The following is a 144179-nucleotide window of genomic DNA, read 5'->3' as shown; positions in this document are numbered from 1 at the left end:
AGGCAATCAGAAAGGTTTCCAACCTTAACTCTGTACAGTCTTTCAGATTTAACAAAACAACATAATTAACATTGCAGTTTTTCTGCCAGTCAACAAGAGAAAATTGAGTCCTTCCAAGAGATTTTTCACATTTACAAAAATAATCCATTAATACTTTTCCCTTTCAAATATTTTTCTTCCATTGAGCTTGAAGGAGATTGGCCTGGGTCTGCTATACAGTATGTGCTCAGCAGCATTTTATCTGAAAGGGAAAATTTCTTTATGCTCATCACAAAGAACAATCAGCACCAAAAAAAAAAAAAAAAAAGCAAAGTGAACACTTTAGATCAACTCAAACTTAAAACTTGATCCACTGTGAAGCAAGGAAGTCCTGTTTCTTTTTATAATGTATGTGCAGCCACGCTATAGGGGAAGGTAGGATAGAGCTCCTGAGTCATGTGAATGCCCCAAGTTCCCCAAGAGAAAGAGAAAATGCTGATTCTCAGCTAATGTCCCAAAGGGCACTAGGAAAGGGGGAATTGGGGTGTTTGATGTCCCAAAATTGGAGCCATTTGGGAGGTATTCTAACATTGCTAAAATTTTTGCAGCATGTTATCTCCACATGACAAAAAATTGGACTCCCCACAATACCAACAGATGGTCCTTGGGAGACCCTGACTTCAGATGGGGGAAGGGCAATGCCACAATAAGGCAAAATGAACTGTGTCCAGGGTCTCTCATTTTCTCACTTTGCAAACTTGACTAAAGGAATCAGCCAGTGGTGAAGAGACAGTAATAAACAATAAATTTATTCATTTAATAAATATGTAATTAAGTACTTTCTAAATACAGTGAAATTAATGCTAGTGACATAAAGTCTCTTCTTGACCAAACTTTAATTAGGCTCCTCTAATCCCTTTCCCCAACTGGGCCTTGACTTTTGGACCTCTGTGTCTTTCTTTGCATTGCCTAATTGTAGTAAGAATCCTCGAAAGCTGGTTTAGTCAGAACCCTCCAACCCCATATCTGTTCACCCTTAATATCTGATCAGCTTCTACATTCTTCATCACCCCCAGTTGAGATCTTATCACCCCAGCCTACCTTCAGGCATATTTTACAAGAAGGTATCCAGTTTCTCTGGCCCAGGTTTTTTGTATCATCATCAGTATTTGGTACTACCATTAATCTTTTCCAATTTTTTAAATTTTGGTAAAATATGTGTTACATAAAAGTTAGCATCTTCATCATTTTAGGTATACATTTCTTTCTTTCTTTCCTTCCTTTTTTTTTTTTTTTGTGACATAGTCTCACTCCATCACCCTGAGGTTGAGTGCTGTGGCATCACCATAGCTCACAACAACCTCAAAATCCTGGGCTCAAGTGATCCTCTTGCCTCAGTCTCACAGTGGAATTAAGTACATTCATGTTATTTACAACCATCACCACCGTACATCTCCAGAACTCTTTTCTTCTTGCAAAACTAAAACTATATGCCTATTAAATAATAAGTCTATTGATAAGTGGTCCTGAGGAAACTAGATAACTATATATAAAAGAGTGAAACTATGCCCCTATATCTCACCAAATACCAAAATCAAATAAAAATGGATTAAAGATTGACTTTTAGGACCTGAAACTATGAAACTTTTAGAAGAAAAGGAGAAATACTCCATGACATTGTTGTAGGCAAAGATTTCTTTGTGTAAGACCTCAGAAGCACAGATAATTAAGGCAAAAATAGACAATTGGAATTACATCAAGCTCAAAAGCTTCTGCTCAGCAAAGAAAACAATCAACAAATTGAATAGATAGCCCACATAATGGGAGAAAATATTTATGAACTATCCATCTGACAAGGGATTAATAATCAGAATATATCTGGGAGGGGTTACATCAAGCTCAAAATCTTCTGGTCAGCAAGGAAAACAATCAATAAATTGAACAGACAACCCACAGAATGGGAGAAAATATTTGCAAACTATTCACCTGACAAGGGATTAATAACAGAATATATAAGGAGCACAAACAATAGTAAACAAATAGAAATTCTGATTTTAAAACATTCTGAACAGACATTTCTCAAAAGAAGACATACACATGGACCACAGATACATGAAATAAATGTTCAGTATCACCATCAGAGAAATCAAAATTAAAGACATAATGAGATATTTTCTCACTCCAGATAAAATGGCTTGTATCAAAAAGATAAGACAATAGAAGATGCTGGCAGGGAGGTGGAGAAAGGGGAACCCTCATGTACTGTTGGTGGGAATGTAATTTAGTGTAGCTTCTATGTAGAACAGTATGAAGATTCCTTAAGAAACTAAAAACAGGACTTTTATACAATCCAGAAATTCCACTACTGAGTATAATTCCAAAAGAAAGGAAATAAATACATCAAAGAAATATCTGCACTCCTATGCTTACTGAAGCACTATTCACAATAGCCAAATATGGAAGCAACCTAAGAACCCATCAACAAATGATGAATGAAGAAAATGTAGTATACACATATACACACAATAGAATACCATTCAGCCATAAAAAAGAATGAAATGCTGTCCTAAGTACCAGCATGGATGGATCTGGCGGCACTTAACGTTTAGTGAAATAAGCTGAACACAAATATCGCTTGTTCTCACTCCTATGCAGGAGCTAAAAAAAGGTGGAACTCAAGACAGTAGAGTAGATTGGTGGTTATCAGAGGATGAAAAGGGGAGGGAACATAGGAAGAGAAAGGAGAAAAGAAAGAATATAAAAGTATTTATTAGCACTGAACTGTGTACGTAGATGGTAACAATGATTAATTATATATGTATATTTTACTTCAATAAAACTTACTTTTTAAAACCCAGTGTCTCAATTCTCCACCCTACCCAAGCCCTTTCTACTTTCTGTGTCTATGATTTTGACCTCTCTTAGCACCACAGATAAATGGAAGCATTCAGTAGTGATCTTTTGTGACCAGCTTATTTCACTTATCATAATGTCCTCACATTTCATCCACATTGTAATCAATTCTAATATGCATTGGAATTGCCTTCCTTTTTAAGAATGACTGATAGGGAAGGACTTCTGTTGCATTTTGCTGCTGATTTTCCATATCTCTTACAGCTTTTTTGTCCCTCATCTCTTGCATTACTATCTTTTTAGTGTTTGGTTGATTCCTTTTTTATGGTGAAGTGATTAAATTCCCTTCTCATTTCCTTTTGTGTATATTCTACATCTATTTTCTTTGTAGTTACCATGGTGATTACATTTAATATCCTCAAGTTATACACAAATTTGGATCTATACCGGCTTAACTTCAAGAACATAAAAAATGCTGCTTCTCTGTTCTTTCAATGGTTGTTGTCCCAAAAGGACATCTTCGAATATTGCATCCAAAAACATAAAGTAATTATTTTGAAAATTTATTAGCTTCTGAAATTGTGCTGAAAACAAATGTGGAGTTACAAGCCAAAGTTACAATAATGCTAGCTTTTAGAATAACAGTTGCATTTAAAAAAAATTATTAGTCTCTTACATCATGTAGAAAACAAAAATGGAGTTATGAACCATTGTTACAATAATACTAGCTTTTATAATTGCACATGTATTTACCCCTGCTGGGATCTTTACTTCTTCATAGAGATTCAGGTTACTACCTACTATCCTTTCATTTCAACCTGCAGGATTCCCTGTAGCATTTCTTGTAGGGGCTGTCTACTAGTAATGAACTCCTTCAGCTTTTCTTTATCTCAGAATGCCTTAATTTCTTCCTTGTTTATGAAGGACAGTTTTGCCAAATATAGAATTCCTGGCTGACAGCCCTTCCCTTCCCTTCCTTTCCCTTCCCTTCCCTTCCCTCCTTTCTTTCCTTCCTTCCTTCCTTTGTTTTAGTACTTTGGATACATCAACAAATTGCCTTCTGGTCTTCAAAGTTTCTGCTGATAAACCTGATCATCTCATTGAGGATCTCTTGTATGTAAGTAGTTGCTTTTTTCTTGCTGCTTTCAAAATTACCTCTTTGTCTTTATCTTTCGATAGTTGGGTTATGATGTGTCTTGGTGGGGGTCTCTTTGAATTCATCCTGTTTGGGGTTCATTGAGCTTAGATATTTATGTTCATATTTTTCATCAAATTTAAACAGTTTGGGGCCATGATTGTTTCAAATAATCTCTCTACTCTTTCTCTTTCCCTTCTGAGTTCCCAAATCAAATTCTGCATCTTGTACTTTGAGGCTCTGTGTTTTGGTGTGTGTACATTTAGGATCAATTCCTTCATCTGAGAATCTTTTTACTTCCTCTTCATTCCTAACAAATAGCTTTGACAAACATAAAATTTACAGTTGACAGTTTAGCACTTGTTTCTCAAGTGAGAAAGTGAGACTTTCTTCTGGTTTCCATTGTATAAGATGAGAAACCTGATGTCATTTGAATTTGTATTCCTTTAGTGGTGATATGTTATTCCTTTTTTACTGCTTTCAATATTTTTCTTTATGTTTCTTTTTTTTAATTTATGATGTATCTTGGCATTTCTTTTGTTGTAGTTATTATGTTAGGGGTTCATTCATCTTCTTGGATCTGTAGGTGTGTGTCTTTCCCAAAATTTGTAAGGTTTTCAGCCATGATGTCTTCAAATACTCTTTCAGTCCAATTATCTTTTTCCACTGTTTCTTAGATTACCATTACATGAATAGTGGGTCTTTTGTCATTGTCCCACAAATCTCTGAGGCTCTGTCCATATTTTCAGTCTATATTTTTTCCTCTGTTGTTCAGATTGGGTGTATTCTTTTGTTCTCTCTTCACATTTACCAATTCTATCCTCTCTCACGTTCACTCTGTTATTAAAACTCTCAACAATGTTTCTATTTCTGTTGTTTTATTTTTCATTTTAGAATTTCCACTTCATTCTATTTTGTAACTTCTATTTGTTTTCTAAGATTTTCTACTTTTTGAAATTTGTTTCAAAAGAATTTGCAATTCATTGATGAGACATACATATGACAGAGCTGTAAAATTTCTGTCAGATAATTTCAACATCTGATCCATCTTGGTTTTGGTGCGAATTGATTATCTTTTCTAATTCAATTTGTGAGTTTCTTGATTCTTAGTAAGATGCACAATTTTTCATAGTATCCTAGACATATTTTTTATTATGACAGGAGATTATAGGTCCTATTTCTATCTTTTTCTATAGTAGGCGGTAACCCTGTTAAATCAATTATGTGCATCTTGGCTACTCTTACAGGCCATGGTTGTAATGGTACTCTAATTTATATAGTCTTTGAGGTGTTACTTTAGGTGGGGCTCCCACTGGTCCTTGCTTGCTCTTCACTGGCTGAGTTGTGTTAAGGGATTTCCCCACACTGGGCCTCAGTTGGAAGAAAGGTCTGGTGGGTTTCTGTCAGCTGCTTCACTGTCTCTGAGCAGGGGAGGAGAGTCTCACGCATGTGGGAGCATAGAGACTTCCTAGAATTGGCTGTTTTTTATGGCTTTACTCCTTTTGCTGTCTATGCTTGCCCCACGGTTTCTGGACAGTGGATGAGCATTTAAGGACAGAAGGCTTCCCAGGCAGTACTACTTGCTATAACTGGTTCTTTTTTACCTGTTCTGCATGCCTACCTCACTACTTTTTGGTTGTAAGTGATGGCCTAAGGATTGATAAAAAGTAGAACCCTTTCTCTGGCCAATTATTTTTGGCAAGGCTTCCCTGGTTGGTAGTGTCAAATTCTTCTGATGTTGCCAGAAGGACACTCATTCAATCAAGGGGGGGGGGGGAGAAATCAGGTTATTGCTAGGTTAGGAGTTAGTATGTACCTGGTCTGGGTGGACCTTTTTCTGCTGGCATGGCAGACAGTAAACACTTTGCTATTATGCAGTTCCTCCAGGCCTAGAGCCCCAAAGCAGCTCACCTTCTTTTCACCACTTTTCAGATTTCTGATCTGATTGTCTCTTATACCATTACCAAAGTTTAGACTTGTACTTAGAAGGGAGTAACTGGGGAAAACTGAATTACACTATCTACCTGGGCCAGAATTCTCTGTTCACTATATTTTAACTGCACATTTTCATTCATTTTTCTTGTGACACTTATTGCCTTTTGATCTTATTATGTTTATTTATGTATATTCACAGACACTAACATTTGAAACATCTTGAAAATTTCTCCTTGTATATTCCACGGTGCCTTGAACATAGTAGGTTCTCCCTGAATAGCTCTTGTAAATGAATAAATGCTTATGCATATTTTCTCTGCTGCTGTACAATGGAACAAGACCTACTTGTTAAGAGAGTGGTTATTAGCAAAATGCAAGCATGACTTATAAATGTTTGCTACTGCAAAGGGATGTAGGAATAGCAGTGAGAATTTTGCTCAGTGTGATTTACTAAGACTTGATTCAGAATTCAGTTCACTTTGTCATCATTTCCTTTGGTCATTACAAATATATCCCTGCTTCCATGAAATCAGGAAAGTGGTAATGCTGGGGCAGACCTCCCACCATCACTTCCAATAGCCATTACTCCCCTCTACCTCAAATTCTTTCACACAATCATTATGTACTCATACACACATGTAGTTATACACATACGCACATCTTTCATGCATTCAATTTTTCAAATAAGGTGAGGAGTCAAGTAAAGGAGCATGTCACATTTTTTTTTTCTTTTTTTGGAAATAAAACCACCATTCTCCAATAAAAGATGAGTGTAAAAAAAAACAAAAAACAATGCCTAGTAACAAATGGTATGGAAAAACATATCTGGGAAACCCCAAATTATTTAGACTTTACAGAAACATCACTAAAGATTCCAAGTAGGAGCTAGAGGGCCTGAGGCAGGGGATGTGATGGAATGTAAGACCAGGCCCCTGCTGTGGCTCAGAAGTAGAAGTGATGGAATAACAAGCAGGAGAGACCCTCAGCAATTGAGTTCTTCCACTGAGCAAGAAAGAATTGAAAATGACAGCTTTAGGCTAGAAAAGCCTGACTGTCTGATCTCCCATTTAACTAGTAGAATCATGCATTGTTATCTTGACTAAATCCATAGCCCATGTCCCTCACATTTGCTGTACACACCCATCACCACAATGGTTTCCAGTTGCTTGTTGTTGTGTTTTTTTGTTTGTTTGTTTGTTTTTTGACAAACAGAAGTTTTAATTTTTGATGGAGTGAAATCCATTATTCTTTTCTCCTATGATCTTTTTTCTTTGCCTTCTAGTTTATAAAGGCCTCTCTCACCCTAGTTGAGATAAATATTCATTTCTATTCTGGTTTGTAATGATTAACTTTATACATTTATGTATTGCCTTAATCCAGCTGGTGTTAATATTAGTGTATGGAAAGTCAGTAATTCTTCTAACTCTAATGTATTCTTGACATGTAAAAAAATAAGGTTTCCCATAGTAGAAAACTGAGCCTAGACTCATGCTCTCAGTGTTCTGAGGCAGGAGTGGAGTGATTGAGTCACTTTTCTCAAACCTAAAAACCTCATCCTGTTTATTGGGGACTTGAGACAACCTGTCTTATTTCTCAGTTTCTCTTCTTCTCTGTGCAGCGGGGACACAAATATCCAGTGTGTCCCCAAGGATAAGGCAAATGTTTAAGCTCATCAAGTCTTCTGAGCACGTTCTATGTAGAGAATTTTCTATTACCAGTTATATTGAATATACAGGAACCTGCTGGAGAATGTGACCAAAGAAAATAGAACTTCGGAAAACATGAAATGAGCTATCAAGGGCTTCCCACTTGGTAGGAATAGACTCAGAAGAAAAGTAAGTTCTGGTATTTAGAATATTGGATGTAACCTCTTAGGCTCCAATGTTCTCTTCAAATCTTAATCTGTTTAATTTAAAAGCAAGCAATGGGGCTGTGCCTGCGTCTCAAAGGTGTAAGGCACCAGCCCCGTATGCTGGAGGTGGCGGGTTCAAACCTAGCCCCAGCCAAAAACTGTAAAAAAAAAAAACCAACAAAGTTCTCATTTTTTAGAAAAAAAAAAATAGAAGAATAAAAAAAATAAAAGCAAGCAACGTTTCAGTGTTGCCATTTATGAGTTGGGGGATGGCAGGTAGTGAAAGTTGGATTAATCAGAGGGAATTTATAGTCTTGTTCTAATTAATAAATGGTTTTGAGGGATTCTGAAAGTAAAACAGCCCCATTATTAGCTGGTAAATAACACAGCTAAAAGTCAAGAAGAATTGTCCAGTTTATGCCATATTCCCACATATGCCCACTAAATACAATACTATACTCAGAATAAATACTTTTCCCACCTTTATCCATACAACAAAGTGTACTGACAGCTCATTATAGGCCTGGACCTGAGGGGAATTAAAAATGAAGGATCATCTCTACTCTCACAAAAGCCATTTAAGTCGGGGGTGCCCACTCGGAGTCATCATGGAACATGTGGTCTGATTTCTGGGTTATGCTAAACTAGATTGGGAAGGTAGAATACTCTCATATGCCTTTGAACAAAAGCTTTCAAAAATTGTCTTTAGTCACAAAACCTTCTCTTCAGGAAATCTAAACAGAAGTCCAACATGTAAGATAGAGTAATAGATAAAAGCATAAATTATTTTGTCTAATGGATGACAGTGTTCTCAGAGCATATCCTCCACCAAAACTCACCCACACACATAGACATACACACACACATACACTTTCTGGAGGTTCACAAAGCACTTTCAAAATCATTGCAATTGATGAATTAATGAATAGAAGGATGAACAGATAAAAATGCATATAGTAAACATAGTAGAATGTAAATATCAGACATCTAGTGATGAGTATAAAAGTGTGTTCAGTGCAAAATTCTTTCAGCTATTACATATATTTGATTTTTTTAAATAATATAATATTGGGGGGGGAAAATAAGTTCATGCTTCTTGTATCTTCCTGGTATTTGTTGAATAAATATTTAGAATTACAGGCGGTCTTCAAATAACAAATATCCAACTTATTTACAACTCACATTTATGAATGGAAGCTATTACACTAAGTCCCCTAGTTACAAACACCTATCTAATATACAACTCACACTTACAAACAGAGGCTATTACAGGTAATAGGCAAATGTACCAGTTCCAGGTTACGGACAAACCCATAGAACCTATCTCATCTGTAACTGGGACTGCCTGTATTATCCATTCTTAATTATCTAATGCCTTTATTGATATTAAATGTCACTTTTTTTTATAAACCTAGATGTCCTTTGCCTAATTAATATGGCAACACTTGCTTTCTAAAAATTAGTGTTTGTCTAACATATGTTTTTATTCCTTTTACTTTCCACTTTTTGTGTCTTCATATTTAAAGTACATATGTTATAGTCAGCATATAGTTGGGTTTCATTTATTATTTATCCATATATACAATCTCTGACTTTTAATTGGAATGTTTAGTCCATTTACATTTAACACAATGATATGATTCAGTTTTAAGTCTACCATTTCAATGTTTTTTTAAATATTTGTCCCATTTAGTTTTTCATTTCAATCTTCTTTCTTGTCTTCTTTCTGTTCAAATGAGTATTTCTAAGATTTCCATCTTAATTGCCACTTTTGGCTTTTTAATTATAACTCTTTGTGTATGTGTGTGTTTGCATGCACATGCACATGTGTACACTGTGGGACTAACAATATGCATTGTTAACTTATCAGTATCTTCCTAAAATTAAGACCTTAACAGTTCATGTAAAATACAAGAAACTTACAGGAGCATAATTCCATTTATTACTCCTTTGTCCATGATGCCACAGTTGTCATGTGTCTTACTTCTATGTACATTATAAACATCAAAATAGTGTTGTGTTTTTTGTTTTATTTATTTATTTATTTATTTTGTTTGTTTGTTTTATTTTTTGTTGTTTTGAGACAGAGTCTCACTTTATCACCCTCAGTAGAGTGCTGTGGTGTCATATCTCATAGCAATCTCCAATTCTTGGGCGTAAGCCATTCTCTTGCCTCAGCCTCCCAAGTAACTGGGACTACAGGCACCTGCCATAATGCCTGGCTATTTTTTGTTGCAGTTATCAGTACTGTTTTAGCTGGCTGGGGCCAGGTTTGAACCCGTCACCCTCGGTATATGGGGCCAGCACCCTACCTACTGAGGCACAGGCACAACCCATGACTTTTGTTTTAAAGAGTAAATTGTCACTTAAAATATTAAGAGAATTCTCTTCATTCCTTCCTATAGATCCAACTTTCCTTTAGGTATCACTTTCTTTTAGCCTGTTTATTTGAAAATATCTTCATTTCCTTTTGATTTCTGAAGTCTATATTTACTGGATATAAAAGTCTAAGTTGACAGATTTTCTTTTTCTTTCTGGATTTAAAAAATTCCATCTTTGTGATGTGGGCATTTACTGGGTTTAGGCGATATCTCAGGGTAGTTTTGATTTGCATTTCTCTGATGACTAAGGATGTTGAGCATTTTTTCATATGTTTCTCAAGCAAGCCATTCATCTGTCTTTTTTTTTTTGTTATTGTTTGTTACAGAGTTTCACTATGTTACCCTCAGTAGAGTGCTGTGGTATCACAGCTCACAGAAACTTCAAACTCTTGGGCTTACATAATTCTCTTGCCTCAGCCTCCCAAATATCTGGGACTACGTGCACCTGCCACAATGCCCAGCTATTCTTTTGCTGCAGTTGTCATAGTTGTTTATCAGGCTCAGGCCGGGTTCAAACCCACCGGCTTAGGTATATGTGGTTGGTGCCATAACTACCATGCTACAGGCACTGAGCCCCATTCATCTGTCTTCTTTAGAGAAGTTTTTAGTCATCTCTCTTGCCCAGTGATCTATGTGATTGTTGGGTTTTGTTGATTAATTTGAGTTCTATATAGATCCTAGTTATCAAGTTTTTGTCAAGTTTTTAATATGCAAATATCTTTTCCCATTCTGAGGGTTGTCTGTTTGCTTTGGTGGTTGTTTCCTTAGTTGTACAGAAGTTTTGGTGTGGAGAGGAAGGAACACTTTTACACTTCTGGTAGGACTGCAAACTAATATAAACTTTTTTGGAAGGAAGTATGGAGAATCCTCAAAGAACTCAAATTAGACCTCCCATTTGATCCCACAATCCCATTACTAGGCATCTACCCAGAAGAAAAAAAATCTTTTTATCATAAAGACATTTGCACTAGACTTTTTATCACAGCTCAATTTACAATTCCCAAAATGTGGAAACAGCTTAATGCTCACCAACCCAGGAATGGATTAACAAGCTGTGGTATATATATATCATGGAATACTATTTAGCCATTAAAAAGATAGAAACTTCACATCTTTTGTATTAACCTGAATGGAGGTAGAACACATTCTTCTTAGTAAAGCATCACAAGAATGGAGAAGCAAGAATCGGATGAACTCTAGTCTAACATGAAGGCAGTAGATGACCTAATACAAGGGAGGGTAGGGGAACGAGCAAGTGGGGAGAGGGTAGGAGGGAGTGGGGTCATGGGGTCATAGTGTATGGCACACCTCTTAGGGGCAGGACACAATTTTAAGAAGGACTTTATCTAACAAATGCAATCAGTGTAACTAATTCTTTGTACCCTCAATGAATTCCAAACAATAAAAATATAAATAAAAAACACCACCTTGTTTTCTTCTGGTTTGAATAGTTTCTATGTGTGTGTGTTTTTAAGATTATAAAATAACTCTTACTGATATCGTTCTCCTCCTTCCCAGCAGCTTTTCTCTTTACCTTTGGATTTATGAGTCTAGCTATCATGGCTTTAATGTGGCTTTCTTAACTTTTATCCTGCTTTGGTTTGCATATACTTGAACTTTAATGTTTGTTCCCATATTTGGGGAAATTTTGCTGATTCATTTTTAATATTTTTTCTGCCTCACTCTCTCTCTCCTCATTTCTGGGACTCCAATTTTACAAATATTAGACTCCTTGCTTTTGCCTCCCTGGTCACTGAAGATTTATTATTTTTTCTATTTTCTTCCTTCCGTTCTTCAGATTGGATAATTTCTACCAATCTATCTCAGAATTTCCTTACCCTTTCTGTAGTCTCTTTTCTGCTGCAAAGGCCATTTTCACTTTATAAATTACTCTTTGCAATTAGAGCAGTGATTTTCAACCAGTGTGTTGTGGCATACTTGTGTGCTGAGAGAGGATCTCTTAGGTGTGCCACCAAAATTTTTAAAGATCATTAATTAAATTATTTTCAAAAGAAGTTCAAAGCATAGTAAGTATATTTTTCCTTTTACTCATTTTTTTGATTAACAAAATTTAAGGGTGCTGTGGAAGTTTACTATAGGTTCAAGTTTATAGTGAGATTTAAAAAGAGGTTCAGAAAAGCCACTCTAGGTGATGGTTCTCACTCTAGAGACTGGCCTTTCTTGGATTTCAACAGAATGCCTAGGTACTCGGGGAAGTCTCTTCTCTCAGACTAGGTAAGAATTCCAACATCTCCCATCTCTGGGCCACTGGTATCTCTGCTATGCAGTCCTGTCCTGGTTATGCATAGTCAAGTCTTCAGATAATGAGCTTCAAAGAAACCCCCATGCACACTTCTAGGTGCCCTCTCCCATCCATCTCTCTTGAGTACCATGCTCTGCTAACTATAGCCACCTCAGCAGCCTCAAACTGCAAACTCTGCCTCCCCCATTTATTGAAACAACCATACAATATTTGCCTCCTTCTTCTTAGCTTCTGGTGAATGCACCCCAAGGCAGAAAACCAAATGAACGCAATGCTTACCTCAAATCTTTACCTTCTCTCAAGGATCAAAGACCCACATTGCCTGTTAATCAATTTCTGAAAAAAGTTGCCTCATAAATTTTATCTGATTTTATGGTTGTTTATGAAACAAGGTCAAGACAGATACCAGTTACTTCACTGTAGTGCCAGCAGGAGTTATTAATTCTTTAAATCACTGTCCTTTTAAAATCAAAATGTTCTAATGTCCCTCTCCACTACCATTACCAACACCGAACTTTACAAATGATTCCATTTTTGCCTACCGCCCACAACTACATAGTGCACATAAAAAATGAATAATAATTATCAAATGAGTTATCCAGTCCTTACTACATCCTGGGATATCTGACTGATGGCTAATGTCTCTCCCCAAGAACAGAAGAGGACAGATAAGGAGAGAAGGAAGTTCAAGTTCTTCCATATTTTCTCTTTTTAAAAGTTATGAATGTCAGGCTGGGCGTGGTGGCTCATGCCTATAATCTAGCACTCCAGGAAACCAATGAGGGAGGATCCCTTGAGCTCAGGAGTTGGAGACCAGAGTCCCCATTTCTGCTAAAGGTCAAAAAAAAAAAAAACAGTGAGTGTCATTATGGGTGCCTATAGTCCTAGCTACTCAGGAGGCTGAGGCAAAAGGATTGCTAAGCCCAGGAATTCGAAGCTGCTTTTAGCTGCTGAGGAATGCTAGCCTAGGCAACACAGAGAGACTGACTCAAAAAAAAAAAAAAAAAAAAAAAGCTATGAAGGTCAAATAGGTAGAAAAAATTTTTTTTTTTTTTTTTTTTTTTTTGTAGAGACAGAGTCTCACTTTATCACCCTTGGTAGAGTGCCGTGGCGTCACACAGCTCACAGCAACCTCCAACTCCTAGGCTTAGGTGATTCTCTTGCCTCAGCCTCCCAAGTAGCTGGGATTACAGGCGCCCGCCACAACGCCCGGCTATTTTTTTGTTGCAGTTTGGCCGGGGCTGGGTTTGAACCCACCACCCTCGGCATGTGGGGCCGGCGCCCTACCCGCTGAGCCACAGGCGCCGCCCGAAAAAAATTTTTTATAATAAGGTGTGGAGATTATGTAAAGATTTCAATTGGTCTGACTAGCAAACAGGGTAATTACATGTTTGTTGTACCTTACCTCTAAGCAGCGGTTCACAGTCTTTGATAATGAACCACATCTGTCTCTGTGATAGAATCTGACCTCAGCTCATCAAAGGGCTTATCAAGACCAACAGCATTTAGTGATGACACTAGCTTCCAAATGCATCCGATTTGGAACAAACATTCTTTGTACCATTTTTAGCTTCTGTACTTCTGAATAAAGGGGAACTCACCAGAAATTTAAGTCTCAGAAAGAAGTATCCAATGAGTAAAGACTATGCAATGTTTCTTTTTGAAAGCGGGAGAAAGAATATGTTTAGCAATGTTTAAGGATTAGTCTGTTGCTTTTTCATTTTTTCATTTATTGATTTTATCTTAAAAGCAAAATATAATACCTGAAGAAAGCCTTTGAATACAGATCAACAATCTAAACAAGCTGCAGCTTAAGTATATCATTCTTTAAAAATCATCTCAGAAAAGAAAAGTTGGCTCCCAACTTGTCACAAATTGAATATGTTTAAGAGAAGGCAAAGCTGAGGAGCTTAGCAATCAGTCATTAGATGCTCCCTTTTAGGTTGCTGAGATGTTTTCAAACGGTTCATATATCTCCTTAGCAAAGTAGTATAATTTGTTTTCTTAGCTTTATCAATTCCTCCGGATGTTAGATTGAAACTTTACCTCAAAGTTGATTTTTTGCCATGTGCTTTTGACAATCCATTGGTAGTATAGAATTTACATAATCACGTTTTTAAAGCAAGGAAACAAAAGGCTTGTATATCTGATATAGAAAGCAGCAACCTGGAGAGGATGATAGACAGATAGATGGACAGATGTGACAGACAGACATAAGAGACAATCACTAAATTTATCTCCCTTCTTTAGTTTTCAACATGTCTTCAAAAACAAAACAAAACATGTCCTCATTAAGTGCTACCAGGCTAGGGTACGGAGGTACAAGTTAGAAGCAGTCTCTCTCATTATGGAGCTTAGTCTACCAGGGGTGAGAATAAAGGTCTCTAGGTAGGCAAAATCATGCCTAACATGTCACCTAGAGAACTTAGCCCATGGCTATCTGCAGTTATATACCCACCAGGTAAGATGAGAAAAAGCCTCCAAAACCTCTAAAATGCAAGAGGAAACAAGGAGATGTCACCATCGTGTCTTATAAGAACCCGTTTATGCCTTTCAAACATATGGAATCGCCCTATGCTTGTTTTAGCTTTTTGTTGTTATTTAAAGAAGACCTAAACCAGATGCAAATTCACTCTATTTTCCTTCAAAGTCATTTATCATACAAGCTACTAATATGTATTTTGGGGCATACAAAATCACATTTGCTAAATCTTTTGTCTCTTCAAATACAATTCTGTTTTCATCTAGCAACAGCACATTATCAGAGATGACAATTCATTGGTCAAGGAAGCAGGAGAAAAGAAACATTTATTGTGAATCATAACATATATTACATCACATATCACTGTTTAATAGAGTGCAAAATTAGCTAGTATCAGCCCTACAACTTGATTGACCATGTAACAGTTTTTCCTGTAAGGAGTTTTTCAACTTGATATTAAAATCTGGAGTTTAACAATTTCCAGCCCCTTTTTCTGACCCCCTGATGCAATCAGTTATCTAGGATAAAGACCCGGGTTGAAGTGGGAGGTTAATAGATCATAATCCTAAATTACAAATGCAAAGTTCTCAGTTTCAAATGTTTACCATTTCTAAGCAAATTTCCCTGATTCTGCACAAAGAATGGCTTCAGCATGAACATGACAGCTGTCTGTAATGGGTCTGATAGCCCTTTTCTTTTAAAGAAAAAAATTTACTATTTTTTTGTGTGAGTTCTTCCCCTAAACTCCTTGTCTCACACTTATCAGTGGCATAATAAACATCATCTTGTTTTCCATCTTTGGACTTTTATACCTATAGGTAATAGGTTTGGTCCTCTAAAGAAATAATTTGCATTCTTTCTTTCTTTTTTTTTCTTTTTTACGTACACATTTTATTGAGTTATAATTCACATACCATAAAATTCACCCTTTATCAATACAAGTTAGTGGTTTTAGAATATTCACAGAGTTGTCTAATTTTAGAACCATCTAATTTTAGAACATCTAATTTTAGAACATTTTTATCACCCCCCAAAGAAGCCCATACCTACTGGTAATCACTCCTCATTCCCTTTCTCCCCCATCCACTGCAACTACAAGTCTGCGTCCTGTCCCATAAATTTTTGTGAGGAATTGTGTTTACAGGTGAAACGGTGAATGTTTGTGAACTGGGGCAATAGTGGGATTTGAAGGTAGTGGGGTGATAAAGCTGATTGCATCAAAGTACTGAAAAGGGGTGGAGAACAGGTGGGATGATGGTATTAAAGTCAGCAAAAGGTGTACTCAGGATATACTGACTGAGAGGCAGATAGAGTGAGAACCTTCAAAGAGGAGAGGGGAAGTTGGAGAGAGAGGTGTGTAGAAGGGCTCTGTGCTGAAAGATAGGAAAAACTTGGGGAGTGGAGGTGGTGGAGAGAAGTATAAGGAACCCAGGGCTTGGGCTGATGATGGCTCAAAAGAGAAATTGGAGGTGGAAGGTTAAAGGATCTACAGGATGAAATTTGTGAATATGTGAATTTCTACCTGTGTAGTTTTTTTTTAATTTATTTATTATTAAATCATAGCTGTGTACATTAATGCAATCATGGGGCACCATACACTGGTTTTATATACCATTTGACATATTTTCATCACACTGGTTAACATAGCCTTCCTGGCATTTTTTTATTTATTGTGTTAAGACATTTATATTCTACATTTAGTAAGTTTCACATGTACCCTTGTAAGATGCACCGTAGGTGTGGTCCCACCAATTACCCTCCCTCTGTCCATCCTCTTCTCTCCCCTCCCCTCCCTTTCTTAGGTTATAATTGGGTTATAGCTTTCATATGAAAGCTATAAATTGGTTTCATAGTAGGGCTGAGTACATTGGATACTTTTTATTCCATTCTTGAGATACTTTACTAAGAAGAATATGTTCCACCTCCATCCATGTAAACATGAAAAAGATGAAGTCTCCATCTTTCTTTAAGGTTGCATAATAGGCCATAGTGTACATATTCCACAATTTATTAATCCATTCTGTAACATAACAACAAAGCAGTAATAATGTTAAGGGTGAAGATGATAGGTTCTTGTACCAGTTACTGTGTTAGGCTCTTTTCGTACTTCCCACATGACTTAGATTACTTTCCGCAGCCCCTTTAGGCTCCTTCATGTGGAAATCCACCCTTTCCTTTTCAAGTTTAGACAGAGACTGATAATACAAAGACAATAGGATAAGAATCTGTCCAGTTGGCAAAAACAACCTCAATCCTTGTGAAGTCCTACCCACCTTAGAAAGATGCCAATGAGGCTGTCTGTTCTGACTGTGGAAATTATACCTGCTCACTGCACCCAACTGCAGGACTACAGGAGAGCATTTTTTTGTTTATTTAATCTTTTATTAAATCGTAAGTATACACATTTATGGGGTACAATGTGATGATTTGATATATAATGTGGAATGTTTAAATCAAACTGATTAACATAACACCTCACTTACTTATTTTTTGTGGTAATACATTTATAATTTACTCTTAGTTATCTTGAAATATACCCTTGCATTATGCATATTCTGCTAGATCCCACCAAATGCCCTCTCTCCTCCCACCAATGGTCTTATTTATATGCTTGCCTTCATGTATTTTGCTGTTTGTCAATTTTTTAAACCAAATTTAGGTCATATAGAATGTAATTTTCACCATGTCATTAAATATAATTTTAAAAATATTTTAAAATGCTACTTTATGTAGCATAAATTATTTAACAATTCTGCAATTCACTGGCAAATTATTTAGAGTACCTAATTATTCTATAAATAATATATCCTTAGGAAATATTTTCAGAAATGAGATTACAATATACAAAAAAGTATACAAAAATTTTCTGTTCCCAGAGAGGTTGTCCGCTTGTATAACTTCAGCACAGTTGCCAACCAGTTGAAAGTGATGTGTTTCTTGCATGTTTTAAATTGTTATATAATGGTATCATATTGTGTTCTTCCAAAACTCACTTTTTAAATATTTTTTCTCAACATAAAATTTTTGAGCTTAGCCCAGTTAATATATGTTGTTCGTATTCATTCTTTTTAGCTTTTCAAAAACTATCATTTATATAAATATTTTATAATATTAGTTTATTAGTCATTGGTGAGCATTTGGGTTTTCTCAAATTACCAAAAATGCTGTAGGAAGTGTGTTTTTACACATCTCCTTGGGCACACAGGCCCTGGGAGGTACACATCTTCAGCTTTTGGGGACGATGCCATGCTATAATCTGTAGCAGATATATCAGCTTTATCTGTGAATGACAATTTCCACTGCTTCACAGCATCACCAACACATGCTATTATTGGGTTACTTTTCTTCTTTTATTTTAATCAACTGGAAAGATGTAAAAAGCTATGCGATAGCAATGATAATATGAATTTCCCAAGTATTTTTGAGGTTGTACATTCATTCGTTGGCCATTTCTGTTATTTTTCTAATTTAGTTTGTTTTGAGCCCTTGTCATTGTTCTACTGATTTTGGTTTATGATTACTTACTTACATTAACTTTCTATATATTTCGTGTCAATTTTCTGCTGATAAACATTCTTCAAATGAAGGCAGAATGCCACTTTAATTAATATTTTCTTGGTAAATGACTCTTGGTTTTTTAAATCCAAGTTCCATAATCGATTTCTTTAGCCAATGTTTGTAAAGCAAAACTGTAGATTTATGACACCAAAACTCAATGCAAATTTTTTTAAATGATATAAAATCCAAAAGATACTTTCCAAATACTTTAGCAGAATGTCAGAATCATATGTAGATATTTTGATGAGCATGCTGAGTGTCAACACAAGGGATAATGATTTCAGATGCAGCTAGAGCTAAAAAGCCATATAAGCATCGGCATGAGCCCACTCTGCCACTAGACACATAAGCACATTTCCACAGTAAAAAGCATTTGGCTTTTCATTTTTTTTATTGTTGGAGTCCCTAAAGACTTCAGAAAACACGGAAGACAATCGTGGAGAAAAAAGCAAAGCAAGTGAGAAAATCTACTACATACAAAGCCAGTATTTTATAACAACCACATTAACTTAGAATTGATCTAGGATACAATTTTTTAAGTACAAGCATACCCCATTTTATTACACCCTCCTTTATTGTACTTTGCAGAGACTGGTTTTTACAAATTGGAGGTTTGTGGCAACCCCGCATCTAGCAAGTATATCAGTGCCATTTTCCCAATAGCATATGATCAGTTAGTGTCTCTGTGCCACATTTTGGTAATTCTCACAATATTTATAGCTTTTTCTAGTCTATCTGTTATGACCGCAGTCCCTAACCCCTGGGCTACAGATTGATGTCCATCAGTGGCCTGTTAGGAACCTGGCCGCACAGCTGGAGGTGAACAGCAGGACAGCCATTATAGCCTTCTCCATGTCTCACATCACTACCTGAGCTCTGCCTCCTATCAAATCCACAGCCTCCCAGTGGAAAAATTGTCCTTCATGAAACCAGTCCGAAGTGCCAGAACTGTGGCCTGTTATGATCTGGGATGCACATTAGGAGATGAAGAAGTGGCAGGTGAGTGACCTTCATCAGTATTTACAGCCACTCCCCATTGCTCCGATCACCACCTGAGCTCTTCCTTCTACCAGATCCCCACCCCATTACTTCCCCCATCCCACCCCCATCCTTAGAAAAACTATCCTCATGAAACCAGTCCCTGGTGCCAAAAAGGTTGGGGGCTGCTGTGTATTATGGTGATCACAATCAATAATCTTTGATGTTACTATTGTAATTGTTTTGGGACACCACCAACTATACCCATGAAAGATAATGAATTTAATTGGTAAATTAAATTCTGCCTGCTCCCATGATCAGCTGTTCCCCCATCAATCTTCCTCTCCTCAGACCTCTCTATTCCCAGAGATACAACAATATTGAAATTAGCCCAGTTAATAAACCTACAAAGACCTCCAAGTGTTTAAATAAAAGGAAGAGTCATATGTCTCTCACTTTAAATTAAAAGGGAGGCATGTTGAAAGCTGAGATAGACTGGGTACCAGTCATCTTTCTTGTGCTAGTTAGCCAAGCTGTGAATGCAAAAGAAACATTTCTGAAAGAAATTAAAAGTGCTACTTCAGTGAGCACAGAAATGATAAGAAAGCAAAACAACCTTATTGCTGATATGGAGAAAGTTTGAGTGGTTTGGATAGAACATGAAACCAACCACAATATTCCCTTAAGTCAAAGTTTATTTCAGGGCAAGGCTCTAAATTTTCAATTTTTTGAAGACTAGGAGAGGTGAGGAAGCTAGGGAAGAAAAGGCAGGAGCTAACAGAGGTAGGTTCATGAGGTTTAGGTAAAGAAGCTATATCCATAACACAAAAATACAAGATGAAGCAGCAAGTGCTTCAGTAGAAGCTGCAGTACATTATCCAGAAGATCTACTCAAGATCAATGGTGACTACACTAAACAACAGATTTTCACTGTAGACAAATCAGCCTTCTATTGAAAGAAGATGCCATCTTGAACTTCCCTGGCTAGAGAGAAGTCAATGCCTGGCTTCAGAGCTTCATAGAACATGCTGACTCTCTTGTTGGGGCAGCTGGTGACTTTAAGTTGAAGCCAATACTCATTCACCATTCTGAAAATTCTAGGGTCCTTAATGTTATGCTAACTCTACTCTGTCTGGGTTCTATAAGTGGAACAGCAAAGCCTTTTTTTAGAGCTGTGTTTTTCAACCTTTTTATCTCATAGCACACTTGAACCTATAGTTAAACTCTTATAGCACATTTAAATGATGTTGGTCAAAAAAAGAAAAATAAAACACATACAGTGTTTTGAAATTCTTTCAAAAATAAAAAAATGGAGACTTTACATCCTTCGTAATAACCTGGATGGAAGTGGAAGACATTATTCTTAGTAAAGCATCACAAGAATGGAGAAGCATGAATCCTATGTACTCAATTTTGATATGAGGACAATTAATGACGATTAAGGTCATGGCGGGGGAAGGACAAGCAGAGAGAGGGAAGGAGGGGTGGGGCCTTGGTGTGTGCCACACCTTCTGGGGGCAAGACATGATTGCAAGAGGGACTTTACCTAACAAATGCAATCAGTGTAACCTGGCTTATTGTACCCTCAATGAATCCCCAACAATAAAAAATAATAATAATAATAATTTATTAATGAACTTTAAAATTTACATAGCACACCTAAGATCTCATGTTACACCAGTGTGCCATGACCCGCCAGTTGAAAAATCACTGGTGTAGAGTATGGTTTACTGAATATTTTAAGCCCATTCTTGAGACCTCATACTCCGGAAAAAAGATTCTTTTTGAAATATTACTGCTTGTTGACAATGCATCTGGTCACCTAAGAGCTCTGATGGAGATGTACAGAGAGATGAATGTTGTTTTCATGCCTTCTAACACAACATCCATTCTGTAGCCCAGGGATTAAGGAGATATTTCAACTTTCAAAAATTATTATTTAAGAAATGTATTTCATAGCTGCATAAATTGTGATTCCTCTAAGGGATCTGTGCAAAGTAAATTGAAAACCTTCTGGAGAGGATTCACCATTCTAGATGCCATAAAGAACATTTGTGATTCATGGCAGGAGGTCAAAATATCAATATGAACAGGAATTTGGAAGAAGCTGATTCCAATGCTCATGGATGACTTTGAAGGGTTCAAGAGTTAATTAGAAGTAACTGCACACGTGGTAGAAACGGCAAGAGAACTGGAAGTAGAAGTGGACCCTAAAGATATGACTGAACTGGTATCATCTCATGATAAAACTAGAATGGATGAGGAGTTACTTCTTGTGAATGAACAAAGTGACTTCCTGAGATTGAATCTACTCCTGGTGAGAAAACTGTGAACATTATCAAAATGATAAGAAAGGATTTAGAATGCTACATAAGCTCAGTTTAAAAAAGAAGCAATGAGATTTGAATGGATTGTCTCCATTTTTGAATAAAGTTCTACTGTGGGTAAAATGCTACCACAGAGAAATCTTTTATGAAAAGAAAAGTCAATTGACATCGCAAACTTCATTGACTAATTTTAAGAAATCACCGCAACCACCCCAACCACCACACTAATCAACAGCAGTCATCAATAGTAAGGCAAGTCCCCACTACTAGCAAAAAGATTATAACTTACTAAAGGCTCAGATGATCATTAATATTTTTTAGCAATAAAGTATGTTTTTAATTAAGGTACATACATTTTTTATACATAATGCTGTTGCCCACTTAATAGACTAAAGTAGAGTGCAAAAGTAATTTTTATTGTGGAATAGGAAAAAATAACATTTGTGTGACTTACTTTATTGCAATAGCTGCTTTATTGTGGTGGTCTGGAACCCAGCCTGGAATGTCTCTGAGGTATGCCTATAATTTAAATCCCACTATGACAGTTTATTTTTCAACTATTGGCATTTTACTATGCTTTACTTACATTTCAGGAAATTGGTTGAGAAGTTGGGTTGACATATAACACAATGTCATTTTTCCCTATAAAATAATGGGAAATTGCCTCCTGGAGACCATTTTTGGGTAAAACATCTGATTATCAGAAATGAATTACTGACATCAAACAAGTCCTATCTGTATTTTTCCTCAGCATATTCCTTATCTTTGGGGTTTTGTTGTTGTTGTTGTTGTTGTTTGTTTGTTTGCATTTCTACTTTTATACATTTCTCACTTAATTCTGACAAAAATGCTATGAGGGAGGTCCTTAGTATGATCCGTTTTTACAAATGAGGGCATTGCTTCTTAGGGAGGTCTGTAGGGGCTGTATTAGCTTGCTCCCCATAGCTGCTATGACAAATAATTACAAACTTGGTAGCTTAAAACATCAAAAATTTATTGTTTCACAGTTTGGAGGCCAAATGCACAAAGTGAAAGTGTTGGCAGAACCAAGTTCCTTCCATAGGCTCCAGGAGAAATTCTGTTTCTCACCTCTTCCAGCTTCTGGTGGTTTATGGTATTCCTTGACATGAAGCCACTTCATTCTGATGCCTTCATGATCTGATTGCCTTCTCCCCATCTGTGTTTCACAAGTCTCACTCTTCCCCTCTCATATAAGAATAGTTGTAATAACATTTTGTGCTCCCAGGATAATCCAGGAAGATTCCCTCATCTCAAGATCTTCAACTTAGTCACATCTGCAAAGACTCTTTTTGCCAATATGTTGTATTCATAAGTTCCAGAAGCTTTATGTGGATATTTTGGGGAAGCCAATTTTCAACCCAGCATACTTGTTCAAGGTCACATGGCAGGATATGTGTAGACAAGCCTAGATGTATGATTTTCCAACTTGAGAGTTTACCTTCTTTCAGCTCTGTGTTCTCTCTTCCACCACATGGCATGACCTGTTGTCTCCATTCCATTTCACACTTCAGCCTCCCTCAGTCCTTCATTCCTCAGGGTGCAGTCAGTATTCTTCTCACCAGTGCCCTGGTCACGTCCAAGGAGAGTCAGCATGGGCTGAGATGACCATTAATAAATTCAATCATGCACTTTTGGAGTCCCTTCCAAAATCCAACCAATTCCCTAAGTCTACGTCAAAAACCACAATGGATCACAAAAGCACCTTGTGGGGAATAAATATTACATCTTTCTCATTCATATTGGTTTCTCAAGAGTTCCGTAATCAACAGAATAACAGAGGAAAAAATTCTAAATATTGCAGGAGTCTAGAATACACACTGCAAAATATGCTGCTCAGACACACTGACTATTTTGAGTTATAGGTACTTGAAAAACAGAAAACACAAGAAAATACTCGGACCTTCCTTCTTTTTTTTAAAAAGCAAGAGATGAAATTCCCATGTGAAAGATGTCCTCCCTACATTAGAAGGAAAGTGACAATATTATCCTCAGGGACAGGGGTTTGAGCCTGGGAGAAATCTGTATAAAAAAAACTTTGCTAAACTAACCCTTATCTCCCTAGTCACTTCTCCACTCTTTCAACAATTCAGTGTATAAATGTTCAACTCTGTGTCTGTGAGTCTCCATACCCTTATCAGGGCTCTTGTGCCCACATTAAATTTGTATTAATTAATTAATTAAATTTTAATACAAATTTAATGTGGGCACAAGAGCCCTGATAAGGGTAGGCCCAGCCCCCCAAAACCCTAAAAGGTAAAATTTTGCCTCCCCTACAATATCATCCTCTTTGTTTTTTCTGGACTTTCTGTCTGCTGTTACTCAGAGAATGAACAATAAAAAGAATGCTATGTCTTTGCGTTTTGTCAAGAGATCACTTCATGTAGAGTTCATAAAGAAAACAGTAGTGTTACACCTGCCTGACATGTGGGCAGCCATGAAAGATCTCCAAGGTTCCATTGTACACACTTCCCTTCATCGTAGGAACCAGCATCCCCATTTACAAAAAGATTTCCTGGGTTTTAATCCAGCCTCTCTTTCTACAGTCTACCTAGAGTTGTTATTATTCTATTAATATTTCACATGCAATATATGTAGTAGATACCTGGTAACTATATGGACCTATTTACAAATCTCCTGTGCATTCAAGTTGCCACTGGAATCACATCTACATGCATTATAAACTGTACAAGGTGATGTTATAATTTTCATTTAGATAGACATACATATTTGAAAGAAATTTTGAAAAGAAACTTGGCTTTTGTGTTATCTTGTTGGATTTCTAATGTTTTCCATTCCTGTGTGAGGATTCAAACTTCCATCTATTATAGTAGAACCCTTGTAAGTTGACCACCCAGGAGACTGTAACAAACTGGTCAACATAAGGAACTAAGCCTACTGCACTGATACACCTGTGTGGTACACGTCCAGTCCATGAAAATCAGGTCAATTAAGGAGGTGGCCAATGTAGGGAGATGGTCAACTATGGAGATTCTACTGTATTACCTTTCATCCTGAAGAACTTCCTTTGACTTTTCTTATAGAATAGTAACTGATGGTAACTAATTTTCTGAGTTGTTCTTTATTTGAAAGTAACTTTATTTTGACTCCATTCTTGAAGTATAGTTTCATTGAACATAGAATTCTGAATTGATAAGTTTCTTTTCTGTTCAGCACATTAAAATCTTCTAGATTTCATAGTTTTTAAAGACAGGTTGGCAGTATTTAGAAATGTAGCTCCCCTCTATAGACTGTTATTTTTCTCTGTCTGCTTCCAATATTGTGTCTCGGGTTTTCAGCAATTTGATTACACTAAGCCTCAGCATTTTAAATATGTACATTTATCTCTTTCACCAAATTTGGGAAGTATGGGCCATTATTTTTCCAAATTTTTTTTTTTGCAAAAGTCATTTTCTAACTCCTTTTCTTCTGAAACACTAATTACTTGAATGCTAAAACTGTTACTCTATAGGACTCTGAGACTCTGGCTTTTTTTTTTTTTTTTTTTTTTTTTCAGTTTTTTGGCCAGGTCTAGGTTTGAACCTGCCATCTCCAGCATATGGGGCTGGCGCCCTATTACTTTGAGCCACCGGCACTGCCCTGAGACTCTGGCTTTTTAAATATTATTCTTAGAAATCTCTGTTCTTCATAGAGAAGATCCCTATTACTTATTTCACTGACTACTTAAGGTCAGCCTGTCTATGTGTGTACAAAGGTTCAGCCAGAGATTTGGACAGAATTTATACCTAGAATGTGGCTCTTCCTTTCTGGTTCTCTCCTTTCTGCAATTCCCCTACTTGATAGACTACAGAATACTTTCCAGTAGCCGTGGTTGCTCCAGACTCTGTCCTCTGGTTCTTTAGCCCAGAAAGACTGAGTTTCCTACAGGAGTTTCAGGCACTCTGATCAGCCCTGACTCTAGTTTGACCTCTAGATCAAACTCATAAGAATGGGAAACTTAGAAAACACCAGTCTCCTCTTCCAGGCGACATCAACTTCCCTCCATAATCCAGTTGTGTTGATTCACTCTCCATCCTTCAAGAAGTTGGATTTTTTGGTGGTTTTGGTCTGGAATTTATACTTGTTACCTGTGGGAGTTCACTTAGCTATAAGGAAAGCAGAAATCACTGTTATTTGTGTTTTAACTTTTTTACAGTGTGTGCATCAGTCATGATGGGTTTATTAATGCTTCATTAACAAATAACCCCCCAACCCATTATCCCATGAATGGAATAATACTCTGTGGTATATGTATACCATGGAATACTATTCAGCCATAAAAATGGAGAATTTGTGGGGTTTTCCCTTATGGTTTCAGGGTACAATTCGAGAGTACAAAAAATTAGGATACAATGTTTGCATTTTTTAGGTACAGTCCCTCTTATAATTGTGTCCTGCCCCTGAGAGGTGTGCCATACCCCCAAACATTGTGCCCATTAAGTGGGAGCACACTCTTTGCCCTCTCTTCTCTCCTCTCCCCTCTGCCCCCCACTTGAATTGATTTGAGTTTTTCTCTTATGTGGATGTATATTAGATCGTCTACTGGCTTCAGATTAGTACTGAGTATATTGGATTCTTGCTCTTTCATTCTTGGGATACTTTACTAAGAAGAATATGTTTCTACTCCATCCAAGTTAATACAAAAGATGTAAGGTCTAAAAAGATGGAGATTTTATGGCTTTCATATTTACCTGGAAGGATTTGGAGAACATTCTCCTAAGTAAAATATCTCAGGAATGGAAAATCGAGCATTCCATGTACTCCATACTAAATTAAAACTAGTAGATTAACAACTACAGGCCCACATGAAAGAAAAACACAATTAATTCAAGAAGGGGAGGAGGGGGCTTGGTAAATTCCCACATAATAGGTCCCGTGTATAGATATATGGCACACTTCTTGGGAGAAGGACTCAAGTACAATTTAGATCTTACTTTACAAATGCAAACAATGTAACCCAATCATAAGAACTCTCATATTAATCTGAAAAATTTTTAAAAGGACTATTTCATGACATATGAAAATTATATGAAATTTAAATTTTAATGTCTATAAATAAAGTTTATAGAACAACAACAACAAATAATCCCCCAAGCCTCATTGTCTTAAAAAATAAAAAAATTTATTTCCTAACTTAGGACACATGTCCTTTTCCCTGATAGACAAAGGTACATGCCATCCAAGGTGGTAAATTTCACTAATCTATTGATCTTTCTGGCAGAAGAAAAAAGGGAAAATGGTGAATTGTACATTCACTTTTAATGTTTTTGCCTAAAGTCAACATATGTCACTTTAGCTCACATTTCATATTTTTGTTTTTAAACAGCCCATTCAATGTGCCTAGAAGCAAGAGAAGTAAAATGCTTACAGACAACTAAGGTGACTGTCATAGTGGCTGACACTTGGAGTTTTAGCTCACAACGTCTAACTTGTCAGTCTTTTTTCCTTACAATAGCTGTGTATTGTATCTGGTATAAGAAGATATTCCTCATTCTGAGGTTATAAAATATCTTTTACATTTTCTTCCAATCTGTATAAATTTTGGCTGAAAGCTTTGTAGCTCTCAAGCTTACCTTGACCTAGGTTTTGTGGTAATATTGTATCTAACTTTTTATCTAGGTGGGTAGCCAATTGTCCCACTTACTGGAAGCCCACCTTCCCATTAATGTAGTATTCCACATGTATCGATATCTATAATTTTGTATAGATATAAAATGTAGCCACATTGTGTGCTTTAATTTTTTAGTAGCTTAATATTCTCATTATGATTCTTCCTCTAAAATAAACCTTGGCCATTCACTTTTTAAAAAAATAATAATTCCAAAGTACTGTCTTTCTCCTTCAAAATATAGAAGATGCTTATAAGCACCCTTAAGAAATGCTGTTGGGATTTTTATTGTGATGATACATATTTAAATATATTATGTCTTCCCACTAGATAAGACGGTTCTACTCATTTATTTAGATTTTCTTTTAAATTATTTGATAGAGTTTAAATGTTTTTTATATAGTTGGTTATCGGACTGTTTTAGTTTATTTGAGAAGTCTATAATTTTGTGGTTCTTACAAATGTACAAGAAATTTATAAATATCTTTAATACAACCTATTCGAATCTATCAGTTTTAATTTTTTTGGTTGAGTTTCTTAGATATATAAGACAAATAGATTTATTTTTTTAATAGTATTGTCTCCTATTTAATTCTATTATCTGATTTCATTGGCTGAGAAAATGTTATGCATAACTAGTACAATGTTGAATTATTAAGTAGTCGTGAGCACACTTATCTCATTTGTGGCAGGAAGATGAATATTTCCAATGTTAAAACTAAAAATGCACCTTGCTACAGGTTTTTGATAGATATCTTGTATTATGCTGTGTAAGTTCCTTCTATTTCTAGCTTATTGAAAGAGTATTATGTTTGTTGCTCTTGTTTAACATAAAAAGGAGTATTTATTAATTCATTACTTTAATTTTTTGACAGATTTAATTTTGTTACTTTTTTAATAATGAAGTTCTCAGGGCTATTAATTTTCTCATAATACAGCTTTGGCTATTTAAAATATGGATTCATAGAGTTCTTATTTGTCTAACAGTTTATTATACCGTTTGTGTTCTGATTTGAACGTGAGTTATTCAGAAAAAGTTTTTGGTTTTTGTCGTTGTTGTTGCTGTTTTGTGAGTCATGGAGCTGTGAATTTAAACATTTTCTGTTAATGTCTAGCTCTATTTCATTGTAGGCAGAACATATAGCCTGTTAACGTTTTATATTTCATAATTTAATGCAGTTTCTTCAAGGTATAATATGTGATCAATTTTCTTTTAAATGCTTTGTGGCTCCTTAAAAAGAGAACATATTTTTTATTTCTAGAAAACAAAGCTCAATAAATATCTATTAAGTCAGGTTTATTAGATTATTAAAACACTCTGTATTCTGTGTTTATTTAACCCATAAAACATCAATAAACGTATATTAATGTTTCATACAACAATTCTTATCAATTTTTCCTCACATTTCTAGCAGCCTTTGTTTCAAGTACTTTGAGGGTATTACCATGTCAATAAAAATTCAGCAGTGTTGTATCTTAATTGTGAAGTTTATTTAAAAAAATTATAACCTTCTCAATAATATTTAATATTTTCATAGTTTTTTCTATTTTGTCTAAATAGTGTCAAAATTACATTTTGTTTTATTTTGTTTTTGCCTGATAAATCTTGTCCGTTCGTTTTTTGGGGTTTTTTTTTGGTAAATCTTACTTTGTTTAGGTATATCTATTCTCAGTAATCTGTAGTTAGATCTTGTTGTTCAGCTGAAATACGAAGTGGTTGTATTTTAACAGACTAGTTTAATGAATATTTTTCAGTGAGATTCAGCTTCACACAATGTTCTAACATTCATATTTGCTCTTCTCAACAAATAAGATACATGGGGAATGTAATTCCTATTTTATATATATCAGAAAATTAAAAAACAGATGGGTTAAATAACATTTCCCAAGGTCATTCAAATAATGCATGGCACTGATAAGATTTAACCAAACTGGTGCTAATAATAAGACAATGGATTTTTACAAATACATGTATAATATGCCTTTGCTAAACATCAATATTCAATTAAACTATTTGGTCAAATTATCTGCCTTTTCTTCCAGTAGAGGACTTTACACTATTTGTATTGGCATAAATATATTTGGCTGAACTTCTATGACTTTACTTTATGTTTCATGTAGTTTATATTTAATATTTTTCCTTTCTTTCATATAATTAGCCCTCCACATCTGTGGGTTCTACCTCGATGGATTCAACCAACCATGGACAGAAATAACATCTGTACCAAGCACGCACAGACTTTTATGCTTGTCATTATTCCCTAATGACAACGTGCAGCCTGGTCTAAATTGTTCCAAAGGTCACCATAAATAGGAAAAGTTAACAAACTCATATCATATTTTATATGTTTTATATTTATATATCAGCATGAAGAAAAATATTTTATAAAAATTTTGTAATGAGTATTTTGTAAATAAAGGTACATTTAGCTATAATTTACATAGCATTTACATTGAATTAAGTATGATAAATAGTCTGGAGATAATTTAACGTATATGGGTGGATGTATACAAATACTAAGCCATTTTACAGAAGGGCTGTGAGCCGAGCATCCATGGATTTTTGTGTCTGTTAGGGGAGGGTGTCTTAAAACCGATCCCCCACAGATACCAAGGGATGACAGTACTTGGCAATTTAGACCAGGCCGCACATTACTTTCTCTTTTTATTGACTTGTAAGTCATACATCCTACTTTTATTTTTAATAGTGGTATCTGGTATACCAACCAAAAAAAATATTAATACTCATTGAATGAATGAATAAATACATTTTAAAGCTTTTAAATCCTTGGAATCTTTGAGTCTATTCCTAGAAAAATGAGAATTTATCACAGTTTTATTTTCTGGACCCTGTAAATATGATCCTGAGTTTTATTATTACTTAGTAGTAAATATTAAGATATGAAATACTAATTCTTAATAAAGCATTATTTTATATTGTATGATTTATATTTCAAAATGTTGTTTTACTTTTGTATTCAGTATGATAATCAAAGTCATAATTATTTTATTCTCACTTTTTGGTTTAATTATTAATAGTCATATACTTCTGTGTTACTATATTCCTAACTTTTATTTCTTTCTCAGTTACCTGGACCAATACTTCCAATATTAGTTGGTGTGTGTAAGAATCTCTAAGAAAGACTAGAAAACGGATTTCTGCCTTTCATCTCAAAAGATAACTGTCCTAAGCAATTTTGTAGGTTTTATAGCAGTATTTTATATCATATAGTGCGGCCAGGAAAGAAAAAAGCAGCCAGTCTTATGATTGCTCCTTTATAAGGTGAATTGTTTTCTTTGCCTGTGTGATTAAAGGAATATTTTCTTTATTCTGATAACTTAAAAAAATGCTAAGTTTTCATGATATAGTGTTGCCTAATGAGTATGGAGTATGGAAAGCCGTTTCAATTTTTGTTTTGGGGTTTTAGAGTGTTTTCTTCTTTTGCTAAGAAAAGCTTTTATTAATCTTTCATTACTACTTACATTCTAATTGTTTCTGCCTCAGAAATATCTAATATTCTTAGATTGGTTCTAAGTGAGTAAATCTATGATCTCCATCTTCCATAATTTTAAGCCTCTTTTCATTTTCATTTTTTGCACATTTCTTTATATGTTATCTAATTCTTTGTTTTGTTTTATTTTGGAGTTTTCCTTGTTTTTTTTTTCTTTCTTTTTTTTTTTTTTTAGAGACTAGGTTTCTACATTGTCCAGGCTGGTCTCAAACACCTGGCCTCAAGAAATCCCCTGCCCCACCTCAGCCCCCTCAATAGCTAGTGCTATAGGCCTGAGCCACCACACAGCTAGTGTATGTGTGTTTTAACGTGGATTTCTTTTCAACTTCTAATACAGATTTTATTTCTGTCATGACATTCTTTGCAATGTTTTCTTGACTAACTAATCTTCATTTCCAAATAATTCTACTTTCTTGGAAACTCAATATTTTCCCTCATTTCTCTTTTTGTTTCTTGATTCTGTTGAGGATGCCAAACTTCTAAAAATTTCTTTGTATCTCTGTCGTGAATCATCTTAGGAGGTCAACTTTTATACTCTGAGTTTCTGAGATACTTTTCCCTTTCCCTTGTCCATCATGACTTTTTTTGTTTGTTTGTTTGTTTTTAGTTTATCGTGAAGGAACCAGAATTTACCAAGAAAGAGATGAATTTATTTATTTATTTATGAATTTATTTTTGTGTCACTTGAAACCTGGATAAGACATTGGTTTACAGAACTTTTATCCCAATTCCCATCCTCTAGCAGGTTTCCCATCTAGTGAATCTGCTTGAATTGGCATAGAATCTTCCAGAACACAAGGACCTATGTTCAATCTGACTATGAAAAATAACAATCCCCAGAGTCCCCCTTACTTTCACTTTCATTACAGTGCTTTCAGTATGACAGATATTGACAAATATACTTCTGAAATATGATTGCCCCATTTACTAGCTAGAATAATTGCCTTCCAAAGATGTCTACATTCTAATCCATAGAATCTGCGACTCTCTGTTAGACTACATGGCTATTCTAAAGGAGAATTAAGGTAAAAATGGAATTAAGGTTGTTAATCATCTGACTTTAAAATAAAGAAATTATCCTCAATTACTTCAGTAGGCCCAATGTAATCACAGGGTTATTAAATCAAAGAGAAGTAGAAGGTTCAGAGTGATGCAATATGAGGAAGACTTGACCAAGCATTGCTGGTTGTGAAGATGAAAGGAGCCCACAAGACAAGGAATGCAGGCAGCTTCTAGAAGGCACAAAAGATGAGAAAACAGATTCTCCACTAGAGCCTCCAGAGAGGAATTCAGCCTAACTGTATCTTGCTTTTAGGTACAGTTTACCTGATATCTGTTTAAGACTTCAGAACTGCAGAACTGTAAACTAATGAATTAATGTTGTTTTGAACCATAAAGTTTATATTAATTTCTTACAGCAATCATAAAAATCTTACATGTGACCATCTCTTTGGTCAACTACTGTTTGCATTCTCTACATGTACGCAAAAAAAAGAAGTCTCCATTAAAAGTAATGCTTCAAAAAAGTGCTTATAGTAATTCTTGCTAATTTTTCCAATTACACCTGTTTGTTTCTGAACCAGAGGAAGAACAGCAGCCACAGGGTTAAAGGACTTTCCTCCTTTCCACTACACCACAAGGAAATCATGTGCAAAAATTGTTCAGACTTGTCATGAGTGAAATTCTCATGTGAAATTTCTCATAGTGAAATTCTCTATAGGAATCTAAACTAGGTTGACTATGAGAACTAATTTTCAGTGGTAGAGACTTTTTGGTATATATCTTCTTGAGTATTTTTATAGGATATAACTATAGGCAACTACCCAGATAGCAATTTAATCTCATGTATTCTTCAATCCCTTCCTGGTTGTGTGCTGGCCCTCCTAAATCACTCACTCAGGGGTCATTACAAACTTAAGAAATTATACCTTTATAAAGCAGGTACATTTTTCTAACTAATATTTTTTTTCCTTAAAGAATGAAAAAAAAAGACTTTGGCTAACTATTTTAATTTTAAATAGCACAAATTTTCCCTGGAGAAGGTATCAAAAAATAATATTTTAAACTCTTTCTGTCTAGATGAGAGGCCATTAGGAGCAAGATTTCCATAAGTTTTCATATAACCAAGTAGGCATTTCTCTACTCACTGGTCTCTGAAAATCCCTGTGTTTGCCCAAGATTTAACTCAAGAGGCTAAAGTCATGAGTAAACATTAAGAGGGAATTGACAAAGGCATATTAAGTCTAAGGAATAGACTATACTTGCTAAAAGAAACACCTAATTACAGCATTAAAACAGTAGTACCATCAGTCTTGCCAGTACCAGAGGCCCCATGGCTGCCAGTATTCTTCCCTGGAACTGTGTCCTGCAAATTTTCTGCATAGCAGATAAAAGACCAAAGCACAATATGGTTAAATGAATAAACATAAACTCATTCATCCATGAGAAATAGATCTTACACCATCAGTTTTCTCACTGATCCTACTATCAGATTCATCTTAAGATTGCCTGCTGGACACAGCTGTGCTGAAGGCATAGTTCTTTGGCTAGACCAGCACTAAATAGGAAGAAATATCCTCTATCATTAGTCTGCATCAGTCTAGTCCTGGATAAGGACTTTTTATCCCCACGAGAATTAACTTAAAATGTAGATTGACCAAAGAGGAGAACCATTAGCCCCTTGCCAAAGAAGTGTAATTACTTGACAACATTGAGTAGCAGAGCTGCAAAGAATACTGAAGAAATTAAGAGGCTAATTTGGGAAGAATCAGAAAGGAAATTTGAAAATCATGAGGACATGGGTAAGGAACACTAGAATACTAAACTTTACAATTTTCTGTGGACATAATCCTGCCTGGTAGAGCTCTGTTTCAGCTTCTCAGAATACAGATGCTCTCTTGGCGTTATTCACCAATGTCAACCAATATAAAAGAAAAGGAAAGACATTATAATACTTCAGAAATATGCAAGTATTTTCATTTTTATGGAATATAACGAAATAAATGATAAAAATAAAATGGGCCCCAAAGTGAAACTTTGAGAATCCAAGTGGGCGGCGCCTGTGGCTCAAGGAGTAGGGCGCCAGTCCCATATGCCAGAGGTGGTGGGTTCAAACCCAGCCCTGGCCAAAAGTCACAAAAAAAAAATAGTTGAGACTACTCAACTTAGTGAAGGAGAATCCAAGTGCTGGCTCATGATACATTTCCTGCATCTATGAACTGGGGACGATATCGTTGCGTCACTGGCAGCTGTAGAAGCATCAGGTGTAATTCCTGTAAAGCTCCTAGCACAGTGTCTAATTCCTAATAAGAGTTTAATATTATTCTGCTTCTGCTAGGGAAAGGCTGCAAAGCATTCTGGGTAAGGACAGGGACTCTGACACAAGATTTTCCAGGCTCTGCCATGACATGCTGTCAATCTTGGACAACATATTTAATGTCTTTGTACCTCATTTCTCTCATCTATGCAATGGGAGTAATAATAATAACAATTACGAGGGTTCTTTTGAGAATAAAATGAGTTAATATTTGTTACATGTTTAGAACAGTACACATAATATGGTTAATAAATACGTTATTCTGTTCTGCATGAATGGTTTTAAAACTGTGATGTGAAAAAATAAATGGCTTTGTTGTGGTACTGTGGGCATCTGTATGGAGGCCTGGATATAGAAGGTGTAACCCAACTCACTCTCTACTCAAACAGAGTAACTCTAGCTATCTCACATATTGAAACCAGGGCAAGACTTTCTTCTAGTAAAGGGCTCTGCTGCTTTAAAAGAAGAAAAAAAAGGAAGGAAGGAGAGAAGGAAGAAAGTCCTGGCTCTATGTGTACATACACTCATATAAAATATACCACTCTAGTTTATATAAAACATTGAACGTTGAATATTTTTATATACATTATCTAGCAGGTTTAACCATATCATTTTTAAGACTTCTTCTAGATAGAAAGTTCTCTGTACCTTGAAAAGTGAATTTCAGTACATTCAAATTTTTAAGACAAGACTTCCCACACTTCTTTAGGGTGAACAAAATTTCAATGATTCTAATTTAACATGCAAATCCCATGAATATTCACCACAATCAAATGAATAATAAATCACCCCTGGATTCAAGTGCTTGCCATGCAAAATTGCCTGTTTCCTAGAACATCCAGAAACCTGTTTTTAAATTGCTTTTTATTACTTTTGCTCTTGTGATGGTTGTTCTTCAAAGCAACTTGGAAAATGTGCAGTCTTCAGCATTAAAGAGATAAAGGAGAAATGAGAACAGTAGAACGTGGTGCCATCAACAGAAGAAAAGATAGTCCATGGATCAGAGGGCTTAGCTCTGGAAGACATTTTTTAAATGTCACTAGATAAAATTTATGACATAAAAGGGAATGTTTCTTAGTCATTCTAAGTATTATTATCTACATGAATAATAAATCAAAAGGCTCTTTATCCATTTACTGCTGAACATTACAACCTTAGGTTGGAGATGTGACTTACTCCACTGATACCAACACAACAGAAACCCTGCAAAAATATCATTGGATGGGCCCCAAGTTCTGGAAAATCAATGAGGCTTGAGAGAACAAACATTTTGAGGGGGAGAGTATTTTTAAAAATGCAAATGTTTATGGCACCATTAACATGAGTGAACTCATTAAAAAGATTTCTTTTAAATGATTATCCTCCAGTCTTTTCTATATAGAAAATTCAAACATATTCAAGTTTCACAAGTTTGTCAATTTCATAATTTGATGGGGAAATGTCAGACATTGCTGGCATTGCCCCCCTTAATTACAAGGGTTGAATTATAAATATTTTACCTCTCAAATTGCAGGTAATATAATTCCACTTATATAAAATTTAAAATATACAAAACTTTAATGATTACAAGTATCTAAGTTGATGATAAAGATAATGATCAATGAAGGAAAATGATTATTTCAAAGAGACTACCTCTAATGGGGTCAGAGAGAGGGTTCAGATCAGGGATTCGGGGAACTGTAGGGGGTCTTGACCTGGGTAAATGTTGACAGAGGTGTTCATTTATAATTATTCATTAATCTGTGTTTACATGCTCTGTGCAGTTTTTCCATATAAATTATATTTCACACTTTTATATAAATAGAATGGTCTTTTCTCAGGCAACTCTCCAACCTATTACAGGGGCATAGCTATGCTTTTAAAAAGTATTCATTGTTTCTCTGACATTCAGATTAAACCGGACGCCCCCAATTTTATCTGGCAAATTTAACTTAGTTAGAATAACCTGGTTAGATTACAAATACTTCAAAAAAAAAAAAAAGGACAGGAAAATAAACCACAGATATAGTGCTTTCTTAAAAGACCTAGTCATTTCTGTTTCATATTTTATTAATATGATAAATTTGTATTTCATGGTTTGTGACCTGTCCTATGATTCTTGTGCCCAGGGTCTATACACATAAATAGGCTGCCTAGACACAAATTGTAATTTGCTTATAGGGAAGCAAAGAAACTGACCCTTATAAATACAGCTATGCCTAAGAAAAGAGACCTTCAATTCAAAAACAAATCTAAAAGAAACATTTTAATTTGTTTCTTTTTTAAAGCAATGATTTGACTGTTATTATGTGCACAGTTTTGTTTGCACAGTAAAGGAAAAGACAATCAAATAGGTAAAATGGATGCCGCCTTGCTCCCTGATATACATGAAGAATTACACCCATCTGTCTAACAATGCTAACCACTCTGAAAGATAATTATGGATCAATGCTTTAAAAAATATCCTGAATTGCCTGCAGAAATGGCAAAGAGAATTCAATTAAATTATTTGTAAAAGCCAGAGTCTTTTTTTCCTATCCATCTGCTACTTGAAATGGGATGACCTTTCAAATAGTGCTTGCCGTTGTCAATGCAAACTCTAAATAAAGAAGTGGAGTGTGGCTTTTTTTTTTCCTCTTCACCAGGTTCAGCGTAGATAGAGCATTTGTACTGACATTCTACACCATTCAAAAGAATGCAGATTTAGCTTCTAGAACATAAAAGAGGTATTTTAGGAATATAAATCAGGTTTCTGTCCCATTCCCTCAGTCATGACATTTGCCTTCTATCAGAAAAGTGTGTTGCTCCTGAGATAAGTGTTTGAGAACAAGGTACATGAAGTAGTTTACTCCCTAGAGAAAAATTGCAAACCTCACCCCCAAACAAATAGGTTAAAGCAAATATGTTAGTGAAGAATCCTTTGTTAAACTGGGTTTAGCAGGGGACCTAATTCGGAAAGGTCAGATATTTAAGTAACAATAAGCTCAAAACAAACCTTTCAACAGGCATCTCAACAGGCCTAAATTATCAACCAACAACTTGGTACTGTATAAGACTATTACTAGTAATGAACAGTGCTTTCTTCATTGAGTCCTCATTTTTTAAACACAGACTCCTTAAACCCTCTCTTAATTTTTAAAACATTTCCAATTTGGTCTTTGTGTCTTTTTGTAAAATCAGTTTGTTTTGTAACAATTCCATATATTTTTCTTGATAAATGCATATCAAGCATATTTCAAAAGGTTCAAAAATACAGAAATATAAAAGATAATCTATTACCACAATACCTAGAGAAAGCCACTGTTAACAGTCTTGTGTTTATATTTCCATTCATCTAAATACATAAATATATTGTAAAATTAATTGCATTATATAACAATTGGAACTAATCAACTGTTTCATGAGTATCTTTCTATGCCATAAATGGAAATCCACCTTCTCATACATAAATTTTATTATAACTTAAAAATATTGCATGTGTGTCTTTGTGCATAGTTGCTATTTAATACATAGACCCTACAAGTAGATTTATTTAAATACTTAACCATTAATAAATATGGATATTAACAGCTTTTTCCACTATTATAAACAAAGTGGAAGTAAACATCCAAATATGAATTTTTGCAATTATGTCTTTTGCATTACTTTCGAGAAGTAATATGACTGGACCAGAAAATATGAACATTACTAGACCTTTTCAGTTAATATGGCCAAACCACCCTCCAAAAAGTTTATCAAGCAATATAGGTATATTTCCTACACTCAATATAATATTAAGAAGTATAAATTTGGGGGATACTTGCCAGTCTCAGAAAAATCTTGTTATTGCTTTAATTATAATTGCTTTGATAATTAATGAGGCTGATAGTTTCGTTGATGTTTTATATCTCTTCCCTTTTGAATTAACATTCAGATATTTTCTAAATGGCAATTCATTAAAGTATTTTGAATTTTGATCCATTTTTTCTGCAAGGTAAAAACATTATCTTTTTTTTATTTGATGATATTTTTAATATATATTATATATAATTTTAGCTATTTATTGAGCATAAAATTGTCCCATTTTTAATTACATTTTCTTTTTTAAAAACATTACCTTAAGACACAATACCATGAGCATTTAAGATAAACACACTTTATGAGAAAAAATTCTACAATGAATAAATATCTTAATTTTAAAAATAATATGTACTTAACATAACGTATTAAACAAACATGCACACACATATATATAAGTGACATATGTATAAAGTAAGTCAGAACTCTTGCCTTGGCCTTATTTCTAATCTTATTTTCTCATGGTAACTAACAAAACAAAACCAAAGAATAGAAACACATGCTTGTATATCCTTTCACATATTCCTCTAGCTTCATATAAGCAGATATAAACATAGATTTATATAGAAAGTCATTATTTCTTTCTAATTTCCATCAGCTCATAGTGTTCCAATTACCCAATGAAATGATTATATACCTTATGGACATGGTGGATATCACATATAGATGTATTTTTTATTCCTTGCATAATTTTCTACAGTATGGCTATAGCATAAATATAGCAGCAACCTCACTATTCATGAGTTTTTTGTTAATGTTTTTATCTTGATTTGTTTTGTTTTTTGGTACTCAGGCAGCAAACACGTTTGAATATACATCTCCACAGTTGATCACCTTTCTACATTGACCTCCTCTGTAAGTTGACCAAATTTTCATAGACTGGACAAGCACCACATGTACTCTACAGAAGTTCCTTATGCTGATTGCCTCAGTATGTTGACCAGTTTGTTACAGTTCCCTGGGGCATCAACTGACAGAAGTTTTACTGTACATTTTCATGTACAGATTAATGATTCCCAAAAGTAGGGCTGCAGTATCAAAGAACAATGTATTATTAATTTTGATATTCAATTTTCCATTTCTTTACAGCCTTACCAAGCAAAGATATTATTAATATTTTCAAATTTTATGAAGTATTTTAGTGGAAGACTACTACATTGTGTTTTAAATTTGCATTTTTGTAACTATTAAATATTAGTGCAGTTGAGCATATTTTTACATTTATTTACTATTTAAACTTTCTTTCTGTGAATGGTAGTTTAATATCTCTAGCCATTTTCCTCAAATGTGATATATAAATTTATCTCACCAGTCTATGGGAGTTCTTATTTTTCTAATATTTACATTGTTGAATGCACATCCATGTCTTAGCTCATCTGAATATTCTTTTATTTTATGGTAAGAGGTAGTGGTCTAATATTTACAATTGTTGGTAAAAATACAATTATTATAGCATCATTTATTATATAAACATACATTTCTCCACTGAATTAAAAAAAACACTTTTAAGTATTTAGCTTACTTGTATATTGGATATATTTGGATCTGTTTCTTTTTTTTCTATTCCATTGATCAAATTTTCTCATGCCCAACAACATATCATTTTAATAATAGTAACTTTATATTAAGTTTTAATATTTAGAAGAGTAGAAATAACATGTTGTCATTCTGATGAATTACCTTACCATATTGTTTAGAAAGAAATGACAGTTGATAATATTAGAAACTATTAGGGAATATGGTACGACTATTTTGACATATAGTGTTTTGTCTCTTGATAAAATTTTTCTTTTATGGGGCAGTGTCTGTGGCTCAAAGGAGTAGGGTGCCAGCCCCATATACCAGAGGTGGCAGGTTCAAACTTGGCCCCAGCCAAAAACTGCCAAAATAAAAAAAAAAAAAAAAAATTTTTTTTTCTTTTATCTATACAGGCTCTTCACCTTTTTCATTAAATGTATTACTAAAGATTTTATATTTTTTGTTTTCCTTATAAAAAATACTTTCTATTTCTATACAACTGGTTATTGAAAATAATAACCAGAAAAACCTTGATTTTTATATATTTACCTTCAGCCATCTACCTAACAAGTTTTCTTAGTAATAGTGTGTAATAGTCTTAAATTTTCTAGGAATATAAATAATATTTTATAAGATCATTTTTTTCAATATTTATATTTCTTAACTTTTTGTTTAATTACATCAGGCAGAATCCACAACACAATGCTGACAACAAATATCCTTGGTTTAACATTAAAAGATTTTATATTTTACTGTTTAGTATAATATTTGATGGTGGGTCTTAAATATTCTTTATTGTGTTTAATTAGCTTAAAGTATTATTAGAAATTTCTAGTGAATTTAATCAAATGCTTTGTTAGTATGTATATTGTGTTGAATAGAGTCCCTTTAAAATATATGGCCAGGAGGCAGAGCATGATGGCAGACAGGATGGACGTGTAGCCCACCTCTCCCAAGCCACCAGGTGAGAGGAAAGGTAGTCTGGACCTTCCCTGTGTGGATTATTGGAGTGGACAGACAGCTGGAGACGCCCAGCAAACTGGCGGTTTGCTATATATGAGGAGTAATTTAAAATCACAGACTCTGTTGTAGAGATTCTTCCCTGCTCGGCAGTGCCAGCCAGCAGGCCCCTCCCCTACAGAGGTCAGCAGCTTGTAAATGCTGACAAAATCCAATTGACAAATAATTAATCCTGAACTGAGGGAGGCTTCCAAAAGGAGAACCACTCAAAACCATGGGGAGCTGGGCAAACTGTTGGACAATTGAAAGGAAGGGATCCTGCCCGGGAAACAGACATTTTGAACTACCCAAAAGGGTGGGCACCTTTCCCTCAGGCATTGGAGGGGGCTGGCGGTTCAGGCTGCATGGCAAACTGGCGGGCGCCCATCCAAATGGGAAACTCTGATCCATAAAACTCAGAATAAGTTCCCCAAGCGCTCCAACCATGGGAACTGGCTTGAAGCCTAGGACCCGGCTTTGGCTTCTGGAGCCGTGAAGCTACTGAAGCCGTGGGCCGGCTTTGGCTGCTGAAACCACGGGAACCAGCTACAGGAGATAGAGCCAGGAGCCCACCAACGAAAGCGCTAACTCAGCACCGCTCCCCTTATGGCCAATTGCAGTCACCAGTTTGCAGGGGAACCTGGGCACAGAGTGGAGGGACTTAGGAAGCGTGGACACCTGCACTGAGTGGGAAAGTCGGTCACAAGTGCTGTCTGGAAAAGAACAGCCGAGGTTGCGCAATTCGTAGGCGACAATCATTTTTTTTGTTGTTGTTGTTGCAGTTTAGCCGGGGCTGGGTTTGAACCCGCCACCCTCAGGATATGGGGCCGGCGCCCTACTCGCTGAGCCACAGGCGCCGCCCATAGGCGACAATCTTTTACAGAAACTCCAAAATGGCCATCGGCCATGGAAGGTGGTTACCATGGTAACGGTATAAACTGTAAATCAGGTATAAGTCTTGGAACCACTCACAGCGCCACCAGGTGTCCAGAAAGTATATCACAGTATGAATATATTCCTATGAAAGTTGATCCCTACAGCAGACATATAGATATTTATAGGTATATTTCTACACACAAGAATATTTTTGTAGTTGGTGCCTTTTTTTGGTTTGTTTTATTTTTTTTGGTTTTCGTGGGTTTTTTTTTTTGTTTTGTTTTGTTTTTTGTCTTTTTTCCTCACTATTTTCTTAGAGGAGATTTCAATAATTTTTTATTATTACTTTTTATATAGATATATCTTTTATTTCTATGTCTTCTAATTTTAATTTCTTCTTTCTTCTCATTTAACATTCCTTCTAACACCACTTTTCTCTCTCTATTTTTTCCTTTCTTTCAATTATTTTACGATTATCACTATTTTAATTGCGGTTGTTCTTATATTGCTGTTGTCGTGGCTGTTGCCTGTATGTCTATGTGCCTCCGTCTGTCTCTGTATCTATGGGCCCATGTGCCTGGTAACCTTTGTATCTGTTTATTTGTTCATTTGGTCTCAATGAGCTTGGTGTTACGACCTGCAACTCTGAGCTCCTAACACTCCCCTCCACTCTCACTCCGTGATCTGGAGACCTGCCCCCTCCCCAAGAGTCCAGATTCTTGGGTGAACTCTCGAGAGGTATAGACAGGACCTGGACTGCAGCTGGCCAGTGCTGACTCTGTAGCAAAGGAGCGAGAAGACGATGGTCGGCTGAGAGGGAATTACACTGGAGCGGTGGTCCCCGAGGTGCAGAGCAACAGCCGTCTTCAGCAATAACAAGGCCCACCCCCAGATAACCCATAGCCTCTCCTCCTGTCTTCCTGGGCAACCAGATGAGGCCGAACATCTTCTCAGATGGCAACCACCATGGAACAGACCTGGGACTGAAACACAGGCCCCGTGAGTAAAGGGTTTTCCTGAGACGGTACCGACCTGGGTGGAACACGGGGACTAGAAAACACACCCGCAGAGCCGGGAAATTCCCGGGGTGGGGCTGATCCAGAGGACCGCTCTACTGAGCCTAAGATGCACCTGGCCCTTAGGGGATCACCAGTCTACAGACAAAGGAGGCCAAGAGGCTACAGCCAACAACTGATTGTGCTGCGAATACAAACCCCACAGAACTAAAGACAGGGCCTGAGGCACAGGGTCTGAGAACTCAAATCAGCCTCTCCTCTGCCGAGGAATCTGGCAAGGTCAGAAACAAACTCCCACAGGGTTGTTCCCTTCACCCAGTAACATAGGTGGGGCTGGAACTGAGTGAACACCTCCAGCCTCCATCAAGTGCCCGAGGTTGACAGGCCACACCACCCCCTGCTGGATAAAGACAGAGAATAGTAGCCTAGTCGAGCAGACACAGACTACCCTGTGACTTAGGCAGGTGCAAACCCCTGGAGTATCTGCTTACTGCAGACAACTGACTGGGTCACAGCCCTGTGGGGCTAGCAGTGACTGGGTGTGACAGAGCTGCAAGGTGGGGAAGGAGGCATCAATCTTCCCAGACTGATCTATTTACTGGTGGCTCTTCCTGACTCCACGCAGCACTGGAGCAAGCCATTTTAGAGCAGTCACCAGACCCCTGTGATCTATTTCCCAGGGACCTCTTCAACTCTCCCACCCGAGGCAGCTGCTGACTGAGACAATTGACTTGGACCTTTTGAACTGAGTCACTCACCTGGGGACTATCCAGGTGGTGCTCTGGGTGTGTGGTTGTAGGAAGGTTAGATTTTCCTTTTCCCTTTGTTGCCTGTGGTGTGTGGGGTGACTTAATTGCTGGTATTTCTCCACAGCTGAGACTTCAACCCAGAGTAACTGTTTCACAAGGGTCACATAGAAACAAGCTGAAAACAAGACAGAACCACTTAGCCCCTCTACACCAAACAGGGCCCCAGTTTCTCAGGCCACAGCATGGTACAGGTCCTCAACAAAACACCAGAGGAAAATCAAAGGGAGTAAAACAATCATGGGGTGGAATCAGTGGAAAAACTCTGGTAACATGAATAACCAGAATAGATCAACCCCCCCAAGGAAAGATATGGCAGATGTAATTGAAGATCCCATTCACAAACAACTGGCTGAGATGTCAGAAATCGAATTCAGAATTTGGATGGCAAACAAGATTAACAAAATGGAATTAGGAATTCGTGGATAAATTCAAAAGCTGTCTCAAGAATTTAACGAATTTAAAGACAAAACCATCAAAGACTTAGACACACTGAAACAAGAATTTGCAGCCCTCAAAGATATGAAAAATACAGTAGAATCCATTAGTAACAGAATGGACCAAGCAGAAGTAAGGATCTCCGACATCGAAGATAAAGCCTTTGAACGCTCCCAAACTCTCAAAGAGGAAGAAAAATGGAGAGCAAAAATGGATCACTCACTCAGAGAGCTCTGGGATAACTCGAAGGAGGTAAATATCCATCTCATAGGAATTCCTGAAACAGATGAACTGGCCTCACTGGGCGCAGAGGCCCTTCTGCATGAAATTATGAAAGAGAATTTTCCAGACATGCCTAGAGAACCTGAAATTCAGATAGCAGATAGCTTCAGAACCCCAGCACGACTCAACCCCAATAAGACATCCCCCAGGTATATCATAATTAACTTCACTAAAGTTAATATGAAGGAGAAAATTCTCAAAGCGGCCAGGTGAAAGAAATCTATTACGTTCAAAGGGAAGAACATTAGAATGACTGCAGATCTCTGCTGAAACTTTTCAAGCCAGAAGAGGGTGGTCATCAATGTTTAATCTCCTCAAGCAAAATAACTTTCAACCCCAGATCTTGTACCCAGCTAAACTGAGGTTCATTTATGACGGAGAAATTAAATACTTTAATGACATACATATGCTAAAGAAATTTGCCATAACCAAACCAGCTCTTCAGGATATTCTCAGACCCATCCTCCATAATAACCAACCCAATCCTCTACTACAAAAGTAAACTCACTCAGAAACTTCTGATCAAATTCAACTTCCACAATGGCAAAAGGATTAAAAATGCCTACTGGACTTTCGAAAAACTCAATACCCCAAATTTCACCAAACTTATCAATACTCTCCATTAATGTGAATGGCTTAAACTGCCCTCTAAAGAGACATAGGTTAGCTGACTGGATACAAAAACTCAGGCCAGACATTTGTTGCATACAAGAGTCACATCTTAACTTAAAAGACAAATACAGACTCAGGGTGAAAGGATGGTCATCCATATTTCAGGCAAATGGTAACCAGAAAAAAGCAGGAGTTGCAATTTTATTTGTGGATACAATAGGCTTTAAACCAAGAAAAGTAAGGAAGGACAAAAATGATGACTTCATATTTGTTAAGGGTAAGACTCAATATGATGAGATTTCAATTATTAATATCTATGCACCCAACCAGAATGCACCTCAATTTATAAGAGAAACTCTAACAGACATGAGCAACTTGATTTCCTCCAACTCTATATAGTCAGAGATTTTAACACTCCTTTGGCAGTGATGGATCGATCCTCCAACAAAAAGCTGAGTAAAGAAATTCTAGATTTAAATCTAACCATCCAGCATTTAGATTTAGCAGACATCTACAGAACATTTCATGCCAACAAAGTACATATACACAAATACACATACTTCTCATCAGCCCATGGAACTTACTCCAGAATCGATCACATTTTAGGTCACAAGTCTAACCTCAGTAAATTTAAAGGAATAGAAATTATTCCATGCATCTTCTCGGACCATCATGGAATAAAACTTGAGATGAGTAACAACAGGAATCTGCATACACATACAAAAACATGGAAGTTAAATAACCTTATGTTGAATGATAGCTGGGTCAGAGATGAGATCAAGAAGGAAATTGCCAGATTTCTGGAACAAAATGACAATGAAGACATGAACTATCAGAACCTCTGGGACACCGCAAAGGAAGTTCTAAGAGGGAAATTTATAGCACTGCAAGCCTTCCTTAGGAGAACGGAAAGAGAGGAAGTAAGCAACTTAATGGGACATCTCAAGAGACTGGAAATGGAAGAACCCTCCAACCCCAAATCCAGTAGAAGAAAAGAAATAACCAAAATCAGAGCAGAACTAAATGAAATTGAAAACAAAAGAATAATACAACAGATCAATAAATCGAAAAGCTGGTTTTTTGAAAAGGTCAACAAAATAGATATACCTTTGGCCAACCTAATCAGGAAAAAAAGAGTAAAATCTCTAATCTCATCAATCAGAAATAACAAAGATGAAATAACAACAGACTCCTCAGAAATCCAAAAAATCCTTAATGAATATTAGAAGAAACTTTACTCTCAGAAATACTAAAATCTGAAGGAAATTGACCATTACTTGGAAGCACATCACCTTCCAAGACTTAACCAAAATCAAGTGGAAATGTTGAACAGGCCCATATCAAGTTCAGAAATAACATCAACCATACAAAATCTCCCCAAAAAGAAAAGCCCGGGACCAGATGGTTTTATGTCAGAATTCTACCAAACCTTTAAAGAGGAACTAGTACCTATATTACTCAACCTGTTCCAAAAGGTAGAAAAAGTAGGAAGACTACCCAACATGTTCTATGAAGCAAACATCACCCTGATCCCCAAACCAGGAAAAGACCCAACAAGAAAAGAAAATTATAGACCAATATCGCTAATGAATATAGATGCAAAAATATTCAACTAGATTCTAACAAACAGAATCCAGCAACATATCAAGCAAATCATACATCATGACCAAGTCGGTTTTATCCCACGATCTAAAGGCTGGTTCAATATACGTAAATCTATAAATGTAATCCAGCACATAAACAAATTAAAAAACAAAGACCATATGATTCTCTCAATCGATGCAGAAAAAGCTTTTGATAACATTCAACATCCCTTCATGATCAGAACACTTAAGAAAATTGGTATAGAAGGGACATTTCTTAAACTGATAGAGACCATCTACAGCAAACCCACAGCCAATATCATATTGAATGGAGTTAAATTGGAATCATGTCCACTCACATCAGGAACCAGACAAGGCTTCCCATTGTCTCCATTGCTCTTTAACATTGTAATGGAAGTTTTAGCCACCGCAATTAGGGAAGAAAAGACGATCAAGGGTATCCACATAGGGTCAGAAGAGATCAAACTTTCACTCTTCGCAGATGATATGATTGTATATCTGGAAAATACTAGGGACTCTACTACAAAACTCTTAGAAGTGATCAAGGAATACAGCAGTGTCTCAGGTTACAAAATCAACGTTCATAAATTGGTAGCCTTTATATATACCAAAAATAGTCAAGTTGAAAAAACAATTAAGGACTCTATCCCATTCACAGTAGTGCCAAAGAAGATGAAATACTTGGGAGTTTATCTAACAAAGGACGTGAAAGATCTATATAAAGAGAACTATGAAACTCTAAGAAAAGTGATAGCTGAGAATGTTAACAAATGGAAAAATATACCATGCTCATGGTTGGGAAGAATCAACATTGTTAAAATGTCCATACTACCAATGGACATTGTTAAAATGTTAAATTGTTTAAATGTTGTTAAAATCAACATTGTTAAAATGTCCATTGCTATATATATATAGCAATATATAATTTCAACGCAATCCCCATTAAAGCTCCACTGTCATACTTTAAAGATCTTGAAAAAACAATACTTCCTTTTATATGGAATCAGAAAAAACCTCAAATAGCCAAGACATTACTCAAAAATAAAAACAAAGCAGGAGGAATCACGCTACCAGACCTCAGACTATACTACAAATCAATAGTGATCAAAACAGCATGGTACTGGCACAAAAACAGAGAAGTAGATGTCTGGAACAGAATAGAGAACCAAGAGATGAATCCAGCTAATTACCGTTATTTAATCTTTGACAAGCCAGTTAAAAACATTCAGTGGGGAAAAGATTCCCTATTTAACAAATGGTGCTGGGTGAACTGGCTGGCAACCTGTAGAAGACTGAAAGTGGAGCCACACCTCTCATCATTAACTAAGATAGACTCTCACTGGATTAAAGATTTAAACCTAAGACATGAAACTATAAAAATACCAGAAGAGAGTGCAGGGAAAACCCTTGAAGAAATTGGGTTGGGCGAGTTTTTTATGAGAAGGACCCCCTGGGCAATTGAAGCTGCTTCAAAAATACACTATTGGTAGCCGGGCGTTGTGGCGGGCACCTGTAGTCCCAGCTACTCGGGAGGCTGAGGCAAGAGAATCGCGTAAGCCCAAGAGTTAGAGGTTGCTGTGAGCCGTGTGACGCCACGGCACTCTACCAAGGGCGGTACAGTGAGACTCTGTCTCTAAAAAAAAAAAAAAAAAAATACACTATTGGGACTTGATCAAACTAAAAAGCCTCTGCACAGCCAAGAACACAGTAAGTAAAGCAAGCAAACAGCCCTCAGAATGGGAGAAGATATTTGCAGGTTATGTCTCCGACAAAGGTTTAATAACCAGAATCCACAGAGAACTCAAAAGCTTTGGCAAGAAAAGAACAAGGGATCCCATTGCAGGCTGGGCAAGGGACTTGAAGAGAAACTTCTCTGAAGAAGACAGGCGCATGGCCTTCAGACATATGAAAAAATGCTCCTCATCTTTAATCATCAGAGAAATGGAAATCAAAACTACTTTGAGATATCATCTAACTCCAGTGAGACTAGCCTATATCACAAAATCCCAAGACCAGAGATGTTGGCATGGATGTGGAGAAAAGGGAACACTTTTGCACTGCTGGTGGAATGCAAATTAATACATTCCTTTTGGAAAGAGATATGGAGAACACTTAGAGATCTGAAAATAGATCTGCCATTCAATCCTGTAATCCCTCTACTGGACATATACCCAGAAGACCAAAAATCACACCATAACAAAGATATTTGTACCAGAATGTTTATTGCAGCCCAATTCATAATTGCTAAGTCATGGAAAAAGCCCAAGTGCCCATCCATCCATGAATAGATTAATAAATTGTAGTATATGTACACCATGGAATATTATGCAGCCTTAAAAAAAGATGGAGACTTTACCTCTTTCATGTTTACATGGATGAAGCTGGAACATATTCTTCTTAGTAAAGTGTCTCAAGAATGGAAGAAAAAGTACCCAATGTACTCACCCTTATTATGAAACTAATGTAGGACCTTCACATGAAAGCTATAACCCAGTTACAACCTAAGAATAGGGAGAAGGGGGAAAGGGAGGGGAGGGAGGGGGGAGGTAGGTGGAGGGAGGGAGATTAATGGGATTACACCTGCAGTGCATTTTACAAGGTTGTATGTGAATCCTAGTAAATGTGGAATGTAAAGGTCTCTAAGAAAATAACTAAGAAAATGCTATGAAAGCTATGTTAACTAGTGTGATGAAAATGTGTCAAACGATCTATGAACCAAGTGTATGGTGCCCCATGATCATATTAATGTACACAGCTATGATTTAATAAAAATTAAAAAAAAATAAAGAAAAATATATGGCCACCTAGAATCTCAGAAAACCTTTTTCTGAAATTAGATTTTTGAAAATGTAATTAGTTAAATTGCAATGATTCATAGTTAGAGGTTGTTGTCCTCCTAAGAAGAAAAAATAGAGATACAGACAGACTCATAGGGAGAACATCATATAAGGATAGAGGTAGAGACTAAAGTGAAATACCACATGCCAAGGAATGTCAAGGACTGCTGACAACTACTAGAATGAAAGAAAAGAAAGGGTCATCCCTTAGAGACATCAGAGACATCATGGCCCTTACAGGACCTTGATTTTGGACCTTTAGCCTCCTAAACTGATAGAGAATAAATACATTAAATACTAGTTTAAATACATTAAACCAGTTTGGTTATTTGTTATGGTAGCCCTAAGAATCTCACAAAGCATACATTGATATAATTATATCATTTTAATCTTTTAATTTGCTCATGTGATTAATGGTACAGTTAAATTTCCAAATCGAAACCAGTTTGTAATTTTTGAAATAAACCCTATTTCAAACATTCTATCATATTTTCATAAGCAGACAGACTTAAGTTGTTATTTTTAATTATATAATTCTTTATACACAAAAATGAAATGCATAGCTCTTTAGAGCTATCTGTATCAGTTTTGATATAAGGTTGTACTAAATTTGTACAATTAAAGCCCATTCTCTCTTTCTCTATAGTCTTGAATTATTTGAACCATAGAAAATATTTGTTTTTAATGCTTTAATCTGTTAAAAGTATCTTTTAATTTTAAGAGTATCTGCTTTTAAAGATTTAATTTAGCTGTAAAACTATCTGGACCTAGTGCCTTTTTTAGCGGTACATTTTAATAATTTTAACTTTTTCTATGATTATTGATATTAATTTTTTAAAAATTTCTTACATAATTATGAATTTTATATATTCCTAGAGAATCATCATTTGTTCTAGATTTTAAAGTGAATAGCTACAGAAATTTATTTTGTATGTACCAGTACTGATTGGCAAAGGTGACCAACAAGCTAGAAGGGCATGTACCCTGTTTATCCCACACAATTACGTGTGCAATGAATTTAAAGGAAGACAATCCTCTAAAAATAAAAAGAACAATTCTCCACTCAAAGGTATAAGCTCTCATCCCTAATTAGAACCTTTAAACAAACCAAAGTGAATGTTTTCATTTGAATCATTAGTTCTGTGTCACAATAAAACCTAGATGGTCTTTAAGTCATTTGATCCTTTCCTAAAGTCTTAACAAATGCAGAAAAATTCTTAACATTTCCACTGAGCTACAATAAAGCTTCCATTTTTTGAGACATTTGACAAAATAAAAAAGGAATTATTCTTCCCTCATACCTGCATACATTTTAAAATATCTCCGACTTTTCTAAGAAACAATTTTATCTAAAACTCTCCCAGACTTCATTCACATATTCTTTTATTCATAGCAGATGGAGAAAATTAGAGTAACATATTTGCTCTAAAATCATTAGTGCTGCATCAGCACTTCCGATCTAAATGGCATTTCAAGGGGTAATTGTTACATGGAGCAAGAGTTTGCTCTAGGCAGAAAAAGACATAAAAACAACTTGCAAAATGAACTTTTCTCTTTTTTTGCAACATTCTATTTGTATTTTAAACACAAATCAAAGAATAGAGTAATCCAATTCATTCACGGGTCATACTTTGCTCACTGGTAAGTTCTCTTATTAATTATTATAGCTGTTTCTTAAAAGCAATGTTCTTTAAAGTCACCAACTGCTTTATTGTCTGAAAGTCTAGGAATATATTCTTCCTTCTCAGATATCAGCTTGCTCTTTAAATTCATGTAATTCCTTGAAGTAAACTATATAGGTGGATAAGCTTCAGATGGCCACCATTCTGTCCAAGAACTAAACATCCCTGGTTTAGGAATGCATCGATTCACAGTGTTTCTTTTGCACGTACCATATTAAGTTCATTGTGAAGTTGTTTTTTTTTGTTGTTGTTGTTGTTTTGTTTTGTTTTGTTTACCTTTAATATAATAGAGACCTGGTAAAATGCAATCTCATTATATACATAAGTGCAACCACAGACAGCAAACATTTGCATACTGCATTACAATTTTCAAACTATATCCATGATATTTTTTTATCTCATCCTTATAATACACAATAAAATAAAGAAGAGACATAAACATAGAACTTCAAAGAGAAACATACCATTACAGACATCAATAATTTCCTTTATGTATAAGAAAATGGAGACCACAGGGAAATGAAGATCTTCACCTTGTCTCAGAGCCAAGCCAGCAAGGCTAATAAAGTGAGGGCTCACCACTACAAGTTACAAAAGAGTCACAAGACTAAGACAAGAAATGGAAAGATTATAGGAATAAAGGACACTAATGTTGATTTAATATACTTAAAAAAAAAAAAAGAGCAAGTCTATTGAATTAGAGTTTGAAATTCAATGTTTGTGTCTAGAGACCACTTGGATATGGTGGTTTCATGCCACTACCAGATCTCTTAGAGAAAAATACAATTTTGAAATGTATAGTTTCCAGTAAATGTGTTCAAGAGTTTGAAGAACATATTCATGTAGGTGTAAATGGTATACACACATATAAATAAACACTTAAAAATTCACTAATTACTGAATGGTGTCTAAACATTCTATGGCTCAATTAAGAAGCTACCCATGCATTTCCTATCCACCAAACCTCTACTTATTCTCCACTCTCCGTTCCAGCAAGTCCTACTAATTACCTTACTATTATGACCCATTCATTATGTACTATGGGCTGAAAATAATCCTTTTTAAAATGAGAATATAATAGGACTATATATTTTCTACAACAGCATTCTCAAAAATATACTTTACCAAACAATATGTCTTAGGTGGTATATTTATTCAACAAATAATTGCTACTTCCATGACTCCGTTCAGAATATTCTTTAAATTCTTTAAAATCAGAGATACCTTCATAATTATAATAAGAGGTGGTACTACAGAAAAGTACAAAAATAAAAATACCTGGATGGCTCCTGTGGCTCAAAGGAGTAGGGTGCCGGCCCCATATGTTGGAGGTAGCGGGTTCAGCTCCAGCCAGAAACTGCAAAAAAAAAAAAAAAAAAAAATCCAAAGTGGAATCCTTATTTTAAAAAGAATGCAATCAATGTAACCTGGTTCTTTATATTCTTAATGAATCCCCCGCCCCCCCCCAAAAAAAAAAACAGAGAGAGAGAGAGAAAAGAAGAAAAAGAAATTCACATTACAGTAGTGTGAAAAAATCATATTAGGATTAGAGGATAAATCTCTTTCAGAATAAATACTTAATTTATGTCAGAATGTACAATAATAAACTCAACATTTTAAAGCTGCATTTTTGTCACCTTTTAAATGTCTGGGAATCGAGAATGTAAAACATCATGTCTGACATGCCACGAGAAGTTTTATGATTTTCCTCAAAAGAAAGAACAAATATCTGTATTCCCATTCAGAGCTGCACAATGTCTTCTTGCATCCCATTCTGCTCTGATTCATTTACATTTTGCTGAATTCTGTTTTTGTCCATTTTCATCATTCAAAAGATTAAAAAAATCAACAACAAAAAGCCATCAAAAGATGCTTTCAGATGAAATCGCAAAGAAAATAAGCACATGAATTAGTGAAGCAACTTCTAAGTTACACAGTTGTGATAGTTACATCTTTGTTCATCTTGTCTGAGAATTAATTGCACTGCTGCAATTAGACATCCAGCAGCTCCATGAGGACGGCCACTCAAGCCAGAAGCAAACTCTTTGAATAACGAAACTGCCTTCTGATTCTTCTCACATGGCTACATTTTTGACATTTCCCTCAATATTCTACCCAGTTGCAGTGTGACTGTGACAAAAGATTTCTGTAGGCATGACTGGCACCTCTGTGGTAAGTGACAGGGAATGGAGACAGGCAACAAGTCCCTTCAGTGGCTCCAAAAAGCCCACAGGCATTCTGCAAACCTTTTGCATACATGCTCTAAAAAAAGGATGTGAAAAATGGAAACCGTGATGACAATTTTAATCACTTGACAGGCAATTCTATGATCTATCGTAACTTTATAACAGTAAAGCCACTGACACACAAGAGACAGACAAGCATATATGCTCTCTCATGCCTCCCAGTCTCTTTCAAGGTTTATTTGGGGATTTTATACTTGGATAAAAATGACCTTAAGTCAGTATTTATTTAATCTACTCAAGGACAAATTATAAAGGACTAAATAAGACTAGGTGGAATTTTCTTAGTTATTTTTTAATTTCCAGACTCAAATCACCTCACTGGGCTCTAGAACTTTCTTTCAGGATGTGGCAGGTGTCAGTAATTGCAATTAGTCCATCTGTACTCAGGGCAGCCAAAGGTTCTGCCTACAAGATAGCAATTAAAGTCAAGCCTGTTCTGGAAGTGCCAATTACTGCTGGCTTCCCTTTTGAATGTCTCCTTAATGTAAGAATGACATATCATTTTTACTCTATCATGTTAGAAAATATTATTTAAAATAAAGCTCGTAGTTGGGAAGAGTGCAGGCAGAGAAGCGTTCTCAAAGATAGCAGTAAAAATGTGAATTGGAACAACCTTTCTGAAAAACAATCTGGTATTAGTACATCATGACACTTTCATCCTACTGATATTATATAGGGTATATTATCTCATAATTTAAATAGTCTTCGAAAGCCTGACTTTTTCATGTCCATCTGGCATTTTGTTATGTGAATATAAAAAGTTTTCCATTGTTTCCACATTTATCAGCATTTTAGTTGTTTTCAATTTGGGGTATTGCAAATAATGCTCTGGAGAACATCTTCATAAACACATATTTAACTCACATTTTGTTTATTCCTTAGGATAAACAGAAGTGGAAATATAGCACATGGCAAGGCTTACTTTCAAGTATAGTTTTATCCTAGTAATTAGGGAATTACTATCAGCAAACCCACTCCTAAACCAGAATTCTAGTAGACTATCCTTTACTAGGAGAGATGTATATGGTGATAAACTGACCTAGCTTATTTACATAGCCTTACTAATGGGTAATTCCCCAGAGAAAATCAAATCAGATAGCACATATGATCAAGTAACCACTGACACAGAAAGAAGAAATCGGGTTCTACCAAAAGGATGTTCACTTCAAGCAAAGGCAACAGCCTGCTGAGGTAATTGTCTTCTGCCCTAGAGCAAAGATCCCCTTCCTAAGTGCACAGATGTGTGAGACCCATGGAAAAATTCTTACCGTTATTAGTTTGCATGAATTTCCCTACCTCTTAAGACCTGATGAATAATCTGATAATCTGAGTTTATTGAAGCAGAAAAAGCCAGAATGAAGTCAAATCATGTTCTGTAGTTACCAAAGCTTTTACTTCCCTGGTGGCTTGGGTTCAGGAGATATTCTTTGGTGGATGCTCTAAAGGAAAACATAACTGGCCCTTAACATAAAATTTTAGATGTTAGGAACCAAAAAATAATTGCGTACCCCTTTTTAACCTGTTATTTTGAAAAATATTTGGAATTTTAACATTTGTTGTTGGCAAGGGAACAGTATTTCCCAGAGCTTATTCCCCAGAAAAAAAATATTCTCCTGGGTAAAATTGTTTAGAGTCAAGAAGAGTGTCCTATGCCTATAGACCCAGCTAGTCGGGAGGCTGAGGCAGGAGGATGGCTTGAAACCAGGAGTTTAAATCCAGTCTGGGCAGCCTAGCGAGACCTTATCTCTATAAAAGACACAGAGAGAATTTAGGAAGAGTTAGAGCTGAATAATGTTTAAGTTCAACTTGTAAGGTGCCATTATGAACTGTGAATCTCCATAAGGCTATAAGGAGCTGTAGCTAGTAACTTCAGTAACTTTCTAAGCTTATTTAACCACAAATTCTTCTTACTTTATGTTTAGTTTTGTTTTTGGCACTGGGTTACTGTACTAGAGCATCTCAAGGGAAAGCATTCTTTGGTACATGCTTTGGAAAATGGTTCTCTAGGCCAGAAGCTGTCAAACATTTTGTTTTCAGGACCCAATTCTCTTAAGAATTGTCAAAGTACCCAAAGAGCTAGTGCTTTTGTGGGTTACAGCTGGGGTTATATCCCATATTAGAAATTAAAACAGAAAACTTTCAAAACACTATTAACTCATTTAAAAACAATAAAATAAATTGTTACATGTAAATATAAATTATGTATTTAAAAACAGAAGAACAAGTAAGAAGAGTAGCATTGTCTTACAGTTTTGAAAATCACTTTAACATTTACATTAATAGAAAAAAGGTAGATTCCCTATCTGCTTTGCCATTTTGCTGTGGTATATTATTGTGGTTGAAGTACACCAAGATAATTCAAAGTATTTCAGTAGCCTTTCAAATAACTGTGGATATTTTTCTCTACTATTACATCAAAACATAATAAATGATAGCTTCTTTAAAAGTTATAGTTATAGTGTGGTATCTGAAACTATATCAGTAAATTTTTAGTACTCTGTTTTATGAAAATCCATGGTCTATGTGGCACTTTGAATGGATTTTTCCCATGCAAAATTTTGTAACAGTATGCATTGCTCTGGACAAAAATATTGACTCATTGAGTGGTGGAAATCTTCCAAATGCTGACACATTTCATTATATGGTATAAAAAAGAATTAAGATTATTAATATCATTAATCTCATTAAAAACATCTGTAAGTATTAGGAAGCTGTCAAGCTTATTGTGGCATATCCAAGTTTTCCAAAATTTGAATTTTTGCTTGAAAACTTGAATTGTATCATTGGCAAAAAAAATAAATAATAATAATAATAATAAATATACATGTATATGGTTTACTTAAAGTGAAAGGCTAACTTGTGCATTTTCTAGAACATATCTATAAAGTATCTAACTCAGCATAACCATATTTTACATGAGTCATTATGAAAGTTTCTAGATGCACAAATTTCAAGAAATGTAAAGTCAGCACAAATGAAAACAAACGAAGCCCTCCCACCAAACCAACACCGATAAGATAAGCAAGTTGAAACTTCACAGTTGATTCAATAAGGGTACTATGAGTCAATATTTGTAAGGGGCAAGAGGTGTTGCAAGTCCAGTTTCAGTTTGTTTGTTTTGTTTTGTTTTGGCTTGTGAAGGATTTTTGTTTGTTTGTTCCTAGACCACAGCTGAAGACCTGCCATGTAGAGGGTATGTTAGGGGTGGTGCTAGAAGACAGATAACTATGGAATGATTCACATCCTCTCAGTGTTGCGAGGGTGAGGCCTGCTTCATCTAGAAGCTAGGGTTGGGTGGAGGTGGGGAGAACACTTAACAACATGGGCACCAGTCAGGCGAATCCCCTAATTTCTCTCTTGCATGTGAGGAACCCTAGAGCAGCCAGATGAGGCTCTCTAGCTTAATAAATCCAGTTCCAGTTTTTACATGGGGCTAACCAGTTCTCCCAGCACCATATAGTAAGTAGAGATTCTCTTCCCCAGCATATGCTTTTGCTTGGTTTAACAAAGATCAGATGGTGACATGAGGCTGGTTTCATCTCTAGGTTTTCTGTTCTGTTTCATAAATCAATATATCTCTATTTTTATGTCAATACCATGGTGTTTTGATCACTATGGACTTGTAGTAAAACCTGAAGTCTGGTATCATGATGCCTCCAAATTTGTTTTTTCTTAGAATCTCATAGGCTATTTGGGGTTTCTTCAGGGTCCACATGAAATGAAGATCTATTTTTTCAAGTTCTTCAAAGTATGATGTTGGTGTCTTAATGGGGATTGCATTAAATTTGTAAATCACTCTGGTTAGTACAGACATTTTAATAATGTTGATTCATCTAAGCCATGAGTGTACTATGGTCTTTAATTTTGTTAAGTGAAAAGATACACTATTTCTTTTTTCAGGGATTCATAGTTCTCTGTGTAGATACCAAGGTATTTCATTTTCTTTGAAGCTACTGTGAAGGCACTTGTATCTTTGATTTGAATCTCAGCTTGATTTTTGTTGGCATATATAAAAGCTACTGATTTGTAGACATTGATTTTATATCCTGAGACATTACTATATTTCTTAATCACTTCCAGGAATCTCATGGTTGAGTCCCCGGCATTTTTTAAGTATAAGATCATATCCTCAGCAAAGAATGGAAGTTTGACCTCCTTTGTTCCCATTCGGAAGCCCTTGAAATCCTTCGCTTGCCTGTTTGCATTTACTAAGGACTTCTAGCACTATGTTAAATAGTAATGGTGACAGTGATCGACTCACAAGGGATAAAAGATTTAAATATGAGATATGAAATGATAAAAACTCTAGAAGAATTTTATATGTACCTGGCCATGTTAATTCATACCTTTACAAGAGCCAAGAAAACCAGGTACAAGATTACAACACATGACCATAGCCCAGACTCCAAGCTAGTATTCTAATACCTGCCTCCAAGCTGACTTAAAAATCCAGGTTGGCCTCCATCATCCCAGACTCCATTCCAGGCCATATGGACTGAGCCTCCAGACCTTCCCCAATTCCAGGCTGGTCCCATGGCTCTGGACTCCAGTAGACTCAGGAACCAGACCTCCTCCTGTATGCACTTGGGCTAGGATGGCCTCTGTAGCCATAGGCTCCAGGACCAGCTCTGTGGACCCAGGGTCCAGGCTGCTCCCAGAACCCCAAGCTCTAGGCCAGCTACTATAAAACAAGCCTTCAGTACCTCCCAAATACAGGCTTGCCACTATTTACTCAGAAGCCAGGACCACACCTGCACCAGATCATCCCCCATACACAGAGGGTAAAGGCCTATCCCTATGTTTTAGGCTCCAAGCTTACCCCAGTATGAGGCCAGGTCTTAAACTCTCAAGCTCACAGCCCATACCCAGAACTAGGTTTGCTACTACAGACTCAAATTTCTAGATGGTCCTTATAGACACAGGCTCCAGGCCCACCCCCAACAGAGCAATGAACGCCACCACTAAGCCACTCCCCAGGAACCTAGCACCAAGGATTTCCCCAGAAGACCTAGCCCTAGGCTCAGCCAATTAGACTCAGACTTCAGCATCACCCTTCAAGCCTTGACTCCAGAACAACCCCTGTGGACTCAGATACCAGGTTTGCACACCTGCTGACTTAGGTTCCACACTACTCTTCCTGGGGACTCTAGCAGCAAGCCTGTGCTCAGACCCCACCAGAAGACCTGACCAGAATCTCTGGACCAGCTCATAAGTAAATGCTAATGGATTCCTTTACATGTACAAATACCAACACATGACCACAAGAATCACAAATAATGGGGAAATATGACACTACCAAAGGAACAAGATAAGTACCAATAACTCACTCAAAATAAATATTTTTGAACTTCCTGACAAAATAATTCAAAAGCATATTCTTAAAGACCCTCAGTGAGTGACAAAAGGACATAGAGGCAAGTAAATGAAATCAAGAAAACAATACACAAACAAAATTGAAAGTCTAAGAAAAAGATAAAAATCATTACAAAACAAAACAAAAGAAGAAAGAAAAAAGAAAAGAAAAACCAAAAAGATATTCTGAATGTACAGAACACAATGACTAAAGTGAAAATTTCCACATAGAGCTTCAACAAAGACTTTATCAACCAGAAAAAAGAATCATTGAACTTGAAGACAAACCATTGAGATTACCCAGTCAGAGGAACAACAACAACAAAGAATGCCTGTGGAAATTACAGGATACCATCTAGGGAACCAATACATCTTGGGAGTCTCAGAAGAACCACAGAAAGAAGAAAATGTAGAAAGCTTACTTAAAGAAATCATGACATAAAAAAAAAAAAAAATCCAAAATCTAGAGAGAAAAATGAATTGCCAGATCCATGAACTCCCCAAAACTCCAGAAGATTAAATATAAAGAGATTGTCACCATACATATATACATATAATCAAACTTCAAAAATAAAATACAAAGAGAATTTTAAAAGCACTAAGAGAAAAGCAACTCACCACATACAAGGGACACCCACACCCATAGAAAACAAAATCTATCAGTGGATTTCTCAGTAGAAACCTTGCAGGCTATGCGAGAACGTGACAATATATTCCAAGTACTAAAAGAATACATTAGTCAACTAAAAATACTATACCCAGCAAGTCTACATTTCAGAAGTGAACAATAAATAAGAAATTTCCAAGAAAAAAAAGCCATGGAAATTCATAACCACTAGACTCACCTTACAAGAAATGCTAAAGGAAATTCTTCAAGTTGAAAGGAAAAGACACTAACAACATGAAAGGATACAAAAGTATAAAACTTATTCTAAAGGTAAGAACATGGTCAAAGTTAAAATACTCTAAATCTATAATGGTGGTACATAAATCACTTTTAAATCTAATATGAAAGTTAAAAGACAAAATTATTAAAAAATAATCAGGCTGGGTGCAGAGGCTCACGCCTGTAATCCCAGCAATCTGGGAGGCCAAGGCAAGCAGATTGCTTGAGCTCAGGAGTTTGAGACCAGCCTGAGCAAGAGCCATACCCTGTCTGTAAAAATAGGCAGGCATTGTAGCAGGTGTCTGTAGACCTTAGGAAGCTATGGCAAGAGAATCACTTGAGCCCAAGAATTTGAGGTTGCTGTGAGCTATGACACCAGGGTACTCAACCCCAGGATGTCTAAGTGAGACTTTGTCTCCAAAAACAAAAACAAACAAAAAATAAACAACCCAAAGCTACAATAATTTGTTAATAAATACTCAAGAGTTTGATTCCAGGAATTTGAGGCCAGCTTGAGCAAAATAGCAAGGCACTTTCTTTAAAAACAAATGAAAAAAATACTTTTAAAAGTTTTAACAAACAGACTCTTATAACTGCAAAATGTTTTATGTAACCCTCATGGTAACCAAAAGAAAAAACTGAAACTATAGTAGATACACAAAAGAGATAAAGAGAAAGGACAGACAACCACAAAAATAATCATCACATCACAAAAAAATTATAAAAGGGAGAAAACAGAACAATGGGACAAAACAGAAAACAACAAACTACAAAATGGTAGTATTAAGTCCTTACTTATCAATAATTATGTTAAATGTAAATGGATCAAATTCTCTAAAAAAGAGGTAATAGAGTGATTAAAAAGTCAAGACCTTTACACCCGCCTGGTTATTTTTAATACTTTTGTCTTTTAACTTTCATATTAGATTTAAAAGTGATTTATGTACCACCATTATAGATTTAGAGTATTTTAACTAAAATTCTCTATAACTCTCTATTCTCATAACTTGACCATGTTCTTACCATTAGAGTAAATTTTATACTTTTATATGCTTTCATGTTGTTGGATCTTAAAAAATAAGATCCAACTCCTCTCTGCTGAGGAGAGACTCACTTTAGAATGGAGGACAAACACAGGCTGAAAGTGAAGAGATAGAAGAAAATATTCTATGTAAATGGTAACCAAAAAAAGAGCAACAGTGTCTACATTTAAATTATACAAAATAGACAATTAGTCAAAATTGTCACAAGAGACAAAGAAGGGTCTATATAATGACAAATAAGTTAGTTTATCAAGAGGGTATAGCAATTACAAATACTTAAACTAACATCAGAACACCTAATTATATAAAGCAAATAGAACTGAAAGGAGAGATAGACAGCAATACATTAATAATGAATAAATCATCCAGTCAGAAATCAGTAAGAAACAATGGACTTGAACCACACTATAGACCAGATGAACTTAACAGATACAGAAAAAACATTTCACTCAAAGAAGCAGAATACATATTGTTTTCAAGCACACATAGAATATTCCAAGATACATGCCACGTTAGACAACCAAATAAGTCTTAATAAATTCAAATTGACTAAAATCATAGTAAGTATCTTTTCTAATACCAAGAGTATGACATTAAAAATCAATAACAGGAGGAAAATTGGAAAATTCACAAATGTGGAAATTAAACACTACACACATCTGAGCAATGGAGAAATCAAAATGAAAATCAAAAAATAACTTGAGACAAAGAAGAATGGACTCATACTCAAACTTATCATATGCTGCAAAAGCAGTTTTAAGAGGGATATTTAGAGCAATAAACACTCACATTAAGAAAGAAGAAAAATCTGAAATATATAACCTAAGTTCATACCTCAAGGATCTAAAATGATAAGAACAAATTAAGCCCAAAGTCCACAGGAGGGTAGAAATAATAAAGATCAGAGGAAAAATAAATAAAATAAAGATTTAAAAACACAAAAGGTCAATTAAACTAAGAATTTATTTTTGAAAAGATAAAACTGGTAAGCTTTTAGCTAGATTAAGGGAAAAAAAGAGAAAACTTAAGTAAGATTATAAATGAAAGAGGAAATACCACAGGAACACAAAGAATATTAGAAACTACTAAGAACAATCATATGCCAACAAATAGAATAACCTAGAAGAAATTATTAGATTCCTAGAAACATATTCCTACCAAGACTGAATCATAAACAAATAGAAAATGTGAATGGACCGATAAAAAGTAAGAAGCCCAAATCAGTAAACAAAAACTCACAAGAAATAAAAGTCCAGAATCTGCTGGCTTCACTGCTAAATTCTACCAAACATTTAAAAAAGAATTTACACCAATCCTTTTCAAATTCTTTCAAAAGATTAAAGAGGAAGAAATACCTTATGGGGTGTGAATTACCCTGATACCAAATATGACCAAAAAAGAAAACTAGAGCTCAGTATCACTAAAGAACATAGATACAAAACTCCTCAAGAAACTATTAGCAAACCCAATTCATTATACAAGCTTGTTAAAAGTATCATTCATCATTATCAAATGGGATTTATTCCTGGAATTCAGGGATAGTTCAATTTACATAAATCAATTAATGTGATATATCACATTAATAGAATGAAGAAAAAAAACTATATAAACATCTCAATAGATGCAGAAAAAGCGTTTGAAAAAATTCAACATTCTTTCATGATAAAAACTTTTAATAAATTATGTATAGAAGAAATAAAACTCAACATATTAAAAACCATATATGACAAGCCCACAGCTGACAAAAGACTTAGCTTTTCCTCTCAAATCCGAAATAAGACAGTCACACCCACTCTCACCACTCAAAGTCCTCACCAAAGCAATTAGATAAGAAAAAGAAACAGGACAGCACCTGTGGCTCAGTGAGTAGGGCACCAGCCCCATATACCAAGGGTGGCAGGTTCAAACCCAGCCCCAGTCAAACTGCAAAAAATAAAATAGCCAGGCATTGTAGCAGGCACCTGTAGTCCCAGCTGCTTGGGAGGCTGAGGCAAGAAAATCGCCCAAAACTTGAGGTTGCTGTGAGCTGTGACACCAGGACGCTCTACTGAGGGCAATAGAATGAAACTCTTTCAAAAAAAGAAAAAGAAAGAAAGAAAAAAAGAAAAAGAAATAAAAGTCATCTAAATCGGAAGAAAAGAAGTAAAATTTTCTCTGTTTACAGATGACCCCTCTTATATAAAGAAAACCCTAAGGACTCCACCAAAAACAAACAAACAAACAAAAAACCTCTTAGAACAAATGAATTCAGTGAAGTAGAAGGGTATAAAGTCAAACACACAAAAATTAGTAGCATGTCTATGCACTAACAATGACCTATCTGAAAAAGAAATCAACAAAACAATCACATATATAATAGCATCACAAAATACTAAGGAATAAATTTAACCAAGGTGACATATCTGTATAAAACTATAAAACACTGATGAAAGAAATTGAAGAAGACTCAAATAAATGAAAAGATATCTCATGTTCACAAATTGAAAGAATTAATATTATAAAGTAATCAGTCATACTACTCTAAGTAATTTTAGATTAAATGAAAGTCTTACCAGAATTCTAACAGCATTTTTCACATAAAAATACCAATCCTAAAATTCATATGTAACCACAAAAATCTACAAACAGCCAAAGCAATATTGAGTAAAACAAGAGACATCATACTACCTGATTTCAAAATATACTACATTTGCAGTTATAGTAATCAAAACAGCATGATACTGCTTTAAAACATATAGACCAATGAATCAGAATAGAGAGCCCAGAAATAAATCCTTATATTTACACTCAACTGATCTTTGACAAATGTGCCAATAATACACAATGGAGGAAAGGGCAGTCTCTTCAATAAATAGTGTTGGGGAAACTGGACATCTATATGTAGAAGAATGAAACTGTACCCTTCACTCATACCACATATAAAAATCAACACAAAACGAATTAAAGATCTAAATATAACAAATGAAACTATAAAACTACTAGGAGAATACGTGGGGGTAAATCAATAATATCAGTCTAGAAGATAATATATTTGGATATGACCCCAAAGCACAGGCTAAAAAAAAAAAAAAAGCTAACTAGAAAAATGAAATTGCATCAAACTAAAAGGCTTCTGCACAGCAAAGGAAAAAGCAGACTGAAGAGATATCTTTCAGAAAGGGAGAAAGTATTTACAAACCATATATCTGACAAGCAGTTAATAGCCAAAATATACAAGAACCAAAAACCTGATAGCAAAGAAAAAATATGCTGATTAAAAAATGCACAAAGGACCCGAGTAGACCTTGCTCAAAAGAAGACATGCAAATGACCAACAGCCATATGAAAACTGTTCAACATTATTAACCATCAGGGAAATACTAATGAAAATTAGTATTTTCACAATTACATATTACCTCACACCTTTTAAAATGGCCATTATCAAAAAGATGAAAGGTAACAAATGTTGGTAAGCATGTGAAAAAAAGGGAACCTCATACATTGCTGGTGGGAATATAAATTAGTATAGCAATTATAGAAAACAACAGCATGGAGTTTCCTCAAAAAAATTATAAATAGAACTACCACTTGTAAACAACCCTACTTCTTGGTAAATATCTAAAGGAAAAACTTTATAAACACATTGTACACTTTGTTTACACTGGCTTTTCTTTACATTGCAGGTTAATGTGAGGGTACAAAGAAATAGGATATGATGTTTGCGTTTGTTAGGTAGAGTCACCATAATGATTGTGTCCTGCCCTCCAAAGGTCTGCCGTACACCCTAACATTGTACCCAATAAGTGGAAGCATACCTATCCTCCCTCCACTGTCCTCCTCCCTCGTTCTCCTCTCCCCCCACCTTGTATTGATTTCCGTTTTTCTCTTATGCGGGCATGTATTAGGTTATCTACTGGCTTCATATTAGTATTGAATACATTAGATACTTATTTCTCCATTCTTGTGATGCTTTACTAAGAAGAATTTTTCCATTAATAAAGCATCACAAGAATGGAGAAGCAAAATCCAATGTAACCTATTCTAATATGAAGGCAGTAGATGAGCAAATACAAGGGGGTGTGGGGATTGGGGAATGAGGGAGTGAGGAGAGGGGAGAAGGAAGAGGGATAGGAGGATCACAGTGTATGGCATACCTCTTGAGGGTGGGACACAATTATAAGAGGGACTTTATCTAACAAATGCAATCAGTGTAACCTAATTCTTCATAGCCTGAATGAATCCCAAACAATAAAAATAAATAAATAAAAATGGAAAAAGAAGAATGAGTTTCAACTCCATCCAGGTTAATACAAAATATGTAAAGTTTCCATATTTTTTCAGGGTAACAGAGGTATTTTATTTCAGAAGAACAAAGAGAAAGTTTAGAGCACTTCCAAAGAGAGTTGGAAGCAGGTCCCTCCCATGGAAGAGAAAAGGTGAGAGAGAAAGACAGGCAAGGGGTGCAGGGGTATAAATACTTTCTCCATTTAAAATTGGCTGCAAGTTGTTCATTGGCCTTTCCCGGTCTCCAGGCAGTATTGCCCTTTCCTACAGGTCATTGATGGTCTCTTTATTTTGGTCATTGGTTACCTAGATGACTTCATACCCACATTTTTTTTTTTTATTAAATCATAGCTGTGTACATTAATGCGATCATGGGGCACCATACACTGGTTTTATAGACCATTTGACACATTTTCATCACACTGGTTAACATAGCCTTCCTGGCATTTTCTTAGTTATTGTGTTAAGACACTTATATTCTACATTTACTAATTTTCACATGTGCCCTTGTAACATACACCGCAGGTGTAATCCCACCAAACACCGTCCCTCTGCCCATTCTCCCCACTCCGTCCCCTCCCTCTCTCCCTTCCCCATATTCTTAGGTTATAACTGGGTTATAGCCTTCATATGAAAGCCATAAATTAGTTTCATAGTAGGGCTGAGTACATTGGATACTTTTTCTTCCACTCTTCAGATACTTTACTAAGAAGAATATGTTCCAGCTCAATCCATGTAAACGTGAAAGAGGTAAAGTCTCCATCTTTCTTTAAGGCTGCATAATATTCCATGGTGTACATATACCACAATTTATTAATCCATTCATGGATCAATGGGCACTTGGGCTTTTTCCATGACTTAGCAATTATGAATTGGGCTGCAATAAACATTCTGGTACAAATATCTTTGTTATAATGTGATTTTTGGTCTTCTGCATATATACCTAGTAGAGGAATTATAGGATTGAATGGAAGGTCTATTTTTAGATTCCTAAGTGTTCTCCAAACATATTTCCAAAAGGAATGTATTAACTTGCATTCCCACCAGCAGTGTAGAAGTGTTCCCTTTTCTCCACATCCACGCCAACATCTCTGGTCTTGGGATATTGTGATATGGGCTAATCTTACTGGAGCTAGATGATATGTCAAAGTAGTTTTGATTTGCATTTCTCTGATGATTAAAGATGATGAGCATTTTTTCATATGTCTGTAGGCTGTGTACCTGCCTTCTTCGGAGAAGTTTCTCTTCAGGTCTCAAACACAGCCTGCGATGGGATCACTTGTTCTTTTCTTGCTTACATGTTAGAGTTATTTGTGAAATCTGGTTCTTAAACCTTTGTCGAAGACATAACCTACAAACATCTTCTCCCATTCTGAGGGCTGTCTGTTTGCTTTACTTACTGTGCTCTTGGCTGTGCAGAAGTTTTTAGTTTGATCAGGTCCCAGTACTGTATTTTTGAAGCTGCTTCAATTGCCCGGGGGGTCCTCCTCATAAAATACTTGCCCAGACCAATTTCTTAAAGGGTTTTCCCTGCACTCTCCTCTAGTATCTTTATAGTTTCATGTCTTAAATTTAAATCTTTAATCCAGTGAGAGTCTATCTTAGTTAATGGTGAAAGGTGTGGGTCCACTTTCAGTCTTCTACACATTGCCAGCCAGTTCACCCAGCACCATTTGTTAAATAGGGAATCTTTTCCCCACTGAATGTTTTTAATTGGCTTGTCAAAGTAAAAATAATGGTAAATAGCTGGGCTAATCTCTTGGTTCTCTATTCTGTTCCAGACATCAACCTCTCTGTTTTTGTGCCAGTACCATGCTGTTTTGATCACTATCAATTTATAGTATAGTCTGAGGTCTGGTAGCGTGATTTCTCCTCCTTTGTTTTGATTTCTGAGTAATGTCTTGGCTATTCAAGGTTTTTTCTGATTCCATATAAAATGAAGTATTATTTTTTCAAGATCTTTTAAGTATGACAGTGGAGCTTTAATAGGGATTGCATTAAGATTGTATATTGCTTTACGTAGTATGGACATTTTAACAATGTTGATTCTTCCCAGACATGAGCATGGGATGTTTTTCCATTTGTTAACATTTTCAGCTATTTCTTTTCTTAGAGTTTCATAGTTCTCTTTATAGAGATCTTTCACATCCTTAGTTGGATGAACTCCCAAATATTTCATCTTCTTTGGCACTACTGTGAATGGAATAGAGTCCTTAACTGTTTTTTCAGCTTGACTATTGTTGGTATATATAAAGGCTACCGATTTATGAATGTTGATTTTTAACCTGAGACACTGCTGTATTCCTTGATCACTTCTAAGAGTTTTGTAGCATAAACCCTGTTTTTTTCCAGATATACAATCATATCATCTGCGAAGAGCGAAAGTTTGATCTCTTCTGACCCTATATGGATACCCTTGATCGTGTTTTCTTCCCTAATTGTGAAGACTAAAACTTCCATTACAATATTAAAGAGCAGTGGAGACAAGGGGCAGCCTTGTCTGGTTCCTGATCTGAGTGGAAATGATTTCAATTTAACTCCATTCAATACTATATGGGCTTTGGGTTTGCTGTAGATGGCCTCTATCAGTTAAGAAATGTCCCTTCTATACCAATTTTCTTAAGTGTTCTGATCATGAAGGGATGCTGGATATTATCAAAAGCTTTTTTTGTATCAATTGAGAGAATCATATGGTTTTTGTTTTTTAATTTGTTTATGTGCTGAATTATATTTATAGATTTATGTATATTGAACCAGCCTTGAGACCATAGGATAAAACCAACTTGGTCATGATGTATAATTTGTTTGATGTGTTGCTGGATTCTGTTTGTTAGAATCTTGTTGAATATTTTTGCATCTATATTCATTAATGATATTGGTCTATAATTTTCTTTTCTTGTTGGGTCTTTTCCTGGTTTGGGGATCAGGGTGATGTTTCCTTCATACAATGTGTTGAGTAGTCTTCCTTCATTTTCTATATTTTGGAACAGGTTGAGTAATATAGGTACTAGTTCCTCCTTAAAGGTTTGGTAGAATTCTGACGTGAAACCATCTGGTCCTGGGCTTTTCTTTTTAGGGAGATTTCGTATGGTTGATGCTATTTCAGAACTTAATATTGGATTGGCCTGTTCCACATTTCCACTTGATTTTGGCTAAGTCTTGGAAGGTGACTTAGTCTTAGTCAATTTCCTTCAGATTTTCATATTTCTGAGAATAAAGTTTCTTATAATATTCATTAAGGATTTTTTGAATTTCTGAGGACTCTGTTGTTATTTTATCTTTGTCGTTTCTGATTGATGAAATTAGAGATTTTACTCTTTTTTTCCTTGTTAGCTTAGCCAAAGGTTTATCTATTTTATTGACCTTTTCAAAAAACCAAATTTTGAATTTATTGATCTGTTGTATAATTCTTTTGTTTTCAATTTCATTACTTCTGCTGTGATTTTGGTTATTTCTTTTCTTCTACTGGGTTTTGGTTTGGAATGTTCTTCCTTTTCCAGTTGCTTGAGATGTCCCATTAAGTTGTTAACTTCCTCCCTTTCAATTCTCTGGAGGAAGGCTTGCAATGCTAAAAATTTCCCTATTAGGACTGCCTTTGTGGTATCTCAGAGGTTTTGATAGTTTGTGTCTTCACTGTCGTTTTGTTCTAAAAATTTGGCAATTTCCTTCTTAATCTCATCTCTGACCCAGCTATCATTCAGCATAAGGTTATTTAACTTTCATGTATTTGTATGAGTATGCAGGTTCCTGTTGTTACTGAGTTCAACTTTTATTCCCTTGTGGTCCGAGAAGATGCAAGGAATAATTCCTATTCCTTTAAATTTACTGAGGTTAGACTTGTGACCTAAGATGTGATCAATTTTGGAGTATGTTCTGTATGTTTATGAGAAGTATGTGTATTCAGTTTTGTTGTGATGAAATGTTCTGTAGAAGTCTGCTAAATTCAAATGTTGGATGGTTAGGTTTAAATCTAAAATTTCTTTGCTTAGCTTCTTATTGGAGGATCTATCCAACACTGCCAATAGAGTGTTGAAATCGCCAACTATTATGGAGCTGGAGTTAAATCAAGTTGCTCATGTCTGTTAGAGTTTCTCTTATAAATTGAGGTGCATTCTGGTTGGGTGCATAGATATTAATAATTGAAATCTCATCATATTGAGTATTACCCTTAACAAATATGATGTGACCATTCTTATCCATCCTTATTTTTGTTGTTTTAAAGCCTATTGTGTCTTCCAATAGAATTACAACACCTGCTTTTTTCTGATTACCATTTGCCTGAAATATGGATGACCATCCTTTCACCCTGAGTCTATATTTATCTTTTAAGGTAAAATTTGATTTTTCTATGCAGCAAATATCTGGCCTGAGATTTTTATCCAGTCAGCCAACCTGTGCCTCTTTAGAGGACAGTTTAAGCAATTCACATTAATGGTGAATATTGTTAAGTCTGGTAAAATTTGGGGTATCGAGTTTTTCAAAAGTCCAGTAGACATTTTTAATCCTTTCACCACTGTGGAATTTGGAGTTTGATCAAAAGTTTCTGAGTGAGTTTACCTTTGTGGTATAGGATTGGGCTGGTCATTATGAAGGATAGGTCTGAGAATATCCTGAAGACCTGGTTTGGTTATGGCAAGTTTCTTCAACATATGAATGTCATTAAAGTATTTAATTTCTCCATCATAAATGAAACTCGGTTTCGCTGGATACGGGATCCAGGGTTAAAAGTTATTTTTCTTTAGGAGATTAAAAGTTGATGACCACCCTCTTCTGGCTTGAAAAGTTTCAGCAGAGAAATCTGCAGTCATTCTGTAATTCTTCCCTTTGTGGGTAATGGGTTTCTCACGTCTGTCTGCTTTCAGAATTTTCTCCTTCATATTAACTTTAGTGAAGTTAATTATGATATGCCTGGGGGATGTCTTATTTGGGTTGAGTCATGGTAGGGTTCTGAAACAGTCTGCTATCTGAATTTCAGAATCTCTTGGCATGTCTGGAAAATTTTTTTTTTTTATTTTTTTTTTATTTTTTTTTATTTTCTTTTTTTTTTTATTAAATCATAACTGTATACAATGATATGATTATGGGGCATCATATACTCACTTCATAAACCATTTGACACATTTTTATCACAGTGGTTAAGATAGCCTTTCCGGCGTTATATCAGTTACTGTGCCAAAACATTTACATTCTACATTTACCAAGTTTCGCAAATACCCCTGTAATATGCACCAAAGGTGTGATCCCACCGATTCCCCTCCCTCTACCCACCCCCCCCTTTCCCACTTCTCCCTATTGTTAAGTTGTAGCTGGGTTATAGTTTTCATGTGAGAGTCCCAAATTAGTTTCATAGTAGGGCTGTGTACATTGGGTATTTTTTCTTCCATTCTTGGGATACTTTACTAAGAAGAATATGTTCCAGCTCCATCCATGTAAACATGAAAGAGGTAAAGTCTCCATCTTTCTTTAAGGCTGCATAGTATTCCATGGTATACATATACCACAATTTATTAATCCATTCGTGGATCGATGGGCACTTGGGCTTTTTCCATGACTTAGCTATTATGAATTGGGCTGCAATAAACATTCTGGTACAAATATCTTTGTTATGTTGTGATTTTTGGTCTTCTGGGTATATGCCCAGCAGAGGAATTACAGGATTGAATGGCAGATCTATTTTTAGATCTCTGAGTGTTCTCCATATATCTTTCCAAAAGGAATGTATTAATTTGCATTCCCACCAGCAGTGCAGAAGTGTTCCCTTTTCTCCGCATCCACGCCAACATCTCTGGTCTTGAGATTTTGTGATATAGGCTAGTCTCATTGGAGTTAGATGATATCTCAAAGTAGTTTTGATTTGCATTTCTCTGATGATTAAAGATGATGAGCATTTTTTCATATGTCTGAAGGCCGTGCGCCTGTCTTCTTCAGAGAAGTTTCTCTTCAAATCCCTTGCCTAGCCTGCGATGGGATCCATTGTTTTTTTCTTGCTGATGCGTTTGAGTTCTCTGTGGATTCTGGTTATTAAACCTTTGTCAGAGATGTACCCTGCAAATATCTTCTCTCATTCTGAGGGCTGTCTGCTTGCTCTGCTTACTGTGTTCTTAGCTGTGCAGAAGCTTTTTAGTTTGATCAAGTCCCAGTAGTGTATTTTTGAAGCTGCTTCAATTGCCCGGGGGGTTCTCCTCATGAAATACTCACCCAGACCAATTTCTTCAAGGGTTTTCCCTGCATTCTCCTCTAGTATTTTTATAGTTTCATGTCTTAAGTTTAAATCTTTAATCCAATGAGAGTCTATCTTCGTTAATGGTGAAAGGTGTGGGTCCAATTTCAGTCTTCTGCAGGTTGCCAGCCAGTTCACCCAGCACCATTTGTTAAATAGGGAATCTTTTCCCCACTGAATGTTTTTAATTGGCTTGTCAAAAATCAAATAGCGGTAAGTAGCTGGATTCATCTCTTGGTTCTCTATTCTGTTCCAGGTATCTACTTCTCTGTTTTTGTGCCAATACCATGCTGTTTTGATCACTATCGATTTGTAGTAAAGTCTGAGGTCTGGTAGTGTGATTCCTCCTGTTTTGTTTTTATTTCTGAGTAATGTCTTGGCTATTCGAGGTTTTTTTCTGATTCCATATAAAACGAAGTAATGTTTTTTCAAGATCTTTAAAATATGACAGTGGAGCTTTAACAGGGAGTGCGTTGAAATTATATATTGCTTTGGGTAGTATGGACATTTTGATAATGTTGATTCTTCCTAGCCATGAGCATGGTATGTTTTTCCATTTGTTAACATTTTCAGCTATTTATTTTCTTAGAGTTTCATAGTTCTCTTTATAGAGATCTTTCACGTATTTTGTTAGGTAAATTCCCAAATATTTCATCTTCTTTGGCGCTACTGTGAATGGGATAGAGTCCTTAACTGCTTTTTCAATTTGACTGTTGTTGGTGTATATAAAGGCTACCGATTTATGAATGTTGATTTTGTAACCTGAGACACTGCTGTATTCCTTGATCACTTCTAGGAGTTTTGTAGTAGAGTCCCTAGTGTTTTCCAGATACACAATCATATCATCTGCGAAGAGCGAGAGTTTGATCTCTTCTGACCCTATATGGATACCCTTGATCGCCTTTTCTTCCCTAATTGTGGTGGCTAAAACTTCCATTACAATGTTGAAAAGCAATGGAGACAATGGGCAGCCTTGTCTGGTTCCTGATCTGAGTGGAAATGATTCCAATTTAACTCCATTCAATATGATATTGGCTGTGGGTTTGCTGTAGATAGCCTCTATCAGTTTAAGAAAAGTCCCTTCTAGACCAATTTTCTTGAGTGTTCTGATCATGAAGGGATGCTGGATATTATCAAAAGCTTTTTCTGCATCAATTGAGAGAATCATATGGTCTTTGTTTTTTAATTTGTTTATGTGCTGAATTACATTTATAGATTTACGTATATTGAACCAGCCTTGAGACCCTGGGATAAAACCAACTTGGTCATGATGTATAATTTGTTTGATGTGTTGCTGGATTCTGTTTGTTAGGATCTTGTTGAATATTTTTGCATCTATATTCATTAGTGATATTGGTCTATAATTTTCTTTTCTTGTTGGGTCTTTTCCTGGTTTGGGGATCAGGGTGATGTTTGCTTCATAGAACGTGTTGGGTAGTCTTCCTTCTTTTTCTACATTTTGGAACATGTTGAGTAATATAGGTACTAATTCCTCTTTAAAGGTTTGGTAGAATTCTGACGTGAAACCATCTGGTCCCGGGCTTTTCTTTTTAGGGAGGTTTTGTATAGTTGATGCTATTTCTGAACTTGATATGGGTCTGTTCAACATTTCCACTTGATTCTGGTTAAGTCTTGGAAGGTGGCGTGCTTCCAAGTATCGGTCTATTTCCTTCAGATTTTCATATTTCTGAGAATAAAGTTTCTTGTAATATTCATTAAGGATTTTTTGGATTTATGATGAGTCTGTGGTTATTTCGTCTTTTTTGTTTCTGATTGATGATATTTGGGATTTTACTCTTTTTTTCCTGATTAGGTTTGCCAGAGGTTTATCTATTTTATTGACCTTTTCAAAAAACCAGCTTTTTGATTTATTGATCTGTTGTATTATTCTTTTGTTTTCAATTTCATTTAATTCTGCTCTAATTTTTTTTATTTCTTTTCTTCTACTGGGTGGTTTGGGGTTGGAATGTTCTTCCTTTTCCAGTTGCGTGAGATGTCCCATTAAGTTGTTAACTTCCTCTCTTTCCGTTCTCTTGAGGAAGGCTTGAAGTGCTATAAATTTCCCTCTTAGAACTGCCTTTGCAGTGTCCCAGAGGTTCTGATAGTTTGTGTCTTCATTGTCATTTTGTTCCAAAAAATTGGTGATTTCTTTCTTAATCTCATCTCTGACCCAGCTATCATTCAGCATAAGGTTATTTAACTTCCATGTTTTTGTCTGGGTATGCAGATTCCTGTTGTTACTCAATTCAAGTTTTATTCCATGATGGTCTGAGAAGATGCATGGAATAATTTCTATTCCTTTAAATTTACTGAGGTTAGACTTGTGACCTAAAATGTGGTCAATTTTGGAGTAAGTTCCGTGGGCTGATGAGAAGTATGTGTATTCAGTTTTGTTGGGATGAAATGTTCTGTAGATGTCTGCTAAATCTAAATATTGGATGGTTAGGTTTAAATCTAAGATTTCTTTGCTCAGCTTCTTTCTGGAGGATCGATCCAACACTGCCAAGGGAGTGTTGAAATCTCCAACGATTATGGAGCTGGAGGAAATCAAGTTACTCATGTCTGTTAGAGTTTCTCTTATAAATTGAGGTGCATTCTGTTTGGGTGCATAGATATTAATAATTGAGATCTCGTCATATTGAGTATTACCCTTAACAAATATGAAGTGACCATTCTTGTCCTTCCTTACTTTTGATGGTTTAAAGCCTACTGTATCTGCAAATAAAATTGCAACACCTGCTTTTTTCTGATTACCATTTGCCTGAAATATGGATGACCATCCTTTCACCCTGAGTCTGTATTTGTCTTTTAAGTTGAGATGTGACTCTTGTATGCAACAAATATCTGGCTTGAGTTTTTGTATCCAGTCAGCTAACCTATGCCTCTTTAGAGGACAGTTTAAGCCATTCACATTGATGGAGAGTATTGATAAGTCTGGTGGAATTTTGGGTATCGAGTTTTTCAAAGGTCCAGTGGACATTTTTAATCCTTTCGCCAGTGTGGAAGTTGGAGTTTGATCCGAAGTTTCTGGGTGATTTTACTTTTGTGGTATAGGATTGGGTTGGTCATTGTGGAGGATAGGTCTGAGAACATCCTGAAGAGCTGGTTTACTTATGGCAAATTTTTTCAACATATGAATGTCATTGAAGTATTTAATTTCTCCATCATAGATGAAACTCAATTTAGCTGGATACAAGATCCTGGGTTGAAAGTTTTTTTGCTTTAGGAGATTAAAAGTTGATGACCAGCCTCTTCTTGCTTGAAAAGTTTCAGCAGAGAGATCTGCAGTTATTCTAATATTCTTACCTTTGTACGTTATAGTTTTCTTTCGCCAGGTTGCTTTGAGAATCTTCTCTTTCATGTTAACTTTAGTGAAGCTAATTATGATATGTCTGGGAGACGGCTTATTGGGATTGAATCGTGCTGGGGTTCTGAAGCTGTCTCCTATCTGAATTTCAGATTCTCTGGGCATGTCTGGAAAATTTTCTTTCATAATTTCATGTAGAAGGGCCTCTGTGCCCTTGGCAGCCACTTCATCGTTCTCCGGAATTCCTATAACCCTTACGTTGTTTTTTTTCGAATTATCTGAGAGTTCTCTGAGTGAGTGATCCGTTTTTGCTCTCCATTTCTCTTCCTCTTTGAGAGATTGGGAGCATTCGAAGACTTTATCTTCAATGTCAGAAATCCTTTCTTCTGCTTGCTCCATTCTGTTACTGAGGGATTCTACTGTATTTTTCATATCTTTGAGGGCTGTAAGTTCTTGTTTCAGTGTGTCTAAGTCTTTGGTGGTTTTGTCTTTAAATTCGTTAAATTCTTGAGACAATTTTTGAATTTCTCCTCGAATTCCTAATTCCATTTTATTGATCTTGTCTGCAAACCAAATTCTGAATTCGACTTCTGACATCTCAGCTAGTTGTTTATGGATGGGATCTTCAATCACATCTGCCGTATCTTTTCTTGGGGGGGTTGATCTATTCTGGTTATTCATGTTACCAGAGTTTTTCCGCTGATTCCGCCCCATGGTTTACTCCCTTTGGTTTTTCCCCTGGGGTTTTATCGAGGGCCCGTACAGTGTTGTGGCCTGAGAAACTGGGGCCCTGTCTGGTGTGGTGGAGCAAAGTGGTTCTGTCTTGTTTTCAGCTGGTTTCTGTTCGATCCTATTGCAACTTCTACTCTGGCTTGAAGTCTCAGCTGTGTGGAAAAATCAGCAATTAAGTCACCCCGCCTGCCCACCTCTGGCCCCAGTTGGAAAAGGAGAATCAAACCTTCCTACAATCGCACACCCAGGGCCCCGCCTGAAAAGTCCTCAGTCTATTAGCCCAGTTCAAAAGGTCCGAATCAACTGTCTCAATCGGCACTTGTCTCGGGTGGAAGGGTTCAAGAGGTCTCTGGGAACTGGATCACAGGGGCCTGGTGACTCCTCTGACACAGTTCACCCAAGTGCAGCGTGGAGTCAGGAGGAGCCACCCAGAAAACAGAGCAGTCTAGGAAGGTTGACGTCTCCTTCCCCACTTTGCCCCTCCGTCGGACCCAGTCACTGGTATCTCTGCAGATGGCTAACCCAGTTGCCTGCAGTGAACAGACACTCCAGGGATTTGCACCTGCCTGAATCGCAAGGAAGTCTGCCAGGCCCCCGCAGACTGCCGCTATCTAGCAGGAGGAGATGGGGCCTGACATCTTTGAGTGTTTGATGCAGGTGATGGGAAGGAGGTGTTCACTCAGGCTTAGCCCCGTCCCTGATGGATGCTGCTAACAGAACAGAACAGAACAGACAACTTTGTGAGGTTCTGTCTCTGTTCCTGTCGTCGCCTACAGAAGACGGGCTGTTTTGAGTTCAAACGTCTTTGCTGCTGGAGAATTGCGTCTGAACACCTCTCTGGGTCAGCCCCGCCCTGGAAGCTTCCCGGGTTTGTGAGCCGTGTCACCCGGTGGCCTCCTCTGGTTGCCCAGGGAGACAGGGGGTGTGGCCTCAGAATATCCAGAAGTGAGCGTTCTGCCGTTAAAGAAAAAACGGCTGTTGATCTACCTCCAGGGAACTGCTGCTCTGGTGTGGGCACTCAGGCGACCCTTTTCTCCTCTGTCCCGCGCCCCAGAGTCAGCACTGAGCGGCCGCAGTTTGTGCTGGGTTCACACCCCTTAAGAGATCCCCCAAGAATCAGAACTCTTGGGGGATGGGCCCCCAGACCCCGATTGGGAGTGGGGCGGGGGGAAGCTAGAGTTTCATTCATTTTTACGCAATACTACGGTCCGGGGAGGGCTCCTGTTCTGCACCGCAGGGAAGTGCCACCAAGGCTTGATTTCCCCTCAGCAGAGTGCCCTCTCCTCGCTCACGTATCCCAGAGTCGCGCTGACCTGATGCAGCTCAGGCACTGTGCACTCCCCTCGAGAAATCACCCAAGGAGCCGAACTCCTGGGGGATAGGCCCTCAGACCCCGAGTGAGAGTAGGGGTTCTCAGCTCTCAGCGGGGAGGCCAGAGTCTTATTCAGTCTTGGGCCCGTATCCCCTGGGAGGGTTGCTGTACTGCACTGCAGGGAAGTGCCGCGAGGCGTGACTCCCCCTCAGCCCGGTGCCCTCTCCTCACTCGCGTGCCTCAGAGTCAATGCTGACCAGTCGCAACTCGGGGACTGTCCACTCCCCTTGAGAAATCACCCAAGGATTCGAACTCCTGGGGGATAGTCCCTCAGACCCCGAGTGAGAGTAGGGGCTCTCAGCTCTCAGCGGGGAGGCTAGAGTCTTATTCAGTCTTGTGCCCGGGGAGGGTTGGTGCACTGCACCGCAGGGAAGTGCCTCGAGGCGTGACTCCCCCTCAGCCCGGTGCCCTCTCCTCATTCGCGCGCCTCAGAGTCAATGCTGACCAGTCGCAACTCGGGGACTGTCCACTCCCCTTGAGAAATCACCCAAGGATCCGAAGTCCTAGGGGACAGGTCTCCAGACCTCAGTGGGCGGGAGGGGAGCGCCGGGGATTCAGGGTTGCCGGCAAAGGATTCCCAAAGTTTTATTCAGCTCTATGTCCGGCAGGAGAACGCCACGGCACCCCAGTAGGGGAGGTAGGTCCAGTTTTTAGAAGGTCTCTCCCGTGGAGTGTAGTGGGAGGGCCTTTAATTTCTGCCCGCTTGTTCAATTTTGGGGCTCTTGAGCCGGTCTCGTGGGGGAGGGGGACTCCCGTCCGCTTGGTGGTGGATTTTGTACCTTTTGTTTGCGTCCTTGTGATCACAGCTTGCCTCAGCGGTGTTGATGTGCGTTCTTCAGCCTTCTCTCTTGGAGAGGCTCAAGTCCACCAGTATACTTACTAAATTCCTGTCCCTTAACTCTCCTTCTGGACGGGAGCCTTTGTTGAAAGCTGGCTTCAGTCCGCCATCTTGTCTCCCCTCCCCTGGAAAATTCTCTTTCATAATTTCATGGAGAAGGGCCTCTGTGCCTTGCGAGGCCACTTCCTCAATTTCAGGGATTCCAATGAGGCGGATATTAGCCTTTTTTGAATTATCCCAGAGCTCTCTGAGAGAATGATCCATGTTTGCTCTCCATTTCTCTTTTTCTTTGAGAGTTTGGGAGTGTTCAAAAGCTTTGTTTTCAATGTCAGAAATCCTTTCTTCTGCTTGCTCCACTCTGTTACTGAGGGATTCTACTGTATTTTTCAGACCTTTGAGGGGTGCAAATTCTTGCTTCAGTGCATCAAAATCTTTAGTGGTTTTGTCTTTAAATTCATTAAATTTTTGAGACAACTTTTGAATTTCTCCTCGAATTTCTAATTCCAACTTTTGAATTGCTCCTCGAATTTCTAATTCCAAATTTTCCTCCATTCTATTAATCTTGTTTGCAATCCAAATTCTGAATTTGATTTCTGAAATCTCAGCCAGGTGTTTATGAATGGAATCTTCAGTTACATCTGCCATGTCTTTCCTTGGTGGGGGTGGGGGGGGTATTGATCTATTCTAGTTATTCATGTTACCAGAGTTTTTCTGCTGATTCCGCCCCATGATTATTTACACTGTTTGACTTTTCCCCTGGAGCTTTGTTGAGGACCCGTACAGTGCTACAGCCTGAGAAACTGGGGACCTGTTTGGTGTGGTGGGGCTAAGTGGCTCTGTCTTGTTTTTCAGCTGGTCTCTGTCCAACCCTAGTGAAACAGTTACTCTGGGTTGAAGTGTCAGCTGTGGAGAAATATCAGCAATTAAGTCATCCACTGTCCACAGGTGACAATTGGAAAAGGAAAATCAAACCTTCCTACAACCATACACCCAGGGCACCACTTGGATAGTCCTTGGGTGATTGGCTCAGTTGAAAAGGTCCAAATCAATTGTCTCAGTCAGCACCTGTATCAGGTGGGAGAGTTTAAAAGGTCTCTGGCAACTGGATCACAGGGGTCTGCAGACAACTCAAATATGACTTGCTCCAGGGCTCCGTGAAGTCATGAGGGCCCACCCACCAAATAGATTAGTCTGGGAAGGTTGATGCCTCCTTCCCTACCTTGCACCTCTGTAACACCCAGTCACTGATAACCCCACAGGGCTGTGACCAAGTTGACGCCAATGAGCAGATACTCTAGGAGTTTGCACCTGCCTGAATCACAAGGATATCTGTGTCTGCTCAGCCAGGCTGCTGCTCTCTGCCTCTATCCAGCAGGGAGAGGTGAGCCCTGACAACCTCGGGTGCTGGATGGAGGCTGGGGGGTGTTCACTCATTTCCAGCCCTGCCCCTGATTGATGTTACTGACAGAAGAGAACAACTTTGCAGGAATTTGTTTCTGTCCCTGCTAAATTCCCCTGCATTAGAGAAGCTGTTTTGAGTTCCCAGAACATGCTCCTCAGGCCATGTCTTTGCTCCTACAGGTTTGTATTCACAGTATGGTTAGCTGTCAGTTCTAGCCTCCTACCTTCCTTTGTCTATAGGCTGATGATCCTCTGAGGGCCAGGTGTGACTTAGGCTCAGTAAAGTGGTCTTCTGGGTCAGCCCCACCCTGGGAATCTCCTGGCTCTGTACATGCATTTTCTAGTCCCTGTGGTCCATGCAGGTGGGTACCACCTCAAGCAAACCCTTTACTCATGGGGCCTGCGTTTCCATCCCAGATCTGTTCTGCAGTGGTTGCCACCTGAGAAGATACCCAGCCTCTGATTGTGCAGAGAGACAGGGGGTGTGACTTTGGAATATCCGGCGGTGAGGCCTATTGTTGCCAAAAACAGCTGCTGCTCTGCGCCTCGGGGCACGGCCGCCGCTCTAGCATGGTTCCTCTCAGTGGACCGTCCTCTCCTCACTCCCATGCTGTAGAATCAGCACTGACCAGCTGCAGTCCAGGCCCTGTCCACATCCCTCAAGAAATCACCCAAGAATTTGGACTCCTGGTGGACAGGCCTCCAGACCTCAGAATGAGAGGCGAGGGGAGTGCTAGGAGCTCAGAATTGCAGGTACAGAATATGTACAGTTTTATACAGTTTTATGCCTGGCAGGAGAATGCCATGGCACCCTAGTAGGGGAGGTAGGTCCAGTTTTTAGAGGGTCTCTCCCGGGGAGTGTATTAGGAGGACCTTTGAACTTTCCTCATTTGTTTGTGGGGCACTTTGAGCCATTCTCATGGGGGCGGAGACTCCCGTCTGCTTGGTGATGGATTTTGTACCTTTTGTTTGTATCCTTAGGGGTCATAGCTCACCTCAGCAGGGTTGATGTGCGTTCTTTAAGCTTCTCTGTTGGTGGAGCTATAATCCACCAGGTTACTTGCTTAATTTGTTTAACTCTGCTTCTGGATAGGAGCCTCTGTGGAAAGATAGCTTCAGTCAGCCATCTTGTCTCTTCCCTTCAAGTTTCCATTTTTTCAATGGCTGAATAACATTCCATTCTCTCCACATCCACACCAGCATAAAGTTTTTAAAAACTATTTCTTTCTACAAAAACATTAACCTTACTTTACTATAATGTTTTTCCTTATAACTCTTCTAATTTTTTATACCTTTTTGATTTTTATGAAATAACTATTTACCTTAAAACACAAACACATTGTAAAAATATTTACAATTACATTGTAAAATGTGTGTATAGACACCACATTCTTAAGGCTACAATTTACAATTATATTTTACACATTGTAAAAATATTTTCTCTCATTATATTCTCATCTATAAGCTTTTATTTTTTTTTATGTTTTAAACTTTATTGTTAAAAACTAAATATCAATCATGTTAGCCATAAATATCACACACATTAGCCTAAGCCCCCTACACAAGGTCAGGATCATTAATATCACTGTCTTCCATCTTCACATCTTAAATCACTAGAAGGTCTTCAGGACTGGTAACACATATGGAGCTATTGTCTCCTATGATGACAATATCTTCTTCTGGATTACCTCCTGAAGGACCTACTTGTGGCTATTTTATAGTTAACTATTTCTTTAAAAGTAAGAGTACACTAAATAATGATAAAAGTATAGTATAATACATACATAAACTAGTAACAGTCATTTATTATCATTATCAAATATTGTACACTGCATGTAATTTTATATGCTATTCTTTTATACAACTGGGGTGCAGATGGTTTGTTTACACCAGCATCACCATGAGCATATGAGTAATGTGTTTTGCTACAATGTTAGGGAGGCTGCAATATCACTAGGCAATAGAAATTTCTCAGCTCTTTTATAATCTTATAGGACTATCCACATAGCTACCATTGACTAGAACATCATTATGTGGTATATGGCTATATGTAGAATGGAATACTAGTCAGTCTTTAAAAGGAAGGCTCTCCATTTGCAACATGGATGAATCTGGAGGATACTATGCTAAGTCAAAAAAGCCAAGCACAGAAAGACAAATACTGCTTATTCTTACCTACAGGTGGAATCTAAAAGTTGAATCCAGTTGGGTGCGGTGGCTCACACCTGTAATCCTAGCACTCTGGGAGGCCAAATGTGGATTGCCTGAGCTCACAGGTTCAAGAACAGCCTGAGCAAAAGGGAAACTCCATCTCTAAAAAATAGCTGGGTCTTGTGGCGGGCACTTGTAGTCCCAGCTACTTGGGAGGCTGAGGCAAAAGAATCACTTAAGCCCAAGAGTTTGAGGTTGCTGTGAGCTGTGACACCACGGCACTCTATTGAGGGTAACATAGTGAGACTCTGTCTCAAAAAATAAACAAATAAATAAATATGTTGAACCCATAGAAACATAGAGTAAAATGGTGGTTGCCAGAGGATGGAGTTAGAGGAAAGGAAAAATGGAGAGATGTTGGTGAAAAAGTACAAAGTTTTCATCAGAAAAGTTAAGTTTTGGAGATCTGTTGTTATGTATAATACCTATAGTTAACAATAATGTATTATATACATGAAAATTCTGAAGAGATTAGATTTTAAATTTCCAAGAAATTAACATTTAAGATCTACTCTCACTGTAAAGAAAGTACATGAGGTCATTGATATGTCAATTAGCTTGATTTCATCATTTAGCAATGTATACATATATATCAAAACTTCACATCGGATGCTGTAAATATATACAACTTTTATTTGCCAAATATACCTTTATAAGCTGAGGGGGGAAATGTATATTTCACTTCAGATCTACTAAGACAGTCTATCTGTCTTAGGACAAGGTAGGGCCACCTAAAGAATTGCAGGTTGGACTCTACATACCTTGCATAATGTATATAGTTGTCCAAGATTTTGGCATAAAAACTGCATTTTTAACAAATTGTATGAGTATTGGGGTATACTAATACTTCAGAGAGTGTTCTAAAGCAGTTGTTTTTAAACTGTATATGTATCAGGATTACTTGTCTGATGGTTGAAAACACAAATTTCTGAGTGCCATAGTGACCTACCTAATTAGAATTTCATGGGTAGAAGCCTGAATTAGCCAATTCTGTCATCTGCCAAAATGTGATGACCATTTTTCTAGAGTAAGGAATAAGCGCTGTCTGCATGAAACCAACTCACTCCCTATGAAACTCAAGCATCATTTAGACACAGTCTATTCAGTAGCTATAAATCACCTGTTAAAATAATCAGTAATTTTTTTATTTATAGAAATTTATGGGGTACAAGTGTAATTTTGTTACATGGGTAGATTGCATAGTGGTGAAGCCAGGGCTTTCAGGGTATCCATGACCTGAATAATGTACATTGTACCCATTAAACAATTTTTCATCATCCATCTCCCTCTGACCCCACCCCCATTCTTCCGAGTCTCCTTGGCCTATCACTTCATACTTCATTACCATATGTTGACATTATTTAGCTACCACTCATAGGTGAGAACATGCAGTATTTCTCTTTCTGTGTCTGACTTGTTTCACTTAAGATAATGGCTTCCAGTTCTATCTATGTTGCTGCAAAATAAATGATTTCATTATTATGGCTACATGGTAGTCCACTGTGTATAGACACCACATTCTCATGGTTACACGGTACTCCACTGTGTATAGACACCACATTATTATGGCTACATGGTACTCCACTGTGTATAGAAACAAAATTCTCATGGCTACGTGGCACTCCACTGTGTGTACACACAACATTCTCATGGCTACATAGTACTCCACTGTGTATAGACACCACATTCTCATGGCTACATGGTATTCCACTGTGTATAGACACCAAATTCTTAATGGCTACATGGTACTCTACTGTGTATAGACAACAAATTCTTATGGCTACATGGTACTCCACTGTGTATAGACACCACATTATCATGGCTACATGGTACTCCACTATGTATAGAAACCACATTCTTATGGCTAAATGGTACTCTACTGTGTATAGAAACCACATTCTAATGGCTAAATGGTACTCCACTGTGTATAGACACCACATTCTCATGGCTACATGGTACTCCACTATGTATAGAAACCACATGTTCTTTACTTAATCATCCATTGATGGACACTGAGGTTGATTCCATATTTTTTCTATTGTGAATAAGGCTACAATAAACATATAATGTGGGTATCTTTTTTGGTATGATAGTATCTTTCCCTTTGGGTAGATACCTAATAATGGGATTGCTAGATGGAATGGTAGCTCTGTTTTTAGTTCTTTGAGAAATTTCAATACTGTTTTGAATAGAAGTCTTACTAATTTACATTCCCACCAACAGAGTATAGGCATTTTCATTTATCCACAGCCATGCCAACATCTGTTTAAAAATGACCAATAACTTTCTTTTAAAATCCAACTTTCTATCCTTTTCTGTTATTATACTTGTTCTCATTCTGTCAGTATGATACTGAATCTCAACCTTATATTGTTATTCCACCATCTTGAAATTTATTTAGCCAGACTTTTTCTGCTTTTAAATGAATGCTAACTATACATAGTCTGTCTGATTTTTTTAAAGGTTTTCTCCATGTTATGCAAGATCCTTCAAGAGAAAAGACAAACTTAGTTTATTGTCATATTACCAAATTGACTCAGATTTTTAAAAACCATTCAAAGTTTTATGTTTTGCACTTAACATAAAAAAATGAATCAATGTAAATGTCATGTCTCGTAATGTGCCTATTTCTGGGATCTTTTACATGAAACTGTGGGCAAAAAGATTCTACGGCTGGCTGCCAAAATAGAATTAAACACGTGGAAACAAAGAAATAAAAGTGCAACTCATTCTTTCCACATAACAGGGACACATGCAGTGATTTCCCTTCCAACTGTTATGGGACAAAGAGGGTCCATCCACCCATCACTGTCAGCCAATATGCAGAGATGGGGATAAGTCCATCAAACTTTTTGTCAGAAGGCCACCAATTCTGGAGAACAGCAAGAATAGCTTCTCAGTTCTGTTTTGTTCTTCCATTTCCAAAAATCACAATTTTATACATGAAATTTCAAAGTAAAAAATCATGGTAGCCCTTATCTTAAACAATGATCTGTATAACCCATGACCCACAATAAAAAATAATCAGCATAAACCATGACCCAAAGCAACATTCCAATTTAAAAGTTAATCTTCTAAATCAATTGGCCTAAACTACACAAGATATACATTCTCATTCGTATGATAGCCATAAGAATGGATTTTTAGGTTAAAGCAGAGTTTATACAACAGCAAAAATGGGAGACATGAGTAAAGATCAGGTAGGACCTAAATCAACCAGGCAGCTGTATCATGTTGGCCCTCGCCTGACGGACTCCGCTGTATTCTCATCACATGTACTCTCATAACTACTGAAATATAGATATGCGTTTTTAACAGTAGTAGGGCACCTGGCTTAAGGAAAGGCATAGAAAAAACTAAGCTATATTGTTGTCTTAAATGCCAACATGACAAATCTGCCAATCACTCATGAGAAGAATAGAGCCCCAGGCAACTGATATTGATGAATTCAAACACTGTAGTTATTTGTGGTCACAGATCAGCATTTCATAACCACCAGCAGAAGAACAAGACTTTAATGGAATATTAAGAGTTGAGACAGAGAAAGGAGTTGGAGGCCATTCTAAGGTCAAAATAGGTTAGAAAACTATCAGTTATACAGAGTTACACAAGTTTTACATAGTTTTATTTTTTCCTTACCATAAAACTTCCCAAAGCCCTTATACTAATGTACACTATATTTCTCCATGAAGGAGAAAAAACATACTGCAATTTCCTAGATTTTAATATTTTATTTATTTTTTCATTTATCTTGTCATTGGGCTAGAGGTCTCTGGGACACATCCAGGTAAGTACTGATAACAGATACCTCATCTAGTAAATAAGGCAAACACTCAGGTGTATACCTAAACTGTGGTGGAAGAATCTAGATACCACAGAAATGGTGAGGGCTTGCCCAGTAACCAGCCCCCCTCTCTCAAGCTCCTTAGACTCTCTCCATCAGCCTCCTCAGCTCTGCAAGAAAGATGATGCTTATTAGTAAAATGCCTTGGGATGGCTGGCAGGGAACACTAAATAAGAGTCAATTATTGCCCTCATTACAGGGTAGACAATCTAATAAACCATCCCTACTACTTATAAAGTTTGGAGGCCTACTTTTCCTCCCTTTTAACTACAGTCCTATTGAACTTAAGAAAATTATATTAAAAAAACCCCAAACAAACAAAATACTTACAGCAAATATCCAGAAACCATAATATAAACTTTATAATTATACCCCTCTGCATACACACTTGTTACAATGGCTGTCAATTGCCTACAGATAAAATCCAAATTTCTTAGCCTGGTATACAACTTTCCATCTTTCAGGAGCTGTAGAGTGGCTTTTTTAGACAGATACATTTTCAAATTCAGGCTCTACTAGTTATTCTGCTTCACTAAGCCCTCCAACTATGGTCCACGGACTGGCAGCATCAGTATCTCTAGGGCTTCCTAGGAATCCAGAATTGCAGGCCCCAGTGGCAACCTATTGAAACAGAGTCTAAATTTCAAGCAGATCCTCAGGTGATCCCTACACACATTAAAGTTTGAGAACTCTTCACTTAGTAAACTTCACCTGCACCCTTCCAAGATGCACCCTAGGTGTGGACCCACCAATTACCCTCTCTCTACCCTACCTCCCCTCCCCTCCCCTCCCTTGCCACCTTTCCCGTATTCTTGTACTGAGATTGGGTTGTAGCCTTCGTATGAAAGCTATAAATTAGTTTCATGTTAGGGCTGAGTACATTGGGTACTTTTTCTTCCATTCTTTGGATACCTTGCTAAGAAGAATATTTTTCCAGCTCCATCCATGTAAACATGAAGAAGGTATAGTCTCCATCTTTCTTTATGGCTGCATAAGGCTATGTTAACCAGTTTGGTGAAAATATTTCAGACTGTATATGGAACCAGCACATTGTACCTCATGATTGCATCATTGTACACAGCTATGATTTAATTAAAAATAAATAACTAAAAATAAAAAGAGAAAAAAAGATTTTGAGATGAAGAAAAACTAACATTCTTTGAGTTTAAGCTCTTTTCAGGACCAAAATAAACTTCAAACCATAAATAAAACTCATCCAAAAAAAAAAAAAAAAGTTTGAGAACTACACAAATCCTCATCAGTTCATCTGAAAATTAAGGGTATTAAAGTAAAATTGGAGATGTCAGCTACCTTCCTCTCCTGCTCCTTTGAATCTAACTCCAAGTCCTAAGATTTCCTGTATCTAAATATCACTCAAATATGCATATGTATGTATATCGCAGCCCTCTCTTTCCCTTCACCACGTTAGCCCAACTCATTCTCATATCTCTCCAGATCTCCTGCAATAGCCAGCCAATTCACCACAGTGCAGCCCCCCTTGCTGCCCTCTATTCTGTTTTCCCTACTGCAGCCAGAGTGGTCTAGGAAAAGCAAATGTAATGGGATCTTCTATTTTCTCTCAAAGGCCAAAAGTCTTAGCAGACCTACAGCCTATGCAAAGTGTTCCTGCCCACCTCTACTTCTTATCTTGCACCATGCTCCCCTGGCTTCCTCTGCTCCAAAAGAACTGGTTTTCACCCTTTCAACACAGTACATTTGCAAAAGCCATCTTTATGGCCTGCAGTGACTTACCTACCATCATTAACTGAGTAACTTCTCCTTAGTCTTTAGATATCAGTTCAAATGTCATTACCCCTGAAAAGTAGTCCCTGACCCTTATCACCAAAACCCAAATACACTACCTGGCCTACCAACTATGCTCCATCTATTAAATAAATGAAGGAGTGAATTAATAATATTCATTCATATGGTTATTATGACAATCAAATGGTTTGCTATCTGTAAAGCCTTTAGCATAGTGCCTGGTAGATAGCAAGAACTCAATGCTATAAAGATTGTTACATATTTTGAGTATATACTCTTGCTAAGAGCTAGACACCAAGCAGTGTTCACCATGGGTTAACCATTAGAATCACTTGAGAAACTTTAAAATTCCTTTTTTTTTCTTTTTTTTTCTTTTTATTGTTGGGGATTCATTGAGGGTACAATAAGCCAGGTTACACTGATTGCAAATGGTAGGTAAAGTCCCTCTTGCAATAATGTCTTGCCCCCATTAAGTGTGACTCACACTAAGGCCCCACGCACCTCCCTCCTTCCCTCTTTCTGTTTCCCCCCCCATAACCATAATTGTCATTAACAGTCCTCATATCAAAATTGAGTACACAGGATTCATGCTTCTCCATTCTTGTGATGCTTTACTAAGAATAATGTCTTCCACGTCCATCCAGGTTAATACGAAGGATGTGAAGTCTCCACTTTTTTTAATGGCTGAATAGTATTCCATGGTATACATATACCACAGCTTGTTAATCCATTCCTGGGTTGGTGGGCATTTAGGCTGTTTCCACATTTTGGCGATCGTAAATTGAGCTGCAATAAACAGTCTAGTAAAAGTGTCTTTATGATAAAAGGATTTCTTTCCTTCTGGGTAGATGCCCAGTAATGGGATTGCAGGATCAAATGGGAGGTCTAGCTTGAGTGCTTTGAGGATTCCCCATACTTCCTTCCAGAAAGGTTGTACTAGTTTTCAGTCCCACCAGCAGTGTAAAAGTGTTCCCTTCTCTCCACATCCACGCCAGCATCTGTAGTTTTGAGATTTTGTGATGTGGGCCATTCTCACTGGGGTTAGATGATATCTCAGGGTTGTTTTGATTTGCATTTCTCTAATATATAGAGATGATGAACATTTTTTCATGTGTTTGTTAGCCCTTCGTCTGTCGTCTTTAGAGAAAGTTCTATTCATGTCTCTTGCCCATTGATATAAGGGATTGTTGGCTTTTTTCATGTGGATGAATTTGAGTTCTCTATAGATCCTAGTTATCAAGCTTTTGTCTGATTGAAAATATGCAAATATCCTTTCCCATTGTGTAGGTTGTCTCTTTGCTTTGGTTATTGTCTCCTTAGCTGTACAGAAGCTTTTCAGTTTAATGAAGTCCCATTTGTTTATTTTTGTTGTTGTTGCAATTGCCATGGCAGTCTTCTTCATGAAGTCTTTCCCCAGCCCAATATCTTCCAGTGTTTTTCCTATGCTTTCTTGGAGGATTTTCACTGTTTCATGCCTTAAGTTTAAGTCCTTTATCCATCTTGAATCAATTTTTGTGAGTGGGGAAAGGTGTGGGTCCAGTTTCAGTCTTTTACATGTAGACATCCAGTTCTCCCAACACCATTTATTGAATAGGGAGTCTTTCCCCCAAGGTATGTTCTTGTTTGGTTTATCGAAGATTAGGTGGTTGTAAGATGTTAGTTTCATTTCTTGCTTTTCAATTCGATACCAAGTGTCTATGTCTCTGTTTTTGTGCCAGTACCATGCTGTCTTGAGCACTATGGCTTTGTAGTACAGACTAAAATCTGGTATGCTGATGCCCCCAGCTTTATTTTTGTTACAGAGAACTGCCTTAGCTACATGGGTTTTTTTTTCGGTTCCATACAAAACGCAGAATCATTTTTTCCAAATCTTGAAAGTACGATGTTGGTATTTTGATAGGAATGGCGTTGAATAGGTAGATTGCTTTGGGAAGTATAGACATTTTAACAATGTTGATTCTTCCCATCCATGAGCATGGTATGTTCTTCCATTTGTTAATATCCTCTGCTATTTCCTTTCTGAGGATTTCATAGTTTTCTTTATAGAGGTCCTTCACCTTCTTCATTAGGTATATTCTTAGGTAATTCATTTTCTTTGAGACTATGGTGAAGGGAGTTGTGTCCTTAATTAGCTTCTGATCTTGACTGTTATTGGTGTATACAAAGGCTACTGACTTGTGGACATTGATTTTATATCCTGAAACATTACTGTATTTTTTGATGACTTCTAGGAGTCTTGTGGTTGAGTCTTTGGGGTTCTCCAAGTATAAGATCATGCCATCAGCAAAGAGGGAGAGTTTGACCTCCTCTGCTCCCATTTGGATTCCCTTTATTGCCTTGTCTTGCCTAATTGTATTGGCTAGAACTTCCAGCACTACGTTGAATAGTAAAGGTGACAGAGGACAACCTTGTCTGGTTCCAGTTCTAAGAGGAAAAGCTTTCAGTTTTACTCCATTCAGTAAAATATTGGCTGTGGGTTTGTCATAGTTAGCTTCAATCAGTTTTAGAAATGTGCCACCTATGCCTATACTCTTCAGTGTTCTAATAAGAAAAGGATGCTGGATTTTATCAAATGCTTTTTCTGCATCTATTGAGAGGATCATGTGATCTTTATTTTTGCCTCTGTTAATATGGTGGATAACATTTATAGACTTGCGTATGTTAAACCAGCCTTGCATCCCTGGGATGAAGCCTACTTGATCATGATGAATGACTTTTTTGATGATAAGCTGTAATCTATTGGCTAGGATTTTGTTGAGAATTTTTGCGTCCATGTTCATGAGTGAGATTGGTCTGAAATTCTCCTTTTGGTTTGGGTCTTTTCCTGGTTTTGGTATCAGGGTGATGTTTGCTTCATAGAACGTGTTGGGGAAGATTCCTTCTTCCTCATTTTTTTGGAATAATATCTGCAGTACAGGAATAAGCTCTTCCTTGAAGGTTTGATAGAATTCTGGAGTGAAGCCATCTGGACCAGGGCATTTTTTGGTTGGAAGATTTTTTATTGTTTCTTTGATCTCAGTGCTTGAAATTGGTCTGTTCAGGAGCTCTATTTCTTCCTGGCTGAGTCTAGGGAGAGGGTGTGATTCCAAATATTGATCCATTTCTTTCACATTGTCAAATTTCTGGGCATAGAGTTTCTGGTAGTATTCAGAGATGATCTCTTGTATCTCTGTGGGATCCGTTGTTATTTCCCCTTTATCATTTCTGATTGAGGTTACTAGAGATTTTACTTTTCTATTCCTCGTTAGTCTGGCCAATGGTTTATCTATTTTATTTATTTTTTCAAAAAACCAACTCCTTGTTTCATTAATTTTCTGAATGATTCATTTGTTTTCAATTTCATTGATCTCTGATTTGATTTTGGATATTTCTTTTCTTGTACTGAGTTTAGGCTTAGATTGTTCTTCTTCTTCCAATATATAAGATCACTTGTGAGATTGTTGACGTGCTCTCTTTCTGTTTTTCGAATGTAGGCATCTAAAGCGATGAATTTTCCTCTCAAAACTGCTTTTGCAGTATCCCACAGGTTTTGGTAGCTTGTGTCTTCATTGTTGTTCTGCTCAAGGAAGTTAATGATTTCCTGTTTTATTTCTTCCTGAACCCATCTTTTATTCAACAGAAGATTGTTTAATTTCCATGCCTTTGGGTGGGGTGGAGCGTTTTTGTTGGAGTTGAGTTCCACCTTTAGTGCCTTATGGTCTGAGAAGATACAAGGTAAAATTTCACTTCTTTTGATTCTGTTGATATTTGTTTTGTGTCCCAGGATATGATCAATTTTGGAGAATGTTCCATGGGGTGATGAGAAGAATGTATATACTTTATCGTTGGGATGGAGTGTTCTATATGCGTCTATCAAGCACAGTTGTTCTAGGGTCTCATTTAAGTCTCTTATATCCTTGTTTAGTTTGTTTAGAGGATCTGTCCAGCTCTGTAAGAGGAGTGTTAAGGTCCCCTGTTATTATGGTATTATCAGATATCATATTGCTCAGACTGAGTAAGGTTTCAAGAATCTGGGAGCATTTAAATTGGGTACATAGATATTTAGAATTGAAATGTCTTCTTGTTGTATTTTTCCCTTGACCAATATAAAGTGACCATCTTTGTCTTTTTTGACTTTAGTTGCTTTAAATCCACATATATTTGAAAATAAGATTGCAACTCCTCTTTCCTTCTGAATTCCATTTGCCTGAAAAATTGTCTTCCAACCCTTGACTCGGAGCTTTAATTTGTCTTTTAAAGCCAGGTGTGTTTCTTGCAGACAGCAAATGGATGGCTTGTGTTTTTTAATCCAGTCAGCCAATCTATGTCTCTTCAGTGGGGAATTCAAGCCATTAACATTTATTGAGATAATTGATAAGTGTGGTAGTATTCTATTTGTCTTATTTTGTGATAGTCCATTACTTAGTTTTATCGTTTGCATCAGTGTGGAGGTTTGGTTCTGTCCTTTAATTTCTGAGTTCTTACTTTGCTGCTGATCCATTGTAGTGGTCAGTGTGCAGAACAGGTTGAAGTATTTCCTGTAGAGCTGGTCTTGTTGTGGCAAATTTCCTCAATGTTTGTATATCCATAAATGGTTTGATTTCTCTGTCAATTTTTAAGCTTAGCTTAGCAGGGTACAGAATTCTGGGCTGAAAATTGTTCTGTTTAAGTAGATTAAAGGTAGATGACCATTGTCTTCTTGCTTGGAAAGTTTCATTAGAGAAGTCTGCGGTCACTCTGATGGATTTGCCCCTGTAGGTCAACTGGCGCTCACTCCTGGCAGCTTGCAGAATCTTTTCTTTTGTCTTGACTTTGGACAGGTTCATCACAATGTGTCTTGGAGAAGCTCAGTTAGAGTTGAGGCGACCTGGGGTCCGATATCCCTCTGAAAGCAGTGTGTCAGAATCTTTGGTGATATTTGGGAAATTTTCTTTTATAATATTCTCTAGTATGGCTTCCATTCCTCTGGGGCATTCTTCTTCCCCTTCTGGAATTCCTATAACTCGTATGTTGGAACGCTTCATAAAGTCCCATAATTCTGACAGTGAACGTTCTGCTTTCTCTCTCTTCTTTTCTGCCTCTTTTACTATCTGAGTTATCTCAAAAACTTTGTCTTCTACCTCTGAAATTCTTTCTTCTGCATGGTCTAACCTGTTGCTGATACTTTCCATTGCATCTTTTAGTTCCCTGATTGACTGTTTCATTTCCTTCAGCTCTGCTATATCCTTTTTATATTCTTCATATCGTTCATCTCTGATTTGATTCTGTTTTTGGATTTCCTTTTGGTTATTTTCCACTTTATTAGTGGTTTCCTTCATTGTTTCCATCATTTCTTTCATTGTTTTCAACATGTGTATTCTAAATTCCCTTTCTGTCATTCCTAACATGTCTGTATAGGTGGAATCCTCTGCAGTAGCTACCTCATGGTCACTTGGCGGGTTGTTCTGGACTGGTTCTTCATGTTGCCTGGATTTTTCTGCTGATTCTTCCTCATGGGTGATATCTTTTATCTGTTTCCTTGCCCTAATTTTCCTTTCACTTCCTCTTGCTCTTTAAGTTCTCGTGCCTGTGGACTAAGGGTTACAGGACCAGAAGGGTGAGAAGGTTTAAGAGCAAAAAAGGATGAAAGAAAGGAGGACTGAGTGATAAGGAAAAAAAAGAAAAATAGAGAAAGGAGAGGGGGTGGGTAAAAGGAATATTGACAAAAAGAAGAGAGGCACAGAAAGAGGGAGACAGAGCAATATAGGTGTACAGTATGGTACTTTGATACAACCTTAAAAAAAAAAACACCTTCTGGGGGTGCCCAGTTGGGTGGTTCCCTTGAGGTCAGCAGCTCTTTGCTAACCTGATCAGACACAGTACCCCACCTCCACCAAGTAGAGGAAAGACAAAAATGCTATAAATCAAACCAAAACAAGCAAACAGAAAACTTTATGGTATAAAATTGGCTGGAAAAACCAAATAATAGCAGTAGAAACACTAACAAAAATGAAGTTCTAATTATTGAAATAGGCAGCAATGGGAAATTATAATTAAACTAGAAAAATTGAGAGAAAAGATCTGTATGGAAAAGGTTGAACTTAAAAAACAAAACAACAATCCACAACATCAAAATAAACAAAAAAAACAACCAAAAAAAAAAAACCCACAACCAAAAACAAAGCAGTATGTATATGTTATTGAACATTGTCTAGGCAACACGTGGTCTTCTGGGGTATGAGATGTTAATCACAGTTCTGTTATGACTGGAGGCTGCTAGTTTCTCAAACCCCAGCAGGTAGACTCCCTAAATCTCTCTTCATCCCACTTAAAAGGCACTTTGAACTTGTTCACTTACTGAGCAGAAGCTTTCTCAGGGAAGTGCTTGTTGGTGGAATCACTGCTGAAGTGGCTATCCACTTACCCTGTGTGTCAAAACTGGTCTCCCTCTGCCCTCGAGGGTTAGGGCTGCAAGGCGGCTCAGACCCCGCCCTTAGGCACTTGGTCGCTGGGTTACCAGCTCCCACCCAATTCCAGCTCTGCGACCCTGAGGGTGGAGCTTGCCGGGGCAGATCGCTCACAATGTCTGCCTGGGCTCAGCGGCTCAGACTGGGGCCCTAGACAAAGGCCAAAATTCTCCGCACTCCCACTCAGGCTTTCCCCAAGGCAGTTCAGCTGAGTGCCAAGTCCAAAGACACCAAAACAGTTCACAGGTAAGGCCTTGCTGTTTTGCAGTCTCGCTGCTACTGAACTTACAGTTGCGGGCGGGTTTAGACGGATTGAACACACGCAACCACTTGCCGGTTTTCCACCGTTTTAGTCCTCCTCTTGGGGTCCAGAAGTCTCTCACTGACTCCCTGTATCCTCTCAGGGGTGATGATAGGCAGATCCCACCATCCAGAGATGCCTGGAGTCCTATATCCGCAGACTCACGGTGCCCAGATGCAAGGAAGCTGTTACTCGGCTGCCATCTTGCTCCGCCTCCACTCGAAACTTTAAAATTCTTAATGTCCAGGCTCTGCCACAGATCAATTAAATCAGAATCTCTTGGAGGGGAGAGGGACCTACTCAGACACCTAAGTTTTTAAAACTCCACAGAAGTTCCAATATGTGGCCAAGGTGGATAGTGATTGCTTTGCCTTTTTCTCATTGTGGTGTCCTAGACTTCCAGAGAAAAGTATGCTCAGTGACAGAAGAGTCCTTATTATTCATAGTGTGAGTCTATGCCCTCACTTCTCCCATAGAATGGGACGACAATATGAATCCATGTAGCAAGAGTCCAGCAACTCATTTCCTCTGGGCCTTTTGGTAGCAGCCAGATGGTGGAAAGTCTCCACCTATCATGCAAACCAGACAGAAACTTTCCAGGGAAATCCAACTACTGTTGAAAGTACAGTAACACATGAAGATGACTCTAGTCCTTAGGGTTAAGTGTTGATTTTACAAAACTCATCAGGATTTCATTATAAACCTGTCATAATTGTTCTATTGAAGAAATTGCTTTTGGGGAGCAATTAATTTCAACTGCTAAAAAAAAGGTTAGACCTCCTGAGCATTCAGACAGACAACAAAAAATCAGTGAACATTTCACTTTCCTTCTGTCTTCTTCTGTACTCAAGCATTGTGAGCATCAAGAGACCAAACTATACTTAACAGGCCTCTTCTTCCTAATGACCAACCTCCTATATATAAAGACATGCTTAAGAAAAGAAATATTTGCATTGTATTTTTCACTCATTTTGAACTTCTAAAAATTAGACATAAGCAATGAGAAGTAACCAAAGAAGCTGTATCTCTTTTAAGGTTTTAAAATACACACACACACACATACACACACACACACAACTAGAATGTCTTGTTTTGAAAGACAAAACAGAATATAGGCCTCACACAATCTGAGAACCACTTACAGATAAAACCTACCAAATCAGAGCTGATAGAAAGCCAATACAAAGGCCTCAGAATTGTTATAAAAGGCAAAGGATTGCTCTCTGGAAATAATATCCCAGTGGGCTAAATTCCCCTCCCCCTGTTGTTCCATGCTGGTAAATTGCAAAAAAAAAAAAAAAATAGAAAAGAAAGAAAGAAAATAAAAGCATGATTCATGAATATAAATTTTTATTGGCTTTTAAAATCATACACTGGCATGGTCCTACCCGAACTTCAGCCAAATGAGAATACAGAGATAATGACAATTTTTACAATAAGTGGTTCCAGCACACAGGCTTTTCAAGATCCTCAAATGAAAGGCACCATAAAAAGGAGTATTATTATTATTATTTCAAGCACCCTGAAAAACCACAATCAATGATTAGCCATAACAATTAAACTAACAATAGTACATCTGGAATAAGCTCCATGGTAATATGTACTTCATGCTTAACAGTTCAAATTAATTCATTCTGATGGCATTAGACATACCAGTTAGGAGTTGGAGAGCACCAAAATTCACATTAGCTTCCACTTTGAAAGCTATTATGAAAAGACAAGGAAGGAAATGAGGCTATAAACAGCAGTGGTAAATAGGTAAGGCTCATAGATGATATGGTCAGGAATAACCATCAGCTATTAGGAACTCAACAATGGAAAAATGACAGCTGATATTTCTGTCTTCATACATTCCTTCAGAGTCAATGACTAGACAACCCATCGGAGGCAACAGATCTGAAACCCTAAAGTTAGGGCCTTTATACTCAGAAAAGGGGATCCCTTCTTCTCCCTGACTATAGCATCCTTTACCTGCCCCCCATAGATGCAGAATAAAGAATTTATAATTTTCAGGTCAATAGACTTCAAGAAGTAAGAAAGGGAGGGGAAAGTGGATTGGAGAAGACATAAAAGATGGGGTGGTTATTGCCTGATTACCCTACCTCATTCACCTTGTAGATTTACCAGTTAACTGTCTCAGCCTCTACTTTCCCTCTTAAGTATTCTCTAAGACAGATTTCTCAACCCCAGCACTGTCGACAATTTTGGCCTGGCAAATCTTCACTGTTGAGGACCGTCCTGGACATTGTCTGATGTTTAGCAACATCCTTGGTCTCCTACTGCCAGTTGTGACAGTCTTCAGGCATGCCAATATACCTGGCCTGGGCTGGAGTGGGGTGGACAAAATCATGCTGGTTGAGAACTGCTGCTGTAAGTCTTAACTCACCTCTTTTTAGGCATCAGGAAGAAGAATCAGAGTGCAGACCCACCTCCAGACTCTTATTCATTAGAGATGAGCACGTATTGAGTTGCTGCTTGTGTGTAAGGCAGCATTCTTCCCAGGGCACACTGCCTTCTTGTCCTAACACTGTTTGCACATATAGGATTGTTGTATATAATACATAAATTTGGAACTTGGCATCCTTCATTCATTGAAGGAAAAAGTTAACATAGCAGACCCAAGATGGCCTATCATTAAGAAGTCCTGTTGCAAGGTTGGCCCTTGGTTGGCATCTGGGAACTTAGCTCATAAATTATTCCCTACACTGATAGAAAATTTTCTGTAAATGACAGTGGCCACTGTGCCTTAATTTGTTTGTACAAATAATGTGGTTTATGCTGAACACCTGCTTTCCTTCTGGAAGTATGAAATTTTAGTAAGTGCTAGGTGGATCAGCCCCCCAGTGGAAACCTGGGCACTGAGACTGTACTGAGCTTCCCTAGTAGACTTCACACATCTGTCAACACTTTCTTGAGGAAGGAGGAGCTTCCTGTGTGACTCCACTGGAGAGGACTCTTGGAAGCGTGCTCCTCATTTCCCCCAGACTTCGCACCATTCCCCTTGCCCCTTGCAGAGTTTACTTTGTATCCTTTCACTGTAGGGAACCATAACCACAGTACAACTTCCAAATCCTAGGAGTCCTTCCAGAGAATTATAGAAACTGGAGTTGGCCTTGGGGACCAAGTAATTCATTCAACAAATACTTTAATGTGTGCCTCCATTTCTAGATGCAGGGGATATAGCAAACAACCAAACTTTCAGCCCTCACAGAACTTATGTGCCAGCGGCCATGGAAGCATTTATTCTATCTTATCTCAAGCTTCTTCCATCTAAGGCAAGCCTTATGGTATTTTTTTGTTTGTTTCTTTTGTTGAGACAGAGTCTCACTATGTTACCCTTCCTGGAGTGCTGTGGCATCACAGCTCACAGCAACCTCAAACTCTCAAGCTTAAGTGATTCTTATGCCTCAGCCTCCCAAGTAGTTGGGACTATAGGTGCCTGCCACAACGCCCAGCTATTTTTTTATTGCCGTTGTCATTGTTAGCAGCCTGGGCCGGATTGGAACCTGCCAGCCTGGGTGTATGTGGCTGGCGCCCTACCCACTGAGCTTACAGGTGCCGTCTGTTTGTTTTTATAACAGTTTTTCTTCCGTATATAATTCATATGCCATATACTTAACTTGTATAATATGTACAATTCAAGGTTTTCGATATATTCAGAGTCATGCAACCATAGCCATTACCCATTTTCTCCCAAACCCCAGGTTAGACAGCCACTAAACTACTGCTGTCTCCATGGATTTGCCTACTCTGGACCTTCCACATAAATGGATTCACGCAATCTGCCGTTTTTGTGACTGGCTTCTCTTATTTTTACCATGATGTCTTCAAGGTTCATATACATTTTAATTTTTTTTAACTGCTGAATAATATCCAATTGTATGGATATACTACATTTTATTTATCTGTTCATCAGTAGACAAAAATTTATGTTGTTTCCACATGAGGGCTACTAGGAATAGTCCTACCATAAATATTTATGTGCAAATTATCTGCACATATACTTTCATTTCCCTTGACTAGATACCTAAGAGGGGAATTCCTAGGTCACATTTATTTTTAACTTTTTAAGAAATGTCCAATTTTTTTTCCAGAGAACAGTACCATTTACTTCCCTATAGCAATGCAAGAAAGTTCTAATTTCTCCACATCCTTGCTAAATTGTTATGTCCTTTTGATTATTATGGGATGCAGTGGCTTCTCATTGTGGTTTTGATTAGCACTTCACCAATGGCTAATGATGCTGAGCATCTTTTCATGAGCTTACTAGTCATTTGAATCTGTTCTTTAAGCTCTTTTACTCCCTTTTTTAACTAGGTTATTTGTCTAATTATTGATCTATATGAATTCTTTACATATTCTGGGTACAAACTCTTTATCAAATGTGTGATTTGAAAAAATTTCTCCCACTCTGTGAGTCATTTTTTATTCTCTCAATGTATCCTTTACAGCATATAATTTTTAATTTTTATGATGTCCAATTCATTTATTTTTTTCTTGCATTGCTATGCTTTCGGCATCATAGCTAAGAAACCACCACCTAACACAAGGTCATGAAGATCTATGTTTAAGCATTTTTTTGTCTAAGATAATTATGTTAATAGTTTTAGCTTTCCCTGTTATGCCTTTGATCCATTTTAAGTTAATTTTTGTATATGATGTGAAGTAGGGGGTCTAACTTCATATTGAGATGCATATGTGGATATCCGATTGTCTGTGGCATCTTGTGAATTGCCCCAAAGATAAGTTCTTGTAAATTTGCCACATAAACCAGTATGTAGATTCTAGGTATGTGGCCAACATCCTGAGAGCCTTTTTAATAACTTTGCATTTGATTAGGAGAAGGGTTAGGGAATCATGTCACTCAAGATACCACTCAAGTTTTTTTTTAATTTTAGGAACCTGCTTATTATCTTGCTATATCATGAAGAAATATCACTATCGCTACCACTGGTACTACTGATAATGACATGATAGTAACTAGCAGCTAATTAATACTTAGGATGTGCCAGGCACTGTGCTTGCATTTAACACGCACTAACTTAAGTATACTTATATGATCTTCCCACAAAAGTGATGAAATACTAACAATTGCAATCAGTGTAACCTGGCTTATTGAACCCTCAATGAATCCCCAACAATAAAAAAAAAAAGAAGGGAACTAGAAACGTATAAATATATGAAAAAAAAAAATAGGCACTATCACTATCTCCATTTTGCATAGGATAATGCTGAGGCTCACTGATATAAAATAATTTTCCTTAGCCACAGAGCTAGTAGGAATGAGAAAATGAGAGAAGGAGCACCCCTGAAAAATGGGGGGCAATAATTGTTGAGTAGAAAATTTTTAACAAATAGTAGCTAAGCAGACATTCAAAATATGCAAAAACAGGCAAGCCAGAATCTGGCACCTGTGGGTGACCCTCCTAGTTCTGGGCAAGTTGCTGACAACAAAGGGTTTGTCTCCCTTTCAAACTTATAAAAGGGTTAGGAATCTTATCACTCAAGATAACAACCCTGAGATATCATCTAACCCCAGTGAGAATGGCCCACATCACAAAATCTCAAAACTGCAGATGCTGGCGTGGATGTGGAGAGAAGGGAACACTTTTACACTGCTGGTGGGACTGAAAACTAGTACAACCTTTCTGGAAGGAAGTATGGAGAAACCTCAAAGCACTCAAGCCAGACCTCCCATTTGATCCTGCAATCCCATTACTGGGCATCTACCCAGAAGGAAAAAAATCCTTTTATCATAAGGACACTTGTACTAGACTGTTTATTGCAGCTCAATTTACAATCGCCAAAATGTGGAAACAGCCTAAATGCCCACCAACCCAGGAATGGATTAACAAGCTGTGGTATATGTATACCATGGAATACTATTCAGCTATTAAAAAAAATGGAGACTTACATCCTTCGTAGTAACCTGGATGGAAGTGGAAGACATTATTCTTAGTAAAGCATCACAAGAATGGAGAAGCATGAATCCTATGTACTCAATTTTGATATGAGGACAATTAATGACAATTAAGTTTATGAGGGGGGGAAAGCAGAAAGAGGGATGGAGGGAGGGGGATGGGGCCTTGGTGTGTGTCACACTTAATGGGGGCAAGACATGATTGCAAGAGGGACTTTACCTAACAATTGCAATCAGTGTAACCTGGCTTATTGTACCCTCAATGAATCCCCAACAATAAAAAAAAAAAAAAAAAAGATATCACTCAAAATTGATCTGATGGCTGAGGAGGTTTTGTCAACACTCCAAAAATTGCATTAGTGACTAGATGATTGATGGACTAAGTCAATTAGAACAAGATTAGAAATCCAAATATGAAGTCAATTACTTCCAATCTGAAAATTGGGAATTCATTAGCCAATAATATAACAGCATTGATTTTCAAAGCTACTCTTTCTCTATTTGTTTATAGGGCAAAATGCAAGTAAAATGGCTTTGAAAGGTCTGAAACTATAGAGCAACTTGGTCTTGGGATTGTTTTCTCAGATGCCTAAAACTTTTGCTTTCGCTAACCAGACCTGGATGTCCAGTAGGGAAAGTCTGTCAGTTTTCAGTAGAGAAAATGTAGAGACGTCAACTGACTTTTCCAAGTTCAGATAACTATGGCAGAAAATTCTTCACTTCACATCTAATTCTCTTCTCCCACACTGGCTGAATCCTTAGCAATAAATGCAATAATATGCAGTAACAGCTGATGTTTATGGAGTCTTATATAGCCTTCACCTTATGTAGCATCTGAAAGATAGCAATTACTTTATTTAATCCAAGGAGTATGAGGCAAGTTCTATTAATATTCCCATTTTAGATACAAAGTAAAGAAGGTGCTAGAATGCTATTTGACCTACTTAAAGGAAGGAGTCTGACCTTGAGCCCTGCAGTCTGGGTCTGTGCTCTCAATCATGTCTCTATGTGGTTTCAGAATAGAAACACCTAGACACATAAGGGTTAAGCATGGCTAGCCCAGCTCCAAGTGGAGTCTTTTTTACACTGGGGAAAGTTGTCTTCAATATACTTATAATAACTTTATACACCAAATAACATCGTGAAGTTTATTTCCTCCCAACACAGAAACATCACTGCAACTCCCCTGGGATTTTCAGCACTGTCTGTTAAGGAACTGGTCTGGGCTTCGTGAGTATTGCTTTATCATTCTTAAATAAAAACCATTATAGAGAATGCAGAAAACAATTTCCCTTTCAGTTCCCCTACTTCTACCTATATTGAGAAAGATGGATCCTTAAAGCACTAAAGGAAAACTCACAATATAATAAAACTTGGCATCAAAAATGTTCCAAGTCCCTCTACTCTTTCCCTAAATTTAGGAAGCTAAAATTTAATATAGGGCACAGTCCTCCAGAGAACCCAGTGTATTAAAATGTTAATACACTTTTATCCTGCGTATATTTTAACTGAGATAAACAAGAAGGAGATAGGGAAGCCAGCGCAGCTATGGTAAAGACATAATTATGATAAGACTAATCCAGCTAACAACCATACAGGCAGATAGTGACTCTACTGTGACACTATTATACAGTTTCCATGGCCAGAAAACCATATCAATATAAATGTGGACGAGGCAGGAACCCCATTATAGGAAAGCAAAGATAACTTACTATGTGACCCCGGAAGCTCATGTGACTGTGTGACTAAAGTTCATCCGCGAGATCAAAGAGCATTTGTCCCATGACTAACATATTGTCCAAATGCATTTTGTAAATTAAAACCTGGATCAAATTATTTAATTCATTAAACAGTGATAAAAAGGAGCATACTATGTCCATAATCAAATAGACAGAACAACCTCAATTTTGTTTTCTCTAACAGAGTTTAAACCTTGTGGCAAACTTTTCAAAATCTATGAATAATGTAAAAATTCCTCTACCAGCTCAAAATTCATGGTTTTGATATCAACCATGTCACATTTCACAGTCTTGACCGCAAGGATACCATAAGATACACACACAGTGCTGAAATACACTATTTCTCAAACTTGACTTTATGTTCTACTCCAGTAACCCCGTCAAAAGGAATGTTAGTCTGATTACTTCATCTTTTGCATACCACCATTAACTCCTTTCTTTACATGCTCATTAACCTTTCTGTTAACAGTGCTTCTGGCCCACAGTCCTTACCCTTTTAGATAGATCAAATTTAAATTCTTCAGATTACCAAGCAAGCTTTTCTCTCAAGTCTTTGAAGATAAAATGAGATAAAAACAATCGTTTCTATTCCAGCCAGATTCAAATTTTCTACTGCCCTCTCTACTCTTCTCACTACATTCACTAATGTTTTTTACTAATTCCAAGAAGAATGCAAATTCAAATGCCTATTATGCTAGAAGGTAATACAAATAAATTAAAAGAGAAGTCTAATCATAAGAAAAAAAGAGACCAGTACACTTGATTGCATGTCGAACACACTCTTTCCTGTCCCATCCCACCCTACCCCACTCCTACCTTTCCCCTTTAACAGACTTCTCAAAATCTATTTTTCGTTTTCCAAACTTTGCTTGAGATATAGGTATAAAGAAACCATCTTAACAGTGCATGCATGATGCTAGATTAACCTTTGACTCCAGTGTTAAGAAACTTTAGGGACAGGCAGAGACCGTGGCAATCCATTGAATGGTGGCAACTGCTACTCACCTCTAAGAATCTGTTGCCAACTAGGAAATTAGGCACAATATCATGAGATCTTCTAGTTTTTATAGGAAAGTAATAAAACTTGAATTTTATGTGACAGCTCTACATTTTCTAGTTTTTTCTGATGTATTTCATTTCTATATTCTTGAGAAACAGACATCTATTTGTGTGTGTTTCATGGGGGCTTTTTCATTTTTGTTTATTGCCAGTGAGCTGGCAGATTGAAACCTCTGGGTTGTGCCTAGCTTTCATCTTGTTTTTACCAAAACCCCCTCACTCCAATGAACCATCCTTTCCACCAATCCTTGCCCCTCACTTCCTTTCAGACTTTGCTTAAGAAAATCCACACAGTTCAGACCACCCTACCCTTCATTCCTCATTTCCAAATCACTTTATTCCATTAGCCTTCATGTGTATGCTCTGTATTCTGTGATCTGTCCTCTCCTGTAATTACAACTAAACTATAAATCTCTAACACTGAGGATCATCTCTCCCAACATCTTCACACCCCGAAGACTTAGCAGAATGTTGTGCACCTTGCCGGCATTATATATATACTTTGAATGAAAAAGAAATGTATTTGCCTAATCTTGCTGGGTTAGAAGTTTTTAGTGTATACTTGGTGCCTTTCTGGATCAAAATATTGTCTATGTCTCCACAGTGAAAGCAATCTTGAGGGTTGAATACTTAGCTATACAGGCAAGGCAAAACAGTTTATCTGAGCAATGAAAGAAAAAGCCATCTGTTGGTCTGAAGCAACAAGGCAGCTGTCCCAATCCTGCCAGCATTTGGTGTTGGGACTTAGTCTCAGAGTAAGCCAGGATGGAAAATCACAATGCAAGTGCCATTGCTTCACTCTCCTGGGTCTCTGACAGACATCATTAAGAGATCACAGTGAGAATATTTTCCAGCTCCACTCAATGTAAACATAAAAGAGGTAAAGTCTCCTTTTTTTTAATGCTGCATAGTATTCCATGGTATACATATGCCACAAGTTATTAATACATTCACTTCAATTCATACAAATAATCAACACATCGAATCCCATAATGGCAAAAATGTATTTATGATCTATGTACAAATGACTTAATAAAAAAAAAGATGACAGTGTTCTTTTCTGCTAAGTTTGAATGCAACTCTAGAAACTTTTTTTTTTTTTTACATCATGGGACATTTTATTATTTTTTTTATTAAGTCTTGTGTACATAGATCATAAATACATTTATGCCCATTTCAGTGTGTTAATTATTTGTACAAATTAGAGTGCTTACATTATACTAATCAGCATAGCTTTTATCTCATTTACCCAATTATAGCATTAGGACATTTGTGTTCTACACATGATAGATACAACTTGTACTTGCAATGTGCTCCATAGGTGTGGTCCCCCTACTATCTCCTACTATCCCTCCCACCCCCTCCCAGCTCTTGCCCTCCCCTTCCCTCCTTCATCAAACAAAGCATTCTACATGGATCTTGGCCATCTTCTCTATTTCCATTAAGAAATAGCATGTTAGCTGAAAACCCTATCATATGGAGAAGGTACACATACGATTTTATTGTTCAATGAACAGAGAACATGACATACAGCTTCTGCTGTTTCTCAACCTCTCTAGACTTCAGAGCACTGACTTTTCAGTCAGTGTGCCACTGCACACTGGAGTGCCTTAAGAGGATATTAGGTTTGCTATGAACATTTTCAAAGATCATTAATTAAATTATTTTTGAAATAAGCTCAAAGCACAGTAAGTATATTCTTTTTTTTTAGAGACAGAGTCTCACTTTATCACCCTCGGTAGAGTGCTGTGGTGTCACAGCTCACAGCAACCACCAACTCCTGGGCTTAGGTGATTCCCTTGCCTCAGCCTCCCAAGTAGCTGGGACTACAGGTGCCCACCATAATGCCTGCCTATTTTCTGTTGCAGTTTGGCCAGGGCTGGGTTGGAACCCACCACCCTCAGTATATGGGGCCAGCACCCTACCAACTGAGCCACAGGTGCTGCCCCAACTATATTCTTTTCTTTTTTTTACTCTTTTTTGGATCAACATAATTTAAGAATGCCATGGAAGTTTTAACTATAGGTTCAAGCGTACTGTGAGATTAAAAAAAAAAAAAGTCTGGAAACACTGTTTTAGGGGCAAGATGATATAGAATGAAGAAACTTGAGTTTCTCAAGTTAAACAGTCAAGAAAGCTAAAAAAGAAACAATATTTCTAGTGTAATGACTATGCCAAATTTACCTTACCCATTAAAACTTAATCCCATAAGAAAGATTTACTGTGTGATGAGGCTGCTTTGGCTGTGCCTTGTAAAACATACTAAAATATACAAACTACAAATGACTTCCCAGGGATTGCTGATTTAAATAAATAAATGAATGGTTAGTTATAGTTATAATTATAGTTATAGTCAAATGGCTGTTTCATTTCTGAAACATTGAACAAGAGCAGTTTGGAACAAATCATACACAAAATGGCGAGCATCAAGAATAACAATGAAAAGCCAATTGCCTTTAACAACAAGAAACCTTATTAGCATTTATTAAAACAAACGATCCCTCAATACTGGAGAAAATAAATGTGCATTGGTTGATTAATCTTTCATTTGTAAAAGAACAAACATTACTTTTCAGAGACTCTGTAGTTTAAGCCAAATCTATAGACAACAGAAAACCAGTGAACAATAAATCAAGTCCAAGGAAAAGACTGAGAGTCCTAGTGGACACCTGTGCATGTTGCTTGCCCCAGCACGCATTCCTCATTGTGCTAGTGTCAGCATTCGGATTTTACTCCGTGAAACCCCTCCCCAAATCTCAGTCCAGATGGTATGCATGGACCTAACTTCATTCCCCACTACGGAGCGTGAACAAATGACTAGTCAATATATTTCATTTGATGAATGATTCAAGAAGCCAATCATTAATTCAAGTCAGTCCAACATTACTCAATGTGAAGATTTGAGAACTGTTGAAGAAACTATTGAGAAAGAGGAGAATTTCTTTTTAAACCCTGTTGGTATGCTGAGCTGGTAAGATGTAAACTTTGAGCTTCTCACAGCCATCTGAATACCACCAGAGAGACCTTGCCTGTGCATGACACTAAAACGCTGGAAAGAGAGCTAAGGGATGAGAGAGACACATTTCTAATGCCATCTTTAGGCAGCTGGATCCAGCCACTCCTGAAAGCAATAGCTCTTCACTTTTCATATAATCAAGCCAAAACCTCCTACTCGTATTATGCCACAGTTAAAACTAGATTTCTGTCACTTGCAAATAAAAGAGTCAAGACTAAATGCAAATAACTTATAGCTTATGTCATTATTAGGAGCTGATCCTTTAAGCTTTTGCATCACTATGTTAGAAAACTTAAATTCCAGTACTAATGGGCTATTACCTTGTGCAGTGACACTAGCAAGTCTTGGTCCTTTGTTTTCTCAGGACATTTGTTTTGTCCTTTATGAAACAGAAATCAAAGTGATAGCCCACTAAGAAAATATACAAATGGCAAAATGCACATGCAAAGATATTCAACATCATTAGTAAAGAAGGAAATGCATATCAACTTTACGGGGAAATATCACTTCACACACATTAGGATGGCTATGATCAAAAAGATAGATAACAACAGGTGGATTATAGGATGTGGAGAAATTGGAAACTTTATACACTACAGGTGAGAATATAAAATGGAACCTCGAAAAAGAGTCAGGCAGTTCCTGAAAAAGTTAAACATGGAGTTACCATAAGACTCAGCAACTCTATTCCTGGATATGCACCCCAGAGGAAAAAAAATATACATACCTAAGTCCACACAGAAAAATTGTATACAAACGTTCTTTGAAATATTGTTCAAAATAACCCCAAAATGGAAAGAACCTAAATGTTCATCTACTGATGCATGGTAAACAAAATGCAGTATTATCCACACAATGGGATGTGAGCAAGAAAATGAAATGAAGTGCTAATGATACCTGCTGTAGCCTGGATGAGCCTTAACAACATTATGCAAAGTAAAAAATGCCGGTCACCAAAGGCCACATATTATACGATTGCATTTGTATGATATGTCCAGAATATGCAAATCTATAGAGATAGAAAGTAGTTTGGTGGTTGCCCAGGGCTGGGGACTTCTAATGGGTATGGGGTTTCTTTTCTAGGTGATGAAAATATTGTAGAATTACATAGTGGTAATGGTTGCACAACTTGGTGAATATGCCTAAACCACCAAATTGCACATTTTCAAAGGTTAAACATTAACTCAATAAGAAAAAAAGATTTTAGTAAAAATAAATGGTAGCCTATTCTGATTCTCACATGTGACCATTGTAAAGAAATTCATAACGATAGCAATATTAAAGTGCCCATTCTTAGAAAAGCCTAAGGAAAAAAGATCCATACAAATACTAAGACCTATTGTTTTGAAAGCATCAGCAAGGGTTAAGAGAATGGGAAAACAAAATTACCAAATAGATTTTCTTGGGTCACTCGGCTTCTTTTGTAACAAAAAAATGACCAACAAATACTACGTAGTAGGCACACATAAAAGCTATTTGGAGACCTCTTGAGGTTAACAGCATGCAACATATTGCCACTGCCCCAGCCTGGCCAGGAATATTATTTATGCTACCCTTTCACAGCTGTATCAGTCTCCCATTAAACATGCAGAGCCTCCTTGTTAATAAACTACATTATGAGCTGGATGCATTGTCTGAATAAACTGCATTGTCCAAAACACTGCCCCATTATTACAGAAAATGCAGAATGTAATTAGTATTCCTCTTTGCATAAGCCACAGCTTCCCAAAATGGTGCCATATTATAAAGCCTTAATTAATAAACAAGAGTTGGGCCATGACCGGTTACACTTATCTGAATTTTATATTGTGAAGGAAGACCACTGTTCAAATTCCGTTTACAAATATCTAAATTCCAGCTAGCCTACACGAAGATAATCTAAACAGAAAGCCTGAGAACTCTGTTGCTAATAGCATTGTGTTGGTCCATCAACAATAGCAAGCGATTAACTGCTGGGACATAAACCTTCCTGAGAAATGCTCAGAGTGGGATGGTGATAACATTGTGTTCCAGCTGTACTATATAATGCAATTCTTCTATTTGTTCATATGCATTTCCCATTTCATAGGTGGAGGAATCGGGTTGGCTTTTCATATCTCTGTGAAGCCTTAAATGTGACCCCACCACCACCACCAAAAAAAAAAGCAAGGAAAAGCATGCTGGCAAAAAAACAAAAAAGTGTGAGAGCATGCTGGGTAGCAGGGTTTACATCACAATGGAGTGTAAGTATACAGTTCCTCTCTGCATTTCCAGCTGGTGTTTATTGATTTTTCCCCTACCCCAGCCCCAAAGGGAAACCATTTATGTGAGCCATGAGCATTGAACTAATATTTGGGACCATAATATTGAGCAGCCCAATTTATGAGCCTCAGCTAAAGGAGCCTTTTGTTAAACTGTACTCATCTGATTAAAATCCCTCAAGCCTACCATCTTGAGAATTGCATAGCACCTGTTAGGCTCAGCTGTGGATACTCTGCATACTGAGACAAACCATAATCAGAGGGCAGCAAGTAGTCAGACGTGGGAGAGCGGAGGGAGGGAGAGAACATGTGATAAGGGTTGAAAGCAGATAGCATTAAAGACCGCCAGCACTCAAATCCGCAGAGTCCTAAGCCTACTGCAAATACAGAGCTGTGCGAACGTGATAATTCTTTCAACAAAGTCCACAGTATGGCTTATAGGGCCCCGTGAAAACAGGGTGGATGAGATAGTGTTACAGTTCACCGAAGAGGAACTGTCTCAGCAATGGAATGTCGCATACACAGAAAGCCCAGGAAATGGTCCCTGTCTCAGCAGAACCAGCAAGAGCTCTGGAAGCCCAAGCCTGGGGACTTTCTGAACAAGCTGTCTTAGTTTACCTCCCTTTCCATCAGCTCCAGGCACTGAGTAAGGGCTCAGAGTCCTACACGTCTTGGCAGAACCTGCCCACTGTGACCACCATGGTAGCAGCTGAAGCAGCAATGGGCTGTACGAGGCCACCTTGATGCATATGAAGAAAAGCTAACCCCATGACCCTGGGTCAAGTCCTACATCTGTGTCTGCCAATCATCTCATCTTTCAGTCAGAGAGTGAAATCAGAAAATAAATGCATGGGGAATGAATGAATGAGAGACTGAAACCTCTAAAGCAGAGTTTCTCTCCCTCAGCATTACTGACATTTGCACTTAGATGCTTCTTTGTTTGGGGGGCTGTCTGTGTATTATAGATGTTTCTAGCAAAGCTGGCCTCTACCTACTAGAAGGCACTAGCACAGGCACACTTCCATTGCACCGACCAAAAAAATCTCCAGACATTACCAAATATTTCCCAAGACACAATTGCTCCAAGTTGAGACTCCCTAATGATTTTAGATTCCAGGATTTAGATTCCAGGAGCTAAATTAATGGGCCAAACATCCATATAGTGTCCCTAATTATTAGAAAAATTCACACACACACACACCCATTCAATATCACTGGAAATTCATTTGACAAAAATTTACTGAGCACCTATTATCTGCCAGGTAGAAAGACAAATGGGAAAATACTGTCCCTGCTCCTGAAGAATCCATAAGTCTAAGTGGAAAGTGGCATTTTCACAACTCTACATCAAAGAAAAGAGGAACACTGGAGTAACCACTTTACCAGTAAGTTATGGAATGTCCATCTATCTGATTACAGAAGTTAACTGTAGAAATAGACAAGAATCAGAGCAGCCCTTTTACCTGTTAAAACATGACTGCATAGATGACAGGTGTGTCGTTTCATAAGGTGAATTTGGGGGGATTTGGCTCCTTTCAGTTATTTGCCAAAGCTGTCGATTGCTGGATGGGGGGGCGTCTCAAACCTAAAGGACGCTCTCATGAGGTGGGATAGCCTAACAGCAAAAGCCAAAATAGGGAGCTCTGCCATGAGACTGCCTGGTTTTAAATCTGAATTCTGCCACTTGCTTGTTACGTGACTGACCCTTGGCAATTCATCAACCCCTCAATCCTCAAGTCCTTCTCTGTGAAAAGGAAATGATCATTGTCACCCCCTTACAGATTTGCTAAGGGGGTGTTAAATAATTTATTTAAAGTGCTTAACACAATGCCTTCCACCAACAAAAATTGTGAAAACAATAGCCATTATTATTATTATTGTTATTGATAATGCCACTTCTCTGTTTTATTACAGCCTGATGGTGGAGGAGGGTTGGGGTATCAAAATATACATAATATGAAAGTTACCATTTTAACCATTCTTTTTTTTTTTTTTATTGTTGGGGATTCATTGAGGGTACAATAAGCCAGGTTACACTGATTGCAATTGTTAGGCAAAGTCCCTCTTGCAATCATGTCTTGCCCCCATAAAGTGTGACACACACCAAGGCCCCACCCCCCTCCCTCCATCCCTCTTTCTGCTTTTCCTCCCCCCCATATCCTTAATTGTCATTAATTGTCCTCATATCAAAATTGAGTACATAGGATTCATGCTTCTCCATTCTTGTGATGCTTTACTAAGAATAATGTCTTCCACTTCCATCCAGGTTACTACGAAGGATGTAAAGTCTCCATTTTTTTTTTTTTTTTTTTTTTGGTGTTGGCTAACTGTTTTTTATTTATTTATTTATTTATTTTATTGTTGGGCATTCATTGAGGGTACAATAAGCCAGGTTACACTGATTGCAATTGTTAGGTAAAGTCCCTCTTGCAATCATGTCTTGCCCCCATAAAGTGTGACACACACCAAGGCCCCACCCACCTCCCTCCTTCCCTCTTTCTGTTTCCCCCCCCCATAACCATAATTGTCATTAATTGTCCTCATATCAAAATTGAGTACATAGGATTCATGCTTCTCCATTCTTGTAATGCTTTACTAAGAATAATGTCTTCCATGTCCATCCAGGTTAATACGAAGGATGTAAAGTCTTCATTTTTTTTAATGGCTGAATAGTATTCCCTGGTATACATATACCACAGCTTGTTAATCCATTCCTGGGTTGGTGGGCATTTAGGCTGTTTCCACATTTTGGCGATTGTAAATTGAGCTGCAATAAACAGTCTAGTACAAGTGTCCTTATGATAAAAGGATTTTTTTCCTTCTGGGTAGATGCCCAGTAATGGGATTGCAGGATCAAATGGGAGGTCTAGCTTGAGTGCTTTGAGGTTTCTCCATACTTCCTTCCAGAAAGGTTGTACTAGTTTTCAGTCCCACCAGCAGTGTGAAAGTGTTCCCTTCTCTCCACATCCACGCCAGCATCTGCAGTTTTGAGATTTTGTGATGTGGGCCATTCTCACTGGGGTTAGATGATATCTCAGGGTTGTTTTGATTTGCATTGTGTAACCATTACTGCCATCCAACTCCAGAATTTTTATCTTCTCAAACTGAAATTCTCTATTCTCTCCCTTAACTTACTCCAGGATTGTTCTTTTAAACTAATCCTTATCCAGCAGAATACCTTCCAAGGAAAGGAAGACAAGCCCTTTGTAAATAGAACTAAACCCCAAATAGCCTGGAAAGTGAATAGGAATTGTGCTTAAAATGGCCATTTGGGGTTATGTTGATAAGTTTAGTATCCATCAATCAACTCCTAGGAGTAACATTCTAAGTGTTATTGTTATTTTTCTTCTTTTTATTTATTTATTTATTTACTTTTTTGAGACAAATGACTCCTGGCAGTGGGTTTGCCCATCATGGAAGCATTCACTGTACTTCCACTTCAGTTAAGACCAGAACATCTCTCATGCACTGTTGGTGGGAATGCAAATTTTTACAGCCTTTCTGGAAAGAAGCACAGTGAGTTCTCAAGGAACTATTATAAAAGTAGATCTTCCATTTGATCCTGCAATCCTATTACTAGGTAGCCACCCAAAATAAAAACGTCATTTTACCATAAGGACATTTGCATTTAAATATGTAAGCAGTCCAATTCATAACTGCAAAGATGTGGAAACAACCCAAATATCCTTCTTCCCTTCAATACATGAATGGATTAATAAACTGTGGTGTACATATATAATATATATATATTATATATAGAATAGAATACTGTTCAGCCATAAAAAGGATAGAGACTGTGTCTTTTGTAATCACCCGGATGAATTTGGACAACACTCTCCTAAGTATCACAGGAATGGAAAAACTAGCATCACATGTGCTCAATACTAAGTTGAAACTAGTAGATTAACAACAACATGCTTACGTCAGAGAAAAATATCAATTAAATTCAGGTAGAGGAAAGGGAGTGAAGAGGGTTCAGTAATTTCCCACCCAAAGAGAACAACGCATGGGTATAGGGCACATTCCCTGGGTGAAGGAAACAACTACTCAAACTGTGCCTTACAAATGCAAATGGTGTAACCTACTGCTGTGTATTCTCATATTAATCTGAAATTAAAAAATAAAATCTAATTTTCACAAAAAGAAAAAGACTGGAGCATCTAATCAATATTAACCCAGAAAAAAAGTCCATGAAGAGATATAGTTTGGTGGCCTTAAACTGGCAGGAAAAGGTAAGTTGCTGGGTCTAAGCTATCGAACCCACTTTCTTTTTGACAGAACGTGAACAAACCTTCTTGTTCAGGAATCCATATGCTTTTGCAAGAGAGTGGGAACAGGGGCATAACCTTCTGGTTTGTAGGCAGCTCCTCAAATAGCTAAAGAGCTCCAAATTTCACCTCAAACCTCTGCTCTAGTACCTACCATGTTGTGCAAAGTTATTTCTCATCCAGTGTCATTTCTGACATGGATCTGACCCAACTGCAATTGAGTTTAAGGAGCGTGGAGACAGGAACCCTGCCTGAGCTGTCAGCACTTTCCCCATCATCTGCCAGCAAGTGGCCAGGCAGACAGCAGGCAGCTAAGGACGCCCTGAGGCAGACTGTCACAGGAGCTGACCAATGAGGGAGTAGTCTGTGCTCCACAGCTGAAGCCAGGTTTGCTGGACTGCCAGTGGGACATCCCAAGACATTTCCCACTCAGACTCCACTGATAACACACACGGTACATCTGTCACCATCTGTCCAGGCGTATTGATCTTGTAACATTCCCCTGACACTTCAAGTCCAATTGCGGTACTGTGACTTTTGGCTGTGGCCGCTTTGCTGGGAATGCTCTTTTCTTTTCCCTTCCTCATCTATTCATCAGGACCTAGCAAAATGTTACCTCCTTTAAAAAGCCCTTTCTGTTGCCCTAAGGCAGGACAGGAGATAGCTATCTTAAATCAGAAAGAGCAACCATTGAAATCTCCAGACTGAATCTATACTTTGATGTACTTCAAAGGCTGTGGTATAATGGATGGTGCTAATGTATAGCAATAGTGACCTGGGGACTTTTGAAAAATAGATTCGGAGGCTCCACTCCAGTTGAGACAGCAGGTCAGAAGTTGGTCTCCCAGGAAGCTGTACTTGTTAGAAGTTGCTCAGGATGTTGCGATGCACAAGCAGTGCATGAAACAATGGTCTGGTCTTACTGCCAGGCAGCTAGGTGACTTGAGGCTCTCTGAGCCTATTTTCTCAACTGTAAAATGGGTGGAAAGGATGGCCACCTCACAAAGTCTTGGTAAGGACCAAATGAGGGGATGAGCACAAAGTCTTTAAATCATGCCACAGTGGGTGGAGCTGCGATGCTGACTCTGACCACTATGAATTTCCTTATAAAACTACTCTCCACTTACCGAAACCCATGGTCTAGCTTGCGAAGCCTCTGTCAGGGAACAATTTAGCCAAGCAGTAAATGCCCTTCATGCCAGGACAATAGCCTAGAAAAATCAAAAGAGACATTGAGAAGTATTCCATGTAGAAAGCAGGGCATGAGCATGTAATTCGGTTTTTCTGAAAGTCTATATTCTTCATTCCCATTGTTCGGTTCTCCTGATTAAAAGTATATCCCAGTTAGCCAAAACCATTAACAAATCTAAGTCCATCAAACAGTAGCTATTGTAGAGAGCTACCCCACTTTGTAAAATTAGCTAGGTTTTTGTATCTTTCATAGCATAAAGCTTTAACACTTTAGTACCTGTAATAAGCTATTTGCACCACAAGGAAAAATGTGTTTCATGACCAGCAGGCTATAACACTGTTTTTTACTCTTAGGGGCTCTGGGCTGACATTTTTTGCTTTTATTTAAGAAAGCCAGACAATGACTCTATGAGCCTCAGCTCAGGGTGCCCCTGAGACCCAGCAAAATGCCTGAATATGGACTGTTTTGGATCAATTACAGACATGAAATGATAGAACACAATGACAATCACAACTTACCAAAGTCCCCTGCAGAATTCTTCTTTATAAAGAGATGGTGATGGAAAACTAGGAACAGCTTTAAAAGCTCTGGAGAAGTGAAAGAAGAATGCCTGCCTACAATCTCCATCCTTCCAGATGCCTGCCCTGAAGGCTAAGCTTGGGAGACAGACAATCCACTAAGTTCTGCTGTCTCCTTTGTGGAAGAGCAAAGCCTGGGAGGGTTCATCCTTGCTCCCCGTGGCTGCAGTGAGCAGGGCACAGGGTGAGGCACTGTCACCACAGGGTTCACAAACGCTGGCTTTGGAGGCAGTGCTGTCTAAATCAGAATCTGCCCATTATCTGGGCAACAGGCTTGGGTTACATGTCTAGGTTTTGAATTTCTTTTCTTTCTTTCTTTTTTTTTTATTATTAAATCATAGCTGTGTACATTAGTGCAATCAAGGAGTACAATGTGCTGGTTTCATATATAATCTGAATTGAATTTCTTTCTTTTTTTTCTTTTCTTTTCTTTTTTCTTTTTCTTTTTTTGCAAAATGGGACTCATAAAAAATACTCAACTTCTCAAGTCATAGCACAGATCGTATTATAAATAAAGCACTTAAGATGTGCTCACTAAAAAGCAGTCCATCCCATTGTTACTCTTTGTCATTAGCAGTTATTAATATCCAGGGAATGTCAGCAGAGTGAGTCTCCTCAGGCATGGAGGTTAAGGCATAAATGAACTGCTACCATGTAGCAAACACTGTGCTAGGTTCTCGGGACGCAGGTGCAAACAGGAGAGACACAACCTATACCTTCAAGAAGCTTATGGTCTAGCTCAGAGATAAGAAAAAGTGCAGTGAAGGCAGGTGCCTGTGGCTCAAAGGAGTAGGGCGCCGGCCCCATTTGCTGGAGGTGGCAGGTTCAAACCCAGCCCCGGCCAGAAACTGCAAAAAAAAAAAAAAAGTGTGGTGAAAAAGTGTGGGATTTGGAGCTTGCCCTTATTTATAAACAAAACGACAAAAAAGTAGCAAACATTTTAAAATTGAGCATTTGATACAAAAGTCCAGATTTTTGTTTTCTCTTTGAATATGTCAGAAATTCCGGGAGGAATTCTGTCTCTGCATGCCAAGCCTCTAAGTCCCAATGTGCCACCTTAGCACACCTTCTGCTGGAGAGTGGCCTGGTAGCTGCTTTAATTAAGAGAAAAGTCCCTCTGGCTACACATGTTGAGAAGGGTGGGGGAGGGACGGAGAGAGGCGTTGTAAGAGAGGAGGAAGCTGAGGACACAGGTCCGCAGGACCAGAACTGAAGTGAGGAAGGAGGAAGGAGGCAGAACTTGTTCTCTTTCACAGGGTTTATTTGTCTCTCAGCTCACTTTGTTTGGCTGGACACAGAAAACCCTGGAGGGGAATTTTGATTCCAACTTGCTCTTTGCACAGTTAATTATTTGGGGCTCCCAGAAGGTTGGAAAGAACAATGACTTCCCCAGCAGTGGCAGTTGGACTAGCTTAGTTCCCTTTTTCTGCCCTGTGGGTCAGAACCCAGGGAAGGGGAGCTATTTGTTTTGGCCTTAAACCAAATCTGCCCAGAGACACAGACAGATGTTCTGACCTGAGACCAGGAAAGCTACTATTTCAATGCCTAGTAAAATTACCCTCTCCTGCCTTCCATAGCAGGCTCCCAACCAGAAACATGCATTTTCTCTGTTCAAACTGTTTACTTCTCTGCTTTGCAAATTAGAAGTAATGTTTAGGAAAAAATACTTATATGTTCAAGAATGCCATCTCTCATTCCAAATGAGATATTTCTTTTCTTTTTTTTTTTTTTTTTTGTAGAGACAGAGTCTCACTTTTTATGTCCCTCGGTAGAGTGCCATGGCCTCACACAGCTCGCAGCAACCTCCAACTCCTGGGCTTAAGCGATTCTCTTGCCTCAGCCTCCCGAGTAGCTGGGACTACAGGCGCCCGCCACAACGCCCAGCTACCAAATGAGATATTTCGTATTTCTTAGGCAGATAGCATGAAAACAAGAAAGGGAACTAACTGGGATGTATCAGTGAAAACATGAAAGCTCATTTATACAGAACTTGCTATTAAGGGTTCACAACTTCATTCTAATAGGGGGTCCTTAAAAATAGGGAAACTGGAGAGAACAATTTACACTTCATAGTTGTGAACCCAATAATAGAGTGGAACAGACTTTCCCCAGTCTCAGAGACGTTGTTCCTACACCAACCCCAACCCGTTACCATTAGCAGTGTCCTCATTTTAAACAAAGGTTAGGAAAAATCTGTCCGACCCAACACAGAACGAGACAGGTGCTGACAGGCTGCTACAATCTACTTTTAGCTCTCCAGCATCTGAAAACATTTTTTTCTCTTGGCTATTTTAATAGAGATTTGTTGGGGATTCTTGTCAATGAAATAAATCCCTCAAGAACAAGATAAGGGCTATTTTCTGCTTAAAGTCCACCTGATTTTATTTATTCATCCTATCATACAATACATTTATTAAGGACTTCCTAAGTGCCAGGCCCTGTGCTAGGTGCTGGAGATACCAAGAGAGTCAAAACAAAGGAGCCCTGTTTTCAAAGAGTCCAGAGGGCAGGAAGCTATTAACCAAATATCTCACAAATATAAAACTGACCCTAGGAAGGGTGTATAAGGAGAGGTATTTTGTTACCAGGAGGATCTTTGACAAAATAGGCTAGCTGTGGGGTGGAGAGGGAGAGGATTTGTCTCAGAAGAAGTAATGCTTGAATTAACATTTACATTCAGGAAAAAAAGCATCACAATTTGAGGGATCAGACATGCAAAGGCCCTACAATGAGGTGAGCCATAAAAATAGGGACCAATTAAAGGCCATTGTGATTAAAGTAGAGACTGCAAGGGATAGAGCGATGAGCATGGAGAGTTTTGTAAGGACTGTGAAAAGTCTTATAGGCCACTTCAAAGGTTTTGAGCACAGAAAGCCACTTAGAGGTTTTTAAGCAGGGGTAGCCATAATAGTCTACATGATCAGATTAATGCTTTGAAAAAAAAATAAATTTGGGTTGAATGGTGAAATAATTTAGGTAGCCCAGGTAGTCTAGACCTTCTATATTACAGACGTTAGAGGGGAGAGTAATTTGGACTTGGATGATCTGGTGTTAGAAGTGGCAGAGTGAAGTGGACAAATCCCAACAATATCTGCAATAGGACCAATCCAGTGTTATCAGAGTCATCGTCCCTGGCCCAGAACTGGTACTAACTGTGATTCCTAACCCTGTGAAGCTGAGAAAAAACATTTAGAGAGGCCAAACTCAAAAGGACCTACACGATGTCTGTATTCCCTCATCCCCAGTAGCAAGCTAACACCAGACACTCCAAGTGATCTGGAATTTACAATGTTTGAATTTGTTTGAATTTACGAATTGTAAGTAAGACTCTTGATGAAACCCATTAACTGGATAGGAAAAGAAATACCAACCATTCAGCATTAACAAGACAGATGATAATAAGCAGGGCTGCAGCTGAAGCTGAATTTCTACTCCAGTGTCATTAGCATTACTCCTGATTGTTTTAAAAAACTTTTTTTTTTTTTTTTTTGTTAATCAACAATATGGGTCAATCAATGGTTCACAATGACAGCTCCTGTGGTCATAAATCTTTGTTATTGCCTGAAGCTGACATGGTCTCAGTCCACGGGAGAGTAAGCAGGGAAAGACAAATGTTTCTCTTCATTTCCCCCAAAGGGAGTTAAGCAATGAGTAATAAAAGGACATAAATTATTCACATAGCTTTCCAGAAGTTTATGATTCAAGGCTCAGAAAAAATAATGGAAAGGGGTGGTGTGGGAAACAGAACACTGAATGAACGAATTTATTTTGAAAATGAAAGGTGAGTTTCTAAGGTAGACACAATTACCACCGACAGGGCATCAGGACCGACAGCAGCGACCTCTGGTTCCTCCACGCAATGCCTCATTCATCCCTTACATGTGTTTGGAGGATCATTATTAACCTGTGGTCACCTGAGAAGAGCTCAATGTGTGCCAAGCAGTTAGACTTTAGTGAAAATAGAGAAAAGGAGAGAGAGTCAGAGAGGCGGGAGGGAGAGAGTACTAAGGAGTGTGAGAGAAGGAAGAGGAGGGACAAGGGGTGTCACCAGTGGAGGAGGGAAAACATTTTCTGTTTCGGTTTTACTTTGGGCGGTATAAGAAAAAGACATCAAAGTAAAGGTATAGAAATAGATGGGTGCTGAAAGGTAGCTTGTATGTTTGCTTGCCTATAGGAAATGTGGTTTGGATTAAATATATGGCTGTCCTTTGTAGTTTCTAAGAAATACAAGCAGGGGTTCAGCTATTCTGCAATTTTATTCTCTCGCCAAACTGAGTTTTCTTGACTATAACTCTCCAAGACCAAACTATGTGCACCTGCCATTTATAGACTGGAAATATAATTCACAAAGTCTACCAGATGGAGGCATTGTACCAGGCACTCTTAACAGTAGAAAGAATTGAAAAATCCGTCATGATCCAGCCGTGGCTTACGGTCCTCATTTTATCTCCTAATTCTCCTTTAAAATTAAGATCATAGTCCTTTTTCCTGGTAGTTCACAAAAGACCCTGTTCTGGTTCTCCTTGTGCACGTGAACACGTTGCTCTGTACGCTGACCGCCCTTCCTCGCCCATCCTGTGACTCTGCCCCCTCCTCCCACCCCTGTCTGCAATGGTCTAATTCCTACAACCCTTCAGATCTGATTAGACATCACTTCCTCAGGGGGCCATCCTGAATTCTGAGCTGAGTCAGGCGTCCATCTCTGGGCTGGCACTGATCTTATCTCAGCCATAGTCAAGGTGATAATTAGATAGTCTTAGATAGTGTGCAAGCTTCTTCATGGCAGGGGCTTAGTCTTATCAGGTTTGTATCTCCAGCTCGTAGCACACCATGAGACACAAAATGCCCAATACACCTTTTCTTTTTTTTTTCCAATACACCTTTTCTGAATGAATAAAGATGTACAATATTTGATGCCCAGCTCTAAGGAACTTTCAGTGTAGTTAGTGCAATTTTGAAAAGTGCAACATTTTGAAAGATCACACAGTGCCAGGCAATACAAAGCAAACATCTGTGAAGTAGCAAAGTAGGAATTTAGAGAAAGCCAAGATTACTTTTAGCTGAGGTGACAGGACCAATAACAGAAACAATTCAATGAGTGTTTATGGAACAGCGACTATGTTAGTTATTTTCACACACAACTCTGTAACATGGTAATATCATCCCTATTAACAAACGAAAACCCAAGGTTCAGAGAGGTTAAGTGATTTTTCAAGGTTATAGAATCAGTAACTAGTAAGGCCAGCATTTGAATTATGAATCCAAGATTTCAAAACTCTCCGGTAAAGTAAAAACATCATACAAATGCGGGCAATGCTTGTCCTGGGGGTGAAAACAAAAAATCAAGTTGATGGCAGATAGGAATGCTGGGGACACCAGATGCTAGGAAGTAAGTTGTGACTATACTGTTGGGGACTGAGAAACTTGGATACCAAGAAGAGACAGAGAAAACACGGATATGAGCACGTGAAAGACTTACTAGGCAGAGGGGCATAGATTGGGGGGACGGGAGTGCAAGAAGGAAGTTTGTGGCAAGGTAACTAGTGGGGAGGAAAATCTTTGCCTGTACTCTCTTATGGTAGATGACTGGGGGCCTGTGAATTAAAGCAACAAAAGACTTAACAGGAAAAAAGTTTATTCATATTCACATGGGAGCTTACAAAAGAAGTATCTCAGTAAATGGTTAAAGTTAGAGGCTTATTCATAAGGCCTGGTTCCAGGACTCCTTGCACATACCAAACTCTAGGGATGCTCAGTCCCTTATATAAAAAGGTGTATTATTTACATACAAATTATGCACATCCTCCTGTATGCTTTAAGTCATCTTTAGATTACTCATAATGCCTAATACAATATAAATGCTATGAAAATAGCTACTATATCATCACATTGTTTAAGGAATAATGGCAAGAGAAAGAAGTCTGTACATGTTCAGTACAGATGCAATTTTCTTTTTTGGAAGACTTTTGAATTGCTGTTGGTTGAACCCGCACATATGGAAAGCCAACTGCATATCTACCTTGGTGGGAGGAAGGGAGTAGGGAGAAAAGGCCTCTGGGGGAAGAACAAGGGGATGTCTTTAGGAAGGACAATGGAGATAAGAAAGTTTGTGATAATATTTTTTCATTCACGTGCAAGTGATCTTTCTGCTTCTTCAAGGCCATGAAAGTCCCCCAGAGAGGGGATTTATGGTAGGTTTACTCTGAGTCTCTTCCCTAGGAGTAAAAGTCACCCCGAAGAAGGAATTTATGGAAGCCTCATTTCCCAGAAGGTTCTGCTGTTAGTCAAATAAGAGAAGCTCTGGGAAGAATGAATGAAGAATTTCTGCATCTGTTGAATGCCAAATGTCTTCAGCTTAAAATTATCTTCATACCAACTCTGGAGTTCTGAGTGGGTCCCCACATTACCAACCAAGAGCCTAGTGCAATTCTCTAAAGGCACTGATGTCTGAGAATGGAACGGAAAGGATGGATTCAAGGTATTTTGTGAGTAAAGACACCAACAGCCCCTAACAACTGAGTTATTCTAGGTCTGAAAGAGAAAGAAACTAACTATAGTGACTTAAGAATATTAAGCCAAGATGACAGAGAGAATGCTGACACTAATAAGGAAGCCAGCCCACAGAAGGTCCTGGTTTGTGGAGAAAAATCTTGAACAAGCTGAATAAGACACAGCAGGACAAATCTCCAGAAGACAGTTGGAAATGTAGGACCAGAGAACCAGAAAGTGCTCAGTGCAAGAAATGCAAGTTGGGAGTCATTTGCTTAAAGGTGCAAGTTGGTGCAAGTTGAAGCCGAGGAAAGCTACAGCTTTAAGGGCTAAAGACGAGGAGAAGAGGAGTGGAAGGCAAGTTAGCCCATTTAGATGGCAGGCTCATGAGGACCCACAAGTGAAGACACCAAGAGTTAAGATCCAAGTGTCCAGGTGGAGCCAGACACTGTGCCAGGAGCTTTCTACCTGTCATTTTGTGAGGCAGGTGCTATCTCTATTTCATACCCTTTGAGGCTGAGAGGTAATGCATCTTACCCAATAGATGACAACTAGTAGACCACAGAGGTGGGGTTGAAGCCATGTTTTTGCAGCACTCGGGGAGCATCTAATTCATCCTCCCTAGACAGGACAGTGGGAAACAGGCCAATGCAGGAAGAGTTTTCAGGACTGGACAAGATGAACTCAGTCGAGGGCAATGGAAGCTGAGAAATGGCCACTGAATTTGGGGACTCACCTGTCAGAGACAGTTGTGGTATGAGGCCTAAAATTAAGGATTCATCATGTGCCGCTTTAATATCTGAGAAAAACTAGGAGTGCCTCCAATAGCCCAACTGCAAGTTTCCCCTCCCCACTCTGCTCCTGGGGATAAAGTTCCTCGGCCAAGAGCACTTCTTATCATGGGTACTAGACACGGTTCCTGGTTTTTCCTGAGTAGTGGGTTTCAGCTTCCTGCCAACCCAGACTATTCAAACAAGCCAACTCTGTCCTCCCATGAATCTCTCCACTTCTCCGTACTAAACGCGTGCCCCTTACTCGCCCTGTTCTTTCACTCTGTGCAGCTCCCCTGGGACCCTGGGGAGCAGGCAGCATCCTCCTCCCTGAGCTGTGGGCCTGTGTGACTAATAAACTCCTGTCAGTCTTGCTGGCCCAGCGTTGACGGTTGTGTTTAATCATTCCCACAACCTCCCCCTCCACCAGAGAAACTGATGGTTATTAAACACTAGGAGACACCAAAGTGTTCACTGTGGAAGTAACATGAATAAAATGCTTTACTGTAATAACTACTGGCTGTATTACAACTGAAGAAATCTGAGAAGCAAACAGGTACTCTTTTCTATTTTTATATAGGAAGAAACTGAAGAACAGAGAAGTTAAATGGCTACTTAGGGTGAGTCAGTATTAAACTCTTCTTTCACTTTTATGTTGTATTCTTTTCAAATATTTTTCTGACAAGCCCCTCTCCAGATGCTTGTATAAGAATCACATACACATTTAGAAATTACAGAAAGCCATGCAAACAATATGAGAGAAAAAAAAAAAAAAACAGAAAAGAAACAACAGAAAAATGGGCAAAGGATAAGTATAGATAATCCCTGAAGAAAGAAATAGAAATGCCAAAATGGGAAGATGTTCATTAATCAAAGAAATTAAAACAAAAATCACAACAACCCATTTCTTGGTATTTTTCAGGTTGACAAAAGTTTAAAAGATTTATTCTACCTAGTGTGGGTGATGTTGTAAGGAGATGAAGACTTGTCTACAGATGGGATGAGTAGAAATTAGTATCTCTCTGAAAGGCCAGGTAACTTTACCATTAAAGTCTTTACTATTATCTCTTAAGTAACAATTTTCATTTCTAAGGTTATATCTCAAGGAAACAACCTGTCAAATCCATAGGCCATTTGTATGAGGATACTTGTTCTGTTGTTCTTTATTTATTTATTTATTTTTTTTGTTAAATCATAGCTGTGTACATTAGTGCAATCACCTGTACCCATTCTAAGATGCACCATAGATGTGGCCCCACAAATTACCCTCCCTCCACCAAAACCTCCCCACTCCCTTCCCCTTCCTTGGCCCTTTCCCCATAGTCTTGTGCTGTAGTTGGGTTATAGTCTTCATGTGAAAGCTAGAATTTAGCTTCATAGTAGGGCTGAGTACATTGGATACTTTTTCTTCCATTCCTGAGATACTTTGCTAAGAAGAATATGTTCCAGCTCTATCCATGTAAACATGAAAGAGGTAAAGTCTCCATCTTTCTTTAAGGTTGCATAGTATTCCATGGTATACATGTACCACAATTTACTACTCCATTCGTGGGTCGATGGGCACTTGGGCTTCTTCCATGACTTAGCAATTATGAATTGGGCTGCAATAAACATTCTGGTACAGATGTCTTTGTTATATTGTGACTTTTTGTCTTGGGTATAAACCTAGTAAAGGAATTATAGGATCGAATGGCAGGTCTATTTTTATGTCTCTAAGTATTCTCCAAACATCCTTCCAGAAGGAACGTATTAGTGGGCATTCCCACCAGCAGTGTAGAAGTGTGCCCTTTCCTCCACATCCACGCCAACATTTCTGGTTTGGGGATTTTGTTATGTGGGCTACTCTTACTGGGATTAGGTGATATCTCAGAGTAGTTTTGATTTGCATTTCTCTGATGATTAAGGATGATGAGCTTTTTTTCATGTGTTTGTAGATCTTGCATCCGTCTTCTTTAGAGAAGTTTCTCTTCAAGTCCCTTGCCCACCCTGAGATGTGATCACGTGTTCTTTTCTTGTTAATACGTTTGAGTTCTCTGTGGATTCTGGTTATTAGACCTTTATCGGAGGTATAACCTGCAAATATTTTCTCCCATTCTGAGGGCTGTCTGCTTGCTTTACTCACTATGTTCTTGGCTGTGCACAAGCTTTTTAGTTTGATCAGGTCCCAGTTGCGTATTTTTGATACTGCTTCTATTGCCTAGGGAGTCCTCCTCATAAAATATTCACCCAGGGCGATTCCTTCAAGAGTTTTCCCTGCACTTTCTTCAAGTATTTTTATAGTTTCATGTCTTAAGTTTAAATCTTTTATCCAGTGAGAGTCTATCTTAGTTAATGGTGAAAGGTGTGGGTCCAGTTTCAATCTTCTACAGGTTGCCAGCCAGTTTACCCAGCACCATTTGTTAAATAGGGAATCTTTTCCCCACTAAGTGTTTTTAATTGGCTTGTCAAAGATCAAATAATGGTAAGTAGCTGGATCCATCTCTTGGTTCTCTATTCCTTTCCAGACATCTACTTCTCTGCTTTTGTGCCAGTACCATGCTGTTTTGATCACTATGGATTTATAGTACAGTCTCAGGTCTGGTAGGGTGATTCCTCCTGCTTTGTTTTTATTGCTCAATAATGTTTTGGCTATTCGAGGTTTTTTCTGATTCCATATAAAATGAAGTATTATTTTTTCAAGATCTTTAAAGTATGACAATGGAGCTTTAAGAGGAATTGCATTAAAATTATATATTGCTTTGGGCAGTATGGACATTTTAACAATGTTGATTCTTCCCAGCTATGAGCATGGTATGTTTTTCCATCTGTTAACATCTTCGGCTATTTCTTTTCTTAGAGTTTCATAGTTCTCTTTGTAGAGATCTTTCACGTCCTTTGTTAGGTATACTCCCAAATATTTCATCTTCTTTGGCACTACTGTGAAAGGAATAGAGTCCTTGACTGTTTCTTCGGCTTGGCTATTGTTGGTATATATAAAGGCTACAGATTTATGGGTGTTGATTTTATAGCCTGAGACATTGCTATATTCCTTGATCACTTCCAAAAGTTTTGTAGTAGAATCCCTAGTGTTTTCCAGATATACGATCATATTATCTGTGAAGAGTGAAAGTTTGATCTCTTCTGACCCTATGTGGATACCCTTGATCTTCCCTAATTGCAATGGCTAAAATTTCCATTACAATGTTAAAGAGCAATGGAGACAATGGGCAACCTTGCCTGGTTCCTGATCTAAGTGGAAATGATTTCAATTTAACTCCCTTCAATACGATATTGGCTGTGGGTTTGTTGTAGACGGCCTCTGTTAGTTTAAGAAATGTCCCTTCTATACCTATTTTCTTAAGTGCTCTGATCATGAAGGGATGCTGGATATTATCAAAAGCTTTTTCTGCATCAATTGAAAGAATCATATGGTCTTTATTTTTAAGTTTATTTATGTGTTGAATTACATTTATAGATTTACGTATATTGAACCAGCCTTGAGACCCTGGGATAAATCTGACTTGGTCATGGTGTATAATTTTTTTGATGTGTTGTTGGATTCTGTTTGTTAGGATCTTATTGAGTATTTTAGCATCAATATTCATTAGTGATATTGGTCTATAATTTTCTTTTCTTGTTGGGTCTTTCCCTGGTTTGGGGATCAAGGTGATGTTTGCTTCGTAGAATGTGCTGGGTAATATTCCTTCTTTCTATATTTTGGAAGAAGTTTAATAGTATAGGTACTAGTTCTTCTTTAAATGTTTGGTAGAATTCTGACGTAAAGCCATCTGGTCCTGGGCTTTTCTTTTTAGGGAGATTTTGTATAGTTGATGCTATTTCAGAACTTGATATAGGCCTGTTCAACATTTCCACTTCGTTCTGGGTAAGTCTTGGTAGGTGGCATGCTTCCAGGTATTGGTCGATTTCTTTAAGATTTTCATATTTGTAAGAGTAGAGTTTCTTGTAGTATTCGTTAAGGATTTTTTTTAATTTCTGAGGGGTGTGTTGTTATTTCATCATTACCATTTCTGATTGATGAAATTAGAGATTTTACTCTTTTTTTCCTGGTTAGGTTGGCCAAAGGTTTATCTATTTTATTGATCTTTTCAAAAAACCAGCTATTGGATTTATTGATCTGTTGTATAATTCTTTGTTTTCAATTTCATTTAATTCTGCTCTGATTTTGGTTATTTCTTTTCTTCTGCTGCATTTGGGGTTGAAGTGTTCTTCTTTCTCCAGTTGCTTGAGATGTTCCATTAAGTTATTGACTTCCTCTCTTTCCATTTTCTTGAGGAAGGCTTGCAGTGCTATAAATTTCCCTCTTAGGACTGCCTCTGCAGTATCCCAGAGGTTCTGGTAATTCGTGTCTTGATTGTTGTTTTGTTCCAAAAATATGGTGATTTCCTTCCTAATCTCGTCTATAACCCATGTATCCTTCAGCATAAGGTTGTTTAGCTTCCATGTTTTTGTATGGGTATGCAGGTTCCTGTTGTTATTGAGTTCAACTTTTATTCCATGATGGTCTGAGAAGATGCAAGGAATAATTTCTATTTTCTTAAATTTGCTGAGGTTAGATTTGTGGCCTAGGATGTGGTTGATTTTGGAGTATGTTCTGTGGGCTGATGAGAAGAATGTGTATGCAGTTTTTTGGGGATGAAATGTTCTGTAGATGTCTGTTAAGTCCAGATGTTGAATGGTTGAGTTTAAATCTAAAATTTCTTTGCTTAGCTTCTTTTTGGAGGATCTATCCAGGACTGCTAAAGGGGTGTTAAAATCTCCAACTACTATGGAAGTGGAGGAAATTGAGTTGCTCATGTCTGTTAGAGTTTCTCTTATAAATTGAGGTGCGTTGTGGTTGGGTGCATAAATATTAATAATTGAGATCTCATCATATTGAGTATTACCTTTAACAAATATGAAGTACCCATCCTTATCCTTAATTATTTTGGTCGGTTTAAAGCCTATTGTGTCTGCAAACAGGATTGCAATGCCTGCTTTTTTCTGCTTTCCATTTGCCTGGAATATAGATGACCATCCCTTCACCTTGAGTCTATATCTGTCTTTTAATGTAAGATGTGATTCTTGGATGCAGCAGATATCTGGCTTGAGTTTTTGTATCCAGTCCACCAACCTATGCCTCTTTAGAGGACAATTTAAACCATTCACATTAATTGAGAGTATTGATAAGCCTTTCGAGAGACCGGTGACATTTTTAATCCTTTTGCGACTGCGGAAGTTGTAATTTGATCAAAAATTTTTTGGGTGGGTTTACTTTTGTGGTGGAGAATTACGCTGGTCTTTATGGAGGATATTGAAGTGGATATGGAAGTGGTCTAAGAATGTCCTGGAGAGCTGGTTTAGTTGTGGCAAATTTCTTCAACATGTGAATGTCGTTGAAGTATTTATTTCTCCATCATAAATGAAGCTCAGTTTAGCTGGGTACAGGATCCTAGGTTGAAAGTTATTTTGTTTTAGGAGATTAAAATTCGATGACCATCCTCTTCTAGCTTGAAAGGTTTCAGCAGAGAGTTCTGCAGTTATTCTGATATTCTTCCCTTTGTAGGTAATGGTTTTCTTTCATCTGGCAGCTTTCAGAATTTAACTTTAGTGAAATTGATTATGATGTGTCTGGGGGATGTCTTATTTGGTTGAGTCGTGCTGGAGTTCTGAAACTGTCTGCTATCTGAATTTCGGAATCTCTTGCCATGTCTGGAAAGTTCTCCTTCATAATCTCATAGAGAAGAGACTCTGTGCCTTGTGAAGCCACTCATCACTTTCGGGGATCCCTATAAGATGAATATTGGTTTCCTTCAAATTATCCGAGAGCTCTCTGAGAGAGTGGTCTGTTTTTGCTCTCCATTTCTCTTCTTCTTTGAGGGTTTGGGAGCATTTGTCTTCAATGTCAGAAATCTTTTCTTCTGCTTGCTCCATTCTATTACTGAGGGATTCTACTGTGTTTCTCAGATCTTTGAGGGATGCAACTTCTTGTCTCAATGTGTCGAAATCTTTGGTTATTTTGTCTTTGAATCCATTGAATTCTTGAGATAACTTTTGGAATTCTAATTCGATCTTATTTGCTATCCAGATCCTGAATTCAATTTCTGACATCTCAGCTATTTGTTTGTGCATGGGGTCTTGTGCTGTTTCTGCCCCATTGATCCTTGGGGGAGTTGATCTACTCTGATTATTCATATTGCCAGAGTTTTTCTGTTGATTTCACCTCATGATTGTTTTTCACCGTTGCCTCTGGCTGTCCTCAGAGTTGGGGAGGTGTCTCTCCAAGATTAGACCCCAGTGGGATCACTCTATTGTTGCTGGATCTTTGTAGGGAGTGACCCCGTGTAGTTCCTCTGGGACTGCTCTAGCTAGGGAGTTCTGGTTGTGGAAGAAGCTCTGGTTTGTGACACACCCGGATCCAGAAACAGGGCTGGGGGTGGTGTGCACGGTTCTGGGAGTGCCAGGCACCCAGTGGCTTTGGCACAGAGAGCCCAAGGCTCCAGCAGTCTCTGGCCAGGAGAAGAGCTCTGAGCAGAGGCAGGGAGGGCTCCAAAGGGCACGCAGCTACCAGAGTCCCTTTCCAGATGAACAGGATGGTGTGGAAGCTGGGAGAACACAGGAGGGAGGACGCAGGGTTGCATGGCTCCCGCAGTTCCTTGTCAGGGAATGTGGAGGCCCGGTGGGTGCGGGTCACCGGTCGGGGGTCGCTGCACAACTCTTATGGAGGTCTGGGCAGCGCCAAGCCCAGGAGTTTGAGGTTGCTATGAGCTGTGACATCACGGCACTCTACCCAGGGCAACAGCCCAAGGCTCTAGTGTACCAAAACTGTCTCATTCTACCCCTAAGGATTAAGGCTGTAAGGCAGCTTAGTCCCTGCCTTTAGGCTGCTCAGTCAGTAGGTTACTTTGACCCACCCAATCCTTACTCTGAGACCCTGAGGGTGGAGCTTGCCAGGGCAGTTCTTTCGCAATGGCTTCCCGCTCCCAGCTCAGTGGCTCAGTCTAGGGCCCCAGATGATGCCCAAAGTTCTCCACATTCCTGCTCAAGCTCTCCCCAAGGCATTTCAACTGAGTGCCAAGTCCAAGAACACTAAAACAGTTCACAGGTAAGGCCTTTCCGGTTTTCAGCCTCACTGCTGCTTGTACTTACGGTTGCCGGCGTGATTAGGTCTGTCGAACACACGCAACCACTTGTCAGTTTTCCACTGTTTTTGTCCTCCTCTTGGGGCCCAGAAGTCCCTTTCTGGCTCCCTGTATCCTCAAAGGGATGATTATAGGCAGATCTCACCAGCCAGAGATGCCTGGAGTCTTGTCTCCCCAGACTCGCTGTTCCCAGTTGTAGGGAAGCTGTTACTCGGCCGCCATCTTTAATCCCTCCCTGTTCTGTTGTTCTTTAAAACATGAACAAATAGAAACAACTTAATGTCCATTGAAAGAGGATAATCTAAATAAATTGTGGCATACCTACAACATAGCATACTGTATGGTCGTTCAAAATGATGATACAGATGTATATTTACCAACATAGAATGAGGATATTAAGTTTAAAAAACTAGGTTATAAAACCACAGGCATTCTACCTTGGTAAATATAAAACTACTCATTCTATATTCATGAATAGTAGGCATACTATTCCACATAGTATATAAAATGTACATAAAATCTTGTATTTTTCTATGTGTATGTACAGTGAGACATTTGGAAGAAAATTTGAGAAATTTTAATGTCCCAGAATGTTCAAATTTCTGGTAAATCTTATTCTCTTCTTTAGTTTATCCCAAAGGCACATATCAATAACAAGGGGGGGGGAGCCTATGTTGGGAGGGAGCACATTGAGAGGAATGGATTTGTCACCCCACCCCCCTCAAAAGAAAGCATACCTTGGAAGAAATGGCATGAATTGTATAGCATGCTTTGGTTTCCTACTTATTTTTTATTTCCTGACAGATACATAATAAATGTGAAATCTTAGAAAGAAGGGAATCAACCATGCGCCCAAGTTTTTCACAGGAGCCGGCACACTGAACTAGGGTTTTTGTGCCACTCACAAGTCCAGGGAGTGACAACTAGGAGACTGGAGTAGGCAGGCACTGATCAGCCCCTCTCTGATTGAAGGGCATTAGGAGTGTAAAGAGAGACTTCCATTCCAAGTTCTCAACAATGGCTACTTTTTGCCTTTTACCTTGGACACCCATGATTCTAGATAAATTCCCCTTCTGGAGTTTTCGCCCTCTGACAGAAAATGCCAGTGTTTCGGGATCCCACTCACGCCTGTTTGCTGTCAAAAGGCTTGTGTCAGGCACATGCAGCCCATAAAATATGCTTCTCAAAACTCCACTTTCTGAGGAATCAGTTCCTGATGTATCTCCCAATTCTATCACCCAGAAGAGGGCAGAGGTGGCAAAACAGAGCCCTCAGAGAATTTAATTCTGAAAGACAGACACTTAATTTAGTTATTCTGAAAAAATACAAACGCTGTTATGTGACTTTAAAATTTCCAAAATACAGATCTCTCCATATCCTGTTAGGCATTTGTCACACTCCCCATAATATTACTTTTGACAGCCCTAAGACAAGCAATGTTCATTGGCCTTCCAAGTCTTTAAGAATGCAAAACTTAATCCATCTGGAAGTAGTTGTGTTGTTGACCCCAGGGTTCTTTATATTAGAACAAATTCAGACACAAATTCTGGGAGAGTTCTTGAATATTACATGAAGGTGAGTTACGGGCATTCACATAACCCGGCATTGTCCTTTAAGGCGTTTTATGAGGCAAATCCAAAGGCTAGCAAACCGTTCCTTCACCACAAAGGAAATCTAGGCTAAAAGGGAAAATAAGAAGTTTATGAACTATTAAAAAAAATAAAATGGCAGAGTTGGGGAGTTATGGATTAAGTTTCAATCCATTAATTCTTTTATTCCCTGACAGAGCTGGCTGAGGACCTGTGGCCCTCTGGCAGGTGACAGAAACACTCATGTCCAGAACAATCAGAAAAAGGGAGAGAAATGGCTGGCAAAGTGTTGGTGGGGGGGAGATGGTGGACCCATTCAGATGTTAATTTATACAGAGATCTGAAGTTCAATCATCGCCTATCCCCCAGGTAAGAGAACAATCACCTCTCTGATTTCATTTGGGAGTTCTATTTCATTAAGCAATATTCTGTTTGGCCAGACATGCCATTCTTCTCTTGAAGAAAATTAATTTCTTGATTCGTTCAGCTAATATAATCCCAATTCAATACTTAAAGTTTTCTCAGGGCACTGGTAGGTGAAATAAACTATGAAGTACCTCTTGTGGGAACTCACAGGATACAGATGGAAACAATGGAAGAAAGCCGAATTGAAGAAAGGGAGGCCAGGGACAACTAGGTATTGAACTACCCCCCACCAAAGCCACACATGAGGTTAATTGTTCACTGAGTAGGGCCATTTTATGATTTCCACAGGAAATTTATTTTTTAAGCATATAAGGCTTCTGAACAAGATAAATTAAAGATTATAAAAAAAAAAAAGACACAGTGATTTCTGGTTGTTTAAAAGGCAACTCAACAAGCCTTTCCCAGCAAAACGAAAAGGTCAGATCAATAAGAGGGCCTTTCCTTTGGAGGGAAACCTGTTTTCAATTTAACAAAAATAAATCCTTACAGTGAACCTTCTGAAGACCACAGAAACGTCATACTATCCAAGGGATCTGGCCTTGCCAGGAAAATAAAACTTCTTCATTTTATATTCTCCAACAACATCAAAACAAAACAAACCTTACCCCTCTGTATCCTTCTTCAGCCTTCTGCCTAATGGGCAAAGACTAGTTAACCTGAAAAATAAAAATAAGTCCTCAAAGATAAAGATGTTACCATTCCTAGATGGAATTTTACACATAACCTTAGCCAAAAGGCTGAGAAGAGATTCCTAAATGCAATTTTATCCCAAAAGTGACTTTGGAGACAACCCCTTAAGAGTGATGTGAACAGGAGTGTGTGAGGGAGATGGGCTGACTTCTCAGCGGGGTGTCCTGCCGCAATGTAGGGGTTTCCAGGGGAAACCAAGCAGAAGCTGGATCCCTGGGGGCTCATCCAGACCACAGAAGATGGAAAGAGCCTGTAGGCGCCTGGACAGGACAGACTATCCTTGTGCCTCCAGAGTTAACAGGTGGGACCAGACTGAAACAAAGCTAAATCCTTGGTAGAGTGCTGTGGCGTCATAGCTCACAGCAACCGCAAAGTCCTGGGCTTAAGCGATTCTTTTGCCTCAGCCTCCTGAGTAGCTGGGACTACAGGCACCTGCCACAACGCCCAGCTATTTTTTTTTTTTTTTTTTTTTTAGAGATGGGGTCTCACTCTGGCTTAGGCTGGTCTTGAACCTGCGAGCTCAGGCAATCCACCTGCCTCAGCCTCCCAGGTACTGGGATTACACGTGTGAGCCACTGTGTCTGGCGTAAATCCTTTAAACTCCTAATATGCTGTTAGATTCGGGAACATGCCTTACTTCCCCTGTAGCAGTGGTTCTCAACCTTCCTGATGCTGCAACCGTTTAATACAGAATACAGTTCCTGTGGGTTGCAACCCATAGGCTGAGAACCGCTGCCCTATACAGGTAGAACTGGTTTTCCCTTTCCCTTTAACCCCCCTCCTTTTACCCAGCCTCTCTCTGGGACTTCGGATTTGTTTTGTTTTTTTTAGGCTTTAGACAGACTTTTTATTGGTGATTATTTCTATAAGTAGATTTTCATTAAGAGAATATAGACCCATCTGAAAAGATGTTGGGATGATTTTAGTCTTTAGTTCCATTTCTTATGAAATGTTCTCCCCATAGTAGGCAATGGGATAAAATTTTTTTGAATAAATGAATTTCTGATAGCTACCTTCTCTAATCATATAGGTGGTTTATATGACTCTGCAATACTCTCATGCCATCTGCTACTTCTGTGTCATTTCTTCAGTCTTTCACATTAACTCTGACCATGACCAGGTAGTAAGTTCACGTTCATGCCTATTCTTAACAGAAGTTCCTCAAAGAAAGTGACTAGGCTAAGCTTTCTGAATACTCCGAAAGTAACTACTTCTAGAATCTGCATGTATGGGGTTGAGAACACTGGATACTGCTGACTTATTGACTTACTAAAAGTTTGGCATATATATTCAGAAGACTTCATATTGATGGACTGATTCCTTAGGATTCTTTTAACCCTATCTTTTGGCATTTTTGTATTTGGCATATGCATTTTTCTTAGAAATCAATGAAAGCCTTCTGAAGAAACCGGAGAATTGCTGTGTTGTCCTAGCCCGCTGCTCAGCCTGCGATCACGTATGACTTTCCTCAGGCATTCTCAACTCTGTGTTTTAAACTGGTGTAGATTATTTTTCCTCCAGGTCATTTCCCAGTCGGCTTTCAGGTCAGGGTTCCTGCATCACGACCCCCGACCCAGGAGAAGTCTGATATATCAGCAGAGGCTGGTTTAGAAAATTCTACAGGATACTGAGTATCGTCAGTGATAAAGAACCTGAAGGTGTCTTGGTCAAACTCAACTACTATAAAGAGAAGCTTTTATTATCCTTTGGGAGATACATTAATATAATTGTATATTTTGTCAGCCTCATTTTCTGTGACCAATCTGAATCTTTACTGTGGTGGTGCGGATGTTCTGAACATTTATCCCTTCTAAACACACAAACACACACAATTTTAACCAATGAATGAATAAACCTGTCAGTCTTCCTTTGCTGGAACCTAAGTTAAGTCTAGTTCCTAGCTCTTCCTAACTATAACTTCTGTCCTTTTTCCTGCCTCTCAAGGAAGTATATCAGATTTCGAGGTTGCAAGGGGGTAAGAGTCCTAACCTTAAATCTGCTTTCATTTACAAGAAAAAAGCAAATCATCTGCATCTGTAAGCAACTTAAATATTATTAGAGAAAAACCTGGTGAGATTCAGCAATAAAGTAATTCTCCTGCCTGAAATGACCACCTCTCAGCACTTCTTCAACTGTGCAAATCCTACTAATATCTCAAGGTCCACCTACTCCATATTCTGAAAATCCTTCAATCTCCTCTCTCTGGAATCTACCAAGGCTCTCAAACGCAAGGACCCAGGAAGGTTATTTGCATGACGCAAACCAATTCTCAGGCTCACACATCCATTGCATGGGCGGTGGGGACGTGATAACTGACAAGGAGGGGCAGCAGCCAGTCAGCCCCGTCTCATTCTGCCAGGTGGAATGCAAGCCCACTGCTACCAGACCTTCCAGTGTTTTAAGAAAAGCTGCAGTTTATAGAAAATACTTCAATCTTAATTTTAAATTAAGTTTTAATTTTAAATTGAGGTATTTTCCAATTAAGAGGTTTAAGATGACCAGAAGTTTGTGGTCACCATCTATTAAGAAGTTTAAGATAGGGCGGCACCTGTGGCTCAAGGAGTAGGGCACCAGCCCCATATACTGCAGGTGGCGGGTTCAAACCCAGCCCCGGCCAAAAACTGCAAGGCAAAAAGAAAAGAAGAAGAAGTTTAAGACAACAACAACAAAAGCTCTGTGTTCTGCATGCTACCACAAATTTGCAAGCTCTGGTCCCTACCACCATGGGAAGCTTAACATAAGTGACATGTACAAAGATATGGTGTCTCCCATCATCATTTAGACCAGTGTTTCTCGGAGGGACGTACATTTCTACATATATTTAAAAATAAAGCAGGGCTTTAACTAGTTGTCTTCAACTTTGGTTTATATCAAGTTTCAAGTAATATATAAGAAGGGACTGGGATACTTATGTTTAGAAAAGAGGCACATTGGTGAAATAAGTTGAAGAACACTGAGGCAGATAGGAAAGTTCAGGGGGCAGGGAGTTCGTCTTTGTTTCATTCAGTACTGTACAGTGTACATTCTGTTCTTTGGTTAAAGCTTAGTAAAAGCCACTTGCTCCTAATAAATATTTTTGCTTTGTAATCTTTATAGCTCTAAACGAATCTAAAAGAGGAAGGAAAGAACCTGGCACATAGAATACACTCAAAGCATAATAGTTAAACGCCTCTCAAGAGAAATGAAGACAAAACCTCAACACATCTTGTCACTCTGTAGAGATTGTCCTGTGGCTTGGGCGTCTTTTATCAAAAGCATACCAATACCTTTTTGTCAGATAAACGTATTTGGTTTTCCTTGTGTAATGGAGTGAGTACTGTACAAGGTTTCGATGCCTTTTTTTTTCCAACTCAAATTGTCCCTTCAAGGCTCGAAGTACTAACCAAGTGCTTTGCTTCATAAAGTGCTGTCTACATTTGTCTGGCAAATAGGACGCCGATGGAAAAGCCCCGTGGGTCTGCAGTTTGTCATGGGCACCATCAAGCTTCAGGCTGCTTCCATCAGACAGCAAATTCAACTTTACAGAGGGAAGTGTGGACAGAAAAGCCTTCTAGCAAGATCCCCAATATCCTGAATTTGGACATGAGATCCAAAGACTAATAAAACACGAATCATGGAGAAAGTATTGATGAAGTAGAAAACTTAAAGGAAAGGAAAGAAGATTTGAGCATATGTTTCTTTTGAAGGGGCCATGATGGACACAGAGTAAAGAGAAGCTCCCTGCTACCACCTACAGAACTGCAACAACTCTAGGAATTAGGTCACATTGTCTCATTTTTACAGATGAGGAAAGGCTAACTAACTTGTCATAGTCTTACCTGCCAGTTAGTGGTTTAACTGGAGTTTGGCCAGTTCTTTCTGACACAAAAGCTCAATCTTTATTACTACACAACACCTAATTCCCATAAATCACACCGGAAGTCAGCTGCATGTAATTAGCTATGCTGTGAAACTATGAATTGAATAAAGGGTGCTTTGTTCATTTGCTAGCTTAACTTTTGTTGAAGACGTAATAGACCAACCACAGGAAAAAAAAAATCTGCTAGAGCTATAAAACCAGCTTTTTCATTAGAAAGTTAATTTTGTTCGTATATATATATACACATATATTCAGGACTTACTACTAATATATTTAAGATGCCCCAAATACTAGTGAGAGAAGAATTCAAAAACATTCAAGATAATCTTGAAGGTAAGCTTTTTTTCCCCCTCATTATTACATATATGGGAAGATTTTTTATTGAAAAGAATGTTCATTCACTCAAACACCAAATATTTACTGATAAACCCCCTGGGCCAGAAATTGTTCTGGATTCTGAGAATTATGAAGCGAACAAGACAGAGAAAGCCTGTGCCCAGAAGGAAGGTACTTTGCTTTGTTTACAGTCAGACTAATCACAGCAAAGGAGAGAGAGGGGGAGGAACTATGTGTGGTTTATGCTAAATGCTGTGAAGAAAATATTCTCTGGCAGGGAATAAATGTGAGACTTCCTTTAGACAAGAGGACAAAGAAGGCCTGCCAAGGTGATGATGTTCAAACACAGGATTGCGGAAAGGGTGGTCCAGGCAGAGGGAGCCACTGAGGACAATGCGCTCAGCTTGCTATTGGAAGGGATGGTCACTTCAAGGGCGAGCCACAAGCCAGGGTATGAGCATAAGGGTAGGCTGAGGGAAGTGAAGGGGCCAGCCAGCCTCTCCTAGGGCTCTTACCCCACTACAGTAGGGTGGATTTTATTCTATGCATAATGGAAAGCCATTGAATGATTTGTTTTATAACAGGGACCAGCAGGAAGGGACGGATGGTTTTATTTTGGCTGCTGTGTGAATGGATGAAAAGGGACTTGCGTGGAGGAGGAGGGCAAGGCTCCAGCTTGGTGGTGAGCACTGGAGGTCCTGTTGGACACTTGCACTAGCCCTCCATATCTGCGCCCTCCCCTCCCATCCTGCTGCCTGCCACAGAGGCCCCCTAATCTTGGTCACACCCCAGGGCTCTCTTGTCTTTTGACTTTCAGCCAATGGGAAGTCCCTGTCAGAGATGAGAACGGATATCTATTTCCTTAGCTCTTTCTCTTCCCTGGGGTTTATCCCAGGCAGGTTGTATCCCCCCATCCAAGGCTGCTGATCTCTCAGGTGGCCTTTTCAACAGCTCTCCCAATAACCTTCCCTCCCGTTTACCCTTTAGGCCTTGGGGGGCATCAGAAAAGACTGCTGCTGGTCTCAGGGTAATGCACTCTGCCTTGTAATTTGACAATAATACCTTTCTTGAATTCTAGCCAAATTACTCAATCTGTGGAAACCATCTGTTTTCTGTAGGCCCCTTACTGATACAGAAGGAGAAGGGCAAGATTTGATTTTTAACAAGTTCAGTTACTATGATCCTTGACTAACATTGTGCTTAGCTGATGTTTCATGTTCATAACGTAAGGGTGATAAACCCAAACAATGTTGGCAAGAAATCATATACCCCTGTGCATTTTCAGGAGAAGCAACACCATAAGTTGACCAAGGAGATAAAACACCAAAATCGTGGGTGTGAGGATTCAGAAAACGAAGTAAGAATTCACAGTCACCAATATGTGATCACAGGGCCAATTTCAAGAGATGCTGCTGAAAAGTTTAGATTTATATTCCTCATTCAAGTTTTCATTTATTCAGTCAACACCTACTGAGTGCCTACAACTTGCAGGGAACTATTTTATGAACAAGACATTGAGCAGAGACCAAAACAGAATGCCTATGCTCTTGGAGCTCACCTTCTAGAGCAGTGGTTCTCAACTATCTTAATTCTGTGGCCCTTTAATACAGTTCCTGTGGGTCACTACCCACAGGTTGAGAACCACTACCCACAGGTTGAGAACCACTGTTCTAGAGGATAATCAGGAAATAAACAAGTCAATCATACATTACATGCTTGTGAAAAACGTTCAGGGAGATAGCAAGTGGTAAACTGGGGAGAGGATTGCTGATCCAGAAAAGAGAGAAGAGTAGACCTTTCTTATAAGATGGTATTTGAGAGGAGACCTATAGATAAAGCAAGCAGTGGGGATTCCCTGGGGAAGCACGTTCCAGGAGGAGACATCATAGGACGCCGAGGTGGGAATTGCTTGGCACTTTTGAATAACGATAAAAGGCTAACACAGCTGGAGCAGGAGAGGTGAGGAGGACATGGCAACCTATGCTGTCAGGCGACAGGCAAGACAAGACCAGTAGCCCTCATAGAACTTTGGCCCCTATTTTGAGACAAGAAGCCTTTTGGGTTTTAGGAGAGTAGTGCTACACACTGACTTGGTTGTAAAAGGATCATTCTAGCTGCTGAGCTGCAAATAAGGTGGCAAGGATAGAAACAGAGAAAACACTCAGGCAAAAGTCTGTAGCAGAGATGTTAGTGGACTGGCCCAGCATGGTAGCATTTACATTTGATATGCCTGGGAGAGGAGTAGGCCTGGCAGGTATCATCAGAATGAAGAGTTGAGAGGAGAGAGCTGAGCTGCAGATAGAGATGCGGGAACATCAGATTCAAGCATAAGAGTGGACAAAATCACCTACGACGGTGGTCCTCAACCTGGGGGTCGTGACCCCTTTGGACTGTATTAAAGGTTTGTGGCATGAAGAAGGTTGAGAACCACTGGTCTGGGAAGTGCAGAGAGTGAGAAGAGACAGTTGAGAAGAGAGTTGTGGGTCATTGCAGGGCAACAGGTCAGAAAGAGCAGGACGCACCAACAAAGGAGACCCGTGCAGTGAGAGGGAAACCAGGAGTCTGGGGTCCCCAAAGCCAACCGAAAGCAAGTGTTTCAAGAAGGGGGAATTGCTCAATTGTGTCATGCATTGCTTATGGCTCAGACTCTTGGCAAGAACAGACCTGAGAATAGAACAATGGATTTGGCAAAGAAGGACCCACAGTTGACCCAGATCAGAGCATTCTAAGAAGCAGTGAGGAAAAGAGAGCGATGGGCAGAACACTTATGGGCAACTCTTCTGATGTTTTTTGTTGTAAATGGAGAGCAAAGAAATGTGTGGGAGCTGAAAAAAGCTAGGTGGGTTTACACGTTTGAGTTCTCTGTGGATTCTGGTTATTAAACCTTTGTCGGAGACATACCTGCAAATATCTTCTCCCATTCTGAGGGCTGTTTGCTTGGTTTACTTACTGTGTTCTTGGCTATGCAGAAGCTTTTTAGTTTGATCAGGTCCCAGTAGTGTATTTTTGAAGCTGCTTCAATTGCCCGGGGGGTCCTCTTCATAAAATACTCACCCAGACCGATTTCTTTAAGGGTTTTCCCTGCAACTCTCTTCTAGTGTTTTTATAGTTTCATGTCTTAAGTTTAAATATTTAATCCAGTGAGACTCTATCTTAGTTAATGGTGAAAGGTGTAGGTCCAGTTTCAGTCTTCTGCAGGTTGCCAGCCAGTTCACCCAGCACCATTTGTTAAATAGGGAATCTTTTCCGCACTGAATGTTTTTAATTGGCTTGTCAAAGATTAAATAACGGTAAGTAGCTGGATTCATCTCTTGGTTCACTGTTCTGTTCCAGATATCTACTTCTCTGTTTTTGTGCCAGTACCATGCTCTTTTGATTGCTATCGATTTGTAGTATAGTCTGAGCAAGGGATTTGAAGAGAAACTTCTCTGAAGAAGACAGGCGCATGGCCTACAGACATATAAAAAAATTGCTCATCATCTTTAATCATCAGAGAAATGGAAATCAAAACCACTGTGAGATATCATCTAACTCCAGTAAGATTAGCCTGTATCACAAAATCCCAAGACCAGAGATGTTGGTGTGGATGTGGAGAAAAGGGAACACTTCTACACTGCTGGTGGGAATGCAAATTAATACATTCCTTTTGGAAAGATATATGGAGAACACTTAGAGATCTAAAAATAGATCTGCCATTCAATCCTATAGTTCTTGTACTAGGTATATACCCAGAAGACCAAAAATAACATCATAACAAAGATATTTGTACCAGAATGTTTATTGCAGCCCTATTCATAATTGCTAAATCATGGAACAAGCCCAAGTGCCCATCGATCCACGAATGGATTAATAAATTGTGGTATATGTACACCATGGAATATTATGCAGCCTTAAAGAAAGATGGAGACTTTACGTCTTTCATGTTTACATGGATGGAGCTGGAACATATTCTTAGTAAAGTATCTCAAGAATGGAAGAAAAAGTATCCAATGTACTCAGCCCTACTATGAAACTAATTTATGGCTTTCACATGAAAGCTATAACCCAGTTACAACCTAAGAATAGGGAGAAGGGGGAAAGGGAGGGGAGGGAGGGGGGAGGTGGACAGAGGGAGGGGGATTGGTGGGATTACACCTGCAGTGCATCTTACAAGGGTATATGTGAAACTTAGTAAATGTGGAATGTAAATGTCTTAGCACAATAACTGAGAAAATGCCAGGAAGGCTATGTTAACCAGTGTAATGAAAATGTGTCAAACAGTCTATGAAACTAGTGTATCACGCCCCATGATCACATTAATGTATACAGCTATGATTTAATAAAATAATAATAAAAAAAGCTAGGTGGGTTTTCCCTGTCCTTCCCTCCCTCCCTTCTTTCTACCTTCCTTTCTTCCTTTATTTCTTCTGTCTCTCTCTTTCTCTTTTCTTTCTTTAATCTGTTAAGTTTAGAGATATAGCATCTTTGTACATAGCAGGAATTATCTAGTAGGAAAAGGAACCCAGGTGATGCAGAAGAGGGTGTAACTGCCGCAGCCCCACCTTTTGGTAGACAGAGGGTGTCAGGGTCCAGGGCACCATAAAGTCTGTGGGTGGCGGCAAGACACCCACTGTCAGAGAGCATGTGGTGTAGTGGCAGGTAGGCTGGTGAGAGTGTGTGGGGGTTTCCTCCCCACTGAGTTTTTCTCAGTAAAAGAGAGCAAGAGAACCAGAGAGGAGCTATTGGATGTCTTAAGAGGGAAAAGAGTGGGAAATACTCATCTAGGGCAAGTGTGTGCAGATGGACACACAGCATTGTTGGGCTGTGTGTTGGGGTCTAAACTGCCTTTGGTATGAATCCATAAATCCCATTAATATTAACGAAAGGCATTAATGTTCATTGAAGGTACGGAAAAAAAAAATATTCATGTAAGGAACACACAGAGGCCAAGGAAACCTGAGATTATAAGGAGAAGAATTCCAAATGATGCCTTTGGTGGGTGTTCTCAAGTTCCCCCAGGAGATACTCATTCCTACCTGTGGAGGGAGAATGCGTGTGGCAGTCACTGTGACTGAAAGTCAAGTGAACTTAAGAGGATGTGAGTGTCCCCACTGTCCTTAATAGATGTGAGTGACACAACATTCAAATAGATGAACATTAGCTTCATTTTAGGTTCCTTCTTATTTAGCTTTGTGGGCTCAGAGAATATAAAAAAATAAATCTGAAACCCTACTTTGAAAAGCTTTATTATAAGTTATCCTGGGATGTTAAAGCCCAGCTCCTAGATATAACTACAAAAGAAGGAGAAGGAGAAGGAGAAGGAGACTAATGATCCCTGACATTAAAATTTAAAATGTCCTGCATGTAAATTTACTTCTCCTCCATTCTTTGTAATACAATAACCAGTGAGAATTAGAATTGCAAAAATGCCAAAATTGCTGCGTGGAAATTATACAACAAAATAGTTTCACAATGATATCGAGAAAGGAATATAAAATGAGTACAAGTTAACTCAGAGGCAGACTCTGGTCTGCGTGAATTCATGTACTTGTATAAACACACACGTGTCCAAGAGAAGCTAACAGACAAAAAATTAATTTTTTCTTTGCTTTGTTCTCTCTAAGCAAAATTTAAAAATAGACACTGCTCTGGTCACATTTCTTTTTTTTTTTTTTTTTTTTTGTAGAGACAGAGTTTCACTTTATGGCCCTCGGTAGAGTGCATCACACAGCTCACGGCAACCTCCAACTCCTGGGCTTAAGCGATTCTCTTGCCTCAGCCTCCCAAGCAGCTGGGACTACAGGCACCCGCCACAACGCCCGGCTAATTTTTTGTTGTTGTTGCAGTTCGGCTGGGGCCGGGTTTGAACCCGCCACCCTCGGTATATGGGGCCGGCGCCTTACCGACTGAGCCACAGGCGCCGGCTCTGGTCACATTTCAATATGTGACCCCTGGTTTCTACTTTAATTCCAAATGATTTTTCACTAAATGGCTTTTGAAATATTTACATGTAAATATAAAGACCTTCTGAATGACTCTTTCTTTTATAAAAGTAGAACAAAGTCAAATAATTATCAACATAGATGTTCTAATAGTATCTGATACTATTTTTTTCTGATTATTATTTCTCTCATTCCCAGGCATCACAGAAGACCAATGCTGCAGATTTTTCTCTTTGGACTTTAAACACTTGAACTGTGACAATGATAGTGAGATAGACTGCTTCATGCCCTGTAGCTGAACGGACTAAATAATGCAAATGGCTTTGAAAAATCACTTGGTCCGTACAATATATCAGCTACACAAACACTGACTAATGCCTGCCCCTCCCCTCATGCCTCATTTCTATTTTCCTTTCTTTCTTTTTTTTCCTTCTTTTATTATTATTATTTTTTTTTACCACTTCCATCAGCATAAAATGAAAGAAAGAAAATTCCCTACTTGGGCAGAATGAGACAGACAAGAAAAAGCTATGTTCAGCAAATTTCTCCTTTCCATCTATTGGCCGGCATCAAATCTAAGAAACTTTCACACTGTTTCTGGTTCACATCTCCAAAGGGGACTCAGAAATTAATTCAAAGGGTAGTCCAAGGGTAGACACTTCCATTGCGTATGGCGAGCAGCGTAGTATGCTGCACAGTAAATGCTATGACATCCCAACACCTCATATGCCTCTGCTTGCATACTCAATTATTCCCCTCTCTTTGCCCTGATTTTTTTGTATGTTTTCAGAGTACCCCAGACTTCCTAGCATCTAGGAAGTCAAAAAGATATCATATAATTAATAATATCAATAAGAAGTTGATAGGTAGGACTCCCAAGAATATCTGCTGAGAAGGGAAGATTCTAATAACATAAACATGTGTTCACATTTGCCTTCTGCATCCTGTTCTTCCCTTGTGCTCCTGCCTAGGATATGCCTGTGATGCCCAGGGATAGAGCAGTCACTTTGTAATCATGAGGACAAAAGTCTCCTGGCAAAGCATAACTGAGAAAGAAAGATAAAAGGAGCTGTCCTGGTGATACTATGAATGTGCTGGGGAAAATAATCCTTCTTTGGTCTAGCAACTTGTGTTGTTTAATTTTATATGTCAGCTTGAATAGGCCATGGTAGCCAGAGATTTGGTCAAACATATCTGGATTTTTCTATGCAGATTTTTTTTTTTTTTAATTTGAGTAACCATTAATCAGTAGACTGTGAGTGAAGCAGATGATCCTTTGCACTGTGAGTGGACCTCGTCCGATCAGTTGAAGACGTTAAGAGAAAGACCCAAGGAGGAGGGAATTTTGGCAGCAGACTTCTTTCAGACTCAAACTGCAATGTCAACTCTTCACTGGGTATTTGGTCTTCTGGCCAGGCCCTACAGATTTTGGACTTGCCGGCCTTCATAATTAGTTAATCCTTTAAATCAGTCCCCTCTTTGTCTCTCCTATTGGTCCTGCTTCTCTAACCACTACACCACTACACCACTGGGTTTCTGTTCACTGCAACTGAATGAAGTCCCATCTGACACATCTGAGGTCTGCCCCTCAGAACTATGCAACCGTGTCCTTGCCTTTGGGACCCTCAGCCTCCAGATCTATAAAATGGCAATATGAGTGGTGCTGACTTGATAGGCTTGTCATCCATGTGAGACAGCATACGTGAAAGTGCCCTGTTAAGTTATAAAGCCAAATGGAAATTTTAGGAATGGTTGACATGACGGGCTCATTGTGTCAATTTATGACCATAGTTCTTCATTATGATTGCATTCACATAAAATAATAATTTTCGTGGATGGATGCAGTGGCTCCTACCTATAATCCCAGCACTTTGAGAGGAATTCAAGGCCAGTAATTTGAGACCAGCTTGGGCAATATAACAAGACCCTGTCTTTACCAAAAAAATTTAAAAAATAATTTAAGAGGTGGTTGTGGTAGTGCACACCTACAGCCCCAGCTACTCAGGGGCCTAAGGCTACTCACTTCACATAAATGCAAGAGTCCCGAATGCAGCAAGCTATGATTAATTGCACCACTGCCCTCCAACTTGTGACAGAGCAAGACACTCTCTCTTAAAAAAGCAATAATCGTGTTTGAATCTGACTATTGAAAGTCGTTATAGAAATCTGTAAATTCAAGAAAGCACAGGAAGAAAACACTCAAGCACCTCCACAACACAGTTACTGTTATCTACTAATAACTAGCATTTGTTGAGTTATTTTGTAGCAGGCAGGCAATGTGTGAAGCAATTCATTGTATTATCTGTACCTTGTGGAGATAGGTACTATTCTGGTGTCCATCCTATAAATGACAAAACTAAGCATTGGAGTGGATAAATAATTCATGCTTTTAGGACACAGAGCTAATAAGTTGCAAAGCCAGGATTCAAACCCAGGTCTGAATGATCTCAAAGCCCTTCAGGTACTTAACCACCAACATGGCCAGTGATGAGCTGTGTTCTTCAATCAAATAGTTGCTAATACGGAACTGGAGTGTGATCGGGCAACCCCTATGTCAGTGAAAATAGTGTATGCAAAGCACTCAGCATATAAACAAATCAAGGTTCTGGTATTACAAGGCTCTCTTATCCAGGATAGCATTTTAATTTGAAAGGAAATAGAAGACCATTCTATGTTAGCTACTCCTGCTAATATTATTCTTAACTTCAGATAAAGATACCCCTTCATCAGGCACCCTGAAGTTTGTAAAAAAGTGGAGTTTATCCATTTCAAACTGCCTCTCCACCTGCAATCTCAGTTTATTTTCCCTATCATCCATTGAGTTAAGAAGGGCAGGTAGTATTACCTCCATTTTACAGGTGAAAGAACTGAGCCCTAAAGAAGTTAACTAAATAGCTGAAGGTCACACAGCAAATCAGTGATACAATGGGGGCGCTGGAAAGCCTGTCTCCTGACATCCAGCCCAGTGCAATTTCCATTACACTAGAGTCCCCACCTGTCACTCCCACCATTCCTGAGGGGCCTAGAGTCGGCGGGGCATGCTATTCATCCCTCAGGGGACAACTGTCCTCTCTGGGTAGGAAAATACACACACACACACGCACACACATACACTAGACACTCTGTAATTGCATCTGCCAAAATGGTTTTATAACATTCCAGTCAAGGATGTAGAAAACTCCCAGGCTGCCTTTCGGAAACATAGCCCAGAGGGTCAATTGCATCATGAAGCAAGATTTCCTCTGTTTTTGTGGATGGGTGGGTGGCTGGCTGAACTGCATTAACAATGGAACCGTGGACTGCAGGGTGAAACTTCCTTTAACTTCTACTGCTATAAAACGGTGACAATGCAGAGAGGAAGGCCCCAGAAAGAATATGAAGACAAGTTTCATCTGAATCCCTCTGTAACTTATATTTCTAGATCTCAGGGTCTTGAACTCAGTTCTTTAGGAATAATAAATGCATATTTTGATTCATTCTACATGACATTTACAGAGGAGTCCTGATTAAGAAAAAAAACAGGATAAGATGATGGTCATAGTCTTAACCTGAAACAAAATAAAGTATAAATAAGGGTAACATACTGCCTTGTTGATTTAGCGCTGAAGTCACAATTTTCCGATGGAGACATTTGCCTTTCATGAGTGAGACAGACCATCAGATATTTGTCTCAATGGCACTGGTCTCAGCGCAGCAGAAGTTATGTCTCTTCTCTCAGCTGCTTAGTTGAGTGGATATCACAAGACAAAAGAGGAATTGCAAGATTTTTTTGAAGCTCAAAGACAAAAGACTGGCACTAGGGATGGCAGCTCCCAGGAAATTGAAACAAGAGGCTTCTAAACATGCTGTCAAAACCAGCACTGTGACCTCTCATCAAGCAAGAGGCAGCACTAAAAGATGTTACCTTGAAAATCATGAGGAAGCCGCAAGTGTCTCTTCCTCTGCTACATTAGCAAAAGGAAGTTTAGAGAATTAGACACCGCTAGACCAGCCACCTTCTCAAATGGGAATTTGCCACAGACTCATAAATGTTCAAAGAGTGGCCCAAGTTTCTTTTCAAATAAAAGGGAATATCAGTGCT

Source organism: Nycticebus coucang, chromosome 8 (assembly GCF_027406575.1).
Source record: "Nycticebus coucang isolate mNycCou1 chromosome 8, mNycCou1.pri, whole genome shotgun sequence".
NCBI classification, from domain to species: Eukaryota; Metazoa; Chordata; class Mammalia; order Primates; family Lorisidae; genus Nycticebus; species Nycticebus coucang.
This window is presented reverse-complemented; position numbering follows the sequence as displayed.